General features: G+C 39.8%; 10 protein-coding genes across 12 annotated transcripts; 5 read left to right on the top strand and 5 right to left on the bottom strand.

Annotated features, from left to right (window-relative positions):
* The first annotated feature begins 3,064 nt into the window (after window positions 1-3,064).
* Window positions 3,065-9,903, top strand: rlim (ring finger protein, LIM domain interacting). 2 transcript variants are annotated; one of them, XM_026358016.1, is made up of 4 exons: window positions 3,065-3,153; window positions 4,337-4,563; window positions 6,155-6,262; window positions 6,344-9,903. In XM_026358016.1, exons 2-4 carry the CDS (start codon window positions 4,395-4,397, stop codon window positions 7,972-7,974), a joined length of 1,908 nt encoding a protein of 635 aa, XP_026213801.1. In that variant the 5' UTR covers window positions 3,065-3,153; window positions 4,337-4,394; the 3' UTR covers window positions 7,975-9,903. The 2 variants fall into 2 exon arrangements, with proteins under 2 accessions (XP_026213801.1, XP_026213802.1); XM_026358017.1 differs by lacking the exon at window positions 3,065-3,153 and adding an exon at window positions 3,345-3,419.
* A 459-nt stretch (window positions 9,904-10,362) lies between these two features.
* glod5 (glyoxalase domain containing 5) lies at window positions 10,363-11,906 on the top strand. Its single transcript, XM_026357706.1, has 4 exons — window positions 10,363-10,455; window positions 10,836-10,991; window positions 11,284-11,439; window positions 11,535-11,906. The coding sequence occupies exons 1-4, from the start codon at window positions 10,399-10,401 to the stop codon at window positions 11,676-11,678; spliced, it is 513 nt and encodes a 170-aa protein (XP_026213491.1). The 5' UTR covers window positions 10,363-10,398; the 3' UTR covers window positions 11,679-11,906.
* An 851-nt stretch (window positions 11,907-12,757) lies between these two features.
* On the bottom strand, window positions 12,758-16,418 carry LOC113160443 (cis-aconitate decarboxylase-like). The gene is made up of 6 exons (XM_026357703.1): window positions 16,332-16,418; window positions 15,827-15,881; window positions 15,424-15,611; window positions 15,074-15,166; window positions 14,710-14,915; window positions 12,758-14,066 (listed from the first exon to the last, which is right to left on the bottom strand). Exons 1-6 carry the CDS (start codon window positions 16,347-16,349, stop codon window positions 13,139-13,141), a joined length of 1,488 nt encoding a protein of 495 aa, XP_026213488.1. The 5' UTR covers window positions 16,350-16,418; the 3' UTR covers window positions 12,758-13,138.
* A 279-nt stretch (window positions 16,419-16,697) lies between these two features.
* Window positions 16,698-21,029, top strand: LOC113160441. Of its 2 annotated transcripts, none has more exons than XM_026357700.1 (11): window positions 16,698-16,763; window positions 17,229-17,418; window positions 17,505-19,016; window positions 19,092-19,184; window positions 19,263-19,367; window positions 19,454-19,563; window positions 19,663-19,854; window positions 19,941-20,103; window positions 20,192-20,357; window positions 20,501-20,595; window positions 20,676-21,029. In XM_026357700.1, exons 2-11 carry the CDS (start codon window positions 17,262-17,264, stop codon window positions 20,759-20,761), a joined length of 2,679 nt encoding a protein of 892 aa, XP_026213485.1. In that variant the 5' UTR covers window positions 16,698-16,763; window positions 17,229-17,261; the 3' UTR covers window positions 20,762-21,029. The 2 variants fall into 2 exon arrangements, with proteins under 2 accessions (XP_026213485.1, XP_026213486.1); XM_026357701.1 differs by lacking the exon at window positions 16,698-16,763 and adding an exon at window positions 16,825-17,074.
* A 7,926-nt stretch (window positions 21,030-28,955) lies between these two features.
* Window positions 28,956-30,879, top strand: si:ch211-153b23.5 (glutamine amidotransferase-like class 1 domain-containing protein 3A, mitochondrial). The gene is made up of 5 exons (XM_026357705.1): window positions 28,956-29,087; window positions 29,716-29,828; window positions 29,995-30,166; window positions 30,303-30,504; window positions 30,593-30,879. The coding sequence occupies exons 2-5, from the start codon at window positions 29,721-29,723 to the stop codon at window positions 30,783-30,785; spliced, it is 675 nt and encodes a 224-aa protein (XP_026213490.1). The 5' UTR covers window positions 28,956-29,087; window positions 29,716-29,720; the 3' UTR covers window positions 30,786-30,879.
* Window positions 30,880-35,220: 4,341 nt separating this feature from the next.
* On the bottom strand, window positions 35,221-38,340 carry LOC113160444 (cis-aconitate decarboxylase-like). The gene is made up of 6 exons (XM_026357704.1): window positions 38,228-38,340; window positions 37,792-37,846; window positions 37,487-37,674; window positions 37,184-37,276; window positions 36,691-36,896; window positions 35,221-36,512 (listed from the first exon to the last, which is right to left on the bottom strand). The coding sequence occupies exons 1-6, from the start codon at window positions 38,243-38,245 to the stop codon at window positions 35,585-35,587; spliced, it is 1,488 nt and encodes a 495-aa protein (XP_026213489.1). The 5' UTR covers window positions 38,246-38,340; the 3' UTR covers window positions 35,221-35,584.
* Window positions 38,341-38,607: 267 nt separating this feature from the next.
* On the top strand, window positions 38,608-43,151 carry si:ch211-153b23.3. The gene is made up of 11 exons (XM_026357702.1): window positions 38,608-38,681; window positions 39,364-39,550; window positions 39,626-41,137; window positions 41,213-41,305; window positions 41,384-41,488; window positions 41,575-41,684; window positions 41,784-41,975; window positions 42,064-42,226; window positions 42,315-42,480; window positions 42,581-42,675; window positions 42,780-43,151. Exons 2-11 carry the CDS (start codon window positions 39,394-39,396, stop codon window positions 42,863-42,865), a joined length of 2,679 nt encoding a protein of 892 aa, XP_026213487.1. The 5' UTR covers window positions 38,608-38,681; window positions 39,364-39,393; the 3' UTR covers window positions 42,866-43,151.
* Window positions 43,152-46,746: 3,595 nt separating this feature from the next.
* On the bottom strand, window positions 46,747-50,872 carry si:ch211-153b23.4 (Grp1_Fun34_YaaH and SUA5 domain-containing protein). Its single transcript, XM_026357072.1, has 9 exons — window positions 50,817-50,872; window positions 50,251-50,364; window positions 48,425-50,101; window positions 48,239-48,338; window positions 48,001-48,149; window positions 47,800-47,912; window positions 47,618-47,707; window positions 47,407-47,529; window positions 46,747-47,308 (listed from the first exon to the last, which is right to left on the bottom strand). Exons 1-9 carry the CDS (start codon window positions 50,869-50,871, stop codon window positions 47,096-47,098), a joined length of 2,634 nt encoding a protein of 877 aa, XP_026212857.1. The 5' UTR covers window position 50,872; the 3' UTR covers window positions 46,747-47,095.
* Window positions 50,873-52,586: 1,714 nt separating this feature from the next.
* zgc:174917 (uncharacterized protein LOC565650 homolog) lies at window positions 52,587-54,696 on the bottom strand. Its single transcript, XM_026358044.1, has 7 exons — window positions 54,619-54,696; window positions 54,116-54,309; window positions 53,687-53,948; window positions 53,504-53,595; window positions 53,245-53,384; window positions 53,040-53,144; window positions 52,587-52,937 (listed from the first exon to the last, which is right to left on the bottom strand). Exons 2-7 carry the CDS (start codon window positions 54,243-54,245, stop codon window positions 52,860-52,862), a joined length of 807 nt encoding a protein of 268 aa, XP_026213829.1. The 5' UTR covers window positions 54,246-54,309; window positions 54,619-54,696; the 3' UTR covers window positions 52,587-52,859.
* Window positions 54,697-56,066: 1,370 nt separating this feature from the next.
* si:ch211-153b23.7 lies at window positions 56,067-61,714 on the bottom strand. The gene is made up of 7 exons (XM_026357053.1): window positions 61,479-61,714; window positions 58,772-58,922; window positions 58,193-58,336; window positions 57,876-58,004; window positions 57,521-57,766; window positions 57,100-57,225; window positions 56,067-56,760 (listed from the first exon to the last, which is right to left on the bottom strand). The coding sequence occupies exons 1-7, from the start codon at window positions 61,619-61,621 to the stop codon at window positions 56,536-56,538; spliced, it is 1,164 nt and encodes a 387-aa protein (XP_026212838.1). The 5' UTR covers window positions 61,622-61,714; the 3' UTR covers window positions 56,067-56,535.
* Window positions 61,715-114,568: the final 52,854 nt, after the last annotated feature.

Genomic DNA, 114,568 nt, shown 5'->3' with positions numbered 1-114,568 from the left:
AGGTTAAAGTAATTGTTAAGCAAAAATTCCCTCACTGTAGTGGTACTGCTACAACAATAGTAAAAGGGAATAATATAATCAGTTATATTCAAGATTTGTTCCTGCCTCAAAATGTGTAAGTGTAAATACAACCTTAATAATTCCAATTAGTCTGCCCCTGTTTGTTATGTTGGAAGATTCTTAGATGAAAAGCATTTTAATTTCTGCATAAGTCTGCCTTGGCTCATGTTATTTTAATGTCATATCTAATTAGCACTCAGGGTCAGGCATTGCTAGAGTGACTGCTCATCCATAACTCTGAGCTGGGCTGCTGTGGTCCACACTGCAACTCATTCTGGCATGCTTAATTGGAGCTGGAGATACTGTCTCAGACCATAAACAAATCCTGTGATGTATGCCTCCAAAATTGTCAGGTGGTATTAGCATTGTTTTTGTTCTTTAGTCACCCAGAACAGATAAGGGAGTGAGCAAATTATAAAGATGTGTCGTCTAATGCGATGGATCAGGTACACCTGTGGTTATTAAATGAGATGCTAGTTGTTTTGTCAGTGTGTGCTCACATTGCATAGACAGTCATAGGTGGCTCTCGCATCAGGACATGTTTGTGTGTTAGGGTTTTTATAATTACCAAGACAACTAACATAACATTTTGAAAGTCTGTTTCTGCAGTATTTTGCAATGTAGGTAAGTACTTATTGCATCAAATCACATGCGTTTGTGTGGCTGGAAAACATGTTCTTTAAATACAAACCTTCATACAAGACCAATCAGTTAAATTCAGTCGGTGTGTGCATAGTAATACAACTAAACGACTTTTATGTATTAAAAAAATATATATTTAAGCAATTACAGAGGCTTTCAACAAGTGCCCAACAATATAGCCTCACTAAAAGACACATATTTCCAGGTATTAGGTTTTCCTTAACATGTCTGCAGCTGTCTGTTGTTGTTAAGTAGTTTTTGGCATACTGGTTTACAAACGTCCTGTAAGTAGACAGCACCTACTGTTAAAGGGTCATCGCTGGGCCTGGTAAACGCCGGGGGTATTTCTTCCTCTATGAAAGTAACTTTGCAGTAAGGTGAGAAAAAAAAAATAAACGAGAAAGAAATTAAACTACTATTTAACTGGTTTCCAGATTGAAAACAACTGAGGATGTGTGTACACCAAGAACTAGATCTGGACAAAGGAATTATGTTTTATAGTCTTTACAATAATCCCTCAGACTGCCAAACAATTCATAGGTAATGTTTAATGGTTAAAGTACTATAACCACATATAGGCCTATTTTATAAGCAGTGGTAGCTGTGAATGTGAGAAAAGGGGCATAGGTATAAATATATCTTTCTCTTTTGATGACTTTCAACACTAATATAAATATACCGTATATATACTTCACTGCCTTGCTAGAATAATAAGATATACTATATGCTGTATTATGTTATTATTATAATGTCTTACACTAATAACCTTACCTTAAATAAGAGAACGACCACCAGAAACTGGATCACTAATAGTCATAGTGTGATTCTTTTTTAATTTTTTAGACATAATACTTAGTTTCTGTAATGGATGATGACTAGTCGTTTCTTCGAGATTAAGAAATTGCAGGAGGCATCCCTCCTCTGTCACTCTTCCTCAAGCGTCTTCCAAGTCTTTTTCCTTATCACATTCAAGGGTGGGGGGTTATGATGTGCACATAGTAAAAACCCCTTGAGACAAATGTGGTATTAAGTATAAAAACCTTTTGTTTTGATTATTAATGTTAGTCCTGCAGCCTGAATCCTGCAGAGCGTCAGAGTATTCGACAGTCCAACTCATCTAGTATTTTCTGTGATTCTCTTTTCGTCCTCCCTCCTTGCATTCTCCTGAGCATGAGAGCAAGGCTATATGCATTTACAAACGCATCGTGACGCTGCAGCTGAACAAAAACAAACACCCCCTTTTTCTCCTAATGCTGTGCTAATGCTCTCCCTTTGCCCTGGGTGAAGTCTCTCAGACAGCTCCACTTGATGCGTAAAATCTCCCCTTTCCTCACCATGGATGTGCGCCTCCTGCAACCGCGATTGGCCGACGCTCACCATATTGTAAATCCTGTGCTGTGTGTACCAGGGAGGTTGAACTCGGGGTGTGTGTGTATGTGTGTGTGTGTGTTTCTCAGTTTCCAGAAGATCACTGTAATCTTCTTAAAAGAAAGAAAAGGGATTCCTCTCGCTGCTCTCAGCCGAACAGTTAATCGCTCTTGGGGGGGGGGAAACCAGAGGCTGCTGATGATGAACCTGGCTCCACACTCGCTGTTTCTCATTGGAATGTGTCGGTCCACCTTAAAAGCGGCCGGACGCCTGTAGAGGGCGCTGTTCGGTGATTTCAACGCTGACCCGAACTGGAAAACAAAACGGGGGGAAAAGGGGGGGATGCGTTTTAATTAGCAGCAACTGGAATGAAATACTAATTTTACAGCCCTGAATTCCATTAAGTTTTGACTGTGGTGACAAGAAATGGCAAACCACTTATTACTTTTTCTGATTAAACCTTTGAAGAAATGAAAGCTCAAATATGACAGGTACCATTGGAGTACAGTAATCCTGAATATTGACATTGGCACTGTAGATTGGTTTTCCATATTGCTCTCTGAACATGGTGCACTTTCAAGTCTTTCAGCTGTGTTTGCTTAACGCTATGATTGTGTATCTTTCATATTGTAAGTCTCATAAGTCCCTCATATGACGCATCCCAGACTAATAGCATTTCTTTCTTGTTGTACTTAATTACAACAGAGTACAGGCTAACATATTGTAAGAGAAACTTTAATATGAAACACTCCGTAATGTCTTTTAATAGACTTAGAAAAATAGAGAATAAGCAGAAATAGCCACAAGACGCATAATTCAGAAATGATTAAGAAAAATGCTACAGTAAAAAAAAAAACACACTATTAATGCTAAAGTAAAAACAGTTATAGATGATTTAATTTATTTACTTTATTTATCTGATGTGGTTTCAGTTCATGAGCAGCTTTAAAATAACTGAACGACGCCATCTAGAGGCGATAACGCCACTTTTAAGGTGAACCGGAAAATCCCAGTAAGAAGCCAGGTTCAGGCTGCGTCGTAACTTGGCAGTAAGATCACATTGCTGCTAACATCACTGAACAGGTAGTGTGTTTGTGATTTGGTGACAGACTGTGTGATTACCATTATTTTATTTAGCTGGATAATTTTAGCTTTTTTTTTGCCTTGGGTAGGTGCTGGTTGTGAACGTCATTGGTTGACGTCGTTAGCTTGGTTAGCTTGAGCTGATGCTAACGGTAGCGTCATTGTACTTACGCTAAAGAAACCGCTGTGTTTTTTTTTAGTGAACATACACTAGCAGTTAACGAGACGAATAACCGTGTCCTACCGCGTTTCCATCTGTGCTAAAGGTATTTACGTCAAATTGATGTAACTGGGAACACTTAGCACGAAGTTGCTGGCTAAGTTAGCGTTGGCTAAAGCTACATATGTCGTTCTTAGTGTGTAGTTAGCCTCTCGGCTAGTTAACGTGAAGCTAACTGGCTTTAGCGTTTGATAAACTCAACACAAACGGAGTTGTTTTGTGATGTGAGAAGTATGTATTTAAGTATATTTATAGCCGGGTGAAAGTTCTCAACGTTTCTATTTTACAAACACAGGCGATCCTACATCATATATAGTAATTGTTGAAGTTGGCACTGCTAGCCTCCATGTCCAGTGTTAGCTGGCTAATAGACGGTAAGCTAGATGATGCCATTTTGTTTTTATCTCGACTTTGACCAACATAACGTTATAGCTTTTCTATTGGGGTTTTAAGAAGACATAGTCGATCGAATTATTCACACAAGACGTGGTTATTAAACAGTCTTGTTGATTATCTTCAGGGAAGTAAGTACGTTGTGTTGTGTGTTACGGTAAACGCAGTGGCTCAGCTACCGTTTCATTTAACTATAGTAACTTATTAGCTGTGTCAGTTTGCTTTGTGTATCCAGGGGAGGTAAACCAGTCCTAATATTAGCTACTTGATCGCCAATGTTTACATTTTACTCTCACACACTGAGTGTGTCGCATTGTGATGCTGTGACGTTTTCTTTTGATGGCAGTAAACTAGATTGACCGTAGTACGTTGATTCGGCCATTACACCATCATAGCTACAGAGTGGGGACACCAGAAGGTGTTGACATTGTTGTGTATCTTTGATAGTGAATCATTCTTATGGCCTTTTCTTAATTGATCCACATTGATTCTAATTTGTTCTTGTTTTTGAGATGCCTGTACATACATGCATTATATGTATATGTATTTATGTTGTTTTTTCCCATGCAGCAACTGGGTCTTGCTGAAGATTGGAGAGCATCCCTCGACCTCCCTTCCTTTTGAATCAATGGAAGGGTCTGACAGTTCAGAGCAGAGTGGCAATGACCAGCCAGAGTCTCAGCGCAGGAGGCAGCTGGACCGCTTGGACAGGGAGGAGGCCTTCTACCAGTTTGTCAACAATCTCAGTGATGAGGACTACCGCCTCATGAGAGACAACAATCTTTTGGGGACCCCAGGTAATAAACCGTTTATTACACCAGCCGTCGTTGTTGTGAAAGGACGTTCTTACTGTTTGTAGTATTTTTTTTTAAAGGAACTGAAATGCTCATCAGTTCTTTTTTTTTTTTTTTAAAGGCAAAGCTGGTTAACAGTAAATAATACATACTAATTATTTTAAGTGAATAAAATTATTCTAGGTCACACCCCCCTAAGCTTCTCTCATTCTGACTTTAATTTGGCTAGTTTCACTTCTGTTGTTTGGTTTGGTTTTCATCTAAAATTCAAATTGTCGTTGCCGATTTGTCTGCTCACTTTTTGTGTCTCAGTCAGAGTAATATGCTTTTAAAGTTTCTGTTGGCTGTTAAGCCAAGACTGCAGATTTAAGACTGCTAAAATATGTGTAGACAAATGTAAGTAATAACTTTATTGTTATATTAATAGCCTGTGGCTTACTCAAAACCTTTATGTGGACTGTATGACAGGTGCTTTACATCAAAAGCAATCTAGCTGGGCTATTGTTTATGCTATAGTATCTCTTCAATAAAGTAGAGATTCGGAAAAGGCATATACTGTCAAAAGGTAAACATACTACTTATGTTACATAGTCGTGCTGTAACGTCACATAAATTACACTGCAACCCACCTTTGGTGTCTCATTATTGTAATTGCAAACTTTTCAGTCATACTTGTTATATAATATTAACATAATCCATTTCCAAACTATTGGTAAAGCTTTGTCCTCTTCCATCTTTACACATTTCCATGTTACGCTGTAGATGAGAAGTTATGGTAACAGCTAAGCTCAGGTTTTCTCTAGTTTTGGATCTATCATTGTCCTCGGAGTATAACGGCCTATGGACAACTGAAGGCGCTCAATTCGTTTCTGTCCCAGGACAGTGGGAGGGGGAAATATAAGTTTGGATTTGTCAATGTGCTCGAAATGCAACAGCCTATGGACTACTGAAGATACCCAGTGTGCATCTGTCCCAGGACAGTGGGAGGGGGAATGTAAGTTTGGAGCATCCCTTAGTGGAGCACTTGCAAGAAGAGGGCACTGAATGGTCAGTATCATGCCCTGGTAAGTCTGTAGTATTGTCCTATTGCCAAATCAAACAACTTTATGGGTCAACAGAAAGTGAAACCAGTGTGTGTGTGTGTGTGTATGTGTGTGTGTATATATATATATATATATATTAGTATATATAGTATATTTCTCTAATATTACACAATATTTGTTTTTCATCTTTATTCGTTACCTGCCAGAAATCTTGCTGTGTCGCTATTTCGGCTTTTCCTGTTTCACAGGGAAGTTGTTTTTAATTCCTCCCAGTAGGGCTCATGTGCAGTAGCTAATTATGCGTTGTTGCATTGCTATACCATTGATAATGCAAAATTACCCCCACCGCCCCCTTTTTTTTGCCGCATACAAATGTATACAAATATTATTGTGGGCAGTGTGATGTGTGGTACTTCCCTACCTCCCAGCCACCTGCAAGGTCTTTCTGTCAGTCCCGGCTTATATTCATGCTGAGACTAGAAAAGCAGTGAACCAAAGCCCTATGATTTTATAATAACTCTGTTCTTTCTGTTTTGTAATGTTTCTTTCAGGGGAGGTAACAGAGGATGAGTTGTTCAATAGACTTCAGCAGATCAAAGATGCTGGTCCACAACAGCAAAATAACACTCCTAATACTGAAAGCACAGGAGAACCTAGTGGTAAGTTTGACTTAGTTTGACTCTAGTTTACTATCAAATTCTGGTATGATTTTTTAACTTGTTAACTGTGCTCATTTTCAGAACAACCAGAAAACCCTGAGGATCCTGCCAGTGGGGATAGTTTGCTAGACTGGCTGCACACAGTGAGACGCACAGGCAACACGACCAGAACTGGCCATCGTGGAAACCAGTCATGGCGGGCAATAAGTCAGACTAACCCAAACAGTGGAGATTTTCGCTTCAGCCTGGAAATAAGTATGAACCGCAACCTGGCTGAACAGCAGGCAGCTGCTGAAAGAGAGCAGGAATCTCCAGAGGGCCCTGCGGAGGGTCAAGTGGTAGAGGCAAATGCTGAATCACAGGTCCCCATGGAGACGGAAGTGGTGGAAGAACCAGTTGTAGAAGAGTTGGCTGTCATAGTGGAACCAGAAGCTGAACTAGAAGAAGTCGTATCACAAGAGATTTTTGGAGAACCTCCCAGCTCACCTGCTGTCCTGCCGGCACAACCCGCACTTTCTCCTTCTCCACGCAGAGGACAAAGGAGACCCTGCAGTCGCAGTCCAGAACCACGAAGGACCAGGGCCCGTACAGCAAGGAGTCGTTCTCCTCTCAACTTGGATCAGCTGGATGGTCTCTCTAATCTACGTCATGCTCACAGCTCTCAAGGTCCCAGCTCTGCCACCAATACCCCTATGCCTCAAGTGGAGGGCAGTTCTCGGACTCGACAACATGTTCTTTCCAGACAAAGCACCAATGACAGTGAAGTTCAGCCATCTAGGGCTGCTGCAGAGTCGGTTCCAGAAACCAATGTTGGATCTCAGGAAGGAGAAGCTACCGGGGGAGAAGGGGGTGCAGCTGGGCGTCGTCCCCCAACTATTATGCTTGATCTCCAGGTGCGTCGTGTGCGTCCAGGTGAATATCGGCAAAGAGATAGCATTGCCAGTCGAACCCGCTCCCGTTCCCAGAACTCAAACAACACATTTCTTTATGAGAGTGAGCGCGGTGGATTTCGTAGGACTTTCTCACGCTCTGAGCGTGCTGGTGTGAGGACCTATGTCAGCACTATTCGAATTCCTATCCGAAGAATCTCTGATCCAGGTTTAGGAGAGGTAACTTCAATGGCTGTCCAGTCTATGATTAGGCAGATAATGACTGGTTTTGGTGACCTCATGGATTCAGATTCAGATTCTTCAGATTCAAACCGTGGAGCCAGCACGCCCGCGGATCTGGCTGAAGCCCTTAACAATCATGCTGCTGCTCCTCCTGCTGATGTTGAGGAACCGCCTGTGGTTGCTGGAGTTAGAGCAAGGACAGCTGAGGCCGATATTGATGAGAGCATTGCCACTGGTCCACCTGGCTCTGGTGGCAGGGCGAGACCTAGACCACCTATCAGCCTAGATGATACCAGCTCACTGCCTTTACTGCGGCTCGCCCACTTCTTTCTCCTAAATGATGATGATGACGACCAGCCCCAAGGGCTGACTAAAGAGCAGATTGACAACCTTTCCATGCGCAACTTTGGTGAGAGTGATGCATTGAAGACTTGCAGTGTCTGCATAACAGAGTATGCAGAAGGTAACAAACTACGTAAGCTGCCCTGCTCACACGAGTACCATGTGCACTGCATCGATCGCTGGCTATCTGAGAACTCCACCTGCCCCATCTGCCGCAGGGCTGTCTTGGTATCGTCCAATCGAGAGAGTGTGGTGTAGCCCATAACAGACTGCAGGCCTTTTGTCTCCACCTAAATAATATAACATCCCAAGTCCATGAAGGCTTTGAGGAAATGTGTCTCACTGTTGAAATGTACTTCCTTTTTACCATTTGTGAGTTTGGTCATAATGCAGTCACAAGTTTGATTTGGGGTGCTTCATACTTTAACACTGGGACAGATTCAATCTCTAGTAGGACATTGGTTTATACAGTTAACTTAGACACAAGAAATGCATGCAATTTGAACTGACCTGTAATGACTCGGCAGTTTTGTTTTTTTTAATTGCATCAATCCACATTCACATACAGACTTGAATAATCCCCAGGTTATAAATGCTGCACACTTGCAGGTATTTCAGGCACTTCAAATCTGCTATTTTGTATTAGCTCATAAATGGCGCCTTACATGCCATGAGTTGGGTATTGGTACACTTTCTGGTTACCCCAGTTCAAAGTATTAGCTGTAAATAAGCTTGTAAAAATAATTTTGAATCATACTTTGTATAATTGAATTGGTTTTGGATTGTAAATGAAGATTAGGGTCTTGTTGGCTGCAATTACTTCCTGTCATAATGTCCCTAAATTTGGTTTTAGGCAAATGGGGGACATTAGCGTACACAGAAGAATTATTTAGAGATTGTCATGTCCAAAGAATGTGGGACATAAATTGGTTTGCTATTTACTATGTGACTCGCCCTTCTCTGTTCATCTGAAAGAAACACAATGCTCATCTGGAGTGGCATATACCATGGAAATTCTGTGTGTTGAATTATTTAAAAAATAGAGTTTTGTACAGACATAAGGATAAGAGGAACTCACCTAGGTTACTTTTGACAAATGTAAGTTTATTTTGGAATCAGGCAGCATCTTCTTCGATCATTAAAAAGTATCAGAAATTAGCAGTGTTTCAATATTGATAGCAGAAACTGGGTTGATATCAAGTTGCTGGCATGTGAACTTCCCCACCTGAAGGTATTGTAGTAGCAGGCAAGACATTTCACAAATTTAAATATAGTTGCTTTTGCTATGTTTCCCCACGTGTATAGGGACATTTACTTTTTAATGTACACCAGTGTCATTTCATTTTGCTCTGTAATTCATAAACAGTTGATCTGATTCTTTTTTTTTTTTTTTCCCCCACTAACATAATGTGTTGTTAATTTTGACTGATTATGTTCTTTAAAGTGGTATCGGCATAGATTGAAATGACCAGAAATTGGCCTGAAATGTAAACTTGCTTTCTCACCTCAAGCCAGAATAGATATCTTCACTTGTAGATTTATTTCAGTGTACAAATTGACAATTTATTAATCCAAAGGTTTAAGTTTCAGACATTTACCAAATCACATTCATGTGTCTGGGGGGGAAATCCCATCATTGTCCTTCTGTCTTCAGACTCCAGTAGAAAGTCGGGACACTCACTCACTGTGCCCTCCTGCCTCCAGAGCAGATGCTTCATATCAGTGTGCAATACATGTAAAAGTGAAAGTAGGGAAATATAAACCATGATATAAATGTATGCTATTGTTAAAAACTCTTGTTGATGCCTAAACTCTTAAATGAAGACTTATTACATTTTAAAATGTGTTTAAAAGTTAAGTTTATTCAGAAGTTGTGTAGGTTTTTAATAGCACTGTTGATGAACAGGAACATCGGCTAAAGGAAGAAAACGGCATCACTACTAATGCTTCCTGTCATGTTTCTTGTTTCACTGTTTGATGTCTTTGCCATAATTATAACTTCCCTCTGTGGGATGAAGTTTGAATGCAAGACGTTGTCATTGTTGAATACCATACAAATGTAAATGAACGTATGTTCCCTCTTTAGGCCATGCTTTAGTTTCGGCCTTGTTCTGTGACTCACCCAGTGCAGTATGATAACTGGGGTTAAATGAAACCAACTGGCGAATTAAACAAGTTGTTATGCTACGAAGTGCAGTCTGTACCCTCACTATGCTCTCGGATAATACGTGCTGCAGTAATACATTGAGCACCCATAAATCTTTTTAGCACCACTTTGATTCTGTTCAGTTTGATGTTCGAACATGCTAAAACAAACACAGGCTTAAAGAAAAAGCCTTAAAGTTGAGCTGTATGACTGAATTAGGAGTGTGATGATGGCTGTTATCATTTATGAGGCATTAGACACCTTTCACCTGGTGAAGTAATATTCATTTATTATTATTAATTATTAATTAACCCAACTTCCATGCATTAATTTCCAGTTTGCACATAGAACAATATAATAGCCTTGTAGGACGTCTGCTTCAGTAGCATGTTTTGATAAGCTCTGAAATGAGAGTGGTCGTGATTTAAACTTACATTTAAAGCTCGGACCGGAGAGTGACGCTGCTGCTGCTGCTGCGGCCACTTCACTGACTGCTCGGGAAAAACAAGGAAGTGTCGCTTTCAGGTTCGTCCAGGATGGCGCTCCGGGTAGTCGGAAGCCGTTTGTCGCATTTCCAGAGAATCTGCTTTAAGGTAAATTATTTTAGTTGTTTTCCTCTAATTTCATGAACAACCTTCATCATTTCTCGCCACCTTTCCTCTCGCACGCTACTTATTTACGATGGAAACAGCCGTAACACTCGTTTGTTTCCCTTTCGCGGTGGGTTAGATCGCAGACTTCAAAGTGGGTCATACACATGACCTGTGCACCTGTAGTTATATTCTTGAACTGGAGGTAATGTCTTAATATGAAGTGGGTCATTCCAGAGCCATATGGACTTGTGACCCTCCAGGTGCTCACTGGGTGTGTCAGACACTCACCGCACGGTGGAGCTGTCGAGGCTCCTGCTGCTTTTGGAAACATGGTCAGTATCAAGTAATCCTCACATGCACTCTCCTCACCCTGTGTTCAGACGCTCCCCACTCAGACAACAGGAGCTGTTAGATTCAAAAGAACATGTCCGGTTGAACTGAGCCATCTCGACCATCTGGTCCTAACAGTGAAAAGTGTCCCAGACACCATCAGCTTTTACACGTCAGTGCTGGGTATGGACGTCTCCACTTTCAAGGTAATGATCATGATGATAATTGTTATTTACAGCTCGTTACAGATTACAAATACATGCATCATAATATTTATTACCCATACATTATTTTACATTTATCTTTTTTTCTGCCTAACGTGTCCTATAGTTATCTAATCATTGTCCAAGTGAATATGAGCTTCTGGTGCCAGGGAAAGTCCACTAGATGGCAGGCGTTGAGTGCATGAAGTGCTCTCCACTCAGTTTTCAGGGACTTTGGGTTTCTCAGGAACTTCTAAACACTCATACCTGCCACCTTTGCCACTGCAATTTTTAGGGAAACCGTAAGGCTCTGAGTTTTGGCCAGCAGAAGTTTAACCTTCACCAGCTGGGACAGGAGTTTGAGCCCAAAGCCAAGCATCCAACGTCAGGCTCTGCCGACCTGTGCCTCATCACCACAACCCCTCTGGCCACAGTCGCTGCACATCTCAAGGTACTTCACTCAGTCCTACATGCTGTCCGTTCTTTTCTTTTTTTTTTACTTTGAGATGGAAAGTTCAGTGTCAGCGTCTTGTTGCTTCTCTCCAGGTTTGTGGAGTCGAGATAGAAGAAGGTCCGGTGGAGCGCACTGGGGCTGTGGGGACAATCATCTCACTGTACTTCAGAGATCCAGACCAGAATCTCATTGAAGTGTCAAACTATAAGGAGTCAGCGTCCGAGGGATCATCTTGAGAGTCGTTTGGCTTTGATTGTGCACATGAGAAATACAGTACCCCTCTGTGCACTGGGTCTGTGTTTGTAGAGCTATAATGTTTTGGGACCAAAATCACTTAAGTTTAAGTAATAAATGCATTTAGAGTTGGATGGATAACATCATATGTTGTAGTTCGCTTCACCAATGGTTACTATTTTGATCATGTGTGGAAAAAGGACAATAAAACTCAGAATTCAGCATACGAAGTGAAATAACCTGAGCGTTCTGTTAAGACAAACAGTTATATGTGTGTCAAACATGGCTTATTCCACTGCTGATGGATGGACGAGTGTAAGGTGGGTTATTAATAGCCAGGAAATGGAAAGAACCATCATTTAAAAGCCAGTTTCTCTTACTGCTTCAAGGGAACCTTTTAATTCTGTGAAGTCTGAAACACAAAAAGCAAATTGAATCTGAAGATGGGGTCTTCGCATAAAGCTCTTGTGAAGGCCTCTTTTTTTTCAAAACTCTTATTGTTTCACATTGTTCCAGTGACCACATGAAACTAACATGAACTTTATACACGTCAAATGTTTCTTAGGTGTAACAAATATATTTAATTACGGAGGAAGGTAGAAATTAAAATGGACACAAACACCCGGTAAGGTGAGACCTTATTGACATTAATAAATTAGTACAGGTAGTTATTTTAGTTAGTGTACTTCCCATCTGGCATGTTCTTAACTGAAGAGATGCTTTTAAACTTTGACTGCTCACTTATACTATATCACTAATATCACTAATAATGTAGCTAATGGAGTCTTCACTAAGTTCTTCTTCCTCTTCAGGCCTGAGGACTGAGCTGGACATTTGCATGACACAGGGTCCTCCAGGGTAAACACCTATTTCCTCCTGACTTATTGCCACATATTCTAATTCTATTAAAACATCTCGCTTGTTATTTTAAAAACACCTCTATAATTATTTAACCATGAAGTTTTTTCTTGCTCTGCATATGTTCTGATTATTTTAAGCCAAAGATTGTTTCTCCTTAGCATAAAATCTCCTTACTTTAAGTAGTTTTATTAAAACAAAAACAAACAGAAATGCAGGTGTGTGTATTTTGTAGTGTAACAATACACAACTTTTAATGTTGATTTCTAAATAAAATACTGAGATAATTTAGCACAATACAGATTAGATAAATATATTCTAACATGGCTCAATGAATGTTTTTTAACACTAAAAACGACAACCATTAGGAAAAACAATTGTAATGTACACTGTAGTGGGCTAAAGGTTCATCATGTAACAGTAAAGGTGTTATATGAGACAATAGTAGGCAAAATTTTAAGTTAGGTGTTTTAATTTAATATGGACAGATTATATTTCAAAGCATTAATATGTAATTCTAAATACATCTTATTGTTAATTGTATTTTTACTTATTTATGTACAATCATTTCAGTTTTGTTGTCACTGTGCATGTCTGTAAATGTTCATTGAAGCTGAGAGAGAAGGGCTCTGCAGTCGACCACTCTGTCCAGCTCCTCCACCACATCAATCAGACTCTCCACCTTCTCAGAGGGAAGCACCACTCCTGCATTGTTTCTGAACTTCTTTATCAGGCTTTCATTGGTCAGTGGGTTGCGCCAGTGACCGTAGAAAGTGTTGCAGCGTCCCGTCAGAACGTCTCCACCAACAGTCGTCACCTGGACTTCGCCGTACATGCGGTTGAAATTAGCTGGGTTGTCGTGGGGATGCTCCACACGAACACGGCTCAGCAGAGCGAGCAGGTCAGGGCGGTTCATGGAGGCAGGTGTGAAGGACTGCACTGTCACCTCGCCATCTAGGAGAGCACTGCAAGCATTGAACTGGAAGGAGTGGCGTGCCTCGTGCTCAGACTCAGGGAAAGGCCTGTTGATGTATTTGGACTTGGGGACTCTGAGCAGGATGTCTTGGACTTGAGCTGGGGAGACTGTGCCAGGACCAGCTCCCACAAGAAGCTCATGGACAGAGGCTGCAGCATCTGCCACCCAGTGCATCCCCAGATGGGCGGGGAAGCGCTTAAAGCCCATGTCCTGCTCCTCTAGCAGGAACAGATGGCCGTTATCATTGGGTGATTGTAAAGGCTTTGGCACATAGTCTTCATAAAAAGCGTTAAACCCAGCCACTCCTGCAACAGCATCCAGGACCAGAGGACTGGCCTCTAGGCCCCGGGAAGCCAGCAGAGCGGCCTCCAGCCCCAAGCGTGAAGCATTACCAATGTGGAGGGGTTTAGACTGGGTGGCGGCATTAGCCATTGGGGCTCCAGACAGAGAAGCAGCTATGGCCAAGGCGTGACTGCACTGGTAGGGATTCAAGGACAGGAGGCGAGCACAGGCAGCTGCACTTCCCATGGTCCCTACCACAGTGGGAGGGTGAAACCTGATGATGAAGAACATAGAAAGAGACTGAGTGTCTGTGACTTTGGACAGATGTTTTATAACTGTTTAGTCGTGCAACAAAATAAACTAAAAACATTTTTAAATAGGCGTTCTCCATCATTGTGGTTACAGCTGATCTTCAGTGTGTAAAAGTGTCTGTTGCATAAAGTGGATACAACTTTCACTTTTAAAAGACATTTAGTTACTTCAGTCCTGTGTAATATTCTTCTTCAAATAGCTATTTGTGCTAATACTACCCACAGTGCTGTGTCTGGTTCATGAGCATTATAACAACGTTTCTACAGCTCACTGATATCACTACTAGAGCTTTTCCGTGTTGTGTCCACTTCCAAGCTGTGACAGACATTTCCACTATGCATATACATACTAAGTTAGTAGCATTGGTGACAATGACTGTGATTTTCTCCTTATCCTCCTTAGAATTAGCAGACTTAGTCCTGCAGACCTTTGACAGTCACTGCTGCAATTTTGTTGCAAGCTCCACAGCTTTTAAAAGACACTTAATTAATTAAACATGTTAGCAGACATTTACTGGCAGTGGTGTTCTTCTATAAGCATGTAAACTACAACTGAACAAGGAACTGGTTAAGTACAGTTTCTGTTACACAATCTGAAGTGCTCACCTCTTTGGGATGTTGCGGGCCTCATTAGAAAACCTCATCAGTCGACCTTGGATTTCAATGCCAACATTAAAGGCCAGCAGGAAGTCCAGGCCAGTTGGTTTACTGTTAGCAGGCATCATGTCACTCAGTGCTAACACAGCAGGAAGTACGGCTCCTGAGGGATGAGTGGCAGGGTGCCATGTGTCATCAAAGTCCATGGAGTGAGTCTGCAGAAAGGAAACAACTTTTTCATCAAGCCCTTGTGTTTGGCTGCCAAAGCTGTGCCATAATTGAATATAAAAAGTCATAGTTTGGTTGCGGTAATAGGTTCAGTGCGTCTGAAAATATGGTTCAACCAATATCTGTTCAACTAATTTGTACTCACAGCCACTCCATTAACAAATGCTGCTAGTGTTGGGGAGAGCCTGGTGTCCCTGCGTCCGTATACAGAGCTGATGTCATCAGGAGCATACATGTGCTGAGGGGACAAGACAGATGGTTAAACAGGGAAGTGTAATTAAATAAAAATGTCACAAAATCATCGCCTAGTGTACACAGACTTTCAAAATAAAACTTTTAACCATTACTAATAGCATTTATAAGCCTAAAGCATTTGACTTCTGACTTTTAAATATGTACGATCCAGCATTTGCTTGTAACTTTGCCATTGTCTCGTCATAAAAAAACCACAGTAAAACGTTATTTTTGATCTTGTTCCATTCCCCTCTGACTCACCTGGCAGTGCTGCAGGGCCAGTTCAAACACCTCAGTCGTGCTGCCAATCAGTCCAACACCAATGCTGTCCAGGACCATGCGTTTGCTGCGGTGAAGCACAACAGAGGACAGGTGCTGGGGCTTTATGTCACTGATGAACTTCCCAAAGGTGGCTGTGACTGTGTCCTCAGGGGCGGGTTCCTTCAGAACTGCAGGGGCAAAGGAATGATTCATTGAAAAATACATTTAGTAGAAACAACAACAGTGTGCAAGAGGAAGTCAATATGAGTTGATTATGAGAATATGAGTTTCAAAATTACCTAAAATTATTTGTTACAGTATTAATTGTAATAAAAAAGTAAAAAAAAACACAATATTACACATTATTCTCAGGGTAATAATGAACTATCAATGTGTGGTTTACCTTTTAGTGCAGACTTATGCAGTCCCCTGACAGCCCACAATGGTCTAATGGTTTTCTGTGGAACACAGATATTGAAGTTGAATACATCTGTAAGCTACTAGGGAGAACCTCAGATCAGTTATTTAATGTGGACATATGCAGTCATTTTATAAGTTCATTGTCAGACAAAAGTACATTGTTTAAATCAGCCTTCCCTAATGGAAAATGACATGGTGTAATATGTGTGATATGTTCAACATTTAATGCAGGCTTTGTTAGATTCCCTCTTAGATTACAGTTGCTCTCTGTTTCTAAAGAAAGGAAAGAACCCCACCATGACAAATAGAAAACAAAACTCAGAAAGAACAAAGAAAACCTATAGAAAGATAAAAAATGTGTATAACATCAAACAATCAAAATTATAATAATAATTTTGATGGTCAAGAGTCGGATGTAAGGATGTGACCATGTAATAACGCTTGTGTTCATTTAATTTAAATGATCTGCAAAAATGTTTATCTTTTACCTGAAATTTGGACATCATGGTTTCACTCTGGCGCTTCTGTCACCGTCTTCTGTCTTTGTCTTTTCTCTCGTCTGTGTTGGTACTGGAGTTTTGCAGTCAGGAGGTTGACAGTGCTGTTTTGGGGTTGGTAGGTGACTGCCTTATATTGCCCGAGGTTTGGCAATGATCACGATAAAGGAACAAGGAAGAGCAGGTATTCAGGGAAGAATTTCCATTGTGCTCTTCATCAGCATAATTAGCATCACCAGCACAGGAAGAAGAGGCTGAAAAAGGAAAGGAATGTATTTTCTAAGAGGTTACATAATGTGTCATAATGCTGAATGTATGTTATTTAAAGAATATTTCAGTGAACCCCTCCCACAACCACTCCTATTAATGCCACACCTGCATCCCTACTTCAGGGCACTTCATCTATGCAGGCATCTTGAACAAGTAAGGCTTTATTTCCACACTTCATACATAATAATGATGATGATGATATTCATTATGATTTAAGTTTTTTTTTAAGATTACCATGCTATTCAATAGCAATACAAAACTTTTAACTGACTGTTTAGGGTTATTTCTGTGAAAAACTTGTTGTCAAATTATTTAAAGAGAAACTTTGAAAACTGTTTCCTACAACAGTTTTACTACAAGAGTGTGTTTGCCCATGACTGCAGAGACAGACTCACATTTCTGAAACAGCTCGGGGTTGAAGGAAAGAAAAGTTCAACTTTGGACTTTATGTTTTTTGCGTTATGGTAAACAGTTAAAATTTATTTTACCATGTAGGAATGTTTTTTTGTGACAGACTGAGGCAAGCCAGTTTGATGATTTCTCATAGGAAAATTAACTGCAACAATAAATTAATTAAATATTGTATTGTCATTATATATTTTTTTATTTTTTTGTCAGTTGTTCTGATAAAACTCCAGAGACAAAGACATTATGGCAACATCAGACGGGTTTCCAGCCAGTTTCTATGGTGAACCAGGAGTGTTGGGAATGCTATCCAATGGGATCAGTGCATTCCTCGTACTTCTGCAGAACTTCAACTCAGCTCGGACTGGCAACCCCCCAGTCGGGGTGGAGAACATCCTCGCAGGTAAAACCTCTAGTAAATGTCTTCGATATAGTAGATTTAAAATGTAGCATAACATAATTATATACTAATTTAGAGCTATTTTGCAGGTGTTCATCTTATCCTCATTGGTGGTATATGCCAAGTGGTGGCTGGACTGCTGTCCTTCAGAAAATATGATCATCTAAGTGGCACTGCCTTCATCAGCTATGCTGCTCTTTGGAGCAGTTATGGTGCAACTCGAATCTACTTTGGTGCCTCGACTGAAACTCAGACCGCAGCATTTGCACAACATCTCACGACAAACAACGCGTCCCTTTCCACTGTTGTGCAAAGCAATATCTGCCTGAATGCCACCTCTGATGCAGTTTGTCCTCTGTTTCTGTCCATAAAAGAGTCAGCAATTGCTGGTCTTGTCCCCTACATCCTTTTGTCCTTCCTCTTGGCCTTCTGCTCTGCTACAGTCAACTACATCATGCCTTTTGTTTTTGGAGCCATCACAGCCACCTTGATTTTTGAAGCAGTAGGTGTGGTGGGGGGCTCCTGGGCTCTTGTGGTCTCTGGGGTTCTGGAGCTGCTCATTCTGGTTTTTGCCATTTACGGTTCAGCTGCACTGCTCGTCAAAGGTCTGACTCAGCGTCTAGTGCTCAAAGGCTTTGGTACCCCCCTCTTTAATGTTCTCCTGTTAGGGACCGCCAACTCAGCAAGTGCTCAGAGTATTGGTCAAGAGAAGAAGAAAAACACAAAATATGCAGAGCCAATGGCCTTGGGTTTCTTCTGTGACACTGTTGCTCCCTTCATCTTTGCTTTCTACAGCTTTGGGTACATGAAGTCTTTTGGTTTAGGAGCTGCCTGGGTCTCAATTGTCACAGCTGCCCAGCTGTTTTCTAGCTACTACGCCTATCTGCGCCAAGACTGCTACCACACCACAAAGTTTGGTCTTCATGCTACGTATTGGCTGATCAAGGCGTGGGATGAGTTTGTGGTATCTGCCGTGATTGTGGAGCACAGTACAGTGAACTCAGCGAGACAAGCAATGGTAGGAAACTGGTTCTTTGTGGTGGCAGGCTTGGTGCTCTGTGTGGGAAGCCTGAACATGGACGTCCTGGAAGTGATCCATAACCTGCTGTTTGTGCTGCTCACTGTGTCCACAATCCCTCAGATCCCTCAGCAGAGTTACTACATCTTCTTTGGTGTAGCTTGTTCCCTGTTCACTGCAGCCTCCCTCTATGGTACCGTCTCACGTCTGATCAACACCATAGCAGAGAAATCTCTCATCCCTGTAGGCCCGCAGCCCGTGTCCACTGCTCAGATGAAGGCAGTTTTGCATTGCTGCTGGTCTAAACAGGGAGAAGAGGAGGTACCGGCCCAAACTGGCCAGGTTTCAGACTCCCTGTTCTACCTTTTAAATGGGGTTGCTGCTCTCTCAGCCCTCCATACGAGTGGCTCTAGTACAAATCCTGCCTTCCTGCATCTGACTGTCCCTTGGGTTCTTATCTCTGGAGCTATCGTTCAGGTCTATGTCAGTCGGCTGCAAGTTACAGGCGGTGGCCGTTTTGGATCTGTCATCTCATCTATCTATGTAGCAGTGTGGGCAACCTGGACCTGGTTTAGATTTGCAGGTATGTTGGTTCAAACTTGTGATTATATTTGTTGTGATTGAATTTTGCAATAATCTAAATTCGCACATCTTTTAGGTAACTTCCTGCAGCTATCTACAGAGGCAGCATACGGTTTTGCAGCAGGAGCCATTGCCTTCCTGGTTATTAATGGTTTCCTCATGTTGATTGGTAAGGTCAACAACATTGCTTTTTCATATAAGAGTAATGTTTTGACTCAGGTCTCATTCTGTCCATTGTTTTTATCAGCTGCCTACCGGAACCTGGTGTTGCTGTTTCTAACAACAATCATGGAGGTTGTTCTGGTCTGTTTCCTGCTGTCTACCTTGAGTCGACTACCGTATCAACTAGAAAGTAAGGAGAGACTTACTTACTTTCTAATAATCTATCCAATCTAATCTAAATGATTTAGATTTGTGTTAATATATTTCTTTTCACAGTGGCCATGCTTGCACTGCTTTCAATCATTTCTGTATATGGAGCTCTGGCATCACTGGTCAACTGTATCTTCTCACAGAGGTTGCTGCCTATGGGCCCTGCCCTACTAAAGGTAATGAATCAGAGGTTTCTTCTTGCACACTTCCTCTGATCTAGAATATTTTGGTTGTATTATTTTATAGCTGTGTCCCTCTTATGTTGCCTTTGTTAGGAGAGAGTGAAGAAGGAGTCTGCTGCAGAGCTTCCATGTCCAGTGGCAAATTCCCATCTGACCAGTGGTCTCGTGAAGATTGCTGGTCTTCTAGAGGAAGGAGGAGTGTGTGGTATTCCCACAGACACAGTGTATGCCCTGGCTGCCTCCTGCAAGAACCCCCAGGCTATAGAGAAAATCTATAACATTAAAGTAAGAAAAAGCTTAGGTTAAATCAAACTTTTAATCTGTCAACTTTCTCAGAAGCTCATGAACCTTTTAACTGGGACTCTCTCTAGGACAGACCAGCAGAGAAGCCAGTCTGTATTTGCATCTCTAGTGTGGACCAGCTGGTTGAGACAAATCCTCCCTTCAGTCCTCTGCTCTGGGAGTTTATGAGGAACGTGTATCCTGGAGGCATCAGCTGCATCGTCAACAAAGGAGAATGGCTGTTCAAACTAGGTAAACAGAGCCTGACTGCTGCAGTTAAATGTCTGTGACATAGCTTGGAGTACTGACTGCACCTCAACTTTTAATTGACTCTTTGTAGGAGTGGGACCAGCTTATGACCGTGTTGGTACCAGGGACACTATCATGATCCGTGTCCCTGATCACACTGTGACCGCCCACCTATGTAACATCACTGGACCCCTTGCCATAACCTCAGCCAATCCCAGTGGAGAAGCAGACAGCACCCACCACAGCATGGTCATCAAGTAAGTGACCCAGAGCCAGTGTCTCTAATAGAATGACTCTCTGCCATGACTCTTTGCCAGTATTTAATGTCCTTTTTAGATCAGATAAACATGAGGGCTTTGCACATTCACTTACACCTCTGCCACCATTTATGTTTTCTTAGTCGACTTGGACACAAGATCCAAGGGGTTCTGTGTGACGGGGACTCTAATGAAGTTGTCGCCTCCACTGTGGTCAACTGTGTGAAGATTGATGAAGGTAAAAAACTAAATTCTTAATCATCTTAACTTTTTCTAAACAATATGGATTCATTTAAACTGGTTCCACTTTTTCCACAGGGACAATCACCATTGTGAGGGAAGGCTGTGTCCCTGCAGCAAAGATCTGGCAGATCTTTGACAAAGTAAAGAGCACGATGGTGTAATTGTTCTGAAATGTTTGTCTTATCCATAATGGTTTATTACAGCTTCTATATTTCTTAGGGCTACTTTAATTAAAAATAAAAAGTAATAAAATAGCAAATATAACAAAACAATTATATTCAGTGTATCAATTGATTCTTGTTACAATTGTCTGCTGTGTAATTTAAATCTCACTATTGTAATTTTTATGTCCTTAACAAAATTTTTATTTGACATGTATCATCTAATGTAATATAAGACCTATCTGAAAAATGAAATGTAAAGGATTCTTTCAACATGTTAAAAAATGTTTTCTTTAATAAAGAAACAAATACAAGCAATTTAAACATATTTCCTGCCACTATTTGTGTTTTTTTGTGTGTTAACATGTTGCATTCACCATAGAAAAATAAATCAGCTGCCACCAGCAGCCACAGAGGTTATCTCTTAAACAGCAACTTTATACTTCTTATAAGGTACCTCTTTCTTCCTCCTGCTTCCCATGAGGAACATCATGATTTCAGCGAGATTGTGAACTGCTCTGATCTGCTCCTTCTCCTTCTGGCTTCACTGAATCACTGGCTTTTACATTACTGAAGTGACCAGGGATTTGGCTTTATTGAAAACTAAAATTTCTTTCTGGGGACAGCTGAACCTGCTGAATGCGGATGGCCTCTATCCACCTAAATATGTAAATCACCAATACCTGACTTAAATCTCCATTTACAACGCTTAAAACTAAATGTGGTGATTACAGCCAAGACATGTTGGAAGGTGCAGTGCAGAGTGCTGTCCATGGTGCTGATCCACAGCAATGACAGAGACCTCACATTGTCTTCATTGATTTAATATTACTAATCCTTTAAGACAGCTAAAGCTGCACAACCATCTTTCTCAGTATAATGCACCCATGTCTAGAGGGATAATCACAGCCAACATACTACAACGTACAAGTACTCTTAGGCTGGTATTTTGTCAAGAGATAATTTCAGAGTTGGCACAGTTTAAGTTAATTAACTATGTGCATAATACATGTGTTTATAATAATGTTTATGTTTACCAATGTTATATATAAAATAGATAAAATATTTAGTTAGTTAAATTTGTTTCTGTAATTATAACTCTTTACTAATATTTACTTATCCATTATTATTTTATTTATGTTTTACTTCTTGTATAATTATTGCTTTGCCTTTATTTTGAGGATGACTTATATCATTTAAACACGGTATCTATTGCATGTCTGTCCATCCTGAAGAGGTAAAGGGTTTTTATTTCCTTCTCTTAGTCTGTCGTGCAAACTGTAAAACCAATGATAGCAAAATTTACCCAGCTCCATCGTATACCCTGTATCCACACTCCACACACCATCTCGCACAGAATGGGAATTAAGTATACAGTTTATATGGCATCAGAAAAAAGCCAGATATTGACAGCCTTAAAAAATTATTGTTGCATGTTAAAAACATCCTATCTTATGCTATTGATAAAAAAATTATCATATATTTTATATCACAGGTTTACAAATGAAATTTAATGTAAGATGAGTTTCAGACAGTAACAATGCTATCCAACAAGCTGTGGATGATTGGCGGAGGTACGAGATTGGAAGTTCTGCCTAACCATGAGAAAGACAACAATAATAGAAACCTCCCACATGACCACTATGAGGAAATGAAATATTTTTCTTCAGTGTACCAGAATTTTATATAACACAAGGAAATGGCTTTCTGATCCCTGGCACTTTCTTTTCAAACAATACAAATAGATAATGAAAATACATTTAAAAAGAAACTTTGGATTTGTAGTAATAAATGACTCATGAGGCTTTTGGCCTTTGGCAGAACAAGACGCTTCTTTGTTTCTTGAATCTCTGAATGTTATGTAAGACTAATGTTGAGTCATGGTGAATGAGTGGTAACGCAAACACTGCATTAAAATAACAGAGGCATGTTACATATACACATACATATATAGCTTTTCTTGAAATCATGACTTGTTCTTAGGGTCATGTAATTATCTAAATATTCTCTAAATTGACATTTTACCTTACTTTGAGTTAAGGTTATTGCTGCTGGTGGTGGTGGTGGGGGGTTTCAAGGGTTCACATATTTTTTCCTTTTATGGTTGTTCTTAATATAATATAATATAATATATATAAATATAATAAAAGATCTGATTTTATTGTGTTATTATTTTAGGCACATAGATGAAGATCAGATCACATTTTATGACAAATTAATGCAGAAAACTATGAAATTCCAAAAGGTTCACATACTTGTTCTTGCCACCGTAAGTGTTTCTACCACTTTTGGTGCAACATCAGAGGACAATATTCTTCAAGATGTATAAGTTTATGAACACTATGTAACAATCAGGTCCTCTAGGAAATCTCCAGTGTGCCAAAGTCAAATCAGTTTTTACCAGTGATGATGAACGACTATTACATCAAACTGAGAGACAGGATTATGTAACAATCAGTACAATAGACTTTATATAGTGACATACTGAACATTCAACAAACAGGTGAAACTCATGAATGTTGATTGTGAGTCATAATTCATGACCTGGAGCTTTGCTGACACTGTTCTGGTACCAACTGAAAAAATAATAGCCCACTTCCTGCAAGCCAAGAAAAACTAGCAATGATTGACAAGAAGAGAGACACTCTTTGCAATAATAACATTAAAAGGAATAAGAAGAACACTTTGTTACTGTACACTAATCAATCAAAAAACACAGAAAAGCACTCAAACTCACTATCATGGTTAATTTTAGTCATGACTTGTTCTCAGTGTCATATAATTATTAGATCACATTTCATGACAAATTAATGTAGAAAATGAAATGAATTTCATTGAATGAAATTCCAGGAGGTTCACATACTTGTTCTTGCCACTGTAAATGTTTCTACAACCTTTGGTGCAACATCAGAGGACACACTGTGTGAATGTTTGACCCAAGCCAATTACAAGATACAGCAAAGACCTGCATATGGATGAACAGTTCCAAAAACAACAACCTCGTGGAAATATTCCTCACAGAGTAAAACTGTACATCAAACACATAGAGATAATTAATTTACTGACATAGTCACAGCTTTGTTTCCCACACGTCTAGAGAAATTAGCAACTCCAGTAACAAGAGGGCAGAGCAACAGGTTGATATAATGCCTTGACAATAATTTCTAATTAAATATACAAGCTGAATAACCCAACAAATGACAATCTAAATAAAATCTCCATCATTGTATGACCTGAAACTCAGTGGACCTTCTTTGTACAGCAGAACTCACAGAATATAGCGACATGATGAGTTTCTACACTGAGCAACAACGAACGTTAAAAAGAAATCGGAGGAGCTGGAGTGAATCTCATGTATACCAGTTAACAAAATGCTTTTACAATTTGAAGTTGGTATAACTAATATTTATCCATTAATATTATCTAATAATGTAAAACAAATTCCTCTGACATCACCCCAAAGAATTACACAATACACAGAATTATATAACAATAAGGAAATAAGGAAACTTTAGTTCATTAGGGGCAATGCCCGGAAAGTCACAGAAAGATGTAGATGATTCCGGAGAAAAGGACACTTTGTTTTTCTTACATTATGTAAAGGAACAAAACAAAGCAAGGCCTGTCACATATCTTAGAGGAAATGTTTAAGTGCGTCTTTGAGAAAGCGGCATGACAAGACACTGACTTTGTAATCAACAGCGCTGCTCTGATATTTTTGTTTTAATGAACAAATAATAGATTATATCCAATCACCAATCCAATCACTTGTAAATTAATCTATAATTAATCTGTGACATGAATGAACAAAAAAAAAAAATCTCTTTCGCAAATATCATCTCAAGTTTGGTTCTTCAGTGTAGTAAATTCTTCTTGATGTGTCATATAGAAATCTACATCAATGGCGAACAGAAACAGTATTTTTGGCATTTGCATTGTTTAAAACGTTTTCACCATTACATGCAATCATCATTTGTATTGGGTTTAAATTACATTAGAATTTCATTTTATAATATTGTGCTCTTTGTGCATTCATTCATTTCAGTTTTTACCAGTGATGATGAACTACTATCACATCAAACTGAGAGACAGGATTATGTAACAATCAGTACAATAGACTTTACATAATGAAGCCAAAGTAAACGTGACATAATAAACATTCAACAAAGTGAAACTCATGACTGTTCATTGTGATTCATAATTCATGACCTGGAGCTCTGCTGACACTGTTCTGGTACCAACTGACAACATAATAGCACACGTGCTGCAAGCCAAGAAAAACTAGCAATGATTGACAAGAAGAGAGACACTCTTTGCAATAATAACATGAAAAAGGAATAAGAAGAACACTACATTACTGTACACTAATCAATCAAAAACCAAACTGCTCTTTCTTAGAAATGTGACCGAATAACCTAACTGCAAGTGTTTGGATGGCGAGAGAAAGTCCGAGTACCCGAACCCGAACCCATGCAAACACTGTTGGTGCATGTTGTTTTTGTTTTCATGAGAGAATACCATATCTCAAGGCCTTTAATTCATTTAATCATGAAGGTTCTGCAAGAAAGCATGACTGTGCTCAGTCATCACATTGAAAGTGCTGGAAAGACAGAATTACATAACAAGAGGCAAATGTCTATGTCTGGTTCACTGTTCTAGATTTGATTTATGTGTCACTTAGAAATCTACGTCAACCCCACAGTATTTCTGTCTTTAGCATTCTTTAAAAAACAAAGGTTAACACCACCACAAACATTCATAATTTACAGTGTCATGTTTCGTACACTTCCTTATGTTGCAAGCCAAGAAAAACACAGAACAATTCCTGATTGACAGGAACAAGACACTTCTTTGTTTCACCTTGTCCCTGGTGATTGCGTAAGAGTAACGGTTAGTGACTGTTTACCTGTAGTAATAACACAAATGTACAGAAACACACTGCACTTAATAAAAATGAAATAGCAACAATATGAGGAGAATGAATTCTTCTTCTTTTACCGTCTTTAAATGCCTTTATATAGTTAAAGGAAGTTAAATTAAAGGTTTACTGATACTGAAAAAGAATGAAGCATTTAAAACCTACATTTGATGGAAAGTTGTACATCAAATGTCAAATGTTTAGACTGAAATGCGATTGTTCTTTTACACAACACATTCTGAATGTTCGGGAACTGAGGAGAACAATTGCTTTAATTGTAAAATCAAATCCTTCCTGCTGCTGCAGTTCTGTCCCTCCTTTGTTGTGCTTTTCACTTCAAAAGGTGTCAGATATGTTTTCAGCGGGTGACAGCTCAACTCTGCAGCCAGTTTAGCACCTTTTCAACGCGGGCCATGCTGTTGTAATACAAGCAGAATGCGGTTTGGCAAATGAGCAAGACGTCCCCGGGTAAAAAAAAAAGAAAAAGAAAAAACCCTGTACACGTGGAGGTGTAACATCACGGATGTTGACTTTTCAATTGTACACTCATAAGTAGCAGAGATCTGCTGCTCTTTAACTTGAGGGATCCACAGGACATTTCTACTTGACGATACTTTTAAAGATACTTTTAACTACATGCTCTATCTTTTATTTAGTAGTGTTTTAACTCTTGTGGAAGCAGTGATGAGTTACATCACCAGATCACTCAACAACCACAGTCCCCCCCGATTTTCTGAACCTTGTAATGGTGTATGTACTTAATTTTATTACAACAAACTTCATTCTTATGTTGTTTGACTAGTTGCCAGCCCCACAGTCTTTCACAGCGTGGTGAACCTTGGCCCAACCTTACTTCTGCTCCAGGATGATGGTTTTGTAACCAGTCACAGTACTGTCCTGTTAAATTGATTTGTTCTGCACACACTTTTTTAAATGTTATGCAGCTCTTCCTGGAGGACTCTATAGTTTTTCTCTTTTACTTAGATATATTACTTGCTTTGTACCTCACTTTGGATAAAAACATCTGCCAAATAACTAAATATAAATGAAAGTGACAGTGAAGCACAGATCTATCTGCCTCGACCAGCTGGGGGTGAGTAGTTTGTATTTAACAAATTATTTCAAACTTTCATTCTCAATCATGTTTTCATTCAATTTTGCATCTCCATGCATTTTTTCAGTTAGTCTAAGAGCAGTGAAAGTTGAGTATCATGTCCAGTCTGTGTGTTCACAGTATTGTTAATAAAAAGTATATTCCCTCTCTAGAGGTTGCTTTTGGAGATGGAGATGGTATTGTTCAAGTGCATTATCCCTACAGTTTACTATTTTTATAGTATTAGTGATGGTCTCGTTTGATGTTGACAGTCAGTGATGATTTGAATCAACTGTTATTATTATGAGAAATACAACATCACCTCTTTTTCATTTTATAATTAACCACATGATAGAAAAATGGCACAGCATAACAGCTGTTGGTTGCACTTCTTGACAGCAGCTGGCATGAGGTTCTGCGTGTGACGGTCATTGGATAATATATAGCATGAAAATATCATGATTTAATTCAATATCAAACGTCATATTGAATGAAACCAATAATGAATAGGTAGCATATATTTTACATCGTAATTTATAATGTATAACAAATAATAATGAGAGAGGCTTTGTGGTTATAAACAATAAGCTGACTGCACAAACCACAGAGATAAATAAGCACAGCTGACAAACACCTCTCTGTTGATCACATTTCAATCCAATATTTATGACACAGCTTGCAGCATTTTAAAGCAGGGCACTGATACTTTGACCCATTTCTGAGAACCAGGCTTTCTTCAGGTGAAACGGTAGCTGGTGTTGAGCTTCCAGTGCCTCTTCCCGACTTTTTCAGCAGCCCCCTGAACCTTCCCGTGTTGTCCTCTCCTGAACTTACGACACTTTCTGTTTCTGGTACATGCACATCATACTCAAAACCTGGATTTCTCTGCCCCTGTCTGTGTCTGCTCTGAAGCTCCTCAAAGATTTGAAGAACCAAAAGAAATGAAACAGCTTTACTCAGATTGAACAGAACAATACTGTGTATTTTTCATTACCTTTGGAAGTGAGACCCGCTCTGGAGCCGTAACACAATTAATTTATGACCTGTCTGAAGTCTCAGTGTAAAAAGTAAAACTTTCTCAGAAAAAACACAGACAATTTCAGCTTGTAGAAGGTGTGTTTCAGACTGGGAGGTAGAGTCAGTGAAGTCAACTAAAAGTTAAAGGTGGTGGCATGATGATTGATGACTCAATCTCAATGGGAGCAGGATGTTGCAACCTGGTTGTGCAGGTGGCTGATGCCTCTATAGTAGATCTGTCCTTTTTTGGAGGTTTTGTTGAGAGTGTGGTTAAAGTAGAGAGATTTTAATAAATACTGGTCAAAACCAAACTAACCCTGCACACGTTAAGAGGACAACAAGAATGAGGAGCAGCATTCCCAGAGCAGGATGGGAAGTTGTTCCCTAAAAGCAGCAGAGAACCTAAAAGTTAAAGCAAAAGCCACGCAGCACGCTTAATCTTATCGTGGAAATGATTTTACCTTTAAAAAAAAAAGTTGTATATGTTTAAGTAGTAAATTAATAATTAAACAATGATGGCATTTCTCAGTACAGTGTAATTATCCATTCCATTTATAACATTGTTCATCAGCCGGTGGTTATAATATTATTGCTGCCAAAGCAAAACTTACACATCTTTTACATTTTAAAAGTCTAATTAATAAACAGTACAGTCTGACTCTTTTGGTGACAACAACCAATATGGTTATCTTGTTTTTAGCTGTCTTAAAAACGAATGTTCATTGAAAGAAAAACAGTGGTGAACTTGAAACTGCATTTTGATAAGCTGCGTGTGGAAACCTGAGCACCTGGAAAAGCTGCACAGGTCTTTTCCAGCACAAGGAAACTCCCAGTGTGTTTATCAGGTAATCAGGTTACTTAGGGCAGCAACACATTAACATTATCCACTGCTGTTATTTATTTGTATTAGTTAAACTACAAACTATCTAAGATATATTAACTAAACAACATACACTATTATTTCATTTAAGTAAATTATCTTTTATTTATTTAATGTTATTTAGTTATTTATTCATTTTTATTTCCCACACACAGAGCCCTCAATAAAAGCTTTCTAGTTTCCGGCTTTACTGCAAACTAAACAGGAATGATTCAGCAGTTTATGTGGATCATGATAGGAGCATGAAATGAGATGTGACTGGTGCATGATGTCAGCTTTGCACAGCAGGGTGTGGGAGGAGGCAGAGACGCGGACGCAGACTATAAAGTCGAGAGTGCGGTTCAGTGATCCCACGACGCACCTGGACCGAGCTGCTCGACTGCGCGCAGGTTAAAGACGGATCAGCTGCAAACACAAAGTAAGACCTCCTCCTCCTCTCTCAGTCTCTTACTTCTGATGCCCGAACTCAACTCGTCCTTTCTGTTTTACAAAACGTTTTGAATTTCACCAACAACAAAAAGTGCGTAACACCGGGAAGTGAAAAACATGGACACCATCTTTCATCTAGAGGCAGACAAAGACAGCAGCCTCCGCACACCTTCCACTTAAATAATTATATAATAATTATATATTTAATATTATTTTTTTATCTACAAAACGACGTGGCTTCAATCATAATAAACCACTGACTGTATTTTGTAATGTATATTCAGTATTAATAACACCAGTGAAGTATTTCCCTGTTAACTGTGGACATGTGTTGTGTATGTTGAGTTAACACTTTGCTGCTCTTTCCTCCTGTAAGTCTTTCTCACTGGTGTCACCTGGATGCAGCCAACCTCCTGAGACTCTTCTCTCACCTGGCTCAGTAAATGTTATGTGTAAACATGTGCGACAGGTGTCTAAGGAGCCGTATTCAGTTTCATTTTAAAGGCTTCTTCATGCAGTACAGTAGTCGATTCAGGGAAAGTTATCGAAGTTATCTACTATATTCAAAATACCTTTAGATGTATCAACAATGTGGGCTTTGTTTGTGTGCTCTGTAGGAATCATGGCAAAACGCGTTGCAGTTATTCTCTCCGGTTGTGGAGTCTATGATGGCACAGAGGTCCACGAGGCCTCCGCTGTCCTCGTCCATCTGAGTCGTGCTGGAGCAAAAGTAAGTTTATTTAAGTATGTTTTAACACGCGTACAGGACTTCCTTCAGTAGTAGCTAGAAGTTATTATTTTTCTTTGTTTACTATTTCAGCAGCCCCTGTCAAAGGTCCAACCCACTAAAGCACAATTGGTTAAAGAAAGTTTCACATGTTAACATTTTCTTTCAGGTGCAGATGTTCGCTCCCAATACAGAGCAGATGCATGTTGTAAACCACACTGAGGGGAAACCTACAGATGAGAAAAGAAACACCCTGCAGGAAAGTGCTCGCATCGCCAGGGGCGACGTGACTGATCTGGCCAAGTTAGATGTTTCAGCATTTGATGCCGCCATCATTCCAGGTGGGAATGAAATGGCCATAAATGAAGCTCACAGAGGACGATGATCTGCGTTTCACTTTTCTTATATATTCACTTCTGTGATACGATAAATGAATCCAGCGTGTGTGTGTGTGTGTGTGTGTGTGTTCACATTCAGGTGGTTTTGGTGTGGCTAAGAACCTGAGTGACTGGGCAGTGAAGAATAAAGACTGCACCGTTCAGCCAGATGTAGAGAAGATCATCAAAGCTTTCCACAAAGCCGGAAAACCACTGGGGATGTGCTGCATCTCCCCCATCCTCGCTGCCAAAGTCCTGCCCGGCTGTGAAATCACTGTGGGACAAGACAAAGAGTGTGAAAAGTGAGTAAAACAGTCATCAAATGTCTGTGTTTATATATATATTTATATCAAACATCAGTTCTGACCGCCCGTCTGTTGTCCTCTACAGGTGGCCATATGCTCAGACAGCAGGTGTGGTGAAGGAGATGGGCTGCAAACACGTGAACAAGGACGTGGAAGAAGCTCACGTGGATGTCAAAAATAAACTGGTCACCACCTCTGCCTTCATGTGCAATGCTCCCGTTCATAAAGTTTTCGATGGAATAGGCATCATGGTCAAGGAGACACTGAAACTGTCTTAAAGAAGTCTAGCTACGTGCTGCATAGCTTTCAAATATGATCATATTTAATAAACATGATTTCTCTGTCACCAAACATTAAATTTTTTTATTTGCTTTTGCTTTATTTGGTCTAAATGTTGTCTTGAGTTAGATACCAGATACGAGACTAAGCTTCTATAAATGCTTGTAACGTACTAAGAAGGTCCTTGTATTGCGATTTTGTTTGTATTTTTTATTTGCATCAAAATGAAGCATCATTGTAACAATAACAAATGTTGTTATTCAGCAAACAGCAACCAAGTCAGAGATGTCTGAAACATCTAGACTTCATTTGTTTCTGAAATAAACACATATCAAAGTTGATATTAAGCTTGCAGCTTCATGTGTGTCACCTGCAAATGAAATATACAGTGTACTGCACTCTGTCTATTGATAACTTTTCATCACTCACTGAATATTATTATTATAATTTCTACCACCTGGTTGCTCCACCTACAGAGGTATCATAATCTAATAGGGAAAGATCAATGAAACATTTAGGGAGCTCCTATTGAGGTTATGGTTGGTTCTCAGACTCCCAATCATCTTGAAAGGACGGTAAACAAGACTATTTTGAGCTTATAACTCAGATCATGGCTCCAAAACAGTGGTCCTACATCCGACTGTGGGTGATGTTCAAAGATGGCTGTCGTCGTTGCCTCGTGAACCACCTTCAGGTTTGCATTTAACCAGATGCAGTAAAAAAAAAATGAAGCTGGTCAAACATAGCAAAAGTCTTTTGCTTTCAAACCTCACCTGAACAACCACTCAGCGCTGAACTTTACCTGAGGGACTCCAGGGAACAGGGTTAGAGGCAGTTGAACGGTTGATTGTGAAGAACTACTCTTGAAATCTTGCTGAGACGTCATTTCATCAGATCAAAACGTAAAGAAAGCAATCTGGAACTCAAACGCAGGTAGAACATGCTCTTACAGTTGTGTGTGTTTCACAGCTTAGTGGAGGCTTAAAAAGAATTTACTGAGATGTAGTTAAAGGCTGCGAGTAGCTTGAAATAAGTAATAAATGTCTGCTAATGTGTCTGACACATCATATTATTTAACAAAATCTACACATCATTTTGTATTTTATTTATCTGTTGTGAAAATGTGATTTCAGACCTCAAATTCACATGATATCCACAAATATTGCACATGTGGACAACATATCAACATGAAGATTTATTCTAAATGTGACAGCCACAGCAGTGCCTCTGCCTCACCCTCCTGTATTACCACAGTTATAACATAATCTGTTGAATGTGTGCAACAGTTTCAGGCCCTGACAGTAATGTGTGGATGCTTGACTTGACTTTTAAAGTCACACATTTCAATCACACAGTGCCTTGAAAACACAAACAAAACTACATCATATTAATATTTGGCACGATCACCTGTTACGTTTATACATACAGCCTTTCAGGCAGGAAGGTCGTTCCATGTGTCTTGAAAACCTATTATGTGTTTTCTGTAGGCTGTCCCAGTATTCTCAGACTTCCTTTAATCCCAGACATTATCATGTTAAGATTGGGGCTCTGTGGGGACCATCACCTCTAAATATTTCAGACATCCAGCCTAAAGTGTCAGCACGTCAAACAACAACCAGTCAGAGGGAAAATGAACACGTGAATTACACAGTTTCATCAATAAAGGATAGATTCACCATTTTCCTGGTATTATCTTAAAACAGCAGTCATGAGACCATCATTCCTCCAGTGACATATGAATTTCTCTTGGTGTGTGAGTCAGTGACTGTGTGCATTCAACATTATGCAAGAAGCGGCCTGTGTCTTCTTTGTTTCTTGTTTAGTGTTTCTTTAAGCATTCTGTGGCTGGCACACGTCACATCCTATGCGAAACACACTTTCACAATGTGTTGAACCTACGTATTGTACTTGTATCGATACATTTACGTACCTTTTCCTGAACGAGCAAATTCCTGGTAGTCAACATTTTTCCTGAATGTTGAAAGAATATGCACAAAAGAGCAAGAGGCGTGTTTCATTGTTTTGCTACAAATCCTCACCCACTCTATTACACAACACACATATACCTTTGTGACCCCCTCCGTTGTCAGCGGCAGGATTCTTTCCACTCACTATCAGAGCTGTGTGAAGTGTGCATTGTATGTGTCATTAACCTATTTAACCATTGTTGTAGGGAAACACCATCTATTCTTCAGTAGATGCTGAGAGGGTTTAATCTTTAAAATCAGAGACTAGACCATTGTTGTTTTACTGTGTTTACTGTGGGTGGAGAGAGTACAAAAGACACCTGTAACCCATGCTTTTTTATGGGTGACCTCGCTTTGTTGTTGCTGAGAAGGCGACAAGTTTAAGTTTCCAGGTTGTTTTGTCTTCATTTTTATATTTTCTATAGTTTTAATTTCTTTATGACAAAAACCCAATACTGTATTAACTGTCCGCAGTAAAACGCTTCCCGGTAGCGGTGTTTTCCCGACTGGCTTATCAGTGTTCTTGTCATTGTGTCCATTATTGGTTCAGTGTTACATAACACTAATCTTGCCTTATTGCTTTCCTTATTTCCGTATTCATGATTTATTCTTTGTCTAACACCAGAAAGTGTGTTTTAAATGAGGAGAAGTGCTGGGAAAAAAAAAGATCTTCCTCTTTCCAGCCTTTTGTGGTTAATATGTAGCAAAAGGTGGGGAATAGAAATGCCCTGATAAGTCTTAATAATAGTTTAAGCAGTATCAAAAGAAATTATACTGTTGACAAATGATTATGGACTCAAAAATATTTGTCCTGCACAAACACATGATTACACACAACCACAACTTACACTTTACTGACGATCACTAACCTATTGAGAGAATGATGTCCTCTACATTAGTCTCTAATATTATCTGCTAAGATTCTAGGTTGTGTTTTCAGATGTATGCATGTGTGTTTAAATGATTTAAAGTGTTTTTTTTTCTTTATACTTTCTGAGAAAACAGATTCAAATTTTCTTTTCACCTGTTATGAAAAGAATCTTTGGGTAATTTGAGTGATTTGTGTGAGCACATTTAAATTTGAACGTCAAGAAAGAAATACTGTGTTTGCATGTTTTAATGCAGTCAAGTTGATAACGTAAGAAATACAGCAATATTTATTCAGTATATTTCATTTGCTCACCAAGAAAGTCAACTATGATTGAAAAGGTTCCTCTAAACGACTCCAACTGAATACCTCTATTTGTTTTGGCTCTATCTACTGTGTTAGCTGGACTATGAGGGAAGTACAAACAGTATAATCTGTGATACCTTCTCCATTTTAAATAATACAGGGTCTAATGTGGACATTTCAAACATTGCGCTGACTGTTATTGTTGATCTAAAAGGTGTAGATACAGATGAACAATTTCTACCTTTTTCTAACATCAAATATGAGCAGGTAATTTCCAGTAAAAGTAATGTGAATCAAAACATTACCATTACTATTTTACTTTGACAACATTTTTATGTTTATCCCTATTTCTCCTTTACCTAATATACAGCTGTTCAATTATATTTATTAAATATATATATATTTATTAAAAATGTACTATATGTTCATGTATGTACATATCATGGAACATTCAAACAGAATGAAATATATTAATTGTAATGAAGAATACTTTTGTATATGAGGGCAGAAAATAATAATGTGTTATTAAATACTATTAATAAGAACAGGTGTGTCACATAATTCAGTATTTTTATTGACAGTATTTCACAGAATTAGTTGACTGTTTTTTTCCTTCAGTGTATCGCCTATATAAGCATTTCTTAATTGTGGGTCTATAATTTCAAAAGGTTCTAAAGCTGGTTCGATTGCTTTTAGACTTTATACTTTTCATTTTGAAAATCTGTATAGCACTTCTTTGTTGATCCAACTGCGCCGACACGTGCAGGCCTGCCAGGAAACAGTTACTGTGGGTTTCCCCTACGGCCTTGCAGAACTACACTGGTCAGTTGCATGACACAGAGCCCTGCTGTCTCAAGGACAAATGTCCATTTCCTCCTTTGTGGAATGCAGCTCTGTTTTTCCCCAAATTGCTCTCCTCATTTTAGTTAACACCCCTGAAAAAACAAAAACCTCTTCACTTTCTTTTATTTGCATACACAAAATTTATTTGTTGAGTCATTCTGCAAACGTTTTCCTTTTTCCAAGACACGTGACGGTTAGTTGGTATCAGAGAACCACTTGGATTTAAATAGTTGACTGCAAATTATTTACATAATGATAAATTGATATATTGTGACCTCACTAGTCACAACTTTGTGTTTAACGACTTACAAAAAAACTTGGACATATTTGTCTCAGATCAGTTTTAAATGCTGTTGAATAATTTTAATTTGTTATAAAAAAAGGTCTCACTGTCATAGTTTTGAATAATTTTATTAAAACGACAACACAGAAATAGAAACGCTGCACTGATGGCTGCCACAAACAAAAAGTACAAAGCACAGTGCTGGAACTTAATACATACTACACATGAAATTCATATTTTAAAGTTAAAGAACATGTAAATCTTATCTACATTGTAGTGTAACATGATTATGCATTACATTTAATATAAACAAGAAAAAATAGTATAATAATTTAGGTAAATATGTTCTGTGAGCTATTTTCTACACAGGTAAATAGAAAAAAGTTAGGTTGGGTATTTTGATGAAGTGACATTCTGCTGCTTTGATTTGAGGAAATGTTATGTTAAATTACATCTCACTGTTGATTTTATTTTTACTTATTTATGTACAATCATTTCAGTTTTGCTGTCACTGTGAATGTCTGTAAATGTTCATTGAAGCTGAGAGAGAAGGGCTCTGCAGTCGACCACTCTGTCCAGCTCCTCCACCACATCAATCAGACTCTCCACCTTCTCAGAGGGAAGCACCACTCCTGCATTGTTTCTGAACTTCTTTATCAGGCTTTCATTGGTCAGTGGGTTGCGCCAGTGACCGTAGAAAGTGTCGCAGCGTCCCGTCAGAACGTCTCCACCAACAGTCGTCACCTGGACTTCGCCGTACATGCGGTTGAAATTAGCTGGGTTGTCGTGGGGATGCTCCACACGAACACGGCTCAGCAGAGCGAGCAGGTCAGGGCGGTTCATGGAGGCAGGTGTGAAAGACTGCACTGTCACCTCGCCATCTAGGAGAGCACTGCAAGCGTTGAACTGGAAGGAGTGGCGTGCCTCGTGCTCAGACTCAGGGAAAGGCCTGTTGATGTATTTGGATTTGGGGACTCTGAGCAGGATGTCTTGGACTTGAGCTGGGGAGACTGTGCCAGGACCAGCTCCCACAAGAAGCTCATGGACAGAGGCTGCAGCATCTGCCACCCAGTGCATCCCCAGATGGGCGGGGAAGCGCTTGAAGCCCATGTCCTGCTCCTCTAGCAGGAACAGATGGCCGTTATCATTGGGTGATTGTAAAGGCTTTGGCACATAGTCTTCATAAAAAGCGTTAAACCCAGCCACTCCTGCAACAGCATCCAGGACCAGAGGACTGGCCTCTAGGCCCCGGGAAGCCAGCAGAGCGGCCTCCAGCCCCAAGCGTGAAGCATTACCAATGTGGAGGGGTTTAGACTGAGTGGCGGCATTAGCCATTGGGGCTCCAGACAGAGAAGCAGCTATGGCCAAGGCGTGACTGCACTGGTAGGGATTCAAGGACAGGAGGCGAGCACAGGCAGCTGCACTTCCCATGGTCCCTACCACAGTGGGAGGGTGAAACCTGATGATGAAGAACATAGAAAGAGACTGAGTGTCTGTGACTTTGGACAGATGTTTTATAACTGTTTAGTCTTGTGCCAAAAAAAAACCCCAAAAATAGACACTTTTAGTAACTGCAGTTTGTTTTCATATCATGAAAAGTCAGTCAGTCCAGATGGTTCATATTCTCAAGTGCTCACCTCTTTGGGATGTTGCGGGCCTCATTAGAAAACCTCATCAGTCGACCTTGGATTTCAATGCCAACATTGAAAGCCAGCAGGAAGTCCAGGCCAGTTGGTTTACTGTTAGCAGGCATCATGTCACTCAGTGCTAACACAGCAGGAAGTACAGCTCCTGAGGGATGAGTGGCAGGGTGCCATGTGTCATCAAAGTCCATGGAGTGTGTCTGCAGCAAAAAGGTTTAAATGGTCAAATGGTTGTGAAAGAATAACACAAAGAGTTACCTTAATATTGAAAATGCCCAGTGATTTATGTAATAGTAGAGTAACAGGTGTAAGCCCTGTGTATAAATAATGCTTTTCAATCCTCTAAAGCCACTCCTTTCTCTGTTAACACTTGCTCTGTAACATGTATTTTGAATGGCAAAGCTCTAATTGCAATTATTTGGTGGTAATGGGATCAGTGCAACTAATAATGTCTGGTGACTGTTTATGCATTTGTTTTTTGACTTACTGCCACTCCGTTGACGAAGGCTGCTAGTGTTGGGGAGAGCCTGGTGCCCCAGCGTCCATACACAGAGCTGATGTTATCGGGAGCATACATGTGCTGAGAGGACAAGACAGAGACAAGAAGACAGGTTATAGTCACGAGGGCATGATTTTAATCAGGGTAATTTGTAGAACAAAGTAAACTGTTTCCACAAGACATTTGTACCATGTTAAGACTACTGTTTACATAAGTCAGCAATTTGCTTTCATGCGTGTCATTGCCTCATATCAGATAAAAAAGTTGCTTTTTGTCTTTCTCTTGACTCACCTGGCAGTGCTGCAGGGCCAGTTCAAACACCTCAGTCGTGCTGCCAATCAGTCCAACACCAATGCTGTCCAGGACCATGCGTTTGCTGCGGTGAAGCACAACAGAGGACAGGTGCTGGGGCTTTATGTCACTGATGAACTTCCCAAAGCTGGCTGTGACTGTGTCTTCAGGGGCGGGTTCCTTCAGAACTGCGCAGTTTAAAAAGGTGAGAAACACATTGAGAAAAAAAAAAAGACAGATAGAGGTCAGTGGTATGTGAAGGAACAGTATAGTACTGTAGAGTGGACAAAAGATTTTTTACGTACTTTCCACCGCAGCCTTATGCAGTCCTCTCACAGCCCAAACGGGTCTAATGGCTTTCTGCAAAACACACAGTACAGAATATCTTTACACAATGGATCACATGATAAACCACTAAGATGAAAGTTTTTTTTTCATCTTCTTACAGCTCAGACATGCACTGATTTTTCTTTTCAAACTCGATCTCAGTAGGTCAAACAACACTTTGCCACCTTGTGAAAGACCTATTGTGCTGGTGTGGTACAGCAGGTGTAACCTTTCTTTTCTAACATTTCTCGTGTAAATGTTATGATAGTCCTTACTTCCATGTTCTCAAAAACATCTACAGTAAAAGATATTTTACGATTATAGTTTTTCTACATCTTAAAGTTATGAATATTATTTCTATTAATTGAATACAATAAGCCAGAAGAAATAAAACACATTAAATTCAAATGGTACCTGCAGTGTGGAGATCATGGCTTCAATCAGCTGTTTTGCTCACGGTGCTCTTCTTTTCTTCTTCCTAACTGTTGCAGCAGTTTTGCAGGTTGCAGGACAACGCTGACTTTTAGGTTGAGAGGACACCTGTCTTATATAGCCTTGATACCTGCCTCAGAGGAACGTGATCTTTAAACAAACTATGGGCAGATCAGAAAGATGTAGGAGGAGGAATTTCCACTGTGACTGTCATTGTAATATTTAAAATCACCATCCTCAGAAAAGGGTGAAGGAGTGGTACTTCATTGTTTAAGCTGTTGAGAGGTGATGTAACCTCTCAGGCTGCTGGTTGTTGGACCGTGTGGGGGATTTTTCTGAACTCCTCCTACACACGTAAATGCTGTATTTATGACAAACTTTCACAACAGCTTCAGTAGAAGTCACTGCTTCATTTGTTCATCTGCAGCTTGACCAGGTAAGATTTTGTGTTAATACTATATAATACATGTAACTTTTAAAATAAAACGTTATGAACATAACGGCAACATGGTTTTCACAGTGACTAAATATCTACTTAGCATAAAGATACTCTATGTCAGAACTAAACTATTACAATTCAAATGTTATTTGGGAAATTAACAGAAAATACTGATTACAGCTGTTAGTCTGTGTCTCTTGTTGCTGTCACTTTACAATAGCAGATTTGCTATAGTGTTTTTTTAAAAGATGCAATAAAAAGAAAGTAGAATTTTCTGTTGTTAAATTTAACTCTAATAAAATCTATGGGTAACATATAACTGATATTAATTAAGGTGTTCTGCACTTATACTAGATATCTTGATTTCTTGTTTTATAATTTGTTAAATATTTTTAATGTGTAATTTTATCCAAAGAGAAAACATTAAGGCATAAATTTAGCTCCATTTGTCCAGAGTTATTAAAGTACATTTTATTTTTAGCATTTAAAAAAAATCTTTTTTTCAACTACCACAAAGCAAACTCTTTTTGTGTATCTTGAATTGCATTTATATTTTAACACATTCAGAATTTTTCTTTTGTGTAATTTATGCATTTCATAATGCTTTGTTAATGGAAAACATACACAGTTGTCTACATTCATAGATGTATTGTTTGTGTGACTTGTTTCAGTGTTTCAGTAAAAAACACTGATTGACAACAAAGACATTATGGCAACATCAGACGGGTTTCCAGCCAGTTTCTATGGTGAACCAGGAGTGTTGGGAATGCTATCCAATGGGATCAGTGCATTCCTCGTACTTCTGCAGAACTTCAACTCAGCTCGGACTGGCAACCCCCCAGTCGGGGTGGAGAACATCCTCGCAGGTAAAACCTCTAGTAAATGTCTTCGATATAGTAGATTTAAAATGTAGCATATACTAATTTAGAGCTATTTTGCAGGTGTTCATCTTATCCTCATTGGTGGTATATGCCAAGTGGTGGCTGGACTGCTGTCCTTCAGAAAATATGATCACCTAAGTGGCACTGCCTTCATCAGCTATGCTGCCCTTTGGAGCAGTTATGGTGCAACTCGAATCTACTTTGGTGCCTCGACTGAAACTCAGACCGCAGCATTTGCACAACATCTCACGACAAACAACTCGTCCCTTTCCACTGTTGTGCAAAGCAATATCTGCCTGAATGCCACCTCTGATGCAGTTTGTCTTTTGTTTCTGTCAATAAAAGAGTCAGCAATTGCTGGTCTTGTCCCCTACATCCTTTTGTCCTTCCTCTTGGCCTTCTGCTCTGCTACAGTCAACTACATCATGCCTTTTGTTTTTGGAGCCATCACAGCCACCTTGATTTTTGAAGCAGTAGGTGTGGTGGGGGGCTCGTGGGCTCTTGTGGTCTCTGGGGTTCTGGAGCTGCTCATTCTGGTTTTTGCCATTTACGGTTCAGCTGCACTGCTCGTCAAAGGTCTGACTCAGCGTCTAGTGCTCAAAGGCTTTGGTACCCCCCTCTTTAATGTTCTCCTGTTAGGGACCGCCAACTCAGCAAGTGCTCAGAGTATTGGTCAAGAGAAGAAGAAAAACACAAAATATGCAGAGCCAATGGCCTTGGGTTTCTTCTGTGACACTGTTGCTCCCTTCATCTTTGCTTTCTACAGCTTTGGGTACATGAAGTCCTTTGGTTTAGGAGCTGCCTGGGTCTCAATTGTCACAGCTGCCCAGCTGTTTTCTAGCTACTACGCCTATCTGCGCCAAGACTGCTACCACACCACAAAGTTTGGTCTTCATGCTACGTATTGGCTGATCAAGGCGTGGGATGAGTTTGTGGTATCTGCCGTGATTGTGGAGCACAGTACAGTGAACTCAGCGAGACAAGCAATGGTAGGAAACTGGTTCTTTGTGGTGGCAGGCTTGGTGTTCTGTGTGGGAAGCCTGAACATGGACGTCCTGGAAGTGATCCATAACCTGCTGTTTGTGCTGCTCACTGTGTCCACAATCCCTCAGATCCCTCAGCAGAGTTACTACATCTTCTTTGGTGTAGCTTGTTCCCTGTTCACTGCAGCCTCCCTCTATGGTACCTTCTCACGTCTTATCAACACCATAGCAGAGAAATCTCTCATCCCTGTAGGCCCGCAGCCCGTGTCCACTGCTCAGATGAAGGCAGTTTTGCAAGGCTGCTGGTCTAAACAGGAAGAAGAGGAGGTACCGGCCCAAACTGGCCAGGTTTCAGACTCCCTGTTCTACCTTTTAAATGGGGTTGCTGCTCTCTCAGCCCTCCATTCAAGTGGCTCTAGTACAAATCCTGCCTTCCTGCATCTGACTGTCCCTTGGGTTCTTATCTCCGGAGCTATCGTTCAGGTCTATGTCAGTCGGCTGCAAGTTACAGGCGGTGGCCGGTTTGGATCTGTCATCTCATCTATCTATGTAGCAGTGTGGGCAACCTGGACCTGGTTTAGATTTGCAGGTATGTTGGTACAAACTTGTGATTGTATTTGTTGTGATTGAATTTTGCAATAATCTAAATTCGTACATCTTTTAGGTAACTTACTGCAGCTATCTACAGAGGCAGCATACGGTTTTGCAGCAGGAGCCATTGCCTTCCTGGTTATTAATGCTTTCCTCATGTTGATTGGTAAGGTCAACAACATTGCTTTTTCATATAAGAGTAATGTTTTGACTCAGGTCTCATTCTGTCCATTGTTTTTATCAGCTGCCTACAGGAACCTGGTGTTGCTGTTTCTAACAACAATCATGGAGGTTGTTCTGGTCTGTTTCCTGCTGTCTACCTTGAGTCGACTACCGTATCAACTAGAAAGTAAGGAGAGACTTACTTACTTTCTAATAATCTATCCAATCTAATCTAAATGATTTAGATTTGTGTTAATATATTTCTTTTCACAGTGGCCATGCTTGCACTGCTTTCAATCATTTCTGTATATGGAGCTCTGGCATCACTGGTCAACTGTATCTTCTCACAGAGGTTGCTGCCTATGGGCCCTGCCCTACTAAAGGTAATACATCAGAGGTTTCTTCTTGTACCCTTCCTCTGGTCTAGAATATTTTGGTTGTCTTATTTTATAGCTGTGTCCCTCTTATGTTGCCTTTGTTAGGAGAGAGTGAAGAAGGAGTCTGCTGCAGAGCTTCCATGTCCAGTGGCAAATTCCCATCTGACCAGTGGTCTCGTGAAGATTGCTGGTCTTCTAGAGGAAGGAGGAGTGTGTGGTATTCCCACAGACACAGTGTATGCCCTGGCTGCCTCCTGCAAGAACCCCCAGGCTATAGAGAAAATCTATAACATTAAAGTAAGAAAAAGCTTTAAGGTAAAATCAAACTTTTACTCTGTCAACTTTCTCAGAAGCTCATGAACCTCTTAACTGGGACTCTCTCTAGGACAGACCAGCAGAGAAGCCAGTCTGTATTTGCATCTCTAGTGTGGAGCAGCTGGTTGAGACAAATCCTCCCTTCAGTCCTCTGCTCTGGGAGTTTATGAGGAACGTGTATCCTGGAGGCATCAGCTGCATCGTCAACAAAGGAGAATGGCTGTTCAAACTAGGTAAACAGAGCCTGACTGCTGCAGTTCAATGTCTGTGACATAGCTTGGAGTACTGTCTACACCTCAACCTTTAATTGACTCTTTGTAGGAGTGGGACCAGCTTATGCCCGTGTTGGTACCAAGGACACTATCATGATCCGTGTCCCTGATCACACTGTGACCGCCCACCTATGTAACATCACTGGACCCCTTGCCATAACCTCAGCCAATCCCAGTGGAGAAGCAGACAGCACCCACCACAGCATGGTCATCAAGTAAGTGACCCAGAGCCAGTGTCTCTAATAGAATAGATCAGATTAACATGAGGGCTTTGCACATTCACTTACACCTCTGCCACCATTTATGTTTTCTTAGTCGACTTGGACACAAGATCCAAGGGGTTCTGTGTGATGGGGACTCTAATGAAGTTGTCGCCTCCACTGTGGTCAACTGTGTGAAGATTGATGAAGGTAAAATACACAGAAAAATTCCTAATATGTAATATCTTTTTATGTTGTAACCATAGAGACATTCTCATTCATTCTCATGCAAACTTGCCTTATTCATCTCACAGGGACCATCACCATTGTAAGGGAGGGCTGTGTCCCTGCAGTAAAGATCCAGCAGATCTTTGACAGAGTGAAAAGCACTATGGTTTGATCGCCAGATATCTAATTTCTGTACTTTCAGAGAGTCTCTTCTGCTTGTTTTCCTACAGGCTCCTCTCCTCTAGCTCTCCTACTCTCTACAGTTTCAGGGATATTATTAAAAAATGGTGCTTACATAATTGTAACTGTGCACATGTTGGTAACTGTGATGGAAAAATCATTACTATTTTTTTCAATAACTCATAATTTTCTGAAAATATCTTTTTTACATGAAGAATCGGAACGTTGACACAACTCACACAACTTAATGAAGAATATATAATAATATAATTTTGCAATTGTGTTGAAAACTAGATTTTCATTTTTTTTATGTCTATATGAAATATAAAAAGTTAATAATTCTGTATATTTATATTTATACATTTAAAGTTGAATGTTTGTTGACAGGAATTTAGCATGTTAATCATGGGTGGGACATAAAAATGTGCATATTACTGTATATATTCAAACTTTTTGTGCACTGTTATACTGAATTTTCCATGAAAATAAAAAGTAAATTTGAATGTTGGTGTGTAATTTCTTTATGTCTTTTTTTTATAAAACCTTAAAACTAACCCCGATAACGGGGAGCATAAATGATATAGTTATGAAACAATCATGGATTACAGACGTTCAGACACAGTACAGTCAGTCTGATATTATTCTTTAGAATTTTTTGATGCACTTGGGAAATTGGGAATTTTTATGATGATGTCATGATGATGCTGTTCCCCTTTATGCCAAATGTAGTGCTGTGTGTTCTTTCAAATAGTTCAATATAGATTAATCAGTCCACAAAACATTTTACCAATACTGTTGTGGAGTGTCAATGTGCTATTTGGCAAACTTCAGGCATGCAGTAATGTTCTTTTTAGGAAGCGGTGCTTTCCTTCGTGGCGTCCTGCCCAGGACATCCTGCTTGTTCAATGTTTTACCTACTGTAGACTCATGAACACCAACATTAGTCAGTTCCAATAATGCCATCAAATCTTTGGTTGTTACTCGGGGTTGTTTTTCTTACCTCTGTGAATACGTTTTTTGTGCTCTTGGGGTCATTTTGACTCTCCGTCCACTTCTTAGTAGAGTAGCCTCAGTCCAAATGTATCATTTGTAGATTGTTTGCAGACTGGTACATTTCTTTGACATCACTTTGTAATCCTTTCCAGCTGCATGTAAATCAACAATTCTTGATCGTAAATCCTCTGAAAGCTACTTTTAGTCAGGTGTGGCTTATATAAGTGTTCTTGTGCAGAGCAAAGTCAAAAAGTTAGTGTTTTTTGTCAGTCTAAGTAGCTCTAGTTCACACCTCCAATGTAATTTTCTTAACTAATGCTAGCACCTCCAATTAGCTTTTTTTAGGTCATTATTCAAAGGGTTCACATATTTTTTCAGCTGCACTGTGAGGTTTTTATGTTTTTTCTCAATAAAGACATGAAACATCTGAATTGTTCTTTTGTTTGTGCTATATTATTTGTTAATGCTCTAGATGAAGATCAGATCACATCATAGACATTTGTCATTTCTAGAGAGACTAGAGAAATACTAATATGAACTTGCTGATGATGATAATGTGAAAAAACAAGCATGATGCTTAAATTGTAGAAAACAAAATGCTTGGTTAGCATCACCAACAGATTACTACCATATTCCTGCACTAAGGAGAACAAGAAAAGCAGCAGACTTCGGGAACTACTCACATTTTAACACTGCATTTCACACTCAAGAGAAGCGCTTTGGATGAGCAGCGACATTTTGTTTTTACCTTAAAACAATGATGCTAGACATTCAGCATACACACAGACATTTACAGATGCACTAGAAAAACCAACACGTCTGAATTGTCTGACAATGTTGCTATTGTGGGATTTTACAGCCTAAAGCCATGTGTGTGGGTGTCCTCTCACTTTGCTCCACAAGCTTGATGTCAGTGTAAGAATGTGAAGAAATTGTCTACACAAACGTGACCAGCTTTTCTGCATTCATGCACATTACATAATCCTTATGCAATTGATGTCATGTGAAACCACCCTGGATGATTTTTTTTCCAGGTTTTTGTGTCAAAGCCCTGCACACCCACCTGGGAGTCTCCACTTACTCTTCGACTTCTATTCATGCTGATTTTGGGTGGAAGTTTCTGGGAATTTGTGTCAGCACACTTGAGACCAATCAAACAATGTACATTGTGTAATTGTTCCGTCTTCGCAAGTGCAACCAATTGCACAAAAACACTGAATCAGCTATGTATCTTCATCTCAAGGATAAAGGATACTCGTTCGAGAACACCTACATATGGGACAAATAGAACAAGTGATTTAAGAGAGGGGTAAGGGAAGCCTTGCATGTGCAAATCAACACCCCCTCTCTCAACAGAGGTGGAGGACTTAGACACAACCTGTCTTCTTTTATAATGCTATCCTTTAATCTATCCCCAGAAAGATCAGGCCCAATTCACACCTACACCAGGTTGTCATGAACTCGGTCAACATGAACAAGCCTCTCCTAGTAGAGGGTGGGTGCTCTTCCCTCCCTCCTGCTGTGGGTCGCAACTCTGCATGTGGTGACGGTTCTGTCTGTGTTTTGGGACGAATGGTGGCCACCCAGTGGTTCTCCTCGGCCTCCTCCACATGATACAGCTACAGTGGTGGTTCAACAGGAGATGAATGCTGCTTATTCCCCTACTGGTCAGCACGGATCTCTCGTGCTGGGCTGCCCTTCGTCATGTCTCTGTATTCACACGTCTCTCTGGCGGGGTGGGGGACCTGTGCGGAGTGGTCTCAACAAGCTGGAAAAAGCTGGAGCTGCTTACTTTTTGTAGAAGTGGGGGTGCCTTTCCCACATATGCTATGGCGCCTGCTGCTTTAGTCTCAAGCACACTCTTCCCTGGAGTGCATAAAACACTGCTGCAGACATCTTGTCCTGAGGAGTTTCCTGGGTTTCCTTTTACCCAGACATGATACTGCAGGTTTGGAAAAAGTTCTGCCAAAGAGGATATGTTGTTGGCTCTGCCAAGAGGGTCAGTGATCTTTCTGCTCTCTCTATTTCCCATGCATTTTTTCTGGAGGATCACTACTACAAACTGTGCACCTGGTCTGTTTATTCATTTTTGTGTTATGCTATGACGTCCATCTGGAGGTTTTTCCATGGATCGGCTGTGGATGCAGGTCTGTGCCTTTGAGTTTGTTGGCCAAGTAGGGCATGGAATATTTCCTGCTTTCACTCTGACCCATAGAGTGAAAGCCCGGGGGACTGTGCCCAATGAAAGCCACACTAGTCTCTTATTTTTGGAGTGCACCACACCCACCACACACCTACCAGACAGCCCCCATATGATCTGTTGACCTCATATGATGTCACTTGTGTAATCACAAGTCACACCCCATGCTTCCTTTTCAGTTTTAGAAGTTTCAGAAATCACATGATTATCCTCCAACACACTGGGTGAAATCACTAACGGCTTAAATGTATGTGTTTCTACATGATTAGCTGCATTTCATTTTTAGTTTAACACCCATTCTATTTAAATGTTCTTAGCTATGTACACACTGATAAAGGCAATTAGCCGAAACATGTTATACAACACCTTTTAATAAAGGTGGTTGGGTTATTTACTACTACTACACTAATGTAGTAGTACTACTACAGTTTTCTAGTTTTAAATTAGAAAATTGTAATACAATGTTAGGTGGTTGCATCTTAATTGAGATACTTTTTATAATTAATGGGTTTAATGACAACTTAATTAAACATGTTTTTTTAAATAATAAGAAACTGCAGTTAATATATCTTTCACACATGGTGCAGTGATTTGTAAGTAGTTGTAGTTATGAGTTTATTTTTCATGTAATAGATTTAAAATATATATATTTAAATAGTGATGCACATGCACATCTACAGTACACTTGGAAATAACTTTTATTTTGAAAGTGCGCAGATGTAATCTAAAATCTGAGACAAATTAGACAATATACAATAAAATGTAATAAAATAAATAATATATAAAGAAAACAAACATTAAACTTATGTATATATAGTATCATATTACAAGTGCAATAGTTCAAGTACATGAGTAATACAAAATGCACACAAATATGCCTGCCTCCTACATAAAAGAAAAAAATAAAATAAAATAAAACATAATTTTAAAACATAAAATTAAAAACAAATCCATTATTGGAAGAATATTCTATTAACAAATTACTTCAGCTTTTATTTACATTTGACTTTATATTACTGCATTACATTATTACTGCTCTGACCCATTTCTGAGGACAGGACTTCCTTCAAGTGAAACTGTAGATGGTGTCGCGCTTCCAGTTCCTCTTCCTGACTCTGTTGTATTTTCTTCTTCTGAACTTAGGTTCCCTTCTGTATCTGGTAGATCTAGATCATATTCAAAACCTGGATTTGTCTGCCCCTGTCTGTGTCTCCTCTGAACCTCCTCAAAGATTTGAAGAACCTTCAAAACAAGCAAATCAAGGAGGAGAGAAATAGTTACAGCAAACATTTAACATAAATCTTTAACTCAGAGTTAAAGGAACAATATATTTATATTACCTTTGATTTGGGAATCAGACCCACTCTGAAGAAACCAATGTGTCCTGTGTCAATCTTAGTGCAGTCGACCACAGTAGATGCAATATTTTCAGGGGAGGCGCCATCACATAGAACACCATCCACCTTAAAAAAAAAAAAAAGCAAATACAATTAACAGCAAAGAAGTGAAACACAAATGTCTGTTGTATTTAATAAACCTAACAAACATTACTTTGTCTCCCAACTTTGCATAAACTTGGTTGTGGTGAGTTGTGTCTGCTTCGCCTGTAGGGTTAGCTGAGGTTACTGCAATGGGCCCCACCTGCAAGAATGAAAATAGTTCTTTCACCAAAGGCTGTTCTGACAAGTTCACTTATAACTTATATCCAGTGGTGCTTTTTTATTATCCTCTACCAGATGCATGAGATGTGTGGCCACAGAACAGTCTGGGTTTCTGATTGCAATGCTTTGTGGAGTTCCTATATGTTTGGCAGCATCTCCTAAACCAAAGGTGTCCATCCAAGGACCTGAGTGAAAGAAGAAACCAATATAATGCTCATCCTGCAACATGATTTACAAGGAGATGCAAACCTACAAATAGAAACAAACACCTGCCTCTGGGTATAACCATGCTAATGGATGATGGCCACGCAGCCTTCATGAAGTCCAGCAGCAGAGGGCTTAGCAGGTGTTGCACCGGTTCCAGTTGCTTGATGGAGGAGATCCACAAGGACATGGGCCGGTCCTGTGCCTGCTTCTTCACTCTGACATCACACACAATAATTAGAGATGAACAAGAGTGACTCAATCAACTAATGCATTCACAGGCAAACTGATAAAACTAGAAACTCACTTGTAAGCTTTAACAACTGCATCAGGCCTGTTGCAAGCTGCCACCAGCACATAGACAGTGTCAGTAGGCATTCCACATATGCCACCATTTTTCATGATTTCTGCAGAAGGGAAGAGAAAAAGTTTTATGTTAAGTGCATAAATAACCATTTCTTCTAGAGCAAAATTACTGTATATGATATCTCACCTGCAATCTGATGGACAGATGTGGCCTTGCGGGCTGGTACATGTGGACAGATACTTGCTCCTCCCCCAACCCCACTCAGCTTGACTAAAGGTTTCCCTAAGGGGATCTGTGGGGACTGGAAAGTGCTGTTGAAAATGTGAGCCAAGAAACAATAAAAACTGACAAGGCCAAAGATGATGGTGACTCCGATGTCGTAACCGTAAGGCAGGCTACCAACTGCATCTAGCAGGAAGCTAATGAGGATGAGCTGGAAGGTGAACGCATAGACAAACCACACAACATTTAGAAACAGTGCTGCGGCTGTAACTAAACAGTTAAACAGCATGAAACTGATGATCCCAACAGCCACATTAAAGCCTCTGCTTTGACCGTACAGGCCACCGTATCGTGTCAACCCCCACACACTCCACATCATCCCATAGAGAATGAAGACTGTGCTCTCAAAGGTTTTACCCCGAGCAAAAGCTACTGAGCCACAAAGTAGCTGGAGAGCCCCACCAGCCACCACCACCCAGGGCAGAACCAGCACAGACAGAGGATCATTACTATTAACTGTGGCTGTGATGGCAAAAGCAGCCAACACACTGCAGGCATGGCCCAACACCTCTGCATCAGCATATTTAGAATAACCCAGGTAAGGTGTGTGTCGCGCTGTATCATGTGCTCTAAGTGTAAGACTGTGCATCCTGGTAACTAAAGCCTTGAAATAGCCCTGTCCTGTGGGGATCTTGACAGTGGACACCATGTTGAATGTGGAAATTAAAATCATGCCAGCAGAGGCTACAAATATGGCTGCTTGTACACCCTGAGTGCCGCCTTGAAAGAATCCTTGAGGCTGGGCTGCAATGGCAATACAATATGCTGTGAAGAACAATTGGTAGAGCCCCTCGACCAAGCTCTTCTGACAACTGAACACAGCCAGGATGAAGAAGAGCACAGAGAAGACGACGGGGAAGGGAACAGGGGAGAGTGGCTGAATAGAGTAAAATGACAGGAGGGCACTGTAACCCTCCGCAAATTTCAGCAGAGCTGTGAAGCCATAAAAAGTGGCGGCTAGTGTGTCCATGGCTCGGTAAAAGAGGACACACATGCCAAGCTGGAAGACTCCAGCTGTCCACAGCCAGGGGACATGACCGGTGGAGAGCTGGGGGACCACACCTAACAGAGGACAAGCTAACACACATGCAGAAAGCAAGTTCATCACCAAACCCACGGACACAGCATCACCACACCCCTGGTTCTGTACTGCTTTCAGTTCAGCTTTTCTCTTCAGACGTGTTGCTGGAGGTTCCACTTTGCCCTGGGTGATAATGGACAACAGGCGTCCAAAACCAAAGTAAACACCCACCACACAGACAAGGAGGTAGTTAGCAGCTGTGGCAGACTGACCAAAACCTGCAGCTGACAGACCAGCGATTTGATGGGCACATGCAAAACTAATGCAGATGGCTATGAGAGCCAGAACTGCTTTCTTTACCATGACTGCAACACTGCCTATTATGAGAAGGGCTAAGGTAAATGCTGCCAGACCAGGAACTAGAGAGGATCTTAGCTCTGCGGGCTGCAGCACTGCTTGTCCCACAAGAATGTAGACTAGACCTGAACCACACCACAGGGCGGAGACAGTTAGACACAGAGTGGAAAACAACTGGGCATGGGACAGACTGCGACAGATACCTAAGAGACAAAGAGAAAAGAGAGGAGAGGGACCAGGGAGAAGATTATGATTGGTACAAATAAATAAATAAACAAAATAAACACAAACACATATACTGTATATTTATTTATTTACTATTTTAATTTTAAATGCTGTTAACAGAACCCACCTGCATAAGCTAAGAGGGCTGCAATAATGAGAAGCACAATCCCCAGTGCAGTATGGGGGATGAAGTCTTTTTCTGGAGAACTGGCATAACTGTTCACCAACAGCAGGAGGGAACCTGTAGGTAAAGAAAAACCCATTAGAGGCACCTGTTCTGCCAACAGAATAAAAAAAAAACGGTTCCAATTTTTCCACATTTTTATTTAAAAAAGTGTAATTCAATATCCTCATGTGTTTATTTTGTGACAAATTATTAGTTTGATAAAACTTTACTACTATCTACAACAGCGTGTTTGTTTTTATGAAAAGAGCTGTAATGTACAGTAATATTATGATGTATTGCAGTTTAAATTTTTTACAGCTTTAAAAAGCATGTGAAGCCAAATAAGTGCCTTTTAAAGCCTGGTTAGTTGTTTCAATTTTATTAGGGTCTAAATTAAAAAAAAAGTTTGATACCAAAATACAGAATGCCATGTTATTTTAATACTATTATTGTTATTTTAAACAAAGTCTCTAATTTTACGCTTATGACCGTGTAGCAGTAGAACAAAGAAGGAAATGCCAGCTCACCTCCAGAGATGCCCAGGATGCCCACAGAGCCGTGCAGAGAGTGGAGCTGATCCATAGCCGCACTGTGACCGTCGGACGGCGTGCGGCTCCTTTATACTGCTGCGTGTGACGTCACCACGTAGGAGAGACCTGAGCGGAGCGTCTCCACCTGAGGAGGAAATCCGACTCATCTCTGAGAGTAAAGATAAAAATCACTGAGTCCCAGTGAGACTGTCGGAAAATCCGCGATCATGACACGTAGTTCGGAAGGACACGATGTAGGTGAACTGATTTATAAATAATAATAAGTATAGTTAATGCTTCACTTTTCTTCTAAACGTACAAAACTACACTGAATTACTCTCCAAACATCATGCATATAAGAATTTATTAATTTTGTAAATCACATTTATACATTTGAAACTGTAAATAATAGATCTGCAACACATATCTTTTTACATTTGTCAATGCTCTGAATGATACGGTATCATTTGACTTATTTATTATCAGCAAAAATGTACTCATAGACTCCCTGTATGTTTCTTTACATTTGTTTTTTTTTATCATTCCCATCCACATAACTTTAAATGAAAGTGTGGAATCAACTCATATAATCAGCATTTAGTTCTTGTGTCATTATTATTGTCATTACAGAAGTTGTTGAGTTACATAAGTTATTGAGAGAAATGATTCAGCTGTTTGTCTCTGAAGCCAATCAGAAAAATCCATCAGTTTCCCTGTTATGTTTAAGGTAAATGATGTCAGCCTTTTTGACAGCTGGCTGTGGGAGGAGATGGAGAGGCAACCAGAGGCACACCTTGATTACACAATTTAGAAACTGGGCTCAATACATCTACATCTACTAAATTAATTATTTATTATTTTTAGTTATGAAAGTACAAGTGCAAGAAGCATGAGGGAACTAGTGAAACAAACAAGTGTCTTTTATAATAAGTCATTTATTGCATTCTGCTCATCCTGTTCTCCGTAGAGTTGACAGCAGCTCTTCACCTCACGTGGCTCTCTAATTTCTTTATGTAAGCATGTGCGACACGTGTCTAAAAAGCAGTGACACAAGACAAAGAGTGTGAATGGAAAGTGAAATAGATTTTTATAATCAGGAGTCTGTAATGGCATAATATAAAACTAAATCTCCAATTTTAACTGTCTATTTGTGTTTGTTTTCAGCTGGCCATGTGGTCAGACAGGTGTGTTGAATGAGACAGACTTACATGTGAAGGAGGTTGTGGTCAAAAACAGAGCCAAGTACACAAAGTACTTGCTCTAAAAAAGTTCCCTTTAGGCTTTATTTAATTTTTCTACTGTGTGTCCTGAGCACATTTGTAGACTCTGTAATCCTTTTCTACTTCATTCAATAAATCATACCAGAACAGGAAATCTTTTAACTCTTAAAAACATTTTAAGCTTTTTCTGCAACAGCACATTGTGCTATATATTTCACAGCCCTTGTCAAAATGCAACTATTCAAACAGACAACCCTGAATCGGTATGGTGCTTGGAGACTGATAAGAAATAACTTAATAAATTTAATTTGATGGATGGAGCTCAGTGTTTTCATGTTAATGCAGTGAACCATGATTCTAATACGCTGAGAGACAGCTGTAAGTTACAAATGAATTTTGGATGCAGATATTTTAGATAGGCCTGCTTCAAACTAAAACAAGGTGTGTTTATCCTTTAGTGATTGAAGTGCTCACTTGTGGATTTTGAAGATTGTGTATTTCGTAATTACAAAAAACAAAACAGCCTTTTGGGTTAAGTTGAAATAAATGTATTTATTGATTGATTTATTGATAAGTCCTTAATATTTAGCAAAATATGAAGTGAAGTGACAAAACAGAAATTCTGAAGTTTACTGACAGACTGGGTTATTCTATCATTAAGTAACAGACATTTCAGTTCTAGACAATTTAGCACAAACTCTTTTACATTTTTTACTCTCTGTGGTGATTTTATTATTAAATTAACTTTTCATAAATACAATATATTAATTTCGAATGTGGAAACATTTGCTGTTGTGAGTACGAAGCCACAGGAACGTGTTCATTTGGAGAAATGGTTGAACATGTCCGTTCCACTGACCAGAATTGTTGCATGAAATTTCCTGGGACGATCAGGATCCTAAAAGGAACAGAAGTGAATTAAGGTAAATACAGGGAAGTGCAAGCGCAATTGTATTCTGCTTAGAATGTGGAAATAAATCAGCTGTTATATTTGTCTCACCTCTGTGGGATAAGCACAGGTGGGAACATAACGTATAACAAACCCACAGCGTCTCTTCGGTGATGTGTTTGCATCACTGGCATGTACAAGGAGCCCATCGTGAATCTTAAAAAAAAAAAAAAAAAAAATCCCAAATGAAGCTGACCTTGTGTTATTTACAACCATTTTTATTACCTTCTTAATTTGACAAGAGAAGTGAACTCACAGACATCTGCCCAGCTAACAGAGGGCAAAACACAGCTTCCTCCACCTGCACAAGCTCTGCTGGGATCTCCTGGTTGACTGACAGCATGTTTCCAGGGCGGGAGGCTTGGCGATGGGGCAACATGCCAGAGCAGTGGCTGCCTACAGTACCATGAAGGCAAGAAAATGAGAGTTGTCTACAGGCCGTTTATTTCATATATTACATTTCATTAGTTCAGGTTCAACCTGGAACATATTCACAGCTGAGGGATGTTTGTTACCTGGGATGACCTGGAGGGCACCGTTCTCTTTCTGTGAGTCATCTAAAGCGAGCCACACCGACAGAACAGGGCCACCAGCAATACCCCAGTACCTGTGGACAAAGAAAGTGTATTTAGAGAAAAACAAATCACCTTTACAGAATCCAAAACCTCCTCTGTATTTCTTCAGGGTGTGAACGTTACTTCATATCCTGATGCCAGGCCACGTATGGAAGTTCATCCTCTTTAACGCCGGCGTCAGGTTTGGTTTCTCCTTCTTCCTTTGCCTGGGTTTTGGCTGGTTTGAGTGCTGGGTATTTACAGATGAAGCGAGAGTCCAGCAAGATGACATCACATCCTAGGACGTCTGTGACCACTTGTAAAACACGTGGGTGTTTGGCCAGGCTCATTACCCAGGGATACTGAAGGTGAACATTGTGGAGGCTGTATTGGGTGTATTCTTCACCTGGAGATGCACACAAAACCACGATTTCTCTATATACTTAAAAAAACATACTTAGAGTGCTGTAGAAATGCATAGATCTAAAATGCGCTCACAACTAAACCCAATTGTGATACATTTGGCTTCTTTTTCTGACAACCTCCATCTCCATGTCCTCTAATAGTGCTTACCAAATTCCTTCTCCAGCTCAGAAAAGGCATGTCTGGCCTCTCTTAATTCGGTCTCATTCAACACAGGCAGGGCTGAGAGGTAGCCCTGCTGGTTGTAGAGCTCCTGCACTTTAGCTGTAGTCGTAGTCATCTCTGTCGGTGTTTCACTGCTGATGCCTCAGGATTTCTGCTTCCTAAAATGTGTAAGGCTGACACTGTTGGTTGTATTAGGATGTAAAAAGGGAGAGAGAAAGACACTGTTTAAATGAGGCAAAATTTAGTGGAACAAAATTACATTTATTTGACTTATGGTTTTTTATTTAAATTAATTAATTTAATTTAAACAACACTTCAGGATATTTAGGAATTCAGTTTGCTGTCTGTGTTAAAAGTTTGTCTTTGAATCTAATTGTCTTTACCCTGAAAACACTTTTTGCAGTTTAAACCAGTCCATGCTCATTATGTATCTTTCCAATAATGTCTACCATATTAGTCATTGTAAATAAATATTATTGTGGTCATACCTGTCCGCTGTTCAGCGTTCTCTTGCTCCGTCTCTGTCTCTGACACCGGACTCTACCAAATCTCTCGTCTGAGAGTTTATATAGCACAGAGAGGACCTCTGGGACATTCCAGCTGTCTTATTAGCATCTTAAAATGTGTCCAATGATGACATGTTGGCAAATGACCCTTTCCGCATTTCAAAGAAACAGAAGCAAAAGGTGCAATGATTGAGCAATTAAAGACTGAACCGTGAGACCTACAACACTTGTTCCACACACTCACTCACTCACACACACACACACACACACACACACACACACACACACACACACACACACACACACACACACACACACACACACACACAAAGACTCATTGTTCTGTAGACATGGAGGATCTTCTTGGTGACTGATACTATTTATTTCCCAGTATGTCAGATAATCTTATCAAGACCTAATATTACATTTTCTGCTACTTGTAAGGAACTAAAAAAGGGATTATTACCCATTTCATGGGACAAAGGCTTATTTCATTTTGTGTGTGGTGCGAATGAGGTTGGTGAAGAACTAAAGATATTTAAAGAAAAGGTAAAAATTTCCTCTTTCACTTCAACTCAATAAATAATTCTGTTCAGCCACCTTCTTCTTCAATTAATTTTTACTATAACTACAGTCACATATAGATCATTATTATTTTTATTATTATTATTATGGTTAGATTTTTCCTCTTTTTTGTTTCAGTGTCCATTTACTGTATGTGTAATGTTCAATCTAATTTATATATGTACTGTAGTTCCAAATCACAACAGATTCATCTCAAGGCACTTCACATATTAGGTCAAGAATTTATAAAGTTACACAGAGAGAAACTTAATCCCGCTTTGACCAAGCACTGGGCGACAATGGAGAGGAAACCCTGCCTTTATTCGAAGAAACAATCCAGCAGAACCATTGTGTGTGTTCATTTTAAATGCCATTAATGTTTTATTTTTCAATATTATGTTTTTTTAATATTATTTATTAAGGTGAGTGTTTTATAGTGATATCTAATCTAATATTTACAATTTCACACAGTAACCTTCCGGGAATGCTGAGAAAAACTCCAAGGTAAAACCCCCAGTTGCACAGTGTCTTTGTGAGGACATGCGTCAGTTGTTCCGTCTTAGATATGGACAAATGACCAGGAACGAGCAGCAGTAAATACTTCAACTTCCTTCAGCGACAGAGCAAACATTAACTCTGCAGCATGCTCCAGGGGCATTTCACCAACCCATGACGGCTGTCCTGGGGGTATGAACACCTAAATGGAACTTCCATGTCTGACTTGTGGCCTTGAAAGCACATTTTATGACGTGCTCGGCTTTTCATTGAGAAATACAATTTGGAAGAAAAGCTTTTACAGACTGAATAAATTCAGTGGTCATTTAAACAAATATAGCATCAACAATAATGTGGAAAAAAACGGGAGAAGCAGGCAACAATGCTTAGATCAATTATTGTGCATTTTATTATTCTATTTATGGTGCTTTAAAAAATATATTAAAAAAATACAACTTATATTAAAAAGCTATATATTATCTGTTAAATATACCAAAGCTAATAGCTGATTCTGTGACATAACATGCTAAAATCCTTTGTACACTATGACGTACAATTTCATTTAAACCTTTTAATGAAGTTTAACAACAAGATACCCTGAAGAACACAAGCTGCATTATGAAGTCCCACAGATTTCTTCCTGCGGGGACACGTCCATCATTACTTTTTTCAAATATACTCAGATAATGCTGCTGTTATGGACAGACAACACACTTATTCACATATTCAGATTCGTGACCAAGTGCAGCACTTGTACAACGTTAGGTTTTCTAAATGATCTTATTGTCTGCGATATCATTGACTTTAGCTTTCACTGGTTTAATCTTCTCCCTCTGAGCCTCATTCTGACTCTTTTTCCCTGTTTGGATGCTTTGGGCAGAGTGGGTGGTGCTGTTTACTTTTCTCTCCACTTTGTGTCCTCTTATCACCTCCTACTGGCTGCTGCTCGTTATTACAGCGGTGTATGAGCACAGGGTCCTTGTTTGGGGACGTTTTCTTTAACAGTCGCTGCAGCATCTGTTTGTCAGATCGCTCACGTCGAAAGTCATCCTCATAAACCTTGAGCTTTGTCGATAGCAGAACAACAAACACAATCAGTAAGTCCAATACATCATAATATCCACATCAGTAGTATGTATTAGTATTAGAAGTATATTTTAAATCCCTTAAAGTGATGTGACTTTATTTAAAACAACCATAATACTGAAGTGTATTTTAAAATACACACAATCCCTACTTGCTGCATATTTACCAATATTCAACTTAGACTTACAACATTTAAATACTCAAATGTGGCATGAGGCCAGCACTGCTTCAGCTTTACCTTTGTCATTTTTAAGTCATAGTCCTTTGTATTTGTGCGTGTGTTTGTGTGCATGTGTACTGACATTTAGAACAGCATACCTGCTCTTGCAGTAGTGCCACCTGTTGGCGCATCTCCTCCCTCTTCTTCCTCAGCCTCCGGTTCTCCTGTTGTGTGTGTTTGTGATCATTATGCTCCGTCATGTATTCTGCTTCATAAATCTGGGTCTGCTGACACAAAACATCAATATGACAGTGAACCAATATTAAAGCCATATCTTGTGATCTGGATATATATATATATATATATATATATATATATATATGTTTTATTATGGTTTGAGCAAATTTCACAAATCAGCACAGAGCTGCCACTTGGTGGTGCAGTTCCACTGTCTAATTCAAGTCCTTGTTTAATCATTAAGAAAATCCTTCCCTGGCAACAGTGAGTTGTCATCAGTTCTGCTTTCATCACGTCAGAAATGAGAAAACTTTTGATGCCGTGCCGGAGAGAGCAGCCTACCTGACATCTCAGTACGTCTAGCTGCTCTTTTAGATACTGCATTTCTTGCCCGGAGTCTCCCAGTGTTCCCAGTGGCGTACAGCTGTTATGGCTCTTTATCTGCCTCCCTGTCTCCAAACTGGAAGAAGCTGGGAATAACGAGGATGAGGGGTGGTATTCAGTGATGTTACTGGGTGACAAGTCGGCAACTCCGGGATTACTGGTAGGGCATGAAACGGGACCACGTACCAGAGCGTTAAAGCTGCCCTTTAGTGAAAACACAAGACAAAGCAATGAACAACTTTCAAGACAATACTGACATTAAGTAATATGCTAAATGTGCTCATGTAAACAGACCCAGTGGGAAGTATGTTACCTGTTTGGCAGGTGTGCAGCCCATCTCTGGGTGGCGCATCCTGCTCTCCAGCAACCTAATGTATTCTTGCAGCTCCTGGTTCTTCTTCAGCTCCTGCATCAATGCCTGCTCGTAGTACTCCTTTGCACTCTGCAACCATGCAAAGTAGTAACCCTCACACGTGTGCACCACAAATGTTACACTATCTACCACAATCCTGCACTTGATCGTCTACAGTTTTGGAGTTCCCCCATGCTGTATGCTGACTTCTGAGGACATATATCAATGCATCCATCTTGGGGTTTTGTGAACGTTTGAAGCATCATTTGCATGTTTACCTGCTGATGCTCCACCTTGAGCAGCAGTCTACTGTTGAGCTGTTTGATGGCTGTGTTCTCCAGCTCCAGGGCCTCCAATCTGTGCTGTAGACTCAGTGTGGCGCTGCGGTACACCTGGTCCCAGTCCTCATTCAGCTTCATCAGCTGTAACATACCATTATTATCACCTTCACATAATCATCACTGCTACTGGCTTTGCTGCCGCAGCCACTGATTGCACTGTTCATTTCATGTTTACCACTGTCATTGTCAGTCTGTCCTTACAACAATGTGGGCATCAGGAAGTGAGATTAGGTTAGTGAGATAAAACACTCTACACTTGTACTTTCACTTAATACTTAACAGTGTACATCATTTGAGAGAATAATTCTCCCTTGTCTTTTTATAAAAGCAGCATCTAATTAAAATCAGGAAGCAAAGGTTGTATAATTGTGAAAAATGTAACATTAATGATGATTCTTCACAGCTTAGCAGCAGTTTTCTCACACCGCCCACGGTCGTCCAAGAGAACGAAATGTAATTGCCAACATCAAATGTGGACCTGTAGAGAATCTGCACTGGTTTAGTTTGATGTTGTACCTCTTTGTTGACTCTACGGAGCTCGGTGTTCTTGTTTAGCAGCAGCAGTTTTTCCTGGTCAGTGGAGGTGACTGTCATGCTCTCTGTGATCAGAGTGACCTGCTCCTCTGTAGACAGCAACCTGCCACCCACAGAACTCACATCTTCTGTCCTGCACACACACCAACACACACAAAAGTCTTTTTTATTGTATTCACAATATACAGAGGATATGTGCCAAAAATAAAGACATGATGGAGAATATTAGTAGAGGATTTCCATTAATAAGCAAACACATATATGCTCAAAAAGAATGTCCAGGTACTTGAACACCCACTCGCACAGAGTGCACTTCCAGAGAATCGAATCGGAGCTATTATGCACGCCCACGCACACACATGCATGCACAGTCACATTACGCACTCAATATACACAGACACACAAACACACACGCACACACAAAGAGTGGTGTATTTCTTTACATCTATTCTCCGGGCCAATAAAAATCTGTGTTTACTATCAGATGCATTTGCATATCGACAGCCCCTGGAAACAATGTGGGTGGTGATCTCTGGAAAATGTTGATTCCTATTAAAACCTTCTGGAGAAAAGAAAAATATTTGCAAAGATTAATTAGTCAAACTAGCTTCTTATTGTGTGGTCCTGTCTAAGAGGAGTAGCTGACAGGGAGGCAAAAGCCAAGGGGGGACCTGCTCGAGGAAGAACACACAGCACTACATGTGGGCCCCAGGGCTACATCACACAAACATACTGTAGCATGGCTGTAACCTCAGAGAGATAAGTGCTACTCAAAAACCAATCTGCGATCACATCTCGTCCTGCTCAAGGCTAAACTCCTACGCAAACACATGCTTTCATCCACTTATTTACAGAGTCCTGCTACGTGAAAACTGGCGTTAGTCAAATTCAGAAATTGTTAGGTCAGGTCAAGGCAGCACAAATCGAAACATGCCACGTTATTTAATGCAAATGTGACATGTAACTGGTTTGGCGTGTGTACAGTATGTGGGCTAGCTTAGCTGAACATAGAGACAGGAAATGGGGAAATAGCTAAACTCTGTTTGAAGTCAGCAAAAGACCTAGAGAAAGCCCCTAGAAATTGCACTGTAAAAATGCAACCTCTAGGTGGGACTTACAAATGGAGGGGGACTGTTTTTCTTCAGGCCCTAGTGATTTTCTGGAGTTTCCACTGGCTACTTGACAACACGACACTGACACACCCTGTAAAATCACAACTGACTGTTTTGACTCATTGGTTTTCGAAGGTTTAAGTTTCAAAAACAGTGGTAATTGATAATCAGTTGCTGGCTTCTTAATGTCATTATGTATTGTTATGAATGGTAACAATCTTCTCATATAGCTCACAGCAAGAAAGGGAAATTCCCCAAATGTTTAATTACATCTTTAGGTAAAACAGCTGGACAACATTAAAATGTGTTGTTACGTGGGCTAAGACACAGGCTTTTTATTAATTTCCTGAGAAATTAACTAGAGTAATGATATGTTATATATTTTCCAAAGATACTGTATATTGAAGGATCTGTAAAACAGAAGGGCCTTATCAGATAATCAAAAAGACTTATTACATGAAAGTTAAGTTTACCCAGTGCCTAAATATTTGTCTCACTCTGCATGCTGAGCCATCTGTCATCCCTCTGGGTTCAACAAGGCAAGGAAAGGGCTTTAGTGAAATCTGTTTATGGCTACTAATGAGTGAATCATCCACAGCTCTGTAGTTTGGAAAGTGTAGGATGAAGGCAGACGCTTAAATTAAAGTAACCAGTATGAACACATAATGCAGATGTTTTTTAACCTGTCTTGGCAAGTCAGCACTGTGTTTTCCATTCTACAGGGACCACGCTATGTCTCCTGTATCCAGAGCCTTTTCCCTTTTGGCTCCTCTGACAGCCCATTTACACCGTGTGACCCAGTTTACCATAGTTTTCAATCGTATGCTGTCTGAAATGCCACGGCTTCCCACAGCAATGTGCCAATTTACTGTCACGTCATATGATTTAGAGTTTCTTTTGGTGGCAACTCATCACATAGATGATGTGTAGCTGGTCAGACACTAAGTTTCCCCTACAGAGAAGTGTGGAGTTTCGCTATTTCGCCATGGTTATTTTAAGGCTCTATAATGATTGTGTAGGTAGTGTGGGTCATAGCATTTATGAAGTGCGGTCGTGACTATTAGTCACTTACATTTAAAAGAAGTGAAATTATATAATCAATATATTAGGGAATATTAGTATTGTGAAATAACAAACTGGAGTCTGTATCTTTACTGTTTGACCTCATGGGAAACTCCACAGTCACTCTTTATTCCTCCTCCCACTGAAATGAACTTTTTCACCAAGCAGCTCCAACAATGTGATCGAAATACAATTTATTTTTGCTGTAGGCTCTAAACTGTTACCAGAACTTCAGAGATTAAACAAAATGATCAAACTGTGGATCATATGGCTTCAGTTAGTCTCAAACCTTAAGTAAATAATAATCATTAACTTGATATTTACAGGAACCTACATAATATTCATAAATACTACCTTATTACTTATTGTAAAATGGTCAGTATTTGTTAACATTCAGTCAGAGGGCTATTGATTTAAACTCGGGTATTAAAGGATGTGGATGGTGATAATAGTTTAGTATATTATTTATTATTCCTTTTTCGATGTCAAGAAAATCATGAACATACTCTACATACCATAATTCTTCAGTTGATTTGTGTTCCTGTTGGCTCGGAGGGAGGCTGCTATGACTCTTAAGTGAAGTGTCTTTCTGTGTTCCTGCTGCTGATGAAGATGATAATGATGAGGAAGATGACAAGGACAACACATCTCCATCCATGACTGAGCGAAGTCTGAAAAAATGCTAAAGCAGTTCTAGACACAGAGCAAAGTTTCTCTTCAACAACCCGTCGCTAAGCATGTGGTGGAAAGTAAATACTGTCGTCAGTATTCATACATAGCAAAAGAGGAAGTAGCCGAGCCACATGATGCAAAGTTCAGAAAATAGGAAGTGACACGGCCAAACTGTGTAAGCTTTATGTTAAAAAGGGCCTGTCCCGCTGTGGTTTTTTTTTTTTTTTTTTTTACTTTATTGTGCATTACACACTGTGACCATACATTACTCACAATTTAAGTAGATTTGTTGTTTTGATATCATTGGACGAGCCTGAATATTTATTCTGTGTACTGTGCCTTTATGGTGTCTGTGTGCTCAGAGACTGTTGCTTGTTGTTGTCTTATGTTTTTAAATGAGCAATTGTGGAAGGAACTGAGAGGTTTGCATCTGAATAGATATGCATAATTTGTGCATGATTATATATTGCAGGACATGTAACTGATAATAATGGTAACACATGCATTTATTCATGACAAATAATGATAGGGTCAGGTTGATTGCATTCACCAGTCTGCTCATTACTGGGAATGAAGGAAGTGGGCTGCAACAGGTTAATTAGTAAATCGGATGTTCATCCTAGGGACAATCACGTAAATTAAAGGATTTTGGTTAATTATCCTCTTAGTCAGGCTAAGCTGTCTTTTATTAACACTAAGAGAATTAATTTGCCAACCTCGTTACACATTCTACTTCCCTAACAGATTTAAAGTACTTGAGGTAAAGAACGTCTGGCAAAACAAAAAGCAACACTTCCCTAAAGCTGATGGAGATCTACTGTAGAGTATGACAATTTATGTTGAAAGATCAAAAGTAATCCTCATTTAACTTTATCACTTTCTCAACTTAATCTTTTTTTTTCCATATGACAAAAATTATTTATTTTTAGACACACTAGCAGCATGGCTGTAGAGACAGTCAGTGTGTGTGATTACAATAAATAAGATTTAATATGGTAAAAGAAATAAAATTGTAAACACAACACTGACATATTGTTGATAGGACAACAAACTTATTGCCTATTTACACATTCAGCATTAACTGAGCAGTGAGTTTCTCACCTCCTGATTAAGTCTAATACTTTCTTTCCTTTAAGCTCCATTCTTAAAGGAGGTGTGAAGCTCTTCAGTTGCTAAATTCAGCATATTTACCTTCTATTTGTTGAACTGTCTCCGTGACACTTTGATTCACAGAAATAAACAAACCTCATTTAATAGACCAAGAGCAGATCATTATCTTCTAACTAACTTTTAGAAGAAGAAATAAAAATACCATAACATTTTAACTGAACTGTCCTGTTTCACATAGGCTTACCCTCTAAAGCTATTGCTATTCTATTCTTTCCATCTATACTCATGCTACACTATGACTGCATGACATTTACTGTGAGAACCAACAAACTTATCCTATGTATGTCTTTGCCTCAGGACACTAAGAATAAGATTTGAGAGCATATGACCTCTGAGCAGCACTTACTATACTGTCATAAACCCAGGGGTTCAGTTTAGCCTTTGGAGATCTTTGTAGTCCTTACTCTCATACTGGGATCATTCCCATATGCAGTGGATGCAGTAACAGCACAATAGTCTGTCCTCTCTTTCAGAACATGAACAAGATAGACTAGGACTGAATTAGATCAGGATGACCTACCATGGTCTACCCAGCTTGCTCCTCTACTCGATCACATAGTTGTACACAGTGGTTCTTCTGAGCACGCTCAATAACTCTAATGTAAGTAGTTGTATTTGAGGACTGGTTGTGGTCTGAATGGCTCCACTATGCTGATACCACTGATCTCTTGCTCACTGGATCAGGTAGGGGAGGAGTGACAGGCTGTGACAACGATTTCTCCAAAGCGCACCAGTCATCCCGGGTCCCCTTTGTCTGCAGTGACTGTACCGTGACCCTCACCTAAATGAAGGGGATTCATGTCCAGTGCAATGTTGCTAGTAGCTAGGCAGCTTCTCTCACACTGTGTGCAGTATGTGGTGTAGTGTATATAGTGCTTTGCTATATCCCAGTAGTGAATGCTGGTTATGTATTGTAAGCACAGATTCTATGGGTATAGGTACAGCCCTCTAAGCTGCAGGGCCCAAATAGTTTATTTTATCGACTGAAGAAAAAGAGGTGTTTAGGTTGAGAGCAGTTCTTTGATTCTCAGGGTTATTCAAGAAAGACATGCAGTCTCTCTTGAGTATGCATGAGCTTACATGGGATGAACCTAGCCTTAGAGGGCAGAGTCTATATTCATAGTGAGGCTCTGTTTCCAATACGTAACCAACATTATCTACTGTGGTGTCCATATCTACAGGGCTGAGTCAAAATTGCTGTCATTTTATCATCTGATGCACCACCCTTAGATAAATGTTGGAGAGGCAACAAAATGTGTCAGCCCGGTGGCTCTGGCTTGCTCCAGCGATTTCATTCATATGCCTGCGCCATCTATCATCGACGCCAGAGTATTGCTGCGCCAAGCAGAGGCTTTGCTCGGAGGCCCAAAGAGGGAGAAGCGATGCAGTGCCTTTATTGACCCAGGCTACTGTCAAAGCCAAGGACAAATGGGCTGCTGCTCCATGGAGGAATTGATTTTTAGTCCAACAGGAGAATGTGGAGAGGAATAGAGAGTGTCCCATGAAGTAAGGACGAGTGAGAGGTGGATAGCTTTCCTGAGTTAATGCTGTTCATGTCTGTGTCTGAATTCTTCATCAGCTAAAAGCTGAGAAGCTCAGATTTTTTTTGTTAAAATGTCATGAAGCATTTTCCAGTCTCTCCTGGTTTACCACTAAGGGAAATTACATAGTGTATGCAGGATAGCTTATATGCGAGCTTGCACTTTCACACAAACGTGCACACACAGAGATGCAGCTTGTGTCTTAGTCAACTGTGCCATGCTTTTAATTGCTTTTTTTTCTGTCATAATTTCATATAATGCATGTATTGTTGTTGTTTGAATGCAACAAACTAAAATATGCCATGTGTCTAACACTTAAGCATTTACAGTGATGTTGATTGAAGTGTGTTGTCTCTGAAAAATAAATACACACATAAGCACACACTCCAGTGCTGCTTCACATGAAGCCAGCGCAGCAGATGTGCATACATTTCTCTGCTCTGGGTAGCAAATTAAAACGAGATTAGCATAAAAAGAAAACAAATGGAAACGATGCTGCTGTTTAAAGTCACACTGCAAAGCTTTAAAATTTTGCATCAAGAGCAGAAAAGCAAACAGATAATCGGATCAAAGGTTCTGCTACCCACACAAAAATACCAGATGACTTTTCACACATCTAAGTCTATTCATACGTGTTGGGTGTTAGCCCACTATTGTGCACTATAAGAGAAAAGGAAACTTTTGTGTGTACTTTTTTCTAGGGGAGCTAAGTAAAGTCTGATGAAGTGATGTCACTTGAGTCAACACCAGTTTGTTTTGAAATGTGAAACTGAAATAGAGGTGTAGTTACAAAAAAATAGTTTACTAGGCCTCTGTAGATTAGTTCTAAAGATAAAAACAGCATTATCAGCATTATCTCTTAAATAACAGTTGCCAAAAAACTAGAAATAAAAAACATTAAATTACATAAAATAGAAGAATACACTGTATATTATTCTGTTTTGCTTCTGTGCCCTCCTGCAGTAGGAATCAATGAAGAGAGCCACAGACACTTTAGAGCAGTTGGTAAATAATAAGTGAAGTAATGCTTTCAGTTTTCATGTACTGTAACGCATTGTTTTTATAGATTAACATTCTCCTCTGACTCCCTTGGAAAAGCTGCAGTCTGAGTTCAGCTAAGTTTTAATGTGACACCCGCTATTAATTTGGCCAGTTAATCACAAATGCTCACTATTCTCCATTAACTAAGCTTTTAATGCTCCTATTAAGAATTAATGTCACCCTACTTTGTACTTCAACATGGGTGAGTTCATTAGAGACAATCTCTGAACACTGCTCTTCTCTTCGTGACCATGAAAAAATACATCATAGCCCCAGTTTACTCTCAACTTATAAAAAGGAGCAAATATAACTTGGTCAATTTAAATGTGTAGCCCAGGAAGTCTTTGTATAATCGAGATCTGTGTTTTAAATTCCATCCACATAAGCTTTGCTTCGTTCTGTCTTTCTGTTTTGGTTATTTCATTTCACCCTTGTTTCTTTCATTCCAGCTTTTGTTTCTCCTCTATTCTTCTATCAGCACAGGACAACAAGACTCGAACACTTTGCATATCTGCCTTAGACTTGAACCAGGTAGTTATGACCTCTATTTATCAGCTGTAGGAATTGTAACAGGTGACAAAAAGATATAGTGGCCCTGTGCGCTTCTGCTGTTTACACTGTGAATCACAATATCAGAGAGTGAAAGGACAATTACAGGGAAATGCTGCCTGGATCTTTCTCATTTAATTAGAAATGGTATTGAGCTGGTTTCTTCCTATTTTACTGACTACCAGAGGGAGAGGACAAGACCAAGTACAGGTACAGTTACAGCTACAAGCAATCTGTTGAGTGTGTGCACTTAATTAATACTAATACAATATCATAGCAGGCTCCATCTTAAGGACATAATTTTCTACCAATCTTTGCATCCTAATCTGTGCAGTGGTTTGGTGCTGTAGGGTCCAAACTGAGGAAGGGAGAGAAGGAGGAATGTATGGAACAGTTGAAACATCCGGCTTCAAAATATGTCCTTCATCATATTTGTAAAATACCAAAGATGAATTCCTGATGAATTATCCTTTTGTAAATGACTCCCTGCAACTTGAGCCTTTAGTTCATCCTGGATACAGCAGAACTGAACACTTGAATCTAACACGAGATGACAATTGAGTCTGTCAGCATCATTCATGTGTCGATCACTGGATTTCCATATGACAGCTTGAGCCACGTTTTGATCTTCACCTGTACCTGCAGATCTCACACCAGCCATGACAATGAGCGCGCTCATAACTCTATTCCACTGGTTCTGGATAGCTAATCTCTCCAGCAGCTGTTTGAGGTTAGTATATACGACATGCTACATTTGCTGGACAGCCCCTTGTTGCATTGCAATAACTCTTTGCATTACATATGAATGAACGCACAGAGCAACACATACAGTCCTTGCACACAGAACATTACAGTCATTTCACGACTGTGGTTATTACATAGCAGCAGCAAAGTAAATAGAAGTTCCATGCCCTGTGAAATAATGAGTGTATTTGTATGCTGCACCTAGCATTGGTGAAATACTGAGCGAGTTGGACAGGAAAATAAACTGTGGTCTGTGGGAATGTAAGCTGAAGGGGGCAGGGTGGCTCTGAGCCTGCACGCTCTGGATCAGCCTGACAGAATCAATGGGATCAATTAACATAGGGCCGACTGAAAGCAAACACTATATCAAATCCATTTGTAATCCACTACGTGTTTCTTCAGTGCATATGTTTGGACATGTGAGTATTTTGAGGACATGGAAAGAGACCATGAAAAAAAGATGATGATGAATCTCCTCACTGACAAGACTGGTCTGAGCTGGTGAAAAATGAGGAAAGAAATCGAGAGGGCAGAGCTAAAACAAACAAGCCAAACATTTCCTAAGTCAATGAAACATTTTCAAAGGGTAATGAAAAGAATCTACTAGTTTCTCCAGTGTAAGAAGGGCGTTCAAACGTCTTCGTTTTGTAGCTTTTAAACTGGATTTACAATATACTTAATACTAGGAGTTAATGGCAGTCCTGTCGATGGTACCCTTGGTTTAATTATGTTATTCGAGGTCGAGGCAGATGGCCGCCCACTCTGTAAGGTCTTAAACGTCACACTGTAAAGTGCCTTGAGATCACTTCTGTTGTGAATTGGCACTATACAAATAAAACTGAACTGAATTGAATATTCACAGTATTGTATGTTGTCTTCCCTTTATAAGTACAAGTAAATACAAGCAGCCAAAGCAATCAAATCTCTGTAGATGCTGTAGCCCCAGTAGTAGTAACATTTTTCAGGAGATCTGAATTCATACATTAGTTATGGCGGCTGCGTGCATAGGCTCCTACAACATAGCAAATCTTGATAAAGAATATAATGTAAATGCTCACAGCTTTAAAGCTTTTCCTACATAAGTGTAGTCTCAGATACCAATCTGCTATAATCCTGATTAAATCATTTCATATCTTCTCAGGCACATAAAACTGTGCAGTGCTCTCTCCATTACGATGACATTGACTTAGTAAAAATGGTGGAGTGACCCTTTTTATGAAACACAGAGGTAAGACTGCATTTGACTTGTTGATGTGACATGTGTTGATGCAGCGTCTTTCACAGTGATTTGAGCAAGGGCATGTGAAAACAGATGTTTTGCATATATTTACCGTGGGTCTTTGATTGACACTCACCTCTTTTTTGAGGTCACAATATCATCCAGGGAGGCAAATCTTGGTAAGGGTTTGTTATAGTATATAGGGGCACTACCCTTCCCAGGTTCCAGACAGTTAATTTCTGCCGTTCCCTGCTTCTCATTTACTCAAAGCCAATATGACTATTTATGTGGAGAGCTGGGAAATGATAAATGATGGTGTGCTGCCTAATAAATATGAAATCCCTGGATCATTAGCTGGATTAGATTGGAGGGAAAAGTGCATAATCAGCCCATGGATGCACTGTAGTCAGGGAGCCATCGATATCATTGCATCAGCTCACCGTCAGAAAGGCAGAGATAGTTAAAGAGACAGCAGGAGAGACATTTACAGAGAAAAGGAAAGGAGGAGAAAAAGAGAAATCTGAAATGAGTAATTCAGTAACGGACAGAAAGTTGGATGAAGCAATTACAGAATATAAGCGTATATTTAACCTTCAAATGACTTGAGATTGTTTAGCCGTGCAATTTGAAGAAGAAGTTTCCTGTCAGTAGAATCGTACGGAGGTGAGAAGTGGGAAAACATTGGTGATGAAAACATGCTTTCCTGTGTTGTCAGATTTATTGTGCTGACCTCGCCTTACATCCAGTGTTGTTCTTTTCTCTTTAGCCTCCAGCTAAGGCTCAGAGACGGTGGAGAAGTGATGCCATTGAGTGCTGCAGCGGGCCATCCCTCCAGCCCAATGACAGGCCAGTCGATGTGTTTAATCAGCCAAAGACACGCTATAAGGAAACAGGCTCTTCATCTAAGAAGTGCTGATACATAGATTCATCTCACCTTCAGCCATTACAGCATATGTGCCTTCCCTGATCTGGTAGAGCCACGTGCATGGAGTCTTTTTTTTTTTTTTTTTTTTTTTGACTGCCACTCATTAGCTCTAGTTTTTACAGAGATCATGGTATAATACAGTGTTTATACTGTGTGACACTGTGTGGCATTTACATTATGTTGGTATACACCCACACACGTGATACATATACACACAATGCTGTGGTAAACAAACAGCTGACAGATGACGAACAATGATGCTGGAACAATGTTACATTTCAAGCATGAAATACTCTTTGATCTCATTTTCCCAGAGTGTTTACCTGCTGTGTCTCATGGGAACAATATCATTTCTAAGTATAAAGTGCGTGATCAAAACAACAGATGAATCTGGTTTCCTGTGTGACTCCTTTTCACCACTGATAAATAATAAAGATGAATGGAAAGATTTTCTGTTCAGGAGGCTACAGAATTTACAGATTTTACCTGTCCAGGCGTCAGTGCTACAGAATGTAAAGCCCTCCTCACACGGTAATGCCAAGCTACTTTAGATTTGTAAGCTCTTGGCCAAATCATAACGATGAGATATTATCTATCCAACACTTGTACTCTGGATAACCTGCACCGCATTCTTTTGGGACTGTAAAAAATGAGCAGTGGAAGATGTCATTGTCTTTCATGGAACAGTAACTTTTCCAAAGCAGCTTTCTTCAAGCAATAAAAGTCTGAAAAACTCAGTAGTGGAGACATAAGAGTTTTAGAGAATGAAATGAAACAACATCAGCGGTTTAACGTTGATCCACACATGTCCATCATATCATTATCATGCTTTCACGGTATGTTACTGTACTATAGTCTCTGATGAGGTTTATTTCTGGTCAAACTTTCAGTGGCAGTGTGGGAAATTGGTTTTATGTAATTTATTCCTTCTTCTTATCCTCTGATGGAGGCCAAGATTTCACAGAAAATAAACTCTATTTAGGTTTTTTTTCAAATAGATTTCTTTGAGGATATGACTTGTAAGATTACATTTCCTCTTACATCATCATTTTCCATCTGCTTTGTGTCCTCCCACTCCCAGAAAATGGGCTGATGGAGGCACTGCTGCAACACTCACGGTTTCCCTATTCGTCCCACTGCCCCTCGACCCGGCCCAGCATCGTTAGCTCACCGCAGGCCTAATTGGACTGTGTCTAATAACTGCAGTCCCAGGGGTGTGCTCTAATGAATAGAGAATATAATTAATGCCATGGTGACGGATATTGGCTCACAGGCCTCAGGCAGGACCTGCTCAGCATTCGACTTCTTCTCCAACTTATCTTGTTCTGTCTCTCTCTGCCTCTCCATCCACTCTACTGAGCAATCAGAGCATTATTAGCATTGTATCTCCATCTACATTTCACCCATTGGGCTCTGCTCCAGAGTGATCACTGTTCTGCTAAAGCCACACTAAGCTAAACTTTCATCTGAGATAGCTGATCAAGTGAAGCCCTGAAACTGTGTGGCACTACACTGATATTAATCCTGTTGTAAACATGGCTGTGGCTGTCTGCCCCACTGCTCTCTGTGTTTGTTCTTTTACTAGTCACAGGACTTCACGGTGTGAATTTTAAGCATGTTTGTGAATAGTTGTGGGTGGATGCTTGAGTCCGTGTGTGCGCGTGGTACCGGTGCTGCCGTTATGTGTCAATGGGGCATCCAGGTGAATCGAACAAAAGACGGAGGAGTGAGCAGCCAGCTGCTCTGCCCCTCAGTGAGCACTCCTGCAGGCATCTATCTAGCTGTCCAGCACTGTGTCACGCCTCACAGCAAGATGCTGATGGATTCACCCTCAATCCTGCCCTTTCCCCTTTCTCTCTATGTCTCTCATCCCTGCCCTTACTCCTCCATCTTTCTGCCATCCAGTCCATTCTTCTAACTTCCTCGCTTCCATGTTATCTCATGTACAGTCAGATTTCATAATTTACTTTGTCACTCATGTTGGAGCGGCGTGAGACAGGGGTTTGACTTTGAGGGTGCAACATGGTAATTTCTGCAAGGAAGCAAAAGATAATTTTGTGCGCTTTTCTGATTGGTTTACTCCTGAAATATGTAAGAGTTATTATTTTGGTAACAGTGTGAGCCAAGGATCGATGCTAAGAATGCTCAAACGATTGGTTTGGAAAGGTAAATACTTTGTGGCACACTACAGCCCCCCTGTGTTAACTAACTGCCACTGCACCTCACAGTTACGATTACAGTGCTTGCAGTTTGAGTGACAGCTTCTCTGGCCAGGCGTGGGTCCAGGGTAAGCTCCTAATGAGTCTCCAGCAGGGAACAACATGGGAGAGGAGTAGGGGATAAGAAGAGCTGGAAGGAGAGAGAAACACAGCTGGCAGCATAGAGAGCTGCAGTAAGAGAGGCTGCAAAAAAGCTGAAGTCAAAACAAGGTGTTGCACCATCGCGTCAGTTGTCCAGGCATTAAGCTAGACTGGAATGTATCACTTAGGCGAGACTACACAGTGAAACTGCATCTGCACACTGTTGATGATCGTGCAGGAGATAAATGAACAAATGCCTGCACAAATGTTCTCTGTAGCTTTTATGCATGTGCATGCAGCAGTGTGTTTGTGTAGTCTACTGCATGTCTTTGTATCTGTGTGTTTAGGTCATGTGTATTTGCTTGAGTGTACATGTCCATGGTTGCCATGGTATCACTTCTCCCTGACTGACAGGTCATTATTGAACACGGATCGCCTCATATTTATCTTACTGGCAGAGTAAGTCGCGTAAGTCAAACCATTATGTTAAAACCATTACAAGGAGACTGAATTCATGACATGCATGGATTCTATGCCAGTTAGCTGAAATAGCTATAAACGGATTAAATTAAGTATGCAAACATCCTGACTGACATGCTGCATTATATTGATCATTTCATGGACGGGTTTCTGTCTTTGCAATGTATTTATGTGGAATAGTAATAAAGGCTTTGCTTGAATTAAATGGATATTGGCTTTCCTTTTTGCTCATATGTGCAAACTAGTGTGTGTCTTGTGTGTGTATGACAGAATAATGATACCATAAAAGCTGCCATTCAACATCTTAACATTACAGCACACTACACTCCACTGCACTGACCTTGGCTGTAATTGCAACAGGACCTTTTCTTTTATGCATTGGTCACTGGGACAGAGGAATTAAATGTCAACCCTGAGGAGGAGGAAGCAAGGTATGGCACGGTATCGGATTGGAAGCTCTCCAAAATATCCGGCATTTAGTGTTACTATTCCCTCTGCTCCCTTCGCTAGAGAGCCCTAGTCTCACCATGTACACACACACACACACACACACCAACAAGTACTTGGAAACATGTCAGAAACAGTAAAACTCTCCACTGAAATGGATACTAATGGAATTCTGTGGGAGTGAATTTAATTGCAGAGCACATGGAGAAAACACTACACACACACACGCACATCCTTTCATTGATGCCGACAGGCACGAAACACATACACACACGTACAAATACAAGAACTATATGCGCACGCTCACGCGCAGACACACAAGCGCTTGTCACTAAGAAGTACAGAAGACAGAGGGTATTCACATTTGGTGGAGAAATAGAGCATGTGGTGACAGCAGAGGGGCGGGAGCATCCAGAGGGAGTCGGTGGTGTGCAGCAGAGGGGAACAGCTTTGAGCCAAGGTTCCTCAGAGTCACAGGGGGAGGAATACAACGCCAAGCTTTTTAAAAGGTTTTTCTCCTCAAAAAAAAAAAAAAAAAAATTATATACATAATGGTTTTGCTCTGTGATCCCACTATTACATTCTAGTACTACTTTGAGGTACTTCAAATTGATGCTGGATTAAATTTTGTTGTATCTATGAAGCAGGTACATTTTTGTATTGCCATGCCTTGTGTCACCTGTGTTGACGCGAAATGCCAAATATTTGTATTAAAGTTTACCTTTCATACTTTTGTGTTTGTTGATCAAGGTAGAGTTGATCCTCTTATGCTACTAGTAGTTAGATTTCTGACACAACAGACATTTATCTGATATCTAGTTTGACACAGTGAGAGTCTTCTTCTTTCATACTGTCAATATGCCATGGCAGATTTGTCTTCCTTTTTATTTTTTTCTCACTAGCTGTCTTAAAATAAATGTTCCTCTTTTGATTTTGTGATCTTTGAAAATTGCACATGACAGTATAAAATCTGAAAATGGATATTACTGAAGCTTTGTAGAGCTTTTCAGATTTTAAACAAGAAGGGCAAAGTATACTTACTGTATATGCTTAGCATGATGCATGATGTGTTTATGATCAGTGAACTTAGAAAAACTCTAAAATCATATCTAATGTCATTTGACTTTTTTCTGCAGTTCTCTTCACTAACCTTTCTCAATGGTAAACTCTTGTTCGAATCCCAGAAGATCAGTTTGTCACATTTCCCATGAAGGTGAAGATGAATGTGTCTCTAATCATGTATGAAGGTTAAGTCCGCTATTGTTATATGTCTCACCAGCAGAGGCCGAACATCAACCTCTCCTAATAATTAGGACCTAGATCATGCCGGTCAGCAATACAAGCAAAAGGGCAACTTCCTGTAGCACCTGCCTTTCCAGAGGTTTTGAGGCTCAGTAAAGCAACATACGAGACAAATCTCGAATTATACGCCACATCTGACTTGGAACCTTATATTAATACCTAACTTGCAATTACACATAAAGGAAGAATGTGTCATTTCTTTTTACAATGAGAGAGTCGTGGAGTTTTAGTTCTCATTCAACCCGACTCGCCAACGTCTTGAAATGCTAATAAAAACTGCAATTTGTGATGTATAGTACATCAAACTAGGGGTGGGCAATATAGCAAAGATATCAGATATCATATTTTCTTTTAAGGCAGCGTTACAATTCATCATTAAATGAATGGTCAAACTCAGTAAAGGTTCAGAAATGTGGCTAAACTATAAATCAGCTGTTGTAGCAAAAGACTAGATGTTGTAAATTCTGTGTTGACTCGGATTCAGACTGCAGCAGTGGATCAGCTGTGTTGGAAAAAGATTTGCAGCTGGGCATTTGAGCAGTATTTTGAAACCATCATCTTTCAGGTTTTATAGGAAACATAAATGTCACTGCATTAGTTATCTCATTTTAGCACCTACCTGTCCTGTGATACAGGCTGCCTTTCTCAAATGCTATCTGAAGGTTGACTCATGGACTTCCTTGTTGTTCGGCAGAAACATTTCAGAAACATTCCAAGTAACTTCTTCAGTCCAGTTGCTATGACTCAACTTACAGATAACTTCACCTGGAGAATTCACAGACATTTCTCTAATGCTGTTGCTGCAGTTTCGTTGGACCTTGTAGCTGTGTAGTTGTGGCCGATGCACTCACGTGGGGTACTGTCACTGTTTGACTGTCAGCATACTGATTTGGGTGTTTCCGTATGAAGTGATTATAAAGGTTTGTTTTGTTCTCATCCAACATTCAAACCTCTCTTTGCAACAACTGCGAATTTGGTAACTGTATTTTACACCATGTCTGTAAAGTCCAGGCTATTTCAATACAAACACAGTGTGTCTACTCTTGTATATAATAACAATAATTGGGAGTTACAGCATGATGATATCCTGTTTTGATGTTGATGTTGCACTCAACATGCTACTAATTAATATTTTTCACCGGGTCAAGTGAAACCCTGAGGGTATTGCTTTAATTACTAAGAATCAACACATCTAGTATGTAGCTCTATGAAACTTTCAACTGTTTTTAACCTAATCTTTGTTAATAATAAAAACTAATATATTATTAATACATTACATTACATTACATTACATACATATACATTAATCAGTAAATACAATACAAAGTGTTTCACAATGCCAAACAAGGAAGGTTAAGACTCAGCTGCTCCAGTTGCAAGTAAGTGACTGTATTTTCTAGTAAAAGCAATGGCTCAAGCTAACATACTGTAGGATTTAATATTAAAATAATAGACGTTGTGCATGACTGAATGAATCACATCTAACTCACATCTACTTATGACAACTTTCTCAGAAATAAAAAAGCATACAACGGTACATTTTCATCCAAAGCAATCAATATCTGCCCCCTTTATTAAACCTGATTTATGACTAAATAGTACAATAACACACAGACTGCACACTAGAACTCTTAATAGGCCAACAAACACTTAACTTTGTATTGATCAACAGAGCACTGAACATAAAACCTGACAAGCTGCGGCACTTCCCAGCCAACCACACATAAACATAGAGCTTTTATGACTGGTTATGAAGCTAGTTTTGAGGCTTAATAACACGGCAGATTGCTTCAGCTATACAGAACTAATCACAGTTTATGTAATGGCCAATTGTGGATCCTAAATTCTGCTTTTCCTTTATGCTGAGTACATGGAAACCAAACAACTTTAGATCAAACGGAATACCAGATGGTGAAAAAAACAGGAAACTACTATTTTTATAAATGTTTATATTCTACATACAAAATATACTGTATGTAGATGTGTTGACTTGGATTGTGCGTATCATCAACCTGAAACCATCAAGCTCCATCGTTCTCCCTGCTTAACTTCAGCTTTTACCAAAATTACATCATAAACACATTTCTGAAAAAAAAAAAAAACATGTCAATTCTGGAGGTGAAGGTAGATAAACCTACATATTTATAAAAGCTCTGAGATTAGCATCATAACATAATCCTTTCCCTCTACTTCATTGAGCTTACATTTGGCACAAGGCCGAATGAGAGGAAGGGAACGACTGTGAGTGGAGAGACAGATGAAGGAGAGAGAGGAGGAAGAAGATTTTTGGAAGAAGTCAGACAAGGTGGGAAAGTGGTGAAGAGATAAGACTGTGGGAGATACACACAGTTGCACAAATCAGGGCTGAGTTAATGCTGTGACACTGGAGAACTGTAGCCTTCAGAAGACGAATTAGCAAAAAATTAGGACATATTATCATAATCCTTTCCTTTCTTCATTTTTTATGATTTCTTTCTGGGTCTCCGTACTGCTCCAGTCCAGCGTCTGAACATGTGCTTTCTCACTGAACTAGCTAAAAGGCAACAGCTCCATTTGGTTTTGTTGCACAGGCAGATATGAGCTAAATGGCATTGGTGATTTGAGAGATAAAAACCATATCTAATATATACACACGGCTTATTAAAAAGAGAGGAAACCAAGAGAGAGTTGGAGGATTATGGAGCGGTGGCTGAGGCAGCTGCTCTGCTCACAGGTGAGTCACAGGCACTTATTGAGAAACTGATCATCCCAATATAGTTATAAACTGTACTGACAAACACAGCATGAGAGACTGGATTACTAATGAGAGGATGGGGATGTTGTGAGGTCATGTGCATCCATGTAAACATATAAACATACACATTATATCATATTTCCATGAAAGTATTAAGCCCTGGATTTAAAAACAATGCTGAACTTATTTTCAGTATATCCCTAAATAAGTAGTAGTAAGTGTGTAGTTGTGTTTCATCCACAATCTCTCATCCTTTCTCCATCCTGAAATCAATATCCATTTCTAGAAATGGGATGCAGGGGCTTTGGAGTGCTCATTAATAGCAGGGAGGATTCACAGAACATTTCAACATCTACAAATGAACTAAATGCATGTACATGTTTGGTCTAGATACTTGTAACACAGAGAACACTACACAGATATCAAACAAATATATGTATATTCCCTCTCCTCCCCTCCCAGTTACTACAGACATGCAACAACAACATGCTCCTGCTGCCTGGCAACGCCTCTTCACTGGAGGACAAAAAGCACTTCATTGTTTTTCTGCCATTCACAGCAGCTGTATCAAGGTCCACGGCTCTAAGGGTAGACGAGGAGGCCTTTCTTTTCTTCCCTCCTTGTGTTCCGTTGTAAATCCTTGTGTGCATGTGAAACAAGACAACATGTACTGAACCAGACAGAAAAAGTCCATCACTGTTACAATTTAAGTGTCCAGTCACGTTACACCATCTGAATCATGTTCTACTTAGCTCCAACTTGGCTGTAGATCAATAAAACGTCACTTATCACCAGAAGCGTGGTCTCTAATACTAACCCTGAAGACAGTGTATCTTTAGCCCCCCACCCCGCCCCAAATGGTATTAGCAGTTCTCATCCTTCCTTCTATTCTTTACACCTCACTGCCTCTGCTGAAGAAATTCTCCCGGTTGACCTTGTCTTCTTACAGTAATGAGTGTCGTGGTAAGTCTGAGGAAGGGTTATTCCACCAGGAAATCAACATGCAACCAGCTAAGTTGCACATATTCTAATATCATGCACACACACACACACACACACACACACACACATAGCAGAAAGATGCCCAGAGGAATGCACACACAAGGAAAATCTGAGAAAAACAAGGCAAAAGGCATTGAGGGCAGAGACACTTGCATGCTTAAACCGATGGCACCATGATGATTGGGGAAGATAAAGTGAGGTCTGAAGAGAAGAATTTAACACCACACCATTTTTAAACCTTAAATATAATGGTTTTAGCCCTCCTTTCATCCTCAAGGTCTGTAAATTGGAAAGTTGGTTCGAATACACCTTATCTTCTCTCAGCACCCTGTCACTCTTTTGTGCTCGTTTTAGTCGCCCTTCGAAAGAAACTGGTGTCTCTGATAATGGTGCTCGGTGTCAGAGTCTTTCACCTCCGTCTTAAGGAGAGTTATTATTCATTCATAGGGGCTGGAGGGACAGAGAACAGTGTACTATGTGTGACTTATACAGCAGTTATCGCCGCATGAGTGTGCAGAAGTCAACAGGCAATTAACTTTAATGCATGATCAAAACACTGCAGGACATTAAATTGAGATTAATATGTTTGTGATGAGTTCGGGATCAATAAAGCAATTGTGAAGTCCGGAAGAAATATTTTTTGAAGTTTAATCTTGCTGCGCATTTTGTAAACACTGTTATGCTGATTAATGGCAGGCCGTGTTATCAGAGTAGTACAGAAAAACCAAAGAGCATTGCGGTTATGTGTAAAAGTCATGGAAATGTCTTCATGCGCCACGTTCACGCTCAAGCTGCACCGGTGCTAATGCTGAAAATGTTTTGGATGTTTTTCAATGCTCAAAATTTCTCTTCATTAAATATTAATTAGAATAAATAAACACTGATAACATGACAGTTTTCGTACCAAACCATACTAATAAAAGCGGCAACCTTTTCTATCTGTATTAGAAACATACCCGCAGCGCATTATGCAATGATTAAAGGTCACTGTTTTCGCTCTTGCAATCCGAGTTAATTGACTGAAGCGTTCCACCAGAATAGTTTAATTTGTGCTCTGAGAGCTAATTACGAAGCAGAAGAAGGAAAAAAAGAAACACAAATGGTTTAGCCCTGAAAGTGGTTAATAAGATTAATAACAGATATTTTCTTCCCCAAATCTGATGCCGTTTTCTTTTCTATTTTTTTCTTTTATACCATGCGGTGATTGTTTGCCTTATTTGAGTAAACTGTGTACCTGAACTAAAACATGCTGGAAGAGTTTGTCAAATCTGTCAGAGTATATCTTCAAAGTTGAGTAATATTTGCTTTAATGAATGTTTGGGCTTGGATGATTAAGGATTTAAACAAATGATTGATGGTGTTTTCCGCTGTTTTTGATATATTAGAAAAGAAGGACTTTCACAGGGAAGAGGACATGGTTTTATACCTGGGGAGATAAAGATTTAAGCAAAAATAAAAACCATTCCCTGAGACCCAGAGGGTACTATTAAAACCTCAAGCAAAGTTCAAACTATTACAGTGAACTAAAACATTTATTTTGCACTGTTTCGATTTAATTTAATATTCGAGCTAAAGGAAGAAATTAGTGAGTCAAGAAAAACCCCAAAGCCCTGACTTAGTAGATGAGATCAGACCACAGTGAGATGTGTTTTACTCTGTTTTGAAGTATTTTCAGAGACAGAGTTATTGATCTTCTGTTCTTATTGTATTCCAACTTTAGTGAGAGTAACAGCTTTATTGCTTGTGGGTAGGAAGGATCACCTTAAACAAACCATGAACTACAGAAAGCATATAAACCAAAGTGGAAGGTGATATTAAAAATATTTTCGTTATTCAATTTTATTAACACTTTTATAGAGAGGAAGCACTTTAAACATTACTAATTCTGACAAAAGACCATCTAATGCTCTAAAGCATGGAGAAAGCTGACAACAGCCCTGAACTCAGTAAAATAAATGGATTATACCTCCATCTTATTATGAAAAAGTAAAAGCTTCTCATTGATTTATGGGAGCGGTTAAAGGCAAAAGCAACTTTCAGGTGACTATCAGGAAGTCATTGTTCTGAATAATGATATATGTGGCGGACCTTAAGCAACATCCTGCTACATCCAAATCAAATAAATTGAGAATGAAATAGGGTGGAACAATTAGTCTAAACAAACAGAAAGAAATAACCACCATTCCCCATTGGCTTCACATGATACCTGCACAAGAAATGAATGGAAGTTCCCCTTTAGCATGTCCAATAAGCAGTAATTACAAGAAATTGCAATACAGAAATGTCAAAGAAATATTTAGGAAGTATCTACACTACACTGCCAAGATTATTTTTAGCACAACTATACAGTATAATGTCTACATCAGCATATACATGTATTTTAAATTCTTTAGTCAGGATGGACCTGAGGGATAAAAACTGTGGCCAGTCACCTGCAACCAATAAAACAAGCATATAAACATACTGTAACTAGAAAAACTCAACAGCAGCAGCGTGAAATCACACAAACGTGTCAGACAATGAAATATCTATTCTTCCATTTTTATACCTGATTATCCTTTCAGGGTCACTAAATAGTGTCATAAAATCAGATTGTACCCATTAAATCGCCGTTAAAAATATGCCGAATAAACAATAATAGGCTTGCAGGGAATAAAGAATTAACATAGCCGTCCATTTCATTGTTAGAGAATGAATTATTTCACTATAATCCCATTAATTTGTCTGTTTTCTTTGCAGAAGTTCGTTCAGTCTTTGTGTCAGCACTGGTGCTAGTTCATTTCCGACAGCTTAGAAGAGCCTTGCCACAACACAGCTTGTCACAGGTGGGGTTGATGGTGGCCTTAGGTGACCATTCATCTTGGGAACTATCTCAGTGGGGCAAATGTCGAGTGCTTCAATAAGTGACGGAAAGGCGCTCTTCTTTGTGACCTTTCTCTTAAACTGCTGTGCAAACACTGTATGCTGCGTCCCTCACACTGACGGCAAAGTGCTGTCAGTCTGATTTAGGGCTAAATTACCAGCTGAGGGAGGAAGTCTTTTGGAGAATATTAGCTACAAGATATGTTTAGTTTAGTTGTGTTTTGTTTTTTTTTTTATTATATAATCTTGAGCTTAATAACACGTTACAATAATGATGACAATAACTGGTACACAACAAATAAGATCAGCTTGTTCTCCCCCCAAGGGTGTCAGATACTGATGTTTTGTCACATCCGTAGGTGTTGCACGTGTACTCTTTGAACCAGTCTCCTTTATGCATGAAACCAATGAAATTGTGACGTCTCCACCCAGTAACTGATCACTTATGATTGGTGGGATGATGAGAGGTTTTATCTGCATTTCACAGTTATCTGTGCTTGATTTAATAACATTAGAATAATAACAAGTGCAATAAAACACGCTGCCTGGGAATTTAACAACTGAAAAGCACGAGGCTCTAAAATGCTGAACGATCTTTGTTTTACTTACAGTATATCAGTTTTCTATCCAGTTAGTGCTTGTAACATATTTCACCATTATTTTCTTTTAGTCTGGTGTTCAGTTGTTAAACATAAGAGGATCATTTGTCCCATGCAATGCGATCAAGTGTAATACAGTGGCTTTACAAGTAACAATACATCTTCACAAAGCACGTGGAGCTAAGCTTGGTCGTGATATAGATTATATTGTGAAATCATATTACACAAATTTTTTAGGCTCTAACTGTTGTTGTTATATAGTAATGTTTTTTTTCTGCTATTTTGTGCACCCCTTAGAGATACTGAATATAAATAATAAATAATCCTACTTTTAAAACACAAAATTCCAGTTTTTGTCCTAGAGTCACCCAAAAGTTGTCATAATGTCGATACCAAACAGCCATTGAGGTGATACTGGATCAACATGACTGCAGGGATGAATATTTGCAGTAATCTATGTACTAAAGGAAACTGACTTCTGTAGGTTTGTATCTGCGTCTCAGTTACATTTAGTGACAATTCGAAGCTGGATTTAGTTGTATTACAGTATGTAAGTTGAAGTAGGGGTGAATGTGAGTGTCTATGTCTATATCTGTGTGTGTGTGTGTGTGTGTGTGCATTGTGCTATCTGTTCCAGGAATAGCTTATGACTCCAGGCTAAAAGATGACAGATGCTGAGAGTGCAGGTGTGATGGTAGACTCCAATGTTGAAATAAGTCTTTTTTTATGTCTTTCTTTACTGTCACTGTTTCACTTTCCATGTGGGAGACTTGCTTCCCTGTCTGAAAAAACTTTGCAGTAACAAAAACATCAGAAAGAAGTCTGACACAGGTGTGGTTCTCCCGTGTGGATTTTTTAGGACGGCGTTCCCCTTAGATAGCAATGCAGTTTGACTTCCAATCTCCGTCTGGCCGGTTCACCCTGAAGCACATGCAGCTCATAGCTCTGGCAACAGCAATGTGTCAAAAACATAATGTGCTTTTTCTTTTTTTAATAAGGCCACTGCACTGACACAGTTCCACAGCCGGCTTAACTTGGCTCAACTTTTGCCATTATGTCATCTAACAAAGTTCACATCAAAAACATACGAGCAAGACCTCACAGCTCTGCTCCACACCTCTGAATGTCTGCCCACATCTAAGACTTGTTCAGTGACGATGTGCCCACTGACATCTGCTTCCTGTGGTTAGAGAAACAATTGACCAATCAGAGATTTGTAGACAGGATGGAGATAAAATGGACGTATCACCATCCTACACATACAGCTTGGTAGCTAGAGATTTTCCAAAACAACAGGAAAATGAGGACAAGTTCCACAAATTGCTCTGGATAAATTTAGACATGTTTTCTTGTGTATAGTGCTACGGTACCTTAGTTACCCACTCTGTCCAAAGACTGTAAATAGGGAGACAGCAGCAGGTACACCTTGGAGCCCACTAATTAACATATTGTATTTAAAGGCAGAGTGTAAAAACAGCTATTTGTTATTTTACAAACATTAAAGCCTTTCCTGGAAAAGTCAGACTTTCAAATGTCAAATTCAAAGTCAAGTTCTTCTGACTGGGACTAAATAGAACAATTTAACTCTATTCCTGAACACCAATATGCAAACAGGAACACAATGTCACGGTGAATGAGGTGAAACTACACTCTATCAGACTATGAAGTGATCGACTTATGTGATTGCACGTGTAAACAGCAAACGTAATCATCAGAGTGGATGATAAAACATGAGCTACTTTGGACAGTTATTAAACCTCATGTACTGTTTATGCTTTGTCCTCTTTTAGCATCTGATAAACTGTTAAACTCATGGAGGTATTGTTTAAAACCAACCTTCTGGATCTCACAGTATTTCTTTCTTTCTTTTTTTAAGTACATGTAGCAACACACCATCACCAACATGTCTATGTCTGGTTCTTCGCTGTCTCCCCGTTCTTGCTCTGGAGAGATTGTTGGTTAAGGTCTTGACCCTAATATGTGAAGTGCCTTGAGATGGTTCTGTTGTGATTTGGTGCAATATAAATACAAATTGAATTGAATTGAAATGCATTGAACACAGGTCAAAGGAAGATGAAGTGAAAAGTCACAGCCAGCTACAGTAAAACTTTGAATTACTAAATGTATTATTGGTAGGAGGGGGCATTTTATTTTACCACGCTGTTGACAGACTTACAGCAACACCTGTAAATTATTGATCATAAAATCATGACTCAATCCCTGGAACTCATGGCACATGATGGCACAGCTCTGAACTGGAGGGCTTTAGTGAAGTCTATCAGCCTTTTTCCCACCTTCCATCATTGTCTCCAATAATAAGATGTATTCCTCTGGAACCCTATTATATATTCGGCTGGTGTTTAATTTTTGTGGCTGCAGGGGTGTCAATCACAGCAGTTCATTACATAAAGCATGGTTTATGGTCTATTAAGTTCCTGCTTACCTATGAGGCCTATGTGCCTCAGTGCATTTGTGACTTAATCAACTCAAGCAGATATACCTTTGTGGCCCCGTTGGCCTGAGATTGTTTCAGTGCAGTCTGAATCAGTTTCATCCGCGCCGTTTCATCCACACGATGTCTGCATGTAAACAGATGGCTTGAGGTTCTTGGCTGCATTCACAATTAGGTGAGGAACAGAGAGTATGGTTGTTTAGGCTTTTGGTCACAGTTTGTCTCTTTGATTAATCATCTCTTTCTCTGTGCATCTGCATCTTTTGTCTGATTCTTTCCCCTGTATCGCTCTGAATCTTTGCCTCATCAACTGCCAAACTGAAATGTTATAAAAATGAATTTCAGGTGATTTTCACCTTCCTCAGCCTCTAAACTCAGTGCTCATCTATTCTATTTCCTCCACATGTTGCATTAGTGTGGGAAGTCATTTAAATACACTCGATTTAATAGAAACACAGCTCTGAAAGACTTCTTCTTAAATAGACAAATATAAGCAGTATACAGAGCAGCTGTTCATCCTAGATGCAGAAACTCTTTTCTTTTAAAGAGACAAACACAACCAACTATTTCTTGCTAAGATCTAAATATACAAAATGTTTATCCACCCACAGCCATCCTTCTTTCCTGGTAACCTGACATGCAGCAAGTGCTTTGTGGCATTTTCTTCTTGACACTGAAAGACAGAGGGCAGGTTGAAGTGCACAATTAAAGCAGCACTTTTGAAAGAACTGTACAACATTTGGAATGAAAATGAATTGCATTAAAATGTCAGAGAGGGAGACAGAGAAAGGGGGTAGAGAGAGAAGCAAGTTATTTAGCACTGCCCACTCACTGACTGAGAGAAGACCATTAATTCTCTCCATCCAATTAAGTGAGACTTTAAATCCATCAGCACACTTGAATCTGCCAGGGTGCTTCTGAACACTGAACGTCCCTCACATACATATATATAATTATTCCATTTAGACGTCAAAGACAATCCAATAATAGATTGTTTTTACAGGTACTAGCTACTGTATATGCACAAAAACATAGCTACGTATTTGATTGTTCCTCCTGCAGGCTGGTGCGTTGTGATTTAAGCTCCTCTGTGCTGCAAATAGAAAAACACCTAATGTTACAGTGCCTGTATTCTGTAAAGCTTCTTCACTGACATTTCCGAGAGATACACTTTTAGGGAGTTTATCTAGGCGTATCAAACACTAGGATTCAGCATGATTGCATAATTAATTACTTTGCATTTTAAATTCTATTTGAAAAGTAAACATTTCATTTAAACAAGACACCCTGAGGCTATTGATCATAAAATATTACAGAAGCAATTTGTGCACAGTACAGTATTTCTGTGTCCTGATTTCAAGATCTTTTAATACTCAATGCACAACGTTGTAAAAGTTCTGTTTTAACTATGTGTCGAAGCTGTGAATTCATACACTATTAATTCACAGCGCTTCATTTATATTATTATTTTTATTTTTTTAATATAAATTAGCATTCACTTCAGAGTTTGCCCACAGTTACTGTAAGTAGAGAGTTCACTTTGTTCACCTTGGTTAAAAAGGCACGTCTGGGCATGAGTCGCAATCAAAGTGTAAATTACACTTCTGCATAAAGTAATAATGTAATGCAATTAATGTGCTGGAGTGCCTGAGCCCTCATAGGAAAAATAAACCAGGACAGGCTTCTTTTGTCTGCCAGCCTGTTTGGTTAAATATTGATGCCCTCGGAGCTGTCTCAGGCCATTTCTTTGGCTGAGTGTAATGTTGCTATAGTCAGGTTACACTGTTGTGGCCAGAGCCTTGTATACAGGCTATCCCTGGTGTGTCAGTTAACCTGTGTTGTGGTGTCAGTCAGTCTAATCAGATACTGCAGCCTTTTTGTTCTCCATCAGCTGTTGCCTCAGTGTGACGGAGCCTGTTGTTTGATTGCTGAGGGTTTAATGCACTTGTCAATCACAAAACCTGTAGGTGTGCACAAGTCAAGCTCAACCCGTCTAGTTTACTTTGTTGAATTTCATCAGCCTGTAGCCTGCGTCTAGAAAGATATGTTTCATATTCTCAAGCAGTGCACAATTCCCTATGTACTAAAACCATTGGATCATGAAAATGTATTGTTCCAAAAGTTTTATCTATTAGGAAAACTATCCCGGAAATAGTTTGAATTAAATCAGGATGTAGTTGGTTGAAAGACAAGATTTGGAGGCTTGAACAATGGTTGCTATTTATAAATCATATTTTCCTAGTTTCATATGTCTCTTCAACACTATTCTGTCTGGAAAAAAAGATTTTTTCTAAAGTGGTCATCTTCTTGAGTTTCAATTTTCAATTCCATCATCCCAGCTGAGGAAGCTGAGAAAAAAAAAAACACATTTTCTAACTGTACAGTGAATTTCTACTTCCCACTCTATAGCACTCGAGAAGTAGCTGTGAGTGGTCAATGATTTCCTGGGGGATCACTGTAAAAAAGCCCACAGCCTTTCCCCCGGTCTGGCCTTTTGTTCTGTTAATCTGGAGGGGAATGAATGAAGCTGGCTAAATTTGAATGATGAGGTCATTAGAAGAGACAGAACTTTGATGTAAACCTGATCCTAAACCTAGATAAAATGTCACATATTTAAAAGCTGATCTGCACAATCATAAGTCACAAACCTCATTTTCCTGGTCAGATCTCTCCATCACCACTATAATTTACATCCCTAAATTTAACTCTCCCATCACAACACCTGTTTGAACTCCAGTCTATGACATGGTGAATAATCTCTGCTCCTTGACAAAATGCCTGACACAAATTATATCTGCACGGCAGGGTTGGTCACGCATACTGCAAGAGATCATCATGAAATGAGACAGATGTGAAAAGCGACAAGGTTACTGTCAGTGAGAGGCACGACTTACAGTAAATGAATAAATAAACAGCAAAGGGAGCTGTGCTGTTCAGTGACATGTAAAGGTGTTTGTAGGTATGATGCATATCCTTAACATGTACTGTGCACACACTGTGTAAGAGCAGAGATCAGGAGCCTATAGCTCCTATAAGCCATGAATTACTCTGTACACAAACACAGTGCACAGTGTGAGTGCCCTGAGAATTATTATTAACCATGCTAATAAAAAAAAGTCAAAATCAGTGGTGTCAATGTGGTACTTTGGTTGGAACAGAAATCTACCGTGTAGACACTCTCAAATACTGTGCAGATGAATGGTATACACAAAACTGTGCTTCTGGTTGTCTGGCAACTCCACTGCTGCAACAAAACTCCAGGAAGACGCTAAAACCTTTCAATACAGAGTACACCAAGTTCAGACTCGTGTCCTTGGGACAAATTGGCAAATTCAGTTCAGGAATCCAAAAAGCACAGGAGGACACAGAACGATCAGTTTGTAATTTGTGCACCACCTTTCTGGTTCAGCTGGGTGCGGATGATTACAGAGCAACATACAGTAAGTACACACTGTGACAAAATAACTTCAACTCAAAGGTCCTCTGACAAGCTATTCTCCTCAATTCTCCTCATTCCAATGTTCATATACAGAAAACATATGTGTTATTGAGCTTGCTGGTCCATCTTAAGGAGCAAATATGCATCCTTTTCATGCGTGGAAATGATCATTATTATTATTATTATTATCAGAACCTAATTTGGTGACGCATAAGCAGATGTAGGATGAAACTATTCTGATATTGTAAATTGCATGCTGGGATACATGGCTACAAATTATACAGCACAGCACAGCTGAACTCTTCGTCTTTTTTTGTCCAAGTGTTTGCGTTCTCATGTGTGAATGGAAGAAATGTTATTTTTTATGCTGAGCACAGATCCAACCTATTGTAGATGAGAGGTGAGATTTCCAGCTGCCAATTACTTCAGACTGTTGGGAGGACAAGCGTAGCGGCCAAGATCCGCCTGCTCAGCCAGCTCTGTATGAATGACCTCTGGGAATGTCAGCGAACTTAGCTGAACTTCAAACCTCAAGAAAGGTGAACTGAAGCGCTGGAATGTGACCTTGTTCACACTGGACGAGAATTACCTGGAGACCTCATGTGAATCCTGAGTTAGGATCTAAAATCCTTCAAAAGTCTCATAAAAATTGCCACAATAACAAACAAACATAAAAAAGGGAACAAAAAGAAATAAGGAGGTAAGTTGGGAACTAAAAAAAAAGCTATAATGTAGGTATTTTCTAACTAAAGGGTGTCTATACTAATATTAGCACATGCTACATGCTATGAAACAACACTAAACTTTGGAGCAACCTACTGAGAACTTATTCTGAAGCCATTTTAAATGATGGCGTACCTATTATGTTGTTGGGTGGTTTCAGCTGCATAATGTGAGGTCCTCATATGAGGTCACAGGGTCCCAGGAGGTTACTTTCAGTTAAGAACACAAATGGAGCAATTTTATAGTCAGGGCAGGACATCAGTTGGTTGGCAAAGGAGAACGTCACTGTAGTATTGCCTCTGACTTTTCAATCTGCAATCAAAGAAAGAGTGTAACTCTGCTCTCTTTACCAAAATGAGAAGGTCAGCGCCTCACTGGGGACCAGCAGGATGAAGAGTTTGGGTGATGTCCAGGCTTGGGCCTGTGAATGAAACAACCTGTGCCCTGTTGTGGCAAAAAGCAAAAGCGAAGGCTTTCAGAAAGGGCAGGGCATGCTCTTGAGGTATATGGATTCAGCACCTGATGTAATGCACCGGCTCTCTGATTGCACTGTGCTTGTAGTATCATGAAGACATATTCACACCAGTAATTTTCTCTAGGTTGGTTCATTTTAACAGGTGATTGCTCACTGGATTTGGGAATACCATAATAATTTCTATGTATAGTTGTGCAGTATTCAGTATTCAGCTAGAGAGGCGTAACCAATGACCAAAAGGTAAGCAGTTCAAGCTAGAATAATAACATACCAGCAGATTCCTTGTATCAGGCCCATTCATCTTGTCATTGCCAATGGTCATCCTGGACTGTGTGATAGATGATGTGACAAAGACACAACAGGACTTACGTCCTAACATTAATCACCAGGTATTTTACTCACTGGGAAAGCTGTTAACAAAGACATAGAGGGGGGTATCACGAACATCTCAGAGTATTATTCTACTAAATTCTACTACTAAATGTGGCTTTCATGTGCATGTTGATGTTAATTTGTAATTACTGGAAACTGCACAGAACGTGGACAGGCACACCTGTTCTATTCTGTTACAAACATGCAATCATACGCACGCACACACACCATCTGGCGCTGACACTTCCCACAGAGAAATATGACTCTGAAAGGGCTGAGAAGTCTTGATATATATGCTCTAAACAGAGCAGCACCACCAACCTCAGAGCTCCTCATATCACTCATGCAGTCGTCACTTTGCTGTCAAGCACATCTCTGTCTGAATAAGATATCCCTTTGATGCATATGGCTTGTCAATTAGTGGACATCTGCTATGGTTTATTGTATTTTTTAAACTGTGGCAAAAAATAAACTACAAGTATGTTCTTTTTTGGAGCTGGTTGACAATTTTACTTTTGTAAGCAAATGGCAGCTGTCATTTGGTTTTTTCTTTATGGATCTAAATATTCCATGTGACCCTGAGGCCAAATTGATTTAAATGTCAGTGAATAAATGTCAGTGAGGGTGTGTGCCTGTTGCCTGTCAGGGCAAAATGTAGGGATAAAATGTATTTTGACAACAGAAACCAAATGAATGTGCAATAATAACAACAATGGTAACAATGTAAACAGCCATAAGCAACCAGACACCTGGCTAAAAGAAAAGATTACAATGAAAACTTGTAGGAGACTCCATCTGCAGTCTCAAAAAGCAGCTAGGTCTCAGGAGTTAATCATACTGTGAGAAACATCTGCTCTCCCTCCTGGACAGCGGGTTCAGAGGCAAGTATGGCTACGAAATAGATGGCTGATTCCCAACCAGGGGGCTAATTAAAAGAGGTGACATTCAACAAACAATGGAGAGGATGGAGTATGGCAGATGTGTTGATTACTTCCCTCTCAAGCATAGTTCAAAGGTGTTAATGCCTCAAGTTAGAAACTCATGATAGCCACACTGAGGGCAGAGCGAATAAAGCAATCCATATTTCTCCATTAACTCTGATCAGAGAGTGAATAATTGCTCGTCATCTATGTTTAGCAAAGTTTTCTGTGTTATTCTGTTGCTCAGTTGCATTGTTTTCATCGTCCCATTGCTATTCAGTCTCAAACCATCTGCAGCGGCCGTCTGTGACTGAATGATAAATACTCTGAATAACGTTACTGATTAAAGTTATGTAGTTACTGTGGGAACTTATCCCCATTATATGCAATTAAATCTGTATATATGTTTATTTATGCCTAAAAAAACTATATGCTGCATCATACTACATAGAAAGTATAGCTTCCAGATCACCAAGAAAAAAAATAGAGTTCCTTGGAATGAAATCCCCTGAGTCAACTCCACAGCTGCAGCGTTTTGTTTGTCGCTGTCCACTATCTCCACATTATGATGGATTGCTTTTTGAGCAAAATGGATAAATGGTGAAATAAAGCTTTTAGAAAGCAGACAGAAACAAATTAATATTTGTCTCCTTTTGCATGCAGTTTAAGCAGGGAAAACATATTTCTTTCCTCTTTCCTGTCACTACATATGTATTATTTATTCCTGTTGCACAGCGATAGGGTAAAGACTGCTCCCACTGTACTACCTTTATGTAGCTTGTTAAGTTTGGAAACCAGGATTTTGGACAAAGGCCGATTTAGTTTTGCTTTTCATGTGATTCAAGAGGAGACCTGTCAATCAAGTCTTTTGCTGTTGCGTTTACTGAACGTCTTTGCCTTGAAAGCGACTCTCACCACTCCGCTCTTGTCTCTCCACATCACTCACTGCCACAGCAGTCAGGACATGGTTGACTCCAAAGACAAAGGGTCACAGCAGAGACGCCGGATCCCCGAGGCTAGATGGTCTGCATTCCTCAAAAGTCTACCAATGTTGTCAGTGTGTTGTAGAATAGTTATGGGAAAAGTTAGGTGTCCTCATTCACATCAAATTTTCCAATTATCTAAGAGAAAGACGACAAATTTATTGCTGTTGCTCTTTCTCTTACTCTCTCCTCGTACGTCCTCAACTGTATCTCTGTCTCAGTTGCTGTCATTTTTATACCTCTCTGTCTTTCTTTCTGCCCTCGTCTCTCTGTCTTTCTCGCAAAATCAATAACTTTTAATAGATTTGGGACATGATTGAGTATAGGTGTCAGTTTTCCACAGGCTGGAGGAGAAGCGTATTAATCACTGAAAATGTTGTTTTATTATTTTGCACCATAGAGTCCTGAGGTGAGCCTCTGGCATAAGCTAACTTAAGTGAGTGTAAACAAGTCTTTTTACAGTGGTGTGAACAAGTTTTAGTTGTGAGGACATTTTTGGTTGGTTCTCACAACTTCAAAGGACTGTTTAAGGGTAACACTTGGTTTATGGCTTTAGCTTTAACTTTAACTTTAAGTATAAGTAAGAGACAGTGCTGGGATTAGACATTTAGTAGTAATGGTTATGATTAGGATATAGGAATGCATTACAGTATGTCAGCGTGAGTGTCCTCACAAAGATAGTAATAGTCATGCATATATGAATATTTAAGCATCAAAATCATGTTTTATTTTTCTATCTTACAGACGCAGACACAGTAAATACCACTAAAACTGCACTTTGATTGAACAGAATAAACTGAATAAAATCAATATTACTGAATAAAAAAGGTGATTTAGTGTCAGTCTTCAAACACTGATTCAGCATTACTGTCATAACTTCGTGTGGTGGTTGTTTTTATTGCATCTTGCACCTGTCTCACCTCGGTTCCACTCATGCAAAAGCAATTCATTTGCTGTATACTACGCTATACAGATCTACTGGGCCTCTCTCAACAAATCAATATAAGTCAACAAATTTCAATTTTTGGCACAGTACCTTTTAAATAACACAGCACACGAGAACATAAATGATCTTTTCTAAGGGAGACCGTCGACACCAGGGATCGCATTTTCAAACCAGTCAGCTGGAGAAACCAGAAAGTCAGCCAGAGATTTCCCTCAGGGATCAGAGATTCTTACTCAAGGAGCTGACAGCAGCTTGAGCCTTGGCCCTTTGATTAAACAACAGTCTCTCGCTGCCACCCTGCTGCTGCTCTGAAAGGTACAGTGTGAGCCTGTAAAAACTGCAACCGGGGTTGAGCAACCAAAATTGAGACAACATGAATGGACGCATTCTTTTTGACTTGCAATCTGTTAAATAGCGATGCTGAAGTGAATTAAACCGGTCTGAGGGTGCATCAGCATGCCTCTCCAAAAACTGGCATCACACACGGCTAGACCACATGGCAGATGCAAAGTCAGAGGATACTAACTGGCTCCTGCCAGCAGTGCCCATTATCTGCTGGGCATGCATGCAGGGCACAAGGTTAAACTAACAGGCCTGCTTGTCCCTGATCAAGTCTTGCTGGCTAACACTTGAGCGAGCATAGCATACTGGACATGTTCTTGTTCATGCAGAAAGCTTGGTGCATTGTGCGGAGACATTGTATTGGTGGCGTTCTAAAAGAGAGTGAAAAGAGTGCAAATATGCTCAAAACCATCATGTGTGAGAAAGCAAAGGGGACGCTTGCATGTAAACAACTCTATTAACAACCTGCTCTTGGATGATGGAGAGAGCCGTGGCCTCCGTCTGATGTCTTTCTCCATTGTTCTGCCTAGCCACCTTCCTTTTTTCTTTCACTCCTCTTTCAGGCACCACAAGATGACACGTAATGGAATACTTTACAGCCTGTGAGAGGCTTTATTGTTTTCCCTGTCACCTTTCATGCATCTACTACCAGTCATTGCACAGTACAGGCAAGACTGTAGCTCTGATAAAGTGTTACTAGCCTTCTGTTCAGATGTCCATTTGACATTTCACATTTCTCCTCAGTTATTTTAATATTCAATCCCCGCCTCATAATCCCATTACTGTCAAAAGCCTGCTTTGCGTCCCTCAATGTCTCATGTTCTCATTTTTCTCTCTGACAATGAGCCGGCAGTGAAATGAGCCTCACTCTGTGTTCAGGATGGAAGGGTGAAGATGAAGAGTAGCAGGGGGGCAGACGAAAACGGAGACATGGACGGGACAAAAGAAGAGGAGAGGGGCAGTGCAGAAGGTAGAGCAAGAAGAAATGAGTTTTGAAAGATGAGGTTTTGGATTTGAAAGGAAAAGGTGAGTAATTTAGGAGGAGGCAGAAGGTTGAGAAATTGGAAATACAACTTAGGGGAAACCAGATGAATAAGAAGAATGAATAGGCAGGAGTGGTCCAGGTGTTCCTATAGTTTCTAGCTGGGGGATAAATACGTGTCTGTGCTCATTCATTATCTACTTTTCTCTTTCTGTGAAGCCATTCATTTCTCTTCAGCGAACTGCAAAGGTTTATGGGGCCTCTTTTGTACCACCACTACATATTTCTTAAAGCATATTGTTGGCACCTTCAGGTACTCTGCAGTCTATTAGTTCACATAAGACACTCTCTAATCTCTTACTCCCCTGCAGCTTGCACATGTTCAGCACTACTTCATCATCATCCAGAGAACTACACTGAGAAAAAAAAAAAAAAAAAAAAGCTAATAGTGTGAGAAATCCTCTCTTCTTATCAGCATAACTGTGATGGTGAGGAACACACGGGAATGCAAACGCTTAACCTTGGAGCTGTCTTTGGTTAACATATTGTGCTATTATTACCTCACACTGCAGCAAAATAAAAGACAAAAAGTCATATAGTATGTTGGGTAGTGTGTGTGTGTGCACATGCCTATATGCCTATGCTTACCTCAAATTTCAAAGCCATAATAATTATCGCAAAACAAATCCCACAGTAATAATGATAAACTGATACAGAATGCATTATAGATGTATCTGTTCTGCATCACGGTCACCCCATTATGCTACAGGAATTGGGTGATGAAGACGGCACATGTAAAGCCAAAATAAGAGGAAAAAAGTATTGATTGGAAACTTAATTATTGTTCATAACTATGTCAAACCTTGGGATTAATGGGGTGAATGTCAAAGAGAATTTGACATTCAAAGTACAAAGTGCACTCTGAGGTTTTCGTGTAAACTGGTACTCACCGTAACAACTTGCTCAACATTTTGAATGTTCTGTTAACTAACTAACTGTTAGTTAAACCAAAAACTAATCATTGTCGTGAAAAAGGTCAAATTGCTAAATCCAATGAGGCAATGCCTCTGTCATCAGCTGGTTTGCAGCTGAACACATTTAGCAGAAACAGGGGTAATCTCCAATGCATACACCAGCTGCAGCTCTGTTATCTTAGGGTTTCCTCTGAGACACCGCCTATTACCGTACATCTAAGTAACATAAACATAGCACATCCATACACACACACACACACAGCTGTTCAGATGCACAGCCTAGGGCAGAGGCATGGAAACAGACAGAAGCATGCTCCCATGAGAAACGAGCTATGTTATCTCTGTTATCCTCCTCCCCAGCTGTGCCCGGCAAGACACAATAATGTTGTCACAACGATCGATGCATTTCCACAATTCACTGAGCTGATGGAGTGGGTGTCAAAGTCTGTAACTTACTTTTAACATCGCACTCCTCAACGCACGCACACACAAGCACCTACCGACACGTTCACAGAGCTATTCAATCAAAAGCTATTATCTGAGTTATGAGGAAGGTCAAAAGCATCAAAGGTCAAAGCAATAGTGGATGTTTTGGGAGGAAACTTTATTGTGTCATTATGCTGCTTGGCAGCTTTTATTTGCCAGTGATATAGTTTGTGTGGTGTCAAAAAAATGCATCTCACCCAGGAAAAAAGAATAATGGCTTAAGTGCCTAATGTGTGTTTTGCATACTGAGTAACTCGTATACTGTGCTCAAGATATTTAAAAAAAAACTTTTGAAGAGAGTAAACTTTACAAATACTCAACTGTTTTATTAACCAGTAATTTTTCTATCAAGTAAAAGTAACACTTCCTGTGTTCTTCTTTTACGTTATACTGAGTTTGCAGCTTTCTCTTCACTTGTGAATGAACAGTGTTTTATTCCATCGACACATGTCTGTGTTTGTATTTATGCATGAGTGCTGAATCTTAACAGAATGCTGTAGAGTTATGGGACTTGGCTGTTGCTCCTGCTCTTTATAAGTTTCATGATTAAAGGCCCGTGGCTGGCTCTTTTAATCTCTGTCTGTGTCTATGCGGCTGATGATTTTCTCTAAAGCTTCCTCTCTCACTCGGCCAGCATGAGCCTGGACAAAAGCCCCTTTAATGCAGCCAAAATTGGGATCCTATTCTGTTACAAAAGATAGAACATTTGTAACTCCAATTTACAAGGCAAACACCACGAGAAATATACTATCATGAAACAGTAAAAAGTTATTTTCATAGTTCGTGTTAGGTTAGAACTGGTGGACGGCAGAGAAAGTAAAGAGGGGAAACAGAGAGACACCACACAGCAGAGGAACGAAGGACTAAATTTAATCAGGACCAGTCACACATGTAGTTAAAGAATGGTATCTCCTAACTTAGATAATTGAATTTCCCAGAAACTCTCTATACCCAGTGGAGAATAAAAGAGAAACCTGTGATTAACTTGAAGGTGAGTGTAGAAGAATGGAAAATGAATTCAGTAATTACTTAGCACATTAGATCTAATTTGAATGGTGTTGCTCGCTATTCCCATGCTTCCTAAAGCAAAGTTGTGGGTTAATTGAGACAAACACATGGACTCTTTTCCATGGAAGCATCTGGTCTGGCTTTTGAAATTTACCTTCTGTACCTTTAATACTTAAAATGCTGCATCCTTCCATCTATTGCATAGCATGTGAATACAGGAAATAGTAAACACCAATAAAGAATGCAATATTCAAAAGAGAGCAAGATGCTGTAATTTCCTGGCAGTGTACTACGAAATGCACTCAAACAAGACCAAGAGGTACAACGGTCCATTAGCTGATCCATTATTGGTTTAATACAGCCTGGAAAAAAAAAACAACTAAGAGAAAGCTTATTTCAATCTCTTATTCAGCGCCAGAACAACAGAGGTTCCTGCAGCGTTTTATAGTGGAGGCAACTCATCCCGCCTGAAAGAGCAGGTTAGGCCAGGCTGGCCTCCCAGTGACCTGGCTCAAAGTTTGTATTGATCAGCTGGAAGGTGAGGCTAATTGTCTACTCAGGCTGATACTTGGAAGGGGGTAAAGAAAACAAGCAATAATCCTTCATGTTGAAGTCTCATGCTTTGTTGGTTCAGTCAAACCCCAACCTTCCCCCAAGACTCTGGCGTTTACAGGCGCTATTTGCACAGCCTTGAGATGGTCCTCTGATAAAACAGGTGATTTTATGTGTGTGAAAACACATGACTAATGATATTTCTGTGAGTCTTAGCGGTGGTTGAGTACATTTTGACATAGATATTTTTTTTCATCTTTGAGTCACAATGTTTGGGTGATTTTTATTTCTTCAACACAGACACAACAGTTAGGCGAAGCCTGAGCTGTCTGCTCTCGCCTGCACATTTCTAAACCCACTATGGACTTTCTGTCTTTGATTAAGCTGCCAAGACACTGAAAGCAAAGCTATTGGGTACTGCCTGTGGGGAGAACAGAACAGAGATAATGTAATAGGTCTTGGTCTCTGAGGTGTTCAGGCTTCTCAATATGTGTGTGTGTATGTTTGATTCTGTGCATCAAAAACAAATAGAAGCTTTTGGATTCTAGCCATTGCTTTGATGATAAACAAAACATAGGCTTGTGTTTTTTTACATGTATATAAAAGGATTTTAATAAGAATTTAATTAATAATTTGATTTAAATATGTCACCTATTTGCAATACATTGCTAATAAGCATAGTCTGATCCAATTATACAGTAATATGAACTGATATAGTGCCAAGAAGAAAACCTCTCTCCGTCCATAACATGAGCACACAAACAAATATGCACAAGCAAACATAGCGTGGAAACACTGCAACACTATAACAATCTGTACCTTATTTACCCCTGTGTTGAATCCATGAGATTTGACACATACTATTTGTTTGAGTTGTTCCAAATAAGCAGCTTGACTGTATTAGTTAAAATGTTGAGCCTGCCCTTTGGTTCACTGCCCATACACGCTGTAGCGCTGTAGTATCTCTAAATAAATCAATTTTGCAAACCTACACCACATGCAATTAACCTTTCAGCTGTCAGAAATAGCAGGAGTCTAGGATTTTCTACCATAACAACTATCTGGAAAGGACAAAAACAAACAAACAAAGAAAAAAAACAGAGAAGAGTGCTTTGGCATATAACACAACAAGCTAAATGAAGCCTACAGTAGCTCCAAGTCACTGCTGCATCCTTTTTATAAATAAGGTGAAAATACACTATATATATATATATATATATATATATATATAGTGTATTTTCATTTTATTTATGTATGTATTTATGTGTATATATATATATATATATATATATATATATATATATATATATATATTTTTTTTTTTTTTTTTTTTATTTACCATAAAAATTTGTGTCAGTTTGTGTGTCACAAAGATCTGGATAGTTTTCTGTCTGTGAGCGAAGGAATAACATACTAGTTATATGCTCTGTCAAGCCTCAGGCCTTACTCATCATCATTTAAATCAGTGCTATACCATAAACACTGTTCTAATAAGGTAACTACCATGCATTATGTATTCATTACTGATTCAACTTACAGTTATTATCTGGATTAATTTTTGCTTATTAAGGGAAGGGACAAGAAAAAACTTGACAGACTTTAGGAAAGAATGGCTGCAGACAAATACAGAGAGGTCCTAGAAGTCACCTCCATGTGACCTGAGACTTTCAGCACAAACATAACCTGGAGCCTACAGTCAAGCCGATGTTAGAGTAGAATTGGGAAAGGTCTCTGTTGGTCTTTGAGTTGCCCAGCCAAAGCTCAGACTTAAAGCCCACAGCCTTGCTTTTAAAAAGGGATTTACTCTAAAATGGATAACTTAGAGGTGCTACTGTAAAATTGTTCCTTGGCAGCCAGAAAATGTTTCTCTAACTTGACAGAAGCCATGCAAACAAGGAGAGGCAGATGACTACTTTCACAGATAAGCCACTGACTAAGCTGTCATTTTGTTTTTCTTTTTCTCTGCTCCATTCACATGAATGAGCTGTCGGCCTGCACATCTCCGGGGATGAGTATGTGTGACACAGGTATTTGCCATATTATAATTCCCTGTCTGTATACTGCTTCCTAACCGAGCTGACTAAACTCAGATATATTGCTACCACACATGCCCAGGATAATCTACTACTCCTTCCTGAGAGCCAAACTGCTCAAGCGGCAATGAGAACATGAATCACTCCAAAAGAAGAAGTGGATTACCAACAGGTAGTGAAATATTAAAACCAGCCAAAGCTCTGAGACTGTATGAACAGTTTAAAACCTTTTTACTTTCAGTCATTTCCTACTATACCAGGAAGTGATTAAGTAAAGGTGATTGTTTCTCTAGTAAATGTTTGTTTAGCATTAGCCAAAAGGCAGTTGGAACAAAGTTAGGGATACACAGAGGGATACTGGGTTGAGAGTAAACCAAGAAAATTTAAAAGGTGTTAATTAGTAAGGAATCACAAGGACATTGCACACCTCCTTTATAATTTGCTGTCATTTAGATAAAAGCATATACTTTAATTTTAGTGAGGAGTGCTGCTGGGGAGCATCACTTACGAGAAATTCATAAATGAATAAATAAACATTTTGACACTGTTGACTTATTCATGCTGAGCTTTCAGTCGCTGGAATATGCTCTGGGTTTTCACATGCCACTGAGAATCCTTGAAAGCCAAATGTAAAAATCAAATAGCTCCATGAAAAATGAATCCCTGCCTCTCTGTCCCACTCTCCAAGAATAACACTAAGTGCAAGTCTTTTGTCTGATTAAAGAACATGCACATTACAGCCACGTTTTAAAAGCGCTAACATCCTTTTTTTTCTAACCTCAAAAAGAGTCACTCATTAACTTTAGTTTTTTTCTACTCTCAAAAAAATTCAGTCCATAATTATGTATTCCAATGCTGCAAGTGGATAAAGAAAGTACCATTTGTGAATCTCGTAAACTTCATTCGTTTTAAGAGGATAATTCGGCTGAGGCCAATTGATGCTACAGAGCATCATATACATGTGCAAGATGAAATACATAGGAAGTCGGAGAAACACATTTAAACACAGCGGTTATTGCCACTCAAAACAAACAGACACACACAATTATGCAACAAAGATAAATTGGGAGAATGAACCACAAGACTAAATTTCCAGCAAGAAAAGTCAAACAAACTGTTTTCCACTCTTGTCACAACAGGGAGTCGGCTCAGAAGAAAATTACTGGTATAGAAAAATCTTCTGCTTCCCGCGGTTTTATTTGTAATTGCTTGTGAGTACTCTGATTAGAAATCATAGTCAAATGATGAATAGGACTGTGGTTCATGGAAAGTTTACTTAGGTATAAACATCTTAAAGTCACATCTTGCAGGAATAGGACCATCACAGAAGACCAGGATTTAAAACAGTGGACATTAATATTATCATCTTCTTCAACATTGTGCAGTTTTAATATACATTGCATTGGATTTCATCAACATTTAGATGGTGAGGCACTGCTTAGGCTGTGTTTTATTATTATATGAAACACACATATTATTAAACTCAAAGATAGTCAGGAGACGGTTTATTACGGAACAATAAAAGGCAAAGATAAAAAGTAGTAACAGCACAGAGGACAATGTATGTGTTAGTCCACTGATCCGTTTTTGATGGTCTGTGAAGAATGGTGCTAAATAAACTAGACACAGTACTTGAGGAATGATGATTATGATGATTAATGATCATTAATTAGACAAACCTGAATGGAAAGTTTACTAGTGGTGTTGGGGAAGAGATTAGTGTCAATTAAATTGGTTCCAAATATGTACAACAAGTAAATTTACTTTACTGCTCTGAAGATTAACTAATAAAAAGAAGGCAAATGCCAACTCAGATACAGACAGTATGAATAGAGAAACGTTTATCACAGTTCTTCTTTATATGAAAAATATCTGCTGGGTACATTTAAAAAACATACAAATGAAATAACTGGCTGTGCCTGCAGCACAACTCCCAAACCTGCCTCATGCAATAGTCGACAGCCATTTTGTACTGTACCTCTCTCACACTGAGGGAGAATGGGCCACATTTTGCCAACACAGAGCACTTGTTACTAAGAGCATGCCATAAAGAAGTCCAGTCGTCAGCATATTCTGATGATCAGAGGAGTGCGTTGCCACTGATGTGAATGTTTAAAAAAAGCCTTACAAAGCCGTACGAGTTTCAGTTGGTTGGGGAAGGATAATTAATAGGAGAGCAAAGAGGAGCAGCTCAGTGCTGGCCCTCTCGTTCTGCTCCATTAGAGGGAGAGAGCATCATTGGCCTAATGTGCCCAGAACCAGCTGTAGAAGAAGAAAGAGAGGTCTGGAGTCCAAGTAGACACACTAATGAGCAGCTTTTAAAAACGCAGCCTGCTACTGGCCAACAGGCTGAACCTCCAGGGAGCAACACACACACACACAAACAAGAACACACACACACAAACAGGAACACACACGCAAACAGGCATATGAACACTTACACACACAGTGGTCAACTTGTTGCCCTAAACTCAGGCTGTCTCCTCAGCTAATGAGCGGAGGGAACAGGATATGACGAGACAGGAGGATAACTGCGCGAGTGGAGTGAAAATACTTTGTGAAACAAAAAGGCCAGGAAAGCAAGAGGAGGGTAATGGCTGCTGGATTGGAACAGATGATAATACATTTCCTCCCTCCTCCCTCACCCCACAAAAAAAATGTCCCAGTGTGATGGCGCAGCAGACTACATGACTCCGTGATGCACTGCACATTTGTCTCACCCTCCACTGAGACTGACTTACATTATTCTGCAGAGAACTGCTGATGATGATGGGAGAATGAGACTGTTCAAAAATCAAGGACACTTACAGAGAAGCACACACAAACAAACACGCCCCGAAACATGCACTGACATACAACCCCAGACTCAAGGGCAAAGTGATCCATTGTAAATGACATTGCTTTATAAGCCTAGACCTCCACGGTCTCAACAATCCCTTTAAGCTGCTCTCATGGTGGAAAACCAAAATTTACAGTAGGGGTAGTTTGCCATTGTGCCACTCTCAAACAAACTTTGCTGTATTACTTCAAATTGAATACTTATTATAGACATAATTGTTTGTCCATCTGTTGCCCTAGTGATATTCTCCATGAATACAATATGCAGTGTAGATTCTAAACAATGTGTACAAGGGGTGGGCAACGTGATGATAAATAAAATGTGTCATTACAAGTTTGTTTACCAACAGTTTGTCAAGCCATTTACAGTATACCAGCTATTGCTTTAGTATCCAAATGGCTGGTGTGGAGAGTGTCGCATATCCGTTAACAGAGAGGCACAATATATCATTTTACCATTTAATTCAACTCAATTCAACAATTTTTATAGCACCAAATCACAACAGAAGTCATCTCAAATGTAAGGTTTAAGACCTTTCAAATAACTGTATACAGAATTATATGGAAAACCTAACAACCCCACTTGAGCAACACTGTGTGGCGACACTAGCCACCTGGAGTGCCTATAAAAAGTATTCACACCCTTGGATGTTAGGGTTAAATAATTTTATTGCCATAAATTAACCATGGTCAATAAAATTTTGCGACTTTGACAAAAAAGTTCAGAAAAATACATAATTAATGCCAAAGTGAAAACAGGTTTGTACAAAGTAAAGTCAATTAAGTTAGAATATATAAGGTGAAATCAGTGTTTGCATTAATATTCACCCCCTTCGCATCAGTATTTGGTAGATGCACCTGTGGCTGTGAACACAGCATGGAGTCTGTGTGGATAGGTCTCAATTAGGCCTGCACATCTGGATACTGAAATTTTGAGATCTGGGCTTTGACTCGGCTACTCCAGAACATTCACCTTGTCGTTAGTAAACCCTTTCTGTGTAGCTTTCGCTGGATGCTTCAAGTCATTGTCTTGCTGGAAGACAAATCTTCTCCTAAACCGTAGTTGTCTTGCTGACTAAATAAAATTGTCCTCCAGGATTGTCCTATATTTTACTGCATTCATTTTACCCTCTACCTTAACAAGCCTTCCAGTGCCAGCTGCCAAGAAGCATCCCCACAGCATGATGCTGCCACCACTGTGTTTAACAGTGGGAATGGTGTGTTTGTGGTGATGTGCAGTGTTTGGTGTGCATTAAACGTAGCGTCTTTTCTGATGGACAAAAAGCACCATTTTGGTCTCATCAGACCAAAGAACCCTCTTCTACTGGACCATGTAGTCTTTCACATGCCTACTGGCAAACTCCTTTCGTGATTTAACAGGAGTGTTCTTTAACAGTGGCTTTCTCTTTGCCACTCTCCCATAAAGCTTTGACTGGTGACAGGTTGACAGTTGTTGTATGTACAGATTCTCCTACCTCAGTTGCTGAAGGTTGTAACTCCCTCAGAGTTGTCATCGGAGACGCATTCACTGCACTCAGGCGATCCCCATTTCACTAATTGTGGGACTACTAGCACCAAATATGTGAAACTCTGTTGAATGAGGTCAGTCATTTTACATGGGGTGAATATTAATGCAAACACTGAAACATCCAAGGGGGTGAACACTACTATACTACTCTATAAGCACTGCAGGGCCTTGCGGTTCTCAGAGGTGGGCCATTCTTTGACTGCTTCAGCTTTGGCTGGGTCCATCTTGATTTGACCAGAAGAGAGAAAACAAACCCCAGAAAAGAAATTGTTTGGGTATGGAATTTGCACTTCTCAGCCTTGAGAAAAAAGATGATTTTGCAGGAGTCTCTGGGGAACAACGGATGTGATGGATGTGTTCGGTCTCAGATTTGGAGATAATCAAAATATCTTCTAGCTATATAAATACAAACTTATTAAAACATGTATCCCAGGCCATTATTGACCACATTGTGGAACACCGCTGGTGCATGGGTCAAACCAAAGGGCAGAACCTGATACTTAAAATGACTGACCTTGTACCCTGGTTGAGACAAGTGAGTCTCTTGGGAGACAAAACGAAGGCTGCCTTTGACTGCTCTGTGGGGAAAGCAGATTGTTGCAATTCAAAGTGTATAGAGCAAGAGAACAAAAAGGAATGACAACTTTCTGGGATCACCAGCATAGCGTTCATGAGGGGTTACACTGGGCTCTCCGATTGGAGCGGGACTAGATTCTGGGGGAGAGGGTGGAGTGAATAGAGGGGAACAGACACTACTGCTTTCTGCTGAAAGCTGACTAACCTATAAATGGAAACTGCTAATTTCGTAATTAGTTAGGGCTCTCTCTACCTGTGCCTCCCAATCATGTCGGCATTCAGAACTCATGGTTCAGGGGTGGCCAGATCGTACTGTGAGGGTTTGAACCCAAACTCAGGCTCAATGAGGGGGAGAGGAAGTAAGTGAGGAAGGTTTACAGGAGTCGGTGGAGTGGAGGGCTTCCAGGAGTCAGCTGGAGAGGAGGTGAGTGAGGAGGGTTTCCAGGAGTTGGTGGGGAGGTGATGAGTGAGGGGGGTTTTGAGTCGGTCGAGAGGAAATAATTCTCTAGAGGAGAGAGGAGTCATGCAGACGACAGAACAGATCGTGGACAAAACAGAGAGAGAGCGATATCTACAGAGACTGGGGGGATCCAATCACAGGATATCCAGAAGCAACAAAGCAGATCAAGATCTAGGGAGTCAGTCCAAGGGTTAGCAGACAATCCAGACTCCAATTTCCAAAGTCAAAGCAAACCAAAACAAGTCAGAAACTGCTCAGGTTTAGATTACAGACTCATGAAAGAGAGGGCTTAGCAGGAAGGCAAGCAGGCAGGAAGGAAGGCAGGTTGGAGAATCAGGACTGGTCAATCTCAAAAAGTCAGGTAGAGTATATCAGAGTACTGGAAAGTGGCTTCATCAAAGAAGTGGCACGATCCGACAGGGAACAAAGTGCTGCAGACCTGCTTAAATGTGGGAGAGTGAGCACAGGTGAAACAGACGAGTGGAGTGAGAGTGGAGAAACACAGGAAATGAACCATGTAAGGCAGAGGCAATTGTCAAAAACTGGAGACCATGACAATTTAATCAATTAAAAAAATGTACACAAGGTAACAGGATGAGCTGCTAACTATTAAACAACGTGTTGATACTTTGTCTTCCTTCCTGCAAAAATACAGTGTATAGCGCTAACTACAGAATGGACCTGTCCAAAATGTGATTATAAAATTACTATTTTGCCTCAACGTTCATTGCATACACTTATCACAATTGAACAGCCCCTCAAAGTTTTCTCCTTTGCTTTCCATATTGTCTTCAGGATACTTGATGTGCTGCAATTGTAAAAATTTAAATACCTTTTTTGGCCTTTTTCCAACAACTTGGAATTCATATGTCCATGGTTTGATGGCATGCCATCTAAAATTGAAAAGGGGTAATAATGGGGAGTTCACATTGGGCCTTTTAAGCAACACACAAGTCTTATTCTCTCTAAACTACATTTAATATTAATCGCCTGAGATTCTTAGCATTCACTTTCAACTGAGTGCCTCTCAGAAAATTCTAATTTTAAGTGCTTTACATTAAGGGGCCCTCAGTCTTCGTAATTGAAAAGCCCAACAGTTCCCACACCACCAGTCATTTCATGACACTTCTATGCTACTGAAACATTCACTCATTTATAACTATTGTTGTGACAGGTTGTCCTCAGTCTTGTCACCATGATTTAATCATAGATGACTACATTTGAGGAGGAGCTGGAGGGTTCAGTGACTCCAGATTAATGTTGTCATAGTTAGTGCAATGTTGACCTAAGGGGAAATTGCACAAGATTGAACTAATTCAAGGTCTGAAACACAATAATAAGGGTCAAGTGACATCACCATCCTAATGTGAAAAGCAAGAAGAGGCCTGAGGTAAACAGAGTTTGTCAGAGTTTACTGAGGCCGTTCGAGACTGACAGATTGCGACAGGCTTGTGAAACTGTCTACTGGTTTCTTCCCTCGACTGTTTGGATGTTATAATGATAATAGCACAAAGTAAGTAAATATTCATCAACCGAGGAAGCTCTTGGCTGACTGGTGGGTTGGGTGACTGCTGGGTGACTGACAAGCAAATGTTTCTTCCACTTCTACCGTCACTCTTTGCTCTGTATCATGATTATTGGGAAGTTTGCACTTAGCCCTTCACATAACCTCTAATTACAGAATAGATCAACACTGATCAGATCATTAGTTGCAACTGAAAAAAATAAACACTGATGAGATCATTAGTTACAGTAGCATGCAGCAGACTAATGTTTGTTTTAGAAAATTGCTGTATTTTCACAAGAAGCAGCTTGTGCACTAAGAAAAGCATGACTCACAAACAAAACAATGATTAAACAAACCATGAGACTCTGTGCTTGGCTCCAACAGAGCCTCTTATATATACATATCATGCAACATACAATATAAGTAGAAACTAAGGATGAGAGATGTTGTCATTGTTTGTGTTAATTATGGTCCTGTTATCTTGACATCACAATGTGAAGGTACCTTGTGGAGTACTCCACAGCTGCATTGTGGGCATGCTTGAGGCAGAACAAGCAGTTTTTAATAATCTTAAAATATAAAATGAGGCACTGTTTAATTATACTTTTACTTTGTATGTAAATGTTTTTCTTAATACTTATGCTTGATTGACAGATTATAGTTGCAGTCTCAGTTTTGAAAACTGACCAATGTGATCTGTCTGCCTGAAATTCTGTCATTGTCACGTTGTCTACAGTGCGACTTTACTGCTCTCGCCTTTCATGAAGGTACCTGCAATTAGAGTGAAGTTTTGACCTTGAAAAACTATTAATTTTTCATCTAGAGATAACAAGATACAGTAATTAAGTCAGGATCTTGAGATTAGTGGAGTAAAAAAAGCATGTGGAACAATGACTGTGCACAGGACTGCTGAGGTCACAGATGTTTGTCTGAAGCCGGACTTGAGTATCTGCCAAGTGTGTGTTTAATGATGAAGTTGTCACATGACCTTCAGACATCTTGAAACGAAGAACTTATTCGTCATAATTTGTGATCTTGCCTAATATTATTTGTCAGTTTTTTTGCAAAATAAACAATTTTCTGTGTCCCTTAATAACATACCTACTGTGTACTGTCATACGAAGGCAAACCTTCACTGATCATACCGATGTTGAGATAATAGAGGTAAATCTAAGAGCAATAATGGCTGCCTTAATCTCAAGGAGAAATATTGAAAATATCAAATAAAAAAAAAAACTTAAAGGAAGACATTTTTACACATCATTAACTTATATGCCTTATCACATAATGTGATTGCTTTAGGTGTTTTAGAGGGACACAGTCTTCTGTAGGTATTTGACTGACTCCTATAGCTGATTCATGCTCTGATGGGAAGTTTAGCCAGCCTTTGTCGGGCAGAGTCTGAATTCAGCTCTGCGAGACTACCAATTGTAATCAGTAATAACCAGACCTCCTGTTATTCTCAACAGGAGGTCTGGTCATTAAGGGGGTGTAAGATTGTTCTGTGTAGGTGCAAAAAGACCCTCAAATTGATCCGAGACTCGGGATCCCAGAAGCACAAGGTTGTGTACTAACATGTCTGCTTTGTGTCTCTCTGTTTAATGTGCTGCTCTTTGGCTGGTCGGAGTCCCAGAGGCTATTTTTGGACTCATTCCCCCTCATTCCCCTGATAATAACAGGCGAGTCCTTAATATGCCTCAGCAAAGACCTATGGGGAGAGATATCTTGTGCTGTCTGTTAATGTGGACAGTATGGATTGGCTCTTTCCTTTTTGAAGGACAGTGCCCACAGCCATATGCTTTTATCGTTTTAGTGCAGCACAGTTGGTTTAACCTAAGATAGAAACACGCTGCATGATTGTTCTTTGTGACTTGCTGGGATTTGGTGGATAACTGTGAAGGCTTAGAAACACAGACCTAAAACCCAGTGGGAAACACCCTGCTTCAACATAACACAAATGTTTGTTTTACCCTCAGAATAAACAATAAAAGGGAACCTGGTGAAAAGAAATCCTGCAAGATTGCAGGGCCATGCACAATTGAAATCTCACAGACACATGTGGTGAAGACGGTGAATAATATTTAGAGCTTTACAGGTTGTCTCCTATGGTGCTGATTAAACTGCAGCATACAGGATACATTGTGGTCAACTGTTAAATCTTTTGCTGTGAATTTTAATGCATGTTGTGACTTCAACATTCAGCCTGTGAACCAAATTCCAGTTGTAAAATTATAGAATAAATTACAGAATAATGAGCTAATTTGGATTTAACTGAACACAACTGATTTGAATTTAATTGACTGAATTAAACTGAAAACAGCTGCATTGGAAAAACGACAACAAATGAGAGACAAGTGTTGCAACAGTAAGAAGAAAGAGATACAATAATCATGATGAACGGGGACAGAAATACATACTGTAGCAACATACATGTAATAGATCTATGTAATGTGTTTATGCATAACTTGTGTTTATGCTTCCCCTCGTTTTTAGTCTCTTTCTAGCATTTAGGACGTGAGCAATCAGTATTCAAATTTCTGTGTAGTCAAGGGGAGAAATAAATCAATCAATTCATCAAGATCAAATTTAATATGCTATTATTACTGCATGCATTGCATTATTTGTGGAGAAAATGTCAACTTCACAATAACAAAATGATCTGTTGCTACAGGGACTCACAACATTTCATGGCAGTTTCCATCACACATTTTGCCACATAAAAGAATCTACAGTACTGTGTGGGAGCTCTAGCTTGCCATTTAATAACCTAGGTCCAGAATTGCCATTGGAAAATAGAGGAATATAAATGAGCTTTCTGAAGTACAATCACAATATATGACAAGGGGGTGAAATTCAGAAAGGCCTTTGCATCTTATATTATTTTCAGACACGCTCTGCTTTACATTAAGAGTGAAAAAAACAAGACTGCGTTGTTTATCTCTTTTCATTTTTAGTTTAAATGTTTTCTCTTCAGGCTTTGTCTTCACACAACAGTCAGTCAATATGTCATTAGGCAGTACAGCTGGGTGTCACGTCACTTCAGCCTGAGGTCAATGTGGATATTAACTGTCTTATTTCCCCATTCTGTTTTCATTGCTCAGCCACTCATGAAATCCAATAGATGCACTGAGCTGCTGACACCAGGCTGTCTAAAACCTGACACCTGAAAATGATGAGGAGGATGAGCAAGATGGAGCTGTGTACATAAATCACAGCATATTTGAGCAATAAAAGGGGATGATTGAGCCATTATCTCACAGAGAGGAGTCTGTGTGTGTAATGTGTACTGTACATACTGGTATGGGCTGCACAGCATTGTAGACCACAGGGATCACAAGAAATCAAAGGGTTAATTGACTGTTAAGCCTCTATGCTGTAGCGACCAAAGACTTTTAAGTCTTGAGATCACAATCTTCTCCAACTTTCTCAATCCTGCAATATCCTCTCTGACAAGGTCATCACTGATAGAACTTTGTAAGACATTTTTGTGTGTATCAGCGTGCACCTGTGTTTCTCACATCAGAGTGTTAGCATGTGTGAAACGTAACACATCATGTGATCTCTCGCTCTCTTTTTCAAATCCAAAGTCATCATGTCATATTAATTAAAGTTACTTCACACACAGTCAGTCAGAGACATCAGGTTTACCTACAATGAAATTAGAGGATGCTTTCTTTTGCAGCCTTACACTGTAATAATACACAGCTTTAATACAAGGCTGCAGTTCACAACATTTATGAATAAACATAGCTGCCTCTTTAATTGAACGAGGTTAAAACACAACAAGATCATTAATCATCACATGAATCTTTCATTGGCCTGAAAACTACACTTAATGTATTATTAGTAAAGCTACAAAGGTGCCACTGCACTTTTAGTCAAGTGTTTTTCACCAGAAAAGATAATAACATTGAAAATTCATAATTAAAAACCTCACCATTGTAGTTTCTCAAAGTAATTTAAAAAATGTAGTAAAGTACCAACTAATCATTTTATAGATACCACTTATCAACTTTCACTGCTACTTAATAAAAAATACTCATACTATTTAATTTTCATAAATGTTTCTGTATATAACATATATATACATACACACACGCACACACACACACACAAAACCAAGTGAAGTGTTTGTTGACCTTGTCATGCTGGAAATGGTTAGACTGAAACAGAACACCTGCATGTCAGCACAGAGTCAATGTGGCGTACTAGGACAGAAACAATGATTCAACATGAAATCTGAAAAGAAACAAGTCCTGTAATGTAACATTTCAAACTAATATATAAAATCATATATCAAAAGAAATATTAAAATAATAAGGAAAACTCATATAGTCTTTTATCCTCTGGGTTATCAGGATGCTTTTTGTTTAGGTTTGTGCCTCTTTGTGATTTTGTGCAGTTTAATCTGATTTTTGAACAGTTTTTCTTTTTGAGTCTCTGCAGGTGTGAAACTAGTTGCTGATGGTCTGGACAGACAGCCTCTCAGAGAGGACACTCTAAAGCACTCGGATCTCTATCCAGAACAAAAGCCTCACACAGATTCTTTACTGTCAAGTTTAATGGTGTTTTTTTCTTTGGAAATCTTCTATTACAATGTGGACACATAGGGGTTTGTTTTTCCCTTCGCTACCACTTCAGAAAGTCTTCGGAAAGCTGTGGCTGCATGACAGCAGGACAGCAGCATTCTCAAACATTTCACAGCAGACTGGAAAGTACAGATTCCTCTCTGAAGGGGGAAGCCATTTTGTTTCCAAGTGCAGCTGAAAACAGCAGGCACAAAAAAATCACAGACAGTCATGGCTCCACTTCCTTTTTTTTTGAAATTTCACCAGAATGTACTTTCATTGTGAGTCGTTTATTTTTAAACTCACACTCAGTGTCTGGAAAGCCAACAGATTGCAAAAGCAGTGTTGTGTTTCCTAATTCCACAGACAAACAAAGTTGGTGGCACACACAAAATAAAAGCTCACTTACACAATTTCTGCAACCAAAGAGAAAAACAGAACTGTGCGGGAGACACAAGACAAAGGGCAAGAGGCAGCCTTGTGCCTATGCACCGCCAAATCACAACAGAAGTCACCTTACAGAATATAACAATATGATTTTATAAAATAATGTGGAAAACGCAACAAATCCCACTTGAGTACGCACTAGGTCATCAAAGCAGGTAAAACTATATCACAATCACAAGAGCTTCCTAAATGAACAGACATCCCCACAAGACTGTTCCCTTGATTATTTTAAGCAGTGTTTACAATAATCCCACTGTATAAAAATATGCAGTACAGATATGTATGATATATAGAACTATATACAGCTAATGTTTCTGTCCGTGCATATTGGTAATGCAGCTTCTTTCTCACAGTTCCTCTCAACTTGAATAGTTGTTCCATTGTTGCCAGATGCTGTCAATATTCTGTTTATTGTGCTGAGGCTTTTAGAGATGATATTGAAAATGCAGTTGTCCTCTAAAATTACACTTTGGATCTGAAGTGCAATAATATTGCAGATAAACGGGGCTCTTCTGCCACCAGCATGAAGTCTAGTCTTATGTATTAAAATTCACAAATACAGTTCATCTGTAACATCATCTACTGTACGCTACTTGAACATTTTGTCCCGTTTTGTCCCAACATCACATATGGACCCCTTTTTCCTTTGATTCTTATAATGTCTAACTTCATGCACCCTATACTATTAATGTCCTCTTTATTTCTGTCACCCTACAGCGCTGCTCTGACATTGACAATGACAGATATATTATCAGCTGATTTTCTAATTACTCTTAAGCTCTATAGTGTGAAGTTCTTTTTTGTGACAGTTTTGTGTATGAAACATTCCCACAAATGCAGAGGAATAGGAAGCCTGATATGGTAGCTTTAGGTGCATTGATTACCAGGTATCATGGATGTGCAGCCCGTGGCAATCATCAGCCTGAAAGCAGTGATTTCCAACGAGTTAAACGCTTGGCGAATTTAATGGAAAACACTTGCATCTAACTAAAAATGAAAAAAAAACATTTAGGGCAAGATTATGAAAATATTCATGAAACTCTGCATCTGTAATTGCAGTAATATTAGATGCCAGTGAGGGGACAACAGCCTCTCATGATTGTGGGCCATTTCCATATCAGGTGGGCTTTGTGGCCATTAAAAACTGGGCTGATTTCAACAAGTCACATTCAGTGTGTGGGCGTCTCCACGCACACATGTGGTATTTGGACTGCAGCATCACAAAGGCCAAAGGTGGTGGTTTGAAGTGCTGTGTATACTCTCAAACACATTCTCTCAGCCAGTCACTCACTGGTCTTGTCACTCTGTAGCAGCTGAGCCAATCACAGTGAAGCACGACAACAACAAAAAAAAGGGCAAGCACAATCCATTTGCCTTTGGTTGAAGATTTGTGGCCCTCTTTAGGTTGCATTTGTTAATACACTGCTAAAAAAAAAACTAAAAGAGTAAGAGGACACTTTATCAGTTCCATTTCAAAATGTAAGAAACAGGCTCCATGAGGGCGATATGAGGGCCAGATAGCATGACCTTTGCTCCCAGACCAGCACCGCGTAGCTTGATTGGCATTTGCCAGAGAACATTAGAATTGGCCGGTGTATTATTAGTGGTCTGTTCTCTTCACATGTGACATGCATCTAAACGTTATGGTGCCTGTGAGATCATTGAGTTTGACCAATTTGGTGGACAGACAGTGATGGTCTGGTGTCTGGTATATCCTTGGAGGGCCGCACAGACCTTGATGCCATAGTCTATTAACACTTGTACCAGCATAACTGATGACTTATTAGAAAGCTAAATCTATCACCCTTTATTAACGAGTCACTGACATTTTAACTGCACTATCTGACAGTTTATTAGAAAGTGCGAAATCTACGGCACAGTAGCATAGAGACACACAAAAGATTTTTCACTATCTTGCCTTTAAAAAATTCTTCTACCTTTTATGATTCTTGGTGTTACTGAATCTCAAACACACAGCATCAGTGCAAAAAAAAAAAAAAAAGCACTTAAAACTGTACTGTGACTGCTGTAGCACATCTGTGTGTGAGAGAGACGCTAATATGTGTGTGCGATTGTAGGTACCAGTGCATTTGTAATCTCGAGGTCTGCCAGGAGTGCAGGAGTGAGAGGGAATTACCATCTGCTAGTCCTCTGCCAACATCCAACACATCCAACACATGCATAATTACCCCCGCACACACTCTATGAGGCTCATTCTTCTTCACAAGATCGCCTCAGTCACCGACTCGACTCACTAAAGCCTGATTTAGCAGCAGATTACAGAGTTGCATTAACACAGTCAGGCATCAGGAATTGCTTTCTAAAGCAGACCTCGGGTCAGTGCAGAACTGTTTCCCCTGAAGGATCAGGTCTGGATTCAGTGAGTAAAGCTCTGATGAGGGATGAATAACAATGGGCGCACTGTAAACGAACTTTAAATTGTCGTTAAATCCACAAGTTTCTTCGCACGTTTTAAATCCTTTCCCTAATTTGAATTTGCTGTAGCAGGTTCAAACTTTGGGTTGTCATCGCTTGTGCATTCACACCTGGGAGAATCAGTATTCATGCAACATAGACGATTACAAGAGGGGTGAGTGAAAGTTGGACCGTCCTGTCAGTCCAGGCATATGTTGCGAACATGGCTGTCCGCAGGCATGAACATCCTGCCAGGACAGAGCCTTTCCACTGCTAACAATGAGTGTGTCTCTCTGTCTAGACATTTTCAGTTTGCAGAGGAGTTGGGAGATGGTCGATTGTCTTTCCTGTCAAGCTGACAGAGGTAACCACTGTTTTTCGTTTTTTTTTCTGCTGTTTCTACATGAATCCTGGTTTTAATGCAGACAGACACAGATAAAGGGAAGAATGCATTCTGCCCAAGACGAAGATATAACTTAAGAGGATGCAAGGATTAGGAAAGACTTATCTATGAAGGAAGAAAGAGAGAGACGGTGAGATGAAGAGGTTATTTAGTATGCTCCTCGAATGCTTTGTAAATGTCCCTACTTTTTTATCAGATGGGAAAATGCCTTAGTGCCTGCATTTCTAGTTCTCTCTGTCCCTCTCTATTTCTTTCTTTGTCAATTTCACAAGCCCGTCTCACTTTCTCTATTCCCTTCATTTCTCCCTTCATTCTTCTCCATTTTATCCTTTTTCCGTCTTTCACTTTAATTCCTGAGGCATTCAAAGCAGAACAGACACCATGCTCAGAGAACAAAACAGAGCAAACTGTCAGTGAAACTGAGGCTCAACATTTCACCTCTTGCCTTCTTCATTTTCTTTCCTTTCCCTTCCTGCTTCTCCTGCTCTAATCAAATGGACACCTGCCTTCTGCTTCTTTTTGGAGGGGTGTCTCATCACAGGGGGTTTCATATTTATTCATCTCTCCTCTGCAATGTTGAGGTGCAACATATCCATGGAGGCACGAAGCTTGTTAAGGTTGTATGTTTTCAGATCTTCTGCATATAATCTGTTGAATACATGTCCTTGTAGCAGGCTATAACCATAAACTACCTCAGGTATTGTAGTAATTTCAAACATGCTGCATTATCATACAAAAGACTTTACAAAGAAATGTAAACATGCAACATATGCAAAGCATACAGTAGAAATAAAATGCACACTCTGCTTTCTCAGTCTTTGTTTGTGTCTCATGTCTGAGAAGCTCAGACATAGATATGGATGAGTCATTAACTTCATGCATCCCTGATTGATTGATACCAATAGATGGAGCAGGAGGGAAAACAACCTTTTCTATACTTTCCCTTGTCAATCTCCCTCCCCCGCTCCCACACACTCCTCTCTCCTTCTCTTTTCTCGCTCCCTCTCCCCTCTCTCTCTCTCTCTCTCTCTCTCTGTGTGTTTCTCTCTTCCTCTCTCCTACTGCCTCAGCATCACGAAGCCACCGGCAGCATTAACAGTGAGGGACGAGACTCTGTTTTCACACGCAGCCCAGAGTAGAGGCAGCATTCGCAAACACACAAAAACACACACACACACACACTCCCATGCACAGGGAGAAAACGGGAGGTGGACAGAAACTCCAGCTGCAGCATGTCCACTGGCTGCAGTCACACATGTAGGAGGAGGAGGTGCTCTGCTAGCTGTTCCATGTCAGCTTCAGTCCTCTAAGCACCTCCCATCCCCCCGAACGCTCGCTCCCTGGCTCTGCAGTTGCCGAGGGGCTGGCTGGAATGACCCGAGAGAGCAGGAGACACAAGGAGTTGTGCTAAACGGAGCTGCGGGCTGGGAGGACTACCTGATCCTTTATCCTCCTCTCCAGGCTGACAGATACAAGGCAGACCTCCGATCTTCCCCACAGATGCATGCCCATATAGGAGGGCATGGCTGTGTAGACCAAGGGTCTTCATCAAACACAGCCAAAGAGAGAAGAAGAATCACAGAGACACGCAGGTAAGAAGGCAGCATAGCGCTGCTCTGCTGGATTTTTCATCTATATTGATCTGTGCAGATGTAAAGGAATCAGCTATGTGTCATTAGAAATATAGATTACTTTAGTCATTTGATTATCATCTCTGTCCATCTGTTGGTTTTATTAGGAACTGAAGGTTTTGCTGTGTGTGTGTGTGTGTGTGTCTTGTTTGCGTTTGCCTGCTGTGCTGCTTTGCTGCATGGCCATTGATTAGAAGGGAGATGTGTCTGTAGATGAGCCCTGTGACAGAATGATAATGGAATATGTCTCCTGGAGGACATGGTCTGATACCCATCGGACATCAGGGGAATGTCAGTGGGAATGAAGAGGGTTCAGCAGGGAGAGAGGAAAAAAGAAAAGAAAGGAAAAGAGACTGAAAGTCCATGGCATTTCATATAAATTTATGTGAGTGCCATATCCTCTGGGCTTCTGCTGTTTTTGGGGGTGACCAATTGGCTTTGCTTTTCCTCGGTGCTTCATTTGTAATTCATATATTCATTCCACACTCCACATTTGGCCAGTTTTTCATTTAAAGTCTAAAGGCTGTATTTCACAGTGTGGCAGTGTAGCTGAGAGTGCTCATGTTGCCATAGAGGAGTTTGCTGGGTGCCCACGGTACTGTAGCTGGATAGCAGCAGCGGGTGTTGGTGTGGTGCTACATCAAGACAAGCAGGGTGGAAGTTGAAGCACACAGCGAGCCTGTGCACAAAGCAGTAAACTGCACAATTAAACTGAACAGGTACACACAGAAAACACATGTTGGAGCCATGAGAAGTTGGCACAGAGGATGTGAAAGAAAATTAATACTGACATTCATATTACTTCCCCTGCTTTGTGTGGCTGCCCCTGCAGAAAAAGGGAAAAGGTCAGTTTATAACCTCTGCCAGTGGAAGTTATCTCCCCCAACTCTCTGCTAATACTCTGAAGCCTTATTACTTGACTCTAAAATGGTTATAGTGCTTTTCTTCTTCTGTGGAT

The sequence above is a fragment of the Anabas testudineus genome, chromosome 10 (genome assembly GCF_900324465.2).
Source record: "Anabas testudineus chromosome 10, fAnaTes1.2, whole genome shotgun sequence".
NCBI classification, from domain to species: Eukaryota; Metazoa; Chordata; class Actinopteri; order Anabantiformes; family Anabantidae; genus Anabas; species Anabas testudineus.
This window is presented reverse-complemented; position numbering and strand designations above follow the sequence as displayed.

Excerpts from the sequence above, each read along its gene's own strand:
- rlim (XM_026358016.1), top strand. The coding sequence starts at position 4,395 with ATGGAAGGGTCTGACAGTTCAGAGCAGAGTGGCAATGACCAGCCAGAG. Across the intron at positions 4,564-6,154 it reads CAATCTTTTGGGGACCCCAG|GGGAGGTAACAGAGGATGAG; the intron begins GTAATAAACCGT and ends TGTTTCTTTCAG. Across the intron at positions 6,263-6,343 it reads AAGCACAGGAGAACCTAGTG|AACAACCAGAAAACCCTGAG; the intron begins GTAAGTTTGACT and ends GCTCATTTTCAG.
- glod5 (XM_026357706.1), top strand. The coding sequence starts at position 10,399 with ATGGCGCTCCGGGTAGTCGGAAGCCGTTTGTCGCATTTCCAGAGAATC. Across the intron at positions 10,456-10,835 it reads TCCAGAGAATCTGCTTTAAG|ACGCTCCCCACTCAGACAAC; the intron begins GTAAATTATTTT and ends CCCTGTGTTCAG. Across the intron at positions 11,440-11,534 it reads CAGTCGCTGCACATCTCAAG|GTTTGTGGAGTCGAGATAGA; the intron begins GTACTTCACTCA and ends GCTTCTCTCCAG.
- LOC113160443 (XM_026357703.1), bottom strand. Across the intron at positions 15,612-15,826 it reads GCATAAGTCTGCACTAAAAG|TTCTGAAGGAACCCGCCCCT; the intron begins GTAAACCACACA and ends TTGCCCCTGCAG. Across the intron at positions 14,067-14,709 it reads GCCCGCAACATCCCAAAGAG|GTTTCACCCTCCCACTGTGG; the intron begins GTGAGCACTTCA and ends CTTCATCATCAG.
- LOC113160441 (XM_026357700.1), top strand. The coding sequence starts at position 17,262 with ATGGCAACATCAGACGGGTTTCCAGCCAGTTTCTATGGTGAACCAGGA. Across the intron at positions 19,564-19,662 it reads TGGGCCCTGCCCTACTAAAG|GAGAGAGTGAAGAAGGAGTC; the intron begins GTAATGAATCAG and ends TGCCTTTGTTAG. Across the intron at positions 20,104-20,191 it reads AGAATGGCTGTTCAAACTAG|GAGTGGGACCAGCTTATGAC; the intron begins GTAAACAGAGCC and ends GACTCTTTGTAG.
- si:ch211-153b23.5 (XM_026357705.1), top strand. The coding sequence starts at position 29,721 with ATGGCAAAACGCGTTGCAGTTATTCTCTCCGGTTGTGGAGTCTATGAT. Across the intron at positions 29,829-29,994 it reads TGAGTCGTGCTGGAGCAAAA|GTGCAGATGTTCGCTCCCAA; the intron begins GTAAGTTTATTT and ends ATTTTCTTTCAG. Across the intron at positions 30,167-30,302 it reads TGATGCCGCCATCATTCCAG|GTGGTTTTGGTGTGGCTAAG; the intron begins GTGGGAATGAAA and ends GTTCACATTCAG.
- LOC113160444 (XM_026357704.1), bottom strand. Across the intron at positions 36,897-37,183 it reads CCTTCGTCAACGGAGTGGCA|ACACACTCCATGGACTTTGA; the intron begins GTAAGTCAAAAA and ends TTTTTGCTGCAG. Across the intron at positions 36,513-36,690 it reads GCCCGCAACATCCCAAAGAG|GTTTCACCCTCCCACTGTGG; the intron begins GTGAGCACTTGA and ends CTTCATCATCAG.
- si:ch211-153b23.3 (XM_026357702.1), top strand. The coding sequence starts at position 39,394 with ATGGCAACATCAGACGGGTTTCCAGCCAGTTTCTATGGTGAACCAGGA. Across the intron at positions 39,551-39,625 it reads GGTGGAGAACATCCTCGCAG|GTGTTCATCTTATCCTCATT; the intron begins GTAAAACCTCTA and ends GCTATTTTGCAG. Across the intron at positions 42,676-42,779 it reads CTGTGTGAAGATTGATGAAG|GGACCATCACCATTGTAAGG; the intron begins GTAAAATACACA and ends TTCATCTCACAG.
- si:ch211-153b23.4 (XM_026357072.1), bottom strand. The coding sequence starts at position 50,871 with ATGGATCAGCTCCACTCTCTGCACGGCTCTGTGGGCATCCTGGGCATC. Across the intron at positions 50,102-50,250 it reads AGCCCTCTTAGCTTATGCAG|GTATCTGTCGCAGTCTGTCC; the intron begins GTGGGTTCTGTT and ends TTTGTCTCTTAG. Across the intron at positions 47,708-47,799 it reads CCACACATCTCATGCATCTG|GTGGGGCCCATTGCAGTAAC; the intron begins GTAGAGGATAAT and ends TCATTCTTGCAG.
- zgc:174917 (XM_026358044.1), bottom strand. The coding sequence starts at position 54,245 with ATGACTACGACTACAGCTAAAGTGCAGGAGCTCTACAACCAGCAGGGC. Across the intron at positions 53,596-53,686 it reads GCCTGGCATCAGGATATGAA|GTACTGGGGTATTGCTGGTG; the intron begins GTAACGTTCACA and ends CTTTGTCCACAG. Across the intron at positions 53,145-53,244 it reads TGTTAGCTGGGCAGATGTCT|ATTCACGATGGGCTCCTTGT; the intron begins GTGAGTTCACTT and ends TTTTTTTTTAAG.
- si:ch211-153b23.7 (XM_026357053.1), bottom strand. The coding sequence starts at position 61,621 with ATGGATGGAGATGTGTTGTCCTTGTCATCTTCCTCATCATTATCATCT. Across the intron at positions 58,337-58,771 it reads TCCGTAGAGTCAACAAAGAG|CTGATGAAGCTGAATGAGGA; the intron begins GTACAACATCAA and ends GGTATGTTACAG. Across the intron at positions 57,767-57,875 it reads GCTGCACACCTGCCAAACAG|GGCAGCTTTAACGCTCTGGT; the intron begins GTAACATACTTC and ends TTTTCACTAAAG.